This window comes from Crinia signifera, chromosome 1, assembly GCF_055691185.1.
Source record: "Crinia signifera chromosome 1, ASM5569118v1, whole genome shotgun sequence".
NCBI classification, from domain to species: domain Eukaryota; kingdom Metazoa; phylum Chordata; class Amphibia; order Anura; family Myobatrachidae; genus Crinia; species Crinia signifera.
In genome coordinates this window covers 17,991,335-18,135,513 of record NC_139217.1, presented here as the reverse complement: position 1 = coordinate 18,135,513, position 144,179 = coordinate 17,991,335, and the positions used below count along the sequence as shown (strand labels likewise).

Sequence of the window (144,179 nt, the reverse complement as noted above, 5' to 3'; positions counted from 1 at the left end):
GAGTGAAGTCTATGAGGGACCACCTGTTGAATTTCTCCTGTTGCTAATTGAGACTATACTTACTCTAAATTATTTTCTTTTTGAGGGGCGTTTCTATCTGCAATGCCAGGGCACCGCCATGGGGTCTAATATGGCGCCATCCTATGTCAGAATTATTGAGGACTTATTCTTCATTTGGAACGGAGGCGAGAAGAAGCTCCTGGAATTTATTACTTACTTGAACAGGATATCCCTGGTACCATTAGATTTACCTCTAACTTCAGTGAAGTTTGCATCAATTACCTTGATGTCACAGTCTTGCTCAATAATGGTCTACTGACAACCAAAATCTACTCTAAAGAGTCAGATCAGAATACTCTTCTGTTGGCATCAAGCTTCCACCCAGAGTCACTCAAAAGAGGACTCCCCTTCTCCCAACTCCTCAGAGTTGTACGCATCATCTCTGACCCTGACACCACCAGAGAAGCCCTGGAGACCATGAAGACAAAGTTTCTCAACAGAGGCTACAGCAGAGGAGAGGTGAATAAAGCAATGACCAAGATTTCTCAACTTAACAGAGAAGACCTACTGCGACCCAAAGAGACTGTTGGTGACACTAGCCCCTTCATGACAGAGCCAGTTTGTGCCTTCATGACAGAGCCCTTTTTTTCAAATCTGACATGTCTCACTTAAGTGGGGATAACTTTTTTTTGCTTTTACTTATCCCAGTGATTTTGAGATTGTTTTCTCGTGACACATTGTACTTCAAGTTAGTGGTAAATTTGGGTCGATACAGTCTGTGTTTTTTTGTGAAAAATACCAAAATATCGTGAAAAAATGGAAAATTTAGCAATATGCAAAATGTCACATTTTCTGCTTGTGAGACAAATAATCATACCACTCAAAATAGTTAATAACTAACAAAGACCATATGTCTACTTTATGTTGCAATTATTATTTCAACCTCCTTTTCATTTTTTTGGACACTAGGAGGCTTCAAATATGACTAGCAAATTCTCAAATTTTCAAGAAAATTTCAAACACTGATTTTTTTAGGGACCAGTTCAGTTCTGATGTGACTTTGAGGGACTTGTATGTGAGACACCCCCATAAATGATGCCATTTCAAAAACTGCACCCCTCACAGTATTCAAAACAGCATTTTGGAAGTTTGTTAACCCTTTAGGTGTTTCACAGGAATTAAAACAAAGTGTAGGTGAAATTTCAAAATTTCATTTTTTTTCGGATTTTCAATTTTAATACATCTTTCTAAGGAACACAGTAGATTTTACTAGAGAAATGTGACTAAAAATTGATTCCCCCAATTCTTTGGTTTTCAGAAATATCCTATATGTGGCCCTAGTGTGCACGGTGACCAAACCACAGGCTTCATAATAGAAGGAGCACCTACTTGATTTTGGAGACTCCTTTTTATGAGATTATTTTTTAGGCACCATGTAGGTTTCTAGGCACCATAAGATGCTAAAAGTTAGGAACCCCCCCACAAGTGACCCCATTTTGCAAACTACACCCCTCAGGGAATTCATCTAGGGGTATAGTGTACATTTCAAACCCCCAGGGGTTTCACCAATTGTGGTACAACTGGGCAGTGAAAATGAAAAAAAATAATTTTTCATTTTCACAGCTCAGTTGTATCAAAATTGGTGAAACCCCGGGGGGTTTGAAATGTACTCTATACCCCTAGATGAATTCCCTGAGGGGTGTAGTTTGCAAAATGGGGTCACTTGTGGGGGGGTTCCACTGTATGGGTGTTTCGGGGGTCATTCAACCAGAATCTGTGCTGCAAAATCCAAAAATCACTCCTTCCCTTCTGAGTCCTGCCATGCACCCAACTGGTATTTTTTGGTCACATGTGAGGCATTGCCATACCCGGGAGAAATTGGGGCACAGATTTTGGGGTGCTTTGTCTCCTTCATTCCTTGTGAAAATGAAAAATTTTGAGCCAGATCTGCATTTTTGTGTAAAAAAATTTAATTTTTTACACAAAAATGCAGTTCTGGCTCAAAATTTTTAATTTTCACAAGGAATGAAGGAGACAAAGCACCCCAAAATCTGTGCCCCAATTTCTCCCGGGTACGGCAATGCCTCACATGTGACCAAAAAATACCAGTTGGGTGCATGGCAGGACTCAGAAGGGAAGGAGTGATTTTTGGTGGTGGAATGAATGGCGGGTGCTATGTCGCATTAGCAAGACCCCCGAAGCACCAATACAGTGGAACCCCCCCACAAGTGACCCCATTTTGGTCACCAGCTTTGGGAGGGGGGCTGGCGCTGCGGCTGGCGGGGGGGTGGGAGGGGTGCTGGCGCTGCGGCAGCCGGGTGGGTGGGAGGGAGGGGGGCTGCCGGGTGGGAGGGGGGGGGGCTGGCGATCGTTGGTGATCGGTGCGGTATACGCACACACACACACACACACACACACACATATATATATATATATATATATATATATATATATATATGTGTGTATATATATATATATATATATATATATATACATATATATACATATATATACACACACATATATATATATATATATATATATATGTGTGTGTATATATATATATATATATATATATACACATTTGCACATTATTTTTTATTTTATTTTATTTTTAACTTTTCCAGCAGCAGCATGATGCTGCTGCTGCTGCTGCTGCTGCTGCGGGGGGGAGGGGGGAGGAGGGGAGCGCAGCGTGCGCTCCGGACGTAGCGGTGGAGCCGGGGTAACTGGTGCTGCTGCCGGGTGAGTGCCCGGCGGGTGGGAGGGGGGTGCTGCCGCTCGGTGGTGATCGGTGCTGCACCGATCACCACCGTTTTCTGTGTTACCGAGCGGCTTAGCCGCCGGTAACACAGGAAACGCTGTGATTGACTGTTCAGATTTGAACAGCCAATCACAGCGATCGCCGACCGGGGGGGGCACCCCTGCCCCCCCTGGGCGACGAGGGGGGATGTCTGCTGTCAGGGACAGCAGACATCTCCTAACTGTCACCGCGTCTATAGACGCAGTGACAGTTAGAAGCCATGACGTACATGTACGTCAAATGTCGGGAAGTACTTCCCGACCATGACGTACATGTACGTCAAATGTCGGGAAGGGGCTAGAGACAATAGATTCAATTTTGTATGCACTTACACAGTGGCTTCCAAACACATCCGTGATAAAGTGCTTGAACACTGGCACCTTATCTAAGTTGGCATGTTCAAATGTGGGGGATGTATCAATTGCCAATTACTGAATATTGGGCCCAGATTTACTAACCCTTTAAATGGAGACAAATTCAGTATTAAATTTTGGCTTGATTTCAACAGCAGGTTCATTATATATGCTCTTCAGTGTCCTTGCAATATGGTGTATGGTGCACTAACCCTAAAAATTTGCCTGTAGCGAGACATTTCCTCTCCAAATCACATTCAGTTAAAGACCTGAGATGACCTGAGATGCACAATCCTTGACCATATTCCTCCACCGAAATGAGGAGGGGACAGGGACAAGATGCTTCCCCAGAGGGAACTTTCCTGGATATTTAGACTTGATTGTCTGGCCCCTCATGGTCTGAATGAAGATTTTAAAATGTGATGTTTTCTTTGACTCTACTTTTGACTGAATTACACTTAACTCCTTGCACCTCCGTGTGCTAAGGGTCTGAAGATGCGCCGCCGTGCGCTATCTTCTTGATTGAGTATTGTCTGTGACGCCGCCGTGCGCCTCAGAGTGGATCTATGGCTTGTGCCGCCGTGCGCTTATCACAGTATGTTTTACAATATCCGAATATTTGACAGGTTGTTGTGGATATGACTAGCATGACTCTATGCATGGGTTTACATCTAATATACTGTATACTGCTCATTGTACCCGTTCCTATGCCTCTCCCCCCTATTTTTATGTGGACCCATATTATGCCTTAAAATGCAGTTGTGTGTGATTGGATTAACATACAATAACCCCTCTCAGTGTGCTGCTATGCATTATTTTAATTCCTCTTGTTGTTATGCTGCTGAGTCGACATAAGTGATGCTGACAGCAACATTGTTAATGACAACTGATTGGATCGCATTTGAATTATTGTGCGGTGTGTATAATGTGTCCAGTTCCATTCTTGCAGCGTGACTGACAGCAGGAGTGTGCTGCTATGCATTAATCTAATTCCTCTTGTTGTTACGCTGCTGAGTCGACTTACTGTAAGTGATGCCGACAGCAACATTGTCAATGACAACTGATTGGATCGCACTTGAATTATTGTATGGTGTGTATAGTTTGTCCAATTTCATTATTGCAGCCTGATTGACAGCGGGAGCCTTCACCACACTGAGCGACCATGCCGGCGACACGATCACAGAATTCTCTGCATGCCATCTAGCAGCAAGCATCCAGCCCCTTCACTCCCCCTCCAATGCTCACTACGGAACGCAATTGACACCGCATGCTCTGTGGCAGTTGCCATGCCTACCTAGGACTCCACAGACTCCCGGAGCCTGTCAAGCCCCCTGCTCTGACACACCCCGGGGAACCCACCCCCGACACCTGACCACGCCTCCCGCTGTCACTTATTTTGAAGACTGCTACCAAGGGTGACATTTAATGGAATGAGAGTTTTTCACACTTTTTAAAAGCGCACCATATCGCCGCAAATCACACTTTTTTTCCGCATTTTTCCTGTGTAAAACGCATATTTAATGGGATGCGAATAATCGGCTAAAAAGTGCGATATAGTGCGAATAGATGCAATGTGGTGCGAGATTATGACACATAAAAGTGTGATTTAATGCACCTTGATGTGCGAGTTTTGGACCAACCAGAATGCGATTTACAACACTGCCTCCACATGCCAAAGAACCCCCTAACCTATTGGCCCACCTAAGTCCCCTACAATATGCATCACACCCCTATATAAAGGGTCACTGGTGCCATTTTAATCTTTGATAGGGAGTAAGTAGAATGGAGAGGAGAGAAGTGTTAAAGGGGAGTTGGGATAGGCAGCAGGGGGGCCAGTCACACCCAGCACTATCTGATAAGCCAGGGGTAGAGGCAGCAGAGGTATGCTGAGAGGCAGCAGTGGCAGAGGGAGAGGCAGCAGTGTGGTAGGCAGCATGGCCACAGCAAGGCCAGCAAATGACATTAAGAGGCACCTGAAGGCCAAAATGGCCGCTGAGGTCAAAGAGGCTACCTGCACTGGGGAGGACCTGCAAAACCAGTCTCTTTTACCTCCTATGAGAAGAAACTGAAGAGGATCATACCGCCTGAGGTGCTTCCTAGCCTCCATGCGGCGGATACTGATAGGCCACCAACGCCACCCAGAGCTGGTAAGTTTAACAAATGTACAACTGACCCATACATTGCAATGTTTTTTTTACATCTAATGTTGTCTTCTATTGTTAGCAAAACAGTAGTGCTGGTGTGGAACTACATATCCCAGCAAGGTCATTATAGATACATGTAATGCTCATACATACAATCTGTTCATTATGCTGGGCCATGTAGTTCCACCTAGAAAGAAAGAATCCGAGGAATAGCTCCAAGGAAAAATACAGGCGCCTGACTAGAGTAGTCCCTCTAAATGTTAGCTGCTGCTCAAGAGGGGGGATAGTCAGTCCCCACCTAGAAGAAGAAAATCATTAACACCAATCACGCTCAAGGTGTGTGAGCAGCGCTAAGTAAAGGTTGGCACACAGTAATTTGTTGCAATAAAAAATAAAAAATAAGTTTACTAAATTAATGAATGGCTCAATACCGCTCATGGACAGGAGAGCCAGTGTTTGAGGCTCATTTAGAATTGTATCGGGTTAATTTAGGGAGGTTAGGTAAGAGAATAAGAGAATTTCTTACTTGTGGAACACCGAAAGTGAACGGCGGGAACTGAATAGATTAATACAGCATATATTGGGAGGCAGTTTTTTGGCGTACACTGCCTCTCAATACAAAGGTTCCGGATGTTGAGTGATTAAATCTGTGAGGGCACTGGACTGATTGGATGCCGGGATTGGTCACATGACACATCCCGTTTGTACCAGTGCCCGTAGATATAAACAGTAGTAGTTTTGAATTAATGAATGGCTCAATACCGCTCACGTGACCTGGCTAATACCCGTTCTCACAGATAAAAAGCAATTCTTTTCAAGTGACCATTGATATACAAGTATAAATGGTCAAGTATCACAGTTAAGGTGCCCATACACTAGTAAGATTTATCTTCAGATCTGGCTGGTTGGAACAAAAACATGGTAATGGATGAATGACAGTTTTTGGCAGTTTTCCAGCATTTCCAAGCAAATGGTCCACTGTCATTTGCTCTCATCCATAACCATGTTTTTGTTCCAACCAGCCAGATCTGAAGATAAATCTGCATGTGTATGGCCACATTTACTCTCTTTTGTCGATGAATATTGATAACTATAGGACATGCTTAGCCATTGTATTTTATTATAATAATCAATAATGTTTCAATATAAGAAAGAATTCTTAACATATTAGCCTGTAACTGCAAAGAGAAAGCACCTGCACTTTGGTTTCAGAGAAGAATCACATGTCAGCTATCTGCGCTCATCACAGAGTCAGACTAGACAGCCAGTGACCACAAAGATAGATGTGCTAGGAAACTGTAGCTCAACAGACGTGCAGATATGAAACCAAAGCTGTATGAAAATATAAGATTAGACAAGGGACGCTAGACATAGCATTTACTAGAAAATGACTTTTATGTTCTCATATGTACAAGGGGATTTTTTGTAGTCTGTTGGGCAGGATATGTGTGGGCGGCCAACTATGGCTGCATATAAATATGTAAGCTGTTCTCAATAAACTTTAGAATGCTTTGGAGACATAACTGTTTGGTGGTGTCTTTTCTCATTGTGTTCTCACCAATACATTGGTAAAAGGTATCTGAGAGGTGACCTGATTAATTTAAGGAATTTCTTAGTGATCCAAACAGCGGTATCAATATGGGGGCTCTTTGCCGGGATGACACGTCAAAGGATCGACATCTAATGGCACACTTCTGAACTGGATGGATCTCGGAGACTCTGACTGATACAACCCGGGTGAGTGAAGGATTGATTTCAGTCTATTTGCTCAAGTCAGACTCTTTGAGTTTCATCTAGTATTTTGTAGAAAACTATACATTTCCTGTCTTTCCTTGCTGTCATTATAGTAACCCAATTAACTGGTCACACACCCTAGGTTATTTTGAGTTGTATTGTAGTTGTATTGTTATTATTTCATTTTCAAGATATAATAGACTACATTGCTGCTATATATGTTTATATTTTTTATATGTGTATGAAAGTTTGGATAAAGTCAGAAAATAAAAGAGTAACATCAAAATAATTACCGAGAGTTATAAAAATGAATAAAGCCAAATGGCAAAGTAGTATTATTTGTTTATGAAATAAATTAAGATAAAACATTTGTCACATTTGTAGAGGTTACAAATCGATATTATTGATTTTATTCAGTTACAGAAAAGAAGGTTTATGTACGTATATGAAAGTGCTTATATGTTAGAGGTATGGCCTGAACTGTCTGAAATTGAGCAGTTTACTGCCAGAAAAATATTTTGCAAGAATTGGTATGTAGATATGGTTTATCAAGTGTCATAGAAAATGACCAAGGAACAAATACAGTATTATAGGGGAAGTTTTTCAAATAATGTGTGAAATGATGGGAATGGAATCAAAAATACATATGTCTTTATATCCAAGGGTGGTTAGGACGGTATCTTACAAGGGAGAAAGGAGTGGCATGACCAGAAGCACTGCACTAGTGCTTCATAGTATTTATACCACACCTGGGCCTCTGCTTAACCTCTCTCCTCATAAATTCAGATGGCAGACCAGATACGATATGGTACTGATCCAAAGACTGACTTTGAAATTGCATCATTTTATATGTGTATGAAAGTTTGGGCCAGCCTTTACGGGGTCTGTTCGTTAACTGGACACTGAGGTATTGGTCCGCCTGCCGCCTCAGTCGACAGTTTGTTGTCTCGTGTCTTTGTCAAGTAAACGTTGAAAAAAAAATTGTTTCAAAGTTTAAATCAAATGAGTGTAAAGTGTATAAGGGCTGTTAATTAGTCCATAGGTACTCAAAGACCACCCTTGGCACTTGCTACCATAGGCTTCAACTGTCTCTTGTCAACGGTGGCCCCTGGATGTTCCTAAGGGACCGTACCAGCTCAGCCTTTACAATTGATCGAATTATAGTCATGTCTGTATAAGTCAAACGTGTTTGAATGACTGATCCAAGTTCTTGCCTTTACCCTATAGGCACTTGTACCCATTGTACAACCAGCATTGTGTTGTGGTATAAACCAGTATACGGTTTCAGTTATTATGCAACTTTAACCAGTGTTTTACAAAATAGAACACCTTTTAAGATAACCATTTCAGAAAAGGAAAAGGTTTTACCAGAGTTTGTTATTATTGTGGGATGTCATTTAAATGCAGAATTATTGTCAGGATATATAATTCTATCATATCCTTCATGTTTAGACAAATGGCCCATTAATCATTGCAATATACCAACAATTTGTCCAAAAAGTTTTCAAGAATTAACAAAAATTAAGTACGGTGTTAAGATTTCAAATATCATAGATGTAGGATATCTTCCTAATGTTAAACCCAGACAAATTAAGTGGGTTAATTTTCAGAGTAAACAGAAGAGATTGGGAAAGTCAGTGTCTAAACAAAACCCAGCCAGTGATACACAGTTTACTTCCCGCACAACTACACATCCCGCTTCACCGAAATTGGATACGGCCAATACCCATAGAGCTTAATTACCTCTATCGGAGGGAACGGGAGTAAGATGCAGGAGCGCTCACCTATAGAAGTTGTTGCGGAACGGGAAGGTAGGAAAGCTATTAAAAACATTAATAGTATTTTTTAGAGGGCTAATTTTCCCAAGCAAGGGACATTAGATCCACAGCAGTCTTGGAAAAGATTCCAAGTCACAGACGGTCATTGGTTACAGAGGAAGAAGGGTTATTTAGATACTGTCAAAATATGGCAAACTGTTTCACAAGAAATTAATGTAGGAAAAAAGGTCTGAACAGGAAGATTATATGACTGATATAATACCACCACCGTATGTTCCAATAATACATAATACTGTTGACAATGTTGAAATTGTTGCGATGGGGTCATCACAATTAGTAATGCCCACAAATGTAGAACAAATGACACCTGAAAAACATTATTTAAAAACACTAAGGGTGGTATTCAATGAGAATACCTGCAAGGTGCAGCGAATCCTTTTTAGGATTCGCTGCACATTCGCCACGTTCCGGAGCCTCGCTGGCTCCAGTATTCAACGAGTCAGGGGCTCGCTGCCCCTGACCGGCGAATATGAGCTCCTGCGGCAAACGCCGCAGGAAGCCTGAGGACGGTGGCAGGCAGAGAGATGGAAGTCTCTCTGCCTGCCCCAGAACGTTTGTGGGGGGGAGGTGGGCTCCCCGGGAGCCAGGCAGCACAGGCTGCCCCCCCGGGGTGCCAGCAGGGGACCGCGTATATTCACTACACCCGATCGTAACGATCGGGTGCTGTGAATATATGAATATCTAATGAGCGGCTCGGCTCCGGCGCCCCCTGCTGGCTGCTGTGTAAAAAAAAAATATTTTTTTTTAAATTAAATATATATTCATGTGCTTACAGCACATGAATAAAAATAGCATGCCCCTCCTCAGAATAAAATTCCTGATTTTTTGACACCAAATGTAAAAAACAAAACACTTTATTTTAAAAATTCACATTCACATTGCCATAAAAACATGGCGAATCAGGCTCATTAATTACCGCCCTTTGTGTTTCAGAAAAACCAGAGGATACACTAAGCCTTAAAGATGTAATCCAAAAATGCCCTGTTTGTGGGGAATGTGTACCAGAGGGCAGTGAAAATGGTCTATTTTGTAATATTGACTTGGTGCAAAGGAGATTATGGGATTACAATACTAGTCCCAATAGAAGTGGTAGTCCAAAGTCAAGATTTAACATACCTGGTAATAAATACCAAATAATGCCTGTCAGAGTGAATAGACATCCTAACCCCAGACATTCAACTAATTTAGGACATAATGATGTTAACTATGTTGCAGAAAAGGTAGAACAGGAAAGGTACATACCATGGTTTCCCTCAGATATTATGCACATTGCAAATGATTTACCAGATATCAGAAAGAGTCCAGCAAAATTTGAAAAGAGAATCAAACAACTGTGTACTATTTACACACCATGTTGGGTTGAATTAGAACAGATTCTTAAAGCCTCTATAGGAATAGGTGAATTCAATACTGTTCAAACCATAGGTGCCCAACAAGCACAAGGTGATAGAGGGGCAATTGAGGCAGCCCCCACTCCTCCTAATCGCTACACTACAGCTTCAGGCAAACAGTTGTTATATAAAGTGCAATACAGATGTGATCAGATTAGAGACACTGCACCAGCCGAGCCTGATCTGGTGCAAAAGAACCTCACCATAAGACAATAGTATAACAGATTGTCAGTCAGACATGAAAATGAAGGATTTCCCCTTAACAGAGGCAATAATGTCAGACTGTTTCAACTTCTCTCCTTGTAAATGATGAATTTACACCTGTACCTAATGAATTTTTAACCTCACCTACATGTCCTGTGAATCTGCTTGGAGCTGATATCCTCAACATCATGCAAGTTACTTTCCAATATACCCCAAAAGGATTCAAGTATACCAGTAATATTCCAGCTGCCATGAAACCCAATATTGAAGCTGCAATCAAAGTTTACCTATTACAAGAAACTGCCATAGGGGTAAAATGCATTTAAGTAGAGTTTTATACAAGGTTCTAGCAGAAAACAACATTCAAGGTTACACCCATCTTGTTATGTTGTGTTTTAAGTAAAGGTAGATGTTTATTAAGAAACCATTATTTGGCCAGCTGCATTGTTTTCTTCTTCCCAAATGGGGGATGAATATATATATATAGAATGGGAAGAAGAGAGATCTATGAGTTAATTACACATGATGAGGTCATTAGCAACATTAATTAGAACATGTCTTATTTACAGAAATAAATTTGCTGGGTCAACATTAGTATTAGTACCAGAGTTTGGTGTTGATTGGAAGCATAGAGGTTATTGCATAGCTTCAGGTACACCTAATGCACATTCACAAACTGTAATGACATTGATGAAACATAGGAGGTTTGCAGTTATTAAATGAATAGATCATATTAGACAAATTAATCTTGTTACTAGCGGTAACAAATGATTGGTTGGTTGACATTGTTACTAGGGAGGTCCCTCCCATGTAATGACACATATAACAATAATTGTTGTTTGGTTTTGTTATTATATTAAGATTGATTTACTGAAAGAGTATCAAAAGAGTATCAAAAGGAGTAGTAACTCTTAAAAAAAAAAAAAACAACAACTGACATTTATTAGATGTTATAACAGTGTATTTGGATAAAGTCAGAAAATAAAAGAGTAACATCAAAATAATTACCGAGAGTTATAAAAATGAATAAAGCCAAATGGCAAAGTAGTATTATTTGTTTATGAAATAAATTAAGATAAAACATTTGTCACATTTGTAGAGGTTACAAATCGATATTATTGATTTTATTCAGTTACAGAAAAGAAGGTTTATGTACGTATATGAAAGTGTTTATATGTTAAAGGCATGGCCTGAACTGTCTGAAATTGAGCAGTTTACTGCCAGAAAAATATTTTGCAAGAATTGGTATGTAGATATGGTTTATCAAGTGTAATAGAAAATGACCAAGGAACAAATACAGTATTATAGGGGAAGTTTTTCAAATAATGTGTGAAATGATGGGAATGGAATAAAAAATACATATGTCTTTATATCCAAGGGTGGTTAGGACGGTATCTTACAAGGGAGAAAGGAGTGGCATGACCAGAAGCACTGCACTAGTGCTTCATAGTATTTATACCACACCTGGGCCTCTGCTTAACCTCTCTCCTCATAAATTCAGATGGCAGACCAGATACGATACGGTACTGATCCAAAGACTGACTTTGAAATTGCATCATCATTTGACTGTTCAATATGTTATCCACTTATTTAAGCAGTTACAAGACCTTCGTCGAGTTCAACAGGAGATCCAATGTCTTCTTCATTTGGTCCAGAGCACGATACACAGCCTGGAGACCATGTTATGGTGAGAACTTTCTTGCATTCAGGTTCCCTTGCAGATTGATGGGACAGTCCTTAGCAAGTATTACTGACAACAGATACAGCTATGAAAGATGCTGAGAAGGACATTTACCTGGATTCGCAGGTCGCATTGCAAAACGGTGAGATGTTCAAGTTTTAAAATCACCAAAGGCTAAGCTGTGTGCATACACAGAGACTTTAATAGAGTTCTTCAATCAAGATGGAAAGCATTGTTTATAACTGACTGTATACTTACGGGACAATGTTAAGGACAATATTCAAGTTGCATGAGTGGAGTAATCATGGACATTGCAGTATTTGAAAGCAACAAAGATGTGAGTGTCCCCTCCAATGGTGCCAAAGCAATAGATACAGGGAATATAAGGAAGTACACCCCTTATAGATGGGAAACGATCCTCTTCTCCCAATTTTTTGGTCAACTTTTAATGTGTAGTGCCAAAAATACCGTACGTCCCTCCTAGTGAGGTGGCGTCTCCTCTTCTCCAAAGTACAACCACAAGTTTTAATGCTCACAATTTCTGCCAAATGGTACCAATGGGGATTGCAGTATTTATAATTATCTACTTTGGAGAGGGGCCCAGTCGAGGTTCATGGTCTGAGTACCTGTCCAATAGTATGGACAGGGGTTATTTCACGAAGTCCAATTCCTTTGTCCCTTCTAAGCAGGTCAACAAGAACATTTAAGGATATTTATAAGGAACAGGGTACAACACCCTTTGAAAGATGAATTTGTGATTATTGTACTCCCACCAGAGGAGAAAGATATATTCTGATGTATGGATAACATGGTATATTATTCAAAAGAATATCTAAGTCGACGGTATCATTCACTGTATGGACAGGTAACAAATGCAACTGATTGTTGAGTATGCATTAGCACACCATTGATGAGTAATACCATGCCAATGTCACCATATGTTTCATATAAGGAAATAACTAAACAGTTACTTTTGGAAATTTGTGGAGAAAAAAAGGATTGTGATTTATATAAGATATCATTATTTTGTTTCAGCAAAATTATAAGTGAGATGAAACTAGATTTTAGGAAAACAGAGGAATGTACACACTTCCACTACCAGGAAATGCCATACAAGATAAAAGTTTATGTAGGATATTGCGACAAAATTGTTACAATGCATACGCCATACAGTATGTTCAGCTGAATCATGTGCAAATATTTTTAAAGGTTTTTGGTTTATCGTATGCACCTTAGATTGAAATGATAAAGTATTTGAGTTTACACTACATATGAATGTTCCAGAGTTCAAAGTTATCAGTTAGGAATAATGGTTTCCATCATAGTTCTAGAGTTTGATGTTCTTTTTCTTTATGCTAAAACCAAAATTTATAATATTGGTTGAAAATATGGTTTGACAAGATTACCAATAAAGTTTGAAGATTTTGCTATTTGGGAATAAAGGGAATATATACCAAAGTTTTATACAATAACCCATGATGAGTTGAATGGAGTCTTTTCACAGGTCAATCGACATCTAAAAAGAGACATTTATCCGGTTATTAGGAAATATATTCCATTTATCGATTTTCCAGTAAAAATCATATGGATACCACCTTGGAAAATATCTGTACATATATATGGAAATGGTGGTTATTTGGACAATCAACAAGAGATTATTGAGTTTGCACAAGTTATGGACAATGTTACTGAACTTTACAATGACATTTTTAAATATGATGGACATGATCTAAAAGCTAAAAAGCAATGAAATATTACAACAATTATTTTGGACTTCATCTCATTACTGAAAGTTAAGTTTGGATAGGAAAAATGTATAATGTTCTAAGCCCCGAGCCAGACAAAGTAATTTACTGATGTTTTCTTTTAAAAGCTGTTGGAATTGCAATCGTACTATATCTGTATGACAAGAAGAAAAAAGTCAATGGTAGTGTGCGCTTAGCAGCCTGTGGAGAGTTCAATCTACAAGTGTGGTGACCCAAACACCACAAGTATAATGGACAAAAACAAGGTGAAGACTGATTCCTCCACTGGCGCTCTGTATAGGATGGTACCTTCTTTAAAATGGAGGTACGATCCTCTTCTCCCAAATAATTACGATCACTGCAGTATAAGTATAAATACCATACATCCCATAGTAATAAACAGCGATCCTCTTCTCCGCCTCTGTATACTCAATTTCTGTGTTAGATAAAACTTCGTCCAACTCAAACCGAAGGATAGGCACAAGAATGTGTCGTGCTCCCCCCAAAAAGGAATTTGGAGAAATGGCACAAATAGTGTAACACCATTTAATACATATAACACATTTAAAATACAGAAGTGGGACAAAAACAATGTGGATGGTATACGGAAGATTGGCCTGTTACCCGTAAGTGTGGAGAACTTGGATGGCAATCCAGTCCTCAAAGTTGGCATAAGAGGATGACGGTGAGCCCGGGATTTCAACCGTCAAACGTCCACAGCAATAGGCACAGAGTCCAAATGGTCCATAAACGCTATCCCCATACAGAAAGGTAACACCAGCTCCAAGCGCTTTCGACCTCCACTGAGGTCTTTTTCAAGAAGAGTGAAAAAGACCTCAGTGGAGGTCGAAAGCGCTTGGAGCTGGTGTTACCTTTCTGTATGGGGATAGCGTATATGGACCATTTGGACTCTGTGCCTATTGCTGTGGACGTTTGACGGTTGAAATCCCGGGCTCACCGTCATCCTCTTATGCCAAATTTGAGGACTGGATTGCCATCCAAGTTCTCCACACTTACGGGTAACAGGCCAATCTTCCGTATACCATCCACATTGTTTTTGTCCCACTTCTGTATTTTAAATGTGTTATATGTATTAAATGGTGTTACACTATTTGTGCCATTTCTCCAAATTCCTTTTTGGGGGGAGCATGACACATTCTTGTGCCTATCCTTCGGTTTGAGTTGGACGAAGTTTTATCTAACACAGAAATTGAGTATACAGAGGCGGAGAAGAGGATCGCTGTTTATTACTATGGGATGTATGGTACTATATCTGTGTTTTAAGATACTGCTTTGCTGTTTTTCAGTTTGTCAAAAACGGATAAAGAAAGCTTGTGAATCCTCTAAATATAAATCATTGCAGAAGAGTCTGGTAAAAAAAAGTCCAACAGCAGTCTACCTTAATTGAGATGCGCCAACAGTCCGCCAACTGGAAACAGCCAAGGACCAACTCACTTGATAGGGTGTAGCATCCTACTTGTGGATACAAAGCCATGTTTTTTACGCCATTAGAGTAGACTGTTATTGCTTAGACTTGTTGGGCAGAGATATTGTAATACCACATAATTCTGTAGTGTTTGATTATTATAAAGACGTGGGAAATGATAACTATAGGACATGCTTAGCCATTGTATTTTATTATAATAATCAATAATGTTTCAATATAAGAAAGAATTCTTAACATATTAGCCTGTAACTGCAAAGAAAAAGCACCTGCACTTTGGTTTCAGAGAAGAATCACATGTCAGCTATCTGCGCTCATCACAGAGTCAGACTAGACAGCCAGTGACCACAAAGATAGATGTGCTAGGAAACTGTAGCTCAACAGACGTGCAGATATGAAACCAAAGCTGTATGAAACTATAAGATTAGATAAGGGACGCTAGACATAGTATTTACTAGAAAATGACTTTTATGTTATCATATGTACGAGGGGATTTGTTGTAGTCTGTACGCCCTGTGTTGGGCAGGATATGTGTGGGCGGCCAACTATGGCTGCATATAAATATGTAAGCTGTTCTCAATAAACTTTAGAATGCTTTGGAGACATAACTGTTTGGTGGTATCTTTTCTCATTGTGTTCTCACCAATGCATTGGTAAAAGGTATCTGAGAGGTGACCTGAATAATTGAAGGAATTTCTTAGTGATCCAAACAGCGGTATCAATATCGATGTACATAGTTTTTGTTATTATATGGAGAACGAATGCACTCGTATTCAGCATGTAATAAAATAGAATAGTTAGGAGGGGGGGAGACAGCGCTTACATTGATGACAAAATAAGGTAAATTATAAAAAGCAATTTAATAGTACGATACACATACAAATAGATAAAATATAGTAAAATATAAGGCACACATTGGTGGGGGAAGGGAAGGGGAAATTGAAAGCTGCAACCACTTGATGTATTCACCTTTTGAAAGTCCACAGTTCAATGTGTGACTAGGAGATGAAAAGGAGAGGAATGACCTCTATGCCTGGCCAAAGCGGTGTCTCGATAGTACTTCCTCCAATTTGGTGTTGGGGGTAACAGTCCTCCCGGTTGGAATATCAGAAGTAGAGATGGAGTATCCGCAGAGTGACCCCGGGTGGGTGTTTTAGATAGGCTGGCTTGCCTTCCAATAGATGTTAACCTCACTCCGGTCAATTGGCTGTGGGTGAAAGTAAACTGGGTCTCCTGTCAGCTTGGTCAGTGGTCGGTGATAGTGGCTGGATAGCAGCAGGGGTAGATGGGCAATCTGGGTGCCTGGGCCATCCTCTGCTCTACACACCGACAGAGTAACAGTGAAGTTATCAGCCAGCTGCCGCATCTGAGAAACGCTGTCCCCGGCTGCAGAGTACTAGCGTACACAGGAGGTAACTCACGCCGCAGCTCAGCTGAGCCTGCGAGCGTTGGACACTGCAGATTTAAATCGAGTTCATACAAACTGCAGTGTGACCCATTGTAGTTAGGAGCATTACTTTTCTCCCTAATGTGTACAGTCTATCTATGCGGATTAATAATGGTAATGTACTTATGCAGGCGCGTTATATGCTAATCACTGGATTCATTGTATGTACAAGTGTTTTTGCCGGCTATTAAGCCCAAATAGCCAGAACACCGGTAATGAGCCTGTATCTGCTAATGAGCAGAGCCTAACTAGTACAGCGAACACAGATTGCTCTATCATTTTTTATATAGACTGAATTCCAGCTAACTCATGCAGCTATTTTTTCACTTGCAGCTTCAAATTCATTGTCGGCAGCATATACTTCCCAGTTTATGTAATGTACATGGTTTATTCTTTTTGGTTTAGCTCTTAGCTGTGCCAATAATTCACAGCAGCTCCTTCATATATTTACTGAATAGCAGCTTATACCTGTTTTATGGTTAAATCAGTGTGGATACAGGGAATGTTTTGATGCCAGATGTATGCAGATATTATCTTCAGCTGATATGTTTTTTGTTGCACTCATTTCACTAAACGGTGCTGGATATGTGTATGTTTCACTTTCAGCTGATGCGTTATTGTGCACTTATCTGACCTCTTATTAAGTGGATAGTTTAAGATAACAATATATAGAGTGTCAGCAAGTGCATTTATGTTACATTACTCGGTGCAAATGTTACTTTTGTCTGAATACATGCATAAAATTTAGACTGTATCCATTTTAGATAATACAGTAGCGATCTAACATCTATAGGAACTGACTGTCTTATACATAAACTAGTGCACTTGTTAAAACACCCCCTCAGGTGGCAATTTATCCAATTAGGGCACTATCAATTAATTTATTGAGATTCGGTACACACTGTGACATCCAGAGTTGTGCTGTATGTCACCCACCCAGTGCACAATAGTATAGAACACCTGGAGGAGATCGCCATTGTCTAAATTTAATTCTTATAATAATAATTTTTCCCTCTTCTGCTATATTCCCACTTTTCCTTTATAAATCTTTTCTCCAATGCTGGTGAGGTATCCGTTCAATTGGGACTCTCTCATCGGTGATTCGATGCTTGCAGATCTCTGAAAGCAGAAGCCCAATTGATTGGTCAACTGGCAACTCATTACTGGGATTCACTCGTTTCATAAACACTCTCTCATCCATCCAGCCTGTAGTGTCTCCCTGCAATACTGAAAAGCACCAGGGTGACTCACAGAGCTGGATTGGAAAGCAGAAGTGCACTGTACCGTAACTCCCCTATAACAACCAACCTGCTACTCTTATTCAACACTCAGTCCAATAGGTTACCTGTGTACCCCCCCATAGGCCATAATTCAGTAATACCTGGATGGGGCCAGTTCATTAACCAGAGAGGAGACTCCTGGTGAACTGACTGGTTGGTAACTCAGACGGGTGAATGAACAGTAGACACTCAGGAGCCACCGGTTGTAGGAGTACTTTTCACGGGGGTATTCTCTTCCTTTTTTTCTCATATTTCCATTCATCTTTAGTGATTTCTCCCTCTTTCATCTGTTCTCAAGGTATAGCAAGTGACTTGATATTTCTATTCAAGAGCATGAGTGACGGTCCGAACTGAAGCGGCTGAGCTACAAATTGATGCTTTGCCAAGGCATTTAATATTTGTATTCTTTGATAATCCAACAGATAAATTGGTATTGTACCAAGTCAATTCAATATCTGATTGATATCATGATGCCTATTAAGACAGGCTACTAATATAATATGTCTCTTAAATGTTTGTCCGTCCATGTTTCAGTTTAATGTTATATGTGATTTTTTGAGTGACAGTCAATTGAATATATACTAAATGACTGATCAAAAATTGACGGATGCTCTCAATATTTTAGTGTAAGAAGCCTATTAAAAGTTATGTTTTAATGCAGTAATCATATCGAATCTATATAAAGAGTGCGCCAAAAAAGGCACATTTGTCTTTTTGTTTGCTTCTTGCAAACACTCCCCTTCACTAAGTCCCACCTGTGTCATCTTGTTTTTACTTCTGATGTTATTAAAACGTACTGCACCATATAATATTTTCTCTAATCCTTTCAAGTGCATATCTGCTTCTTTGGGTAAATGAGAGGAGGAGGATCCATTAGGAGAACCCAGATTCCCCTCAATCAAGCACGATTGTCTACAAACATAGTACACAAATATATTTGGTACGAGTTGACCTCCCTCATGTTCTATATGTGTCTTGTGCAGTGAAACAATATCACACTATTTGTTTCCCTTTTTCTTCTTTTTTGGGTAAACACACTTAAATTGAGAGGTGAGGAGATGGTAGAGGGGTAGCAGACAATCCACAGGAGGGCAGTGGGATGATGCGCTTCGTACAATGTAGCACTTTTTCAAGTAAAATCTTGCTGCTAGTTTCTCCTTTTTATGGCAGATTTTTTTTCTTTTTTTATAAAAAAACATTATTTGTTAAAAAACGGAAGTTGACACCAATTTTAGTTGGAACCACATGGAGTGGGTTCCAATAATTATAACAAAGGAAAAAATTGTATACATTACAAGGTGCTTGTAGAGATTTAGAAAGAAAGCATAAGACAAGAAAGAGAGAAAGAAAAATAATTAAACTGGAAAAAAATATATTTATGGAAATGCATTGAAATCGAATTTTATGTTCATTCCCTTGGGTTGTAATGTTTGCAGTTCAAAGATCCATTTGGATTCCATTTGTATTAACTGTTTAACAAAATCTCCGTCTCTCCAATGATGGCTAACTTTTTTGATGCCAGTGAATGCCAATCCTTTTGGGTTTCTTTCATGGACAAGAGCAAAGTGATTCGATAGGCTGTGGCTGGTCAGCCCCCTTTTAATAATAATAATAATAATAATAATAATTATATATATATATATATATATATATATATATATATATATATATATATATATATATATATATATATATATATATATATATATATATATATATATATATATATATATACCAATTCCTGTCTAAGATTTATTGCTCTTTTACAAATGATATGTGGTTTGTCTGTGAGTAATGAAAAAAGACAGGAATTGGTATCAAGCTTCACTAAGCAAAACCAGGATGATGTACGAAAAGGAAAAAAATGGCTTCCATTCTTGCCACAATTGCAGAGCATGCAAAAATGAAGGTAAAACTTTGGTTAAACCCATTACAACTTTTACTTCAAACATCACAAAAAAAGAGTATCAGATTAAAGAAATCATCTCATGTGAGACTGAAGTTGTTGTCTACCTACATGGATATAAACTAAGCCCCAACCCTGATATGTATACGAGGTGCCGGTTATCTATATGTCAGTTCCGTGATAGGAGCCATAATGAAGCAACTAGTTCCTAGCGGGGAACATAATCATGGCTAACCTGAAGTTATAGGGGGTATGCATGAAGACAGAGCGTGCGTTCCACCACGGCATATGAGGGATTTATTTCCCTAACTATCGGCGTAAGAAGTGCCCCCTGTTCTACTCGTTTTAGGACCCTAATAATTAAGGTATTTGAGCTAGAATCCATGTCTCCCATGTGGCTAAATACAATATTATAGCCAGTAATCACACTTATTGCTTAAACGGAAATGACCATCTGACATTCCCCTATATAAACCCAGCTGGGACTCAGACCATTCTGTCTCAGCCTGCTGGAGCTTTGGTATCGCTCATTGCCTTGTGGTAAGTGTCTGCCTGTAAGCCTGTAAGCAGGGCCGCCGAGAGGCAGGGGGGCGGGTACATTTTACCTGGGCCCGGGCCTGCCAGGGGGGCCCGGGTCCCGACACAAAAAAAAAAAAAAATTAGGCCACGCCCCCGAATTTGCCTAAGCCCGGTCAGCGATGGCTGTCCTGCTCCTGCTCCAAGTTCCTGTTCCAAAAGGTAATGCCGCCCGCAATGCATGGCTATGGACAGGGGGAACAGACAAAAAGCGTGTGTGTGTGTGTGTGTGTGTGTGTGTGTGTGTGTGTGTATGTATGTAACAGGCTGTGTATGTATTTATATATGTGTGTGTAACAGGCTCTGTGTGTGTGTGTAACAGGCTGTGTGTGTGTGTAACAGGCTTTGTATATATGTATATATATGTGTGTGTGTGTGTGTGTGTGTGTAACAGGCTGTGTATGTATATATGTGTGTGTGACAGGCTATGTGTGTGTAACAGGCTATGTATGTATGTCTATATGTGTGTGTGTGTGTGTGTGTGTGTAACAGGCTTTGTATGTATGTATATATATGTGTGTGTGTAAAAGGCTATGTGTGTGTGTGTGTGTGTGTGTGTGTGTGTGTGTAACAGGCTTTGTATGTATGTATATGTGTGTGTGTAACAGGCTGTGTATGTATATGTGTGTGTGTAACAGGCGTAGGGCGGGATGTACTAAATTTCGCAATTTATTATAATTTTTTCGCCTACCTAACGTTTGTTGTACGCTGCGTTATGTTTGCCTGGTGCATCTTCGTCCGCCTCATGCTCTAAACTTCAGACTTCCCTGCTGGAGTTGCGGACAGTGCGTCCGTCATGGTGTTTTTTTTTTTGTACTGCGCATGCGCAGGTTTATTTCCTTGCCGTCATGCGCAGTGCGCACTTGTTGATGGTCACGGTACCTTAAGGGATTTGCAAAATGTCAAAGGGTTCTGTATAACCCAATATGAAAGAATACTTAATTACATCCTTACATACTCCTATCCATCCACCAAGTACCAGTGCTGGCAATAATATATATATATATATATATATATATATATATATATATATATATATATATATATATACATATACATATACATATACATATATATATATATATATATATATATATATATATATATATATATATATATATATATATATATATATATATATATATATATATATATATATATATATTGACCCGCCCGGCGTTGCCCGGGAAACCCTTGGGGTTTCTTTATTTCCAAAACTGCTGAAAAATTTAATCTTACAATATGCTGTGCCGAAGACCTAAGATTGTAATTTGTTAAAGATTCCACCATAATATTAGAATGTGTTTGCATTGATACTCAATGACGGCAATGAAATCAGGTGTGGTGTTGTTGTTTGAAACACAACGCTCCTGAGTTGATAACTTGTATGTGTTGATGAATTCCACATCCACTCCTGAGATTTAGCACCTACTGTATGACATATCCTCCAACATCTGAGGGTCAGAAATCGGTACAAAATCAGAAAGGGATGTGGCCACACCTCCATTTCTATACTTTAAAATTGTACAGTTTCTAGGGTGTGTAATTACAGGCACTGAGTGCGAAGGGACCGGGGTGGGCATTACTTACCCCGCCATAGTTAATTAAAAATTCACTGCTCCCTGCCCTCACCGAACCTGCAGCAGTCTCTGAGGTCTGGGGATCTGTAAAGCACATGCACCGAGCATCTCTACCAAACAGTGGGGCAGCCCCTGAGTGTGGGAGCAGGTCCACGGGCCTGGCCACATGATGTCATGACGCGACGCACACTACCCGCACCACTGAAATGCCCCACTGGGAATGGGTGCAATGGGCCAAATTCTTCCCTACACCCGCCGAGCCAATCCACTGATCCAGCCATCACAATCATCAATGAGTGCATTGATAAGGTTTGAGTGTAAGAAGTTTTAGAATAAGACTGAGAAAAAGAATTGCCATGTTATAAAGTGTACAATTTACTCAATAAATCGTGAAAAAAATGTAAGTGTACATAGAAGTACAATCAAGAAATGAAAGTAGGATAAAAAATAAGTTCTGATTCAAACTGATAATTGTTTGGATGGGGTGGGTTGTGAAACAAATCTATAGGTGGGGGTATGGATATTGTGGGCATAATTTGTGTTTGTTACACCTACATGGGGCACTCAATTGATGGGATTTTCACTACAGTGTCACGGTCACATTGTCACCATAGGGGGATTCCCAATTGGGGTCCAGGTGGTCTTTTAGGGACCCTTTACAATCCTGTAGGTCTCTTCTCCTTGAGCTTACGGTCTCCCTTAATGATAGTCAATCACTGAGGGAGACCATAGGCTCCAGGAGAAGAGACCAATGGAATTGTAAAGGGGTCCCTAAAAGACCACCTGAACCCCAATTGGAAATCCCCCTACGGTGACACTGTAGTGAAAATTTCTCATCATCTGAGTACCCCCTGTAGGTGTACCAAACACAAATTATGCCCACAATATCCATACCCCCTCCACCTATAGATTTGTTTCGCAACCCACCGCCGTCCAAACAATTATCAGTTTGAATCATAATTTATTTTTTAATCCTACTTTCATTTCTTGATTGTACTTCTATGTACACATATTTTTTCACGATTTATTGAGTAAATTGTACACTATAACATGACAAATCTTCATCTCAGTCTTATTCTTCAACTTCTTACACTCATAACATTCAAACAAATGCATGCAGCGCTCATGCCCATCGACCAAACATTATCTATGAACCAAAAGAGTCTGGGAAACCCTTAAGGCAGAGCAGTGCCTGATATCCAACTGACTAACAGGGTGAGTGCAGTGTACCCACTTTGTATTGATCAATGGGTGCATTGGCCAGGACAAAGATTTCTCAGTGCAACCGGAGGACTGGAGAGACGGATATGGGGAACAAAGTAGAAATGGTACATTAGGTACAGTTTTTATTTGTCGCTACAGACTGTTAAATAAACGGCAAACTATTTTTTATGTGTTCTGTGTGTTTGTGTGTGTTGTACTGTTTTTATGTGTGTGTTGTTATGTATGTGGTTTTGTGTGTTATATTGTATGTATCTGTCCAATGCGTAAGTGTGTTAGGTGTGCTATGTATATACAGTATGTGTGTGTTGTGTCTTTGTGTATCTGTGCAAAGTTTAAATCTGTGTTTTGTGTGTGTTGTACTGTTTTTTTGGGTGTGTGTGGTGAATGTGGGTGTGTGTTGTGCTGTTTGAGGTATGTTATGTTCTGTGCAATGTTTAAGTGTGTGTTCTGTGTATTGTACTGTTTTTGGGTGTGTGTTGTAGTGAATGTTGGTGTGTGTTGTACTGAGTTGTGTGTTATGTGTGTGTGTTGTGTGTATATCTGCCGAATGTGTAAGTTTGTGAGGTGCGCTACGTATATATGTGTGTGTAGTGTGCTGTGCATATCCTGGCAATGTTTAAGTGTGTGTGTTCTCAGTGGCGTAGCTTGGTTTGGGGCGCGCCCCCCCCCCCGCCGTTAATGGGGGGCGCCCCCCCCCTCCCCGCCGGCCTCCCCACCCCCGCCATTAATGGGGGGCGCCTCTCCCCCTCCCCACCCCGGCCTCCGATGCCCCCCCCCCATTCGCCGCAGGCTTGCCTATCTGCGCGTCCCGGCTCCCCTCCTGGCTTCAATTAATAATTCTATGCAGACGGACCTCGATAAAATGGCCGCCCCCATACCGCAAACAGTTTCAGAGAACTGTCTGCTTTATGGGGCGGCCATTTTATCATGGTCCGTCTCCATAGAATTGATTGAAGCCAGGAGTTGTGTGTTTGTTGTACTGTTTTTGGGTGTGTGTTGTAGTGTGTATGGATTTGTATTGTACTGCATGCGGTGTGTTTCCAGCGATTTCAGCCCCTATCTCCCCGTGTGTACACAGCTTAAGTGTGTGAGGTGCTCTACGTATAAATGTGTGTGTTGTGTGCTATGTGTGCGTATGTGGTGTACTGTGTGTGTGTGTGTGTGTGCGCGTGTACAATGTGTACGTGTGTGTGTGTGTTATGTGTGGTCTATGTTTATCCTCAATTATTTTCTAATTGTTTAAAGCCTTCACCATAATGTTAGAATGTGTCTGTCATACTCAATGACAGCAATGAAATCAGGTGTGGAGTTGTTACTTCGACCACGGTTTCCCAGATCGTCGATCTTTTCCCCAGATCATCAATGAAGGAAAATTAAAACTTGGTATTTTTTTAAATTCTAAGTGAAATTTCCCCAAAACGGCTTCGAGGTGCACACCACCGGGTCCAGAGGTATCTTGTTGCCAAATTTGGTGTCTCTGAGTGCCACGGTGTGTCCGCAATGCGACGGACACGCACACACACACACACACGCACACAGACTCTTCAACTTATTATATATATATATATATATATATATATATATATATATATATAATATACAAATAAATATGCTGTAGACAAATAATACAAGAAAATAATGAGGAAATTCGCCAGCTTATTGTGGCATTAATGCCCACTGCTTTAATCGCTTTTAGCAAACAGTGCAGCTGTTAGTGCATGTGAGCCGTGACAATTCTACTCAGCCGTCTATGAGGAGGAAGTCTCGTCGCGGGTGTCCCGCGATACTCCCCGACGGGCTACTGAAGAGCAGAACAAAACCACCGCTACTTTAGTGCATTCGAGAACGCAGGAACGCGGAGATAAAAGACAACTTCCGCGGCGGCAAGCATTAGTACATCCCGCCCTATGTGTGTGTGTGTGTGTGTGTGTGTAACAGGCTATGTATGTATGTATGTCTATATGTGTGTGTGTGTAACAGGCTATGTGTGTGTGTGTGTAACAGGCTTTGTATATATATATATATATATATATATATATATATACTAGGTGATTCATCGCGCCCTACGGGCGCTCTTCACACCGTCGTAAGGGGCTGCGCCCCCTTAATTTGTGAACGTTTGTATATGAGAAATATGGTTAGAATTGTATGAAAGATGCCCTGTATTGCAACTTAGATGTCCGCGAATCGCGGCAGGGGGGGTCGCGGAGGGTGCCGCAAATTGCAGGAGGGGGGGTCGCGGGGGGTGCCGCGAATTGCAGGAGGGGGGGTTGTGGGGGGGTGGATGCTGCGAATCGCGGGAGGGGAGGGATTGCAGAGAATCGCGGGAGGGGGGTCGCGGGGTGGGTTGCCGCAAATCGCGGGAGGGGGGTTACGGGGGCGGGGGTTGCGGCGAATCATGGTAGGGGGGGTCGCGGGGGGTGTGCCGTGAATCACGGGAGGGAGGGTCACGGGGTGGGGTGCCGAGAATCGCGGGGGGGTGTGTGTGTGCCGTGAATCGCAGGAGTGGGGGTTGCGGGGGGTGGGGGGGTGTGACGCGAAGCGCCACAAGAAAAAATCAACACAGAAAGGTCAACACATGTAAATGTTGACATAAGTGTGGCACTTCATTGGTGTCCATGTCGACACATGAGAATGAATATGAAAACATTCAAAAAATGAAAAAAAAAACTTCAAAAACTCATGTCAACCTTTTTCATTGTCGACCATAGCCATGTCAGTGTTTTCCATGTGCAATTTAATTCTGGAGCTGCCGCGAATCGCGGGGGGTGCCACGAATTGCGGGAGGGGGGGTCGAGTGGGTGGGTGCCGCGAATCGCGGGAGGGGGGGTTACGGGGCGGGGGTTGCGGCGAATCATGGGAGGGGGGGTCGCGGGGGTGTGCCGTGAATCTCGGGAGGGGGGGTCACGGGGTGGGGTGCCGAGAACAGCGGAGAGGGTGTGTGTGTGCCGTGAATCGCGGGAGTGGGGGTTGTGGGGGGGGGGGGGTGGGGGGGGGGGTGACGCAAATCGCCACAAGAAAAAATCAACACAGAAAGGTCAACACATGTAAATGTTGACATAAGTGTGGCACTTCATTGGTGTCCATGTCGACACATGAGAATGAATATGAAAATATTAAAAAAATGTAAAAAAAACTTCAAAAACTCATGTCAACCTTTTTCATTGTCGACCATAGCCATGTCAGTGTTTTCCATGTGCAATTTAATTCTGGAGCTGCCGCGAATCACGGGGGGTGCCGTGAATTGCGGGAGGGGGGGGTCGCGGGGTTGGGTGCCGCGAATCGCGGGAGGGCGGGGTTCACAGGGGTTCCGGTGGGGGGTTGCCGCGAATTGCGGGAGGTGGGGGGTCACGGGGGGTGCCGCGAATCGCGGGAGGGGGGGGTTGGGTGTGACGCGAATCGCCACAAGAAAAAATCAACACAGAAAGGTCAACACATGTAAATGTTGACATAAGTGTGCCACTTCATTGGTGTCCATGTTGACACATGACAATGAATATGAAAACATTCAAAAAATGAAATAAATCTTCAAAAACTCATGTCAACCTTTTTCATTGTCGACCATAGCCGTGCCAGTGTTTTGCATGTGCCATTTAATCCTGGGGCTGCCGCGAATCGCGGGGGTGCCGCGATTTGCGGGAGGGGGTTGCGGGGGTGGGTGCCGCGAATCGCGGGAGAGCGGGGTTCATGGGGGTTCCGGTGGGGGGTTGCCGCGAATTGCGGGAGGGGGGGGGGGGTCGCGGGGGGGTGCCGGGGTGCCGCGAATCGCCGGAGGGGGGGTTGCGAGGGGTGTGACGCGAATCGCCACAAGAAAAAAATCAACACAGAAAGGTCAACACATGTAAATGTTGACATAAGTGTGGCACTTCATTGGTGTCCATTTCGACACATGAGAATGAATATGAAAATATTCAAAAAATGACAAAAAAACTTCAAAAACTCATGTCAACCTTTTTCATTGTCGACTATAGCCATGTCAGTGTTTTCCATGTGCAATTTAATTCTGGAGCTGCCGCGAATCACGGGGGGGTGCCGCAAATTGCGGGAGGGGGGGTCGCGGGGGTGGGTGCCGCGAATCGCGAGAGGGCGGGGTTCACAGGGGTTCTGGTGGGGGGTTGCCGCGAATTGCGGGAGGTGAGGGGTCACGGGGGGTGCCGCGAATCGCGGGGGGGGGGGGTTGCGGGGGGTGTGACGCAAATCGCCACAAGAAAAAATCAGCACAGAAATGTCAACACATGTAAATGTTGACATAAGTGTGCCACTTCATTGGTGTCCATGTCGACACATGACAATGAATATGAAAAAATTTAAAAAAATAAAAATAAATCTTCAAAAACTCATGTCAACCTTTTTCATTGTCGACCATAGCCATGTCAGTGTTTTGCATGTGCCATTTAATCCTGGGGCTTCTGCGAATTGCGGGGGGTGGGGGTGCCGCGAATCGCGGGAGGGGGGTCGCAGGGGGGGTGCCGCCAATCGTGCAAGGGGGGGTCGCGGGGGGGTCTTTTTGCCGCGAATCGCGGGAGGGAGGTCGCGGGGGGTGTTTTTTCCGCGAATCGGGGGGGGGGGTCACGGGGGAGGGTTTGCCGCGATTCGCGGGAGGGGGGGTCGCGGGGTGGTGGTTATGCCGCGAATTGCGGGAGGGGTCGTGGGGGGGTTCTTTTTGCAGCGAATCGCGGGAGGGGGGGTCGCGGGGGTGTTTTTGCTGCGAATCGCGGTAGGGGGGGTCGCGGGGGAGCGGGTGTTTTTGCTGCGAATCGCGGGAGGGGGGGGCGCGGGGGGGGAGTTTTTGCCGCAAATCGCGGGAGGGGGGCGCTCACCTGGTGGCTGTGGAGTAGCAGTGCTGGGCAACATGGGAAGGCAGTGGGTGTCTGGCACTGTCTGTGGGCTCACTGGGCTGGTTCTCTGTCACATACCTCCCAACATGACCCTCTCCAGGAGGGACACAATGCTCTGTTTCTAGACTTCCCCTTAATGTATGATTGTCATCACCTGTTTTAAACAGGTTAATTTCTCAGAAAGGTGTTCAGCACAGATGAAGGCAATCACACATTAAGAGGAAAGTCCAGGAACAGAGCGTTATAGACACAGACACCCACTTTGAGTGACAGATGTAGCCAAATATATAGGAGATATATATATATATATATATATATATATATATATATATATATATATATCTATATAGTGAAAATAGATGGAGTCACTCACCAGTCTTGCAATCAAACAGGGGTTTTTTAATCAGGCAGCATGGCAAACAGTGATGGGCATCGACGTTTCGGTCCGCCTCTGGGACCTTTTTCAAAAAAAGGTCCCAGAGGCGGACCGAAATGTCGATGCCCATCACTGTTTGCCATGCTGCCTGATTAAAAACCCCCTGTTTGATTGCAAGACTGGTGAGTGACTCCATCTATTTTCACTACATGCAGTAGCGACCTTCTAGCAAGTCTCACTACATTTGGAATGTCACCCCAGCAATTTATCATTTAAATGTGAGTGCCAGTAATATGGACTATATATATATATATATATATATATATATATATATATATATATATGTGTGTGTGTGTGTGTGTGTGTGTGTGTGTGTGTGTGTAACACAGGCTATGTTCTGTATGTGTGAAGGAACAGGCTGTGTATGTATATATGTGTGTGTGTGTGTGTGTGTAACAGGCTATGTGTGTGTGTGTGTGTAACAGGCTATGTATGTATATATGTGTGTGTGTGTGTGTGTGACAGGCTATGTACTGTATGTGTGAAGGAACAGGCTATGTGTGTGTGTAACAGGCTATGGCCCTCATTCAGGTTGGTTCGCTCCCCCGCACGTTCACACAGGGGAGCGATGTTGTGCATGTGCAGCCACTTTGTGTGAGTAAACTGATTATTTGCCGCCCCGATCCCATGCAGCAGTGTGGACGGAAGCGTGGGGTGGTAGATATGGGTTGCGCCCATGGGAACTCCCATGACGTGGGTGCCGGGGGAGGGCAGCTGATGTCACCGGATGTCAGCTGCCCGCCCTCTTCTCGTACAGGGGCGCCACAGATCTAAGACAGCAGAGACTGACTTAGATCTGCGAGCGCTTGAGAAATCATTTGATGGTCGGTGACCGCACTGCCCTGCACACAAGCTGCAAATCGATGATGATGTAAAACATCCGTTCGCATGCGTGAAATCTGAGGTATTTAGATGACCCGCAAAGCTGCAAATTTTGCAGCTTTGTGGTCAATCAGAATGACCTCCAATGTGTGTGAAGGGAACAGGCTACATGGGGCCCATTTATGACGGATCATATATGGAATGCGATCTGGGTGGGACCATGCTGCCCAGGATCACATGAGATTAAAGAGGTTTAATGGACACAATCCCCCCTCTCCCTCCAGGTGCACATACCGCTGGCCATCACAATGCAGCTGCTCTTGGCGCCGGATCTGTAGCTTTGGGGGACACAGCAGATACCGGCAGCTCAGCTCGGCGATACTGCAAGTAGTGGCATCTGCTGCTTCTTGCCAGAACTGTTGCCGCTTTCCCTGCTGCGTGTGTGAGCTTGGGATCCTTATACTCCAGAGGCGGCACTTCAAATGGGGATGATCGTGCCAGTCACAGATCTTGGGGAGAGGAGCCGTGGGCTGGCCACCCCTGCTGTATGGCATAGCGGTCTGGGCAGCGCAGGGGGGCAGAGGGTCCCTGTGACGTATGGGCAGACAGCAGTGGGGTCCTTGCGGAGGATGGGAGCTATTACCTAGTTCCCATCCTCCGTAGGGACCCTGCCGCTATCTGCCCATCCATGGCCACGCCTCCTTACTCCCATGGGCGCAACCCATATCCACCACCCCACGCTTTTATCCACACTGCTGCATACGAACGGGGCAGGAAGTAATCGATTTGAATTTTGTGTAGCATAATGTGTAAGGGGCAAGTATAAGGGGTCTACTATTGTGTTGCATAAAGGGTATATGGTGTGGTACACACCCCTATATCCTTTAATGGCCATACCTCTTTTCTGTTGCTCGCCACTCCAGGGTAGCCCCGTGACGCTGTTGTACCGGGGCCCAGGATTTCTCTTGGCAGCCCTGCCTGTAAGGTGTACATACTGTAATATCATTTGAATGTTATTATACCTATGATGGACCATTATCCGACCTTGTTGGATTAGACAGGTTGCATGAATGAATATCGCATATAGACCTGGATAAATTGAGTAATGCATTTGTCATAGAAACCTGTATATGAATTCTCTAGAGTGAACAATTGAGTATAACTTTTAACTATAACTGAAGGTTAACACCCCATCTATTCAGTCTATAAGATCAATGTAAGATATATAACCATCGCTTCATGCAGTTAAAGGACTACATGGTGAATACAGTAATACAAATGCTACGAAAGTAGAATTGAAATTGGAGACTACTACCACTCACTTTTTGAGTACATGCATCCACATTGGATGTTATTCATGAGAAATTGGTCTACCCATTTTTTGGGGGTCATATTAGAATGGTATTCATTTTACCACCTTTAAATCACTTTATGGATGAGTGACCACCTGAATTATCCTTGTCATAGGTGAACCATCCACTTTGTATTTGCCCCGTGACTATTTTAGGAGTGGGCAGTCCCTACGCCTAAGACCTCTATATGGCAGGTAAATATTATTATATAGTATAGTTAGGTGTGATGCACACATCCATATGAAAATTAAGTGAAACTATATCCTGATCCAGGTTAGCTGAGAACATCATCCACATAAAACCTGTGTCTAGATTAAGGACATCACTGGCATAGAACTTTGTCTTTTTAAAGACATATTCATTCTATTAACAAAAAAATTGGTAGGTGAAAACTTTGAAAACCTATCCAATGAATTTATTCTTACCACACTCATTATATCTCTTGTATATCCTCTGAACCATAAAAAATTTGGATATTTTTTAGATGTTTGTGTTAACTTTTTAAGTACCCTTGATGTACAGACCTTATCGTGAGGTCTAATATCGGTATGTATAGGACATATCTGTATTACATAAAACATCCTGTATGTGTACAATGTTGGTTTTAATACTCATAGTACATCCCTTCTTATTTTTTGTACCATTAATAGTCATACCCTCGTTGGGTTTTAAAGAAAGGAATTACATGTCTGAATAGAGTCTACGTCTCGTTTCAAATAAGGACAAGAGATTTTTTATACCTGATCAGATGATCATGATTTGTTGATTAATTGTGTATATATATATATATATATATATATATATATATATATATATATATATATATATATATATATATATATATATATATATCATGCGGTGCAAATGCAAGCAGCGGCACTCCCAGGACTTTTCAAAAAGACTTTAATGTGATCCCGACGTTTCGGGGAACTGGGTCCCCGTTTTCAAGGTGTAAAACAACAATAAACAGTGTACAAAGAGGTCCTACCTTAAATACAACTGGCAGGAGAGGTGCAGGTGCGTTCCGTCCGTAGTCCGCCGCCAGCTGGCTTCCGGGCAGTCTGAAGCCAGCTGAGGGAAAAATTTAAACGACCATGTGGTACACACAGACATTTCAAACTTTACAAACCAGGTGAAATCCAGCAGTTTTTTATCACGTAGTCCAGGCTGTTACAAATGTCTAAAATGTACAACCTGTAATCACATGATCACAGGTACCACATTCTCCAACACCTCGAGAAATAAGGAGTATAAAATCAGACATGTGCTCAACTGTCTATCTACCCACATAGTTTACATAATAACATGCCCGTGTAAACTGCTATATGTAGGGAAAACTATTTGTACAGTACGGTAAAGAATGACCCAACATAGGTCGGCAATAAAAGCAGCCAGCATAAAGAAACATTCGGACCAACCAGTAGCCCGCCATTTTTTGGAAAAGGGACATACAGTTGCAGACGTAAAACATATGATCATCGACCATATCCCCCGCACCATGAGAGGAGGGGACCGAGCAGGACTATTGCTCCAATGAGAAATGAAATGGATATTCCAGCTAGATACCTGCAGTCCCAAAGGACTCAATGAGAGACTGACATGGAACATCTTTATATAGTCCACAGTTTGTAGTCACGGAGATCATATAGTTAAAAAACACTTGAGGTCTTTATATCCATTGCACTTAATATCGCTTAGATTCCAGCCCAGGAGAGGTTCCCTCTTTGTTGATATTATAGACTAATAGTAATATACAGTTTATGAATGCATTAATAGCAGGATACAGACAGCAGCAATTTTTACATTTTTTCTTATATTTTTTCTATATATTTTCCAGCTTAATATTTCATTACCACTGTGCACTGTTTATTTTTAACATGTCCATCACAGATTGCTTATATCATATTTTTTCTATTTACAACCCCCTCCGTAGCCGCCACACAGCGGCAGATAAGGCAGCAGTAGAGACGGCTGAACGGGTACTACAACCGTTCAGCGGATCCTAGCAACACATATACACCACAGACGTCACAACCTGGACGTCACCGGAAATCAGACTGCCCGGAAGCCAGCTGGGGGCGGACTACGGACGGAGCGCACCTGCACCTCTCCTGCCAGTTGTATTTAAGGTAGGACCTCTTTGTACACTGTTTATTGTTGTTTTACACCTTGAAAACGGGGACCCAGTTCCCCGAAACGTCGGGATCACATTAAAGTCTTTTGAAAAGTCCTGGGAGTGCCGCTGCTTGCATTTGCACCGCATGATATACTGTTACTCCGGAGGGCACCCAGGCTGAAGTTTTCCCATTCCAATATACATTGATTGGCTAGGTGGTAATAAAATTGTAGTGCACTCCGATAACCCCCATCTCTCTGTTCTGTACATGTGGGCCCTCACTAACAGGAGAGCTCTATCGGAGGGGCAGCTGACCTTTAAGTTTAGCGCACAACAGAGTCTACCCCATTTGATATATATATGTATAATATATATTATATTGTTGCATTTAATGAATACATTAGTGGCAGTGGGCAGAATAATATAAACATTGGTGGCCAGCAGGGTGTTTGCAGGGAGCAGTACTGTCTGCTCCGTGTTTAGCAATGCTAGGGGCAGGGCAAGCTGGGTGTTTAGCCTGGCTGGGGAGCATGGCTCTGCAGCAGCAGCAGCCAGCCGGCCAGACAGAGCACAGGGTGAGTATGACAGGCAAGAGGGCGAGGGGGCAGTCCGCCGGGCTGAAAGTGGTTAATCTTTCAGCCCTGCAGGAGTACACACATGGCGATGATGGATGGAAAACCATCCATCATCGCCACATCTGCTTGTAAAACCAGCAGATGAACCACTTTCCTTGCGATGATGCGGGAGCGCGCATCATCTCTAGTCGGCAATCTACATACACACTGAATGATTATTGGCCGAAAATCGCTCATAACGGCTGTTTTGACCGATTTTCAGCTGAAAATCGTAAAGTGTGAATGGGCCTTAAGGAGCGTGCTGCAGCGTATCGCTCTCCAATCAAAACAGCTTTGGCCACAGGGCATAGTGACCAACCCGTGGCACGCCATTTTTTAGAAGTGAGACATACACTTACATCTTTAAGATACAAAATTATTGATCATATTCTGCCCATGAAACGAGGTGGAGATAGATCTCTTTGTCTATTAAAGACTGAAAGCCGTTACAAGGCCCCTTAAACAAAGGTTTTTAGAACACCGTAGAAATATCATTAATAGGTTGCAAACCCATAGTGTCTCCCAGCACTTCTCACTTTATCATGATGGTAACCCTAAAGAAATCAATATAACTGGTCTGGAACATATCCCATACACAAAAAGAAGGGGTGACAGATATCTTAAATTGTGTAAACAAGAGACCCTGTGGATGTTTAAAATGAACTCATTATATCCAGAGGGCCTCAACAAGGCAGTATAACTAAACAATATTGTGTAATTTTTGAATTTTTTATTTTTTGTAAATAGTTATCTGGTCATGAAATTGAGATCTTCCTCTTGTGAAATTGAGTCCCCATGTAGTAAAACTCTAGATTTCTTCTTATTTATTATGAATTGATAAACCACACGGATGAGTATATAAGAACCATTGTTAGAATACAAGAAACATTGTGTATGACATAAAAACTGCCTTATATGTTCCATCCAATCTATATATATTTTTGTATATAAAGTATAGTCACTCTCCTTGATATAAAAGATTTTGGAAAAAATCTAGGTACTTGTGTATTTTGGCGGCGCCCCCGATGTCCGTCGTATGACGAACAGATCGCATCGCATCACATGCCATGCACCCGATGGCATACGATGCGATGCGACGCGATTTTGACCCCCTATACGACCAAAAATCGTATAAGCACCCTAAAGGGTGCTTTTGAGCACCCAAATGGGTGCTTACAATGTTAAATGCACCCCCACGCCACCCCCCCACTATAAACGTGAACCCGAAGCGTGGCGAGCGCAGCGAGCCCGCGAGGGGCGGCGGTACGCGTCCTACGACCTTTTCATACCCCCACTATCCACGTCGGCGTGGAGTTGAGAATAGAATAGTGTGGCGAGCGCAGCGAGCCACCGCGCCCGAAGCGTGGCGAGCGCACGCGGATACCTTCACAGGTAAACGCGTCCCTTTGCGGGCTTCACAGGTAACCGCGTACCCTCGCTGCGCTCGCCACACTATTCTATTCTTAACTCCACACCGACGTGGATAGTGGGGGTATGAAAAGGTCGTAGGACGCGTATCGCCACCCCTCGCGGGCTCGCTGCGCTCGCCACGCTTCGGGTTCACGTTTATAGTGGGGGGGTGGCGTGGGGGCGCATTTAACATTGTAAGCACCCATTTGGGTGCTTAACATTGTATAGGCACCCATTGTAAATTTTGTATTACAGGTTAATATAAAGTTAATTTTTAGTGGTCTACCTGTATGGGGGTGGCAAAATGTTGTGCCACTTATCAAAAATTGACAAGTCACACAAGTGACTGGTGCCACTCGACAATGAAGGTTCTTTGTATGTTTTGACAAGTAAATTACGTAGATTTCTGCCTTCTTTAAAACTTGGCATAAGAGTGGTGTCATGTAATTTCAGATGCTTGTCTGATTGTACCATGTGCCAAAGGCACTTAGATCTCCATGTAATTTGTGCTCTACTAGTGTTATATCATTGAACAAACGGGATCATTGACCCTGATTTGGGGGGAAACTTGTTTGGGAGTCATTAGGGTTTCCCGAGGGATTTGCTCAATTTGTTCTTTAGTAAGTTTTTATTGTTCATAATTATATCCCTGTGCTACGAAATTGCTTATCATGGTATCCATCTGGGCATTAGCATTTATTGGATCTGAGTTAATCCTCTTGCACCGTAAAAACTGACAGTCGGGTAATCCATATATACTTGATCTGGGATGACAGATGGTGCAATAGGTTATTCCAATCACTCAGCTTTGTGAACAAGGTAGTAGAAATAGTACCCTCACTCAAATGAATGCAAACATCTAAGAAGTGAATTTCAGACATACTGGATTTGTATGTAAATTTGACAGTACTGGTTCCCTTATTATGTGTTTTAATCACATTAATAAGGTCTTGTGGGTCCCCCTTCCAAAACACTAGAAGGTCATGAATGTAGCGGGTGTAGAATTTAATATGCACTGCTACATTGGCATCACTGCAGAAAATATCATTCTCAACTGTAAACATAAACGTGTTGGCGTATGAGGGGGCTGCTGTTGCCCCCATAGCACAACTGATGTTCTGGAGGTAAAATTTATCTTGCAAAAAAGGACAATATTGATGGCGCTTGAGTCCATAATGTGAATAAGATGTCCGATCATGATCAATGTGTTTTTTTAAATAAAAAAATAAAAAATGTAAATTTCCACAATTTCTATAAGTGTAATGAAGATGAGGAGTGAAGAAGGAGGATGGGTATCGTATCAAACTCACATGGTAATAGATGAGATGACGTTTATAAAGGTTTCTTTATATAGGAACACATTCAGTGCTAATTTCAGAAGAGGGGGTTGCGTACCGTATTCATAATGAGATGGATATTTTGACTCCTATAAAGGTTTCTTTCTTATTATCCACCTGCTCCTGATGTTAAAATCAAGTGGCTGATTTGGGGGAGTAATGAAGAAAGGAAAAAACCTTTTAAGTGGCAATTCTTAATTTTAAAAATGTCACACAGATGTAGGGACCCAATATGGCATACCTGATACACAGGTAAACGTATATAACTGTGCCTATAAATATTTCTTTACAGGGTCACCAGAGGTGTGAGTGATGAATGGTTGAAAAGATGTGTACCGTGCTTAAAGTACAATATGTATGATGACTTCTATAATGGTTTCTTTAATGGACAATATTCTATATCTGCTCCAATGGACCCCCTCATATCAAGAGTAGTACATGAAGAAGGTGGAAACCGTCTCAGGACCATTTTTTTTTTAATAACAGTTAAAAAAATTAAAACAAAAAGATAAAAACAAAAACAAATACCTGGAGAGTGACCCTACATGACCAGATCACCAAAAGCACAAGGGGAATCAGCCACTCTGTCTGCCAATGCATTTCAACTGCTACTGCTTTCTTTTTCAATTCTACTGAGTGACTGACACTGTAGCTCGTTTTATACCCTGCTGGGTGATTGATTTCCGGTTTAGGTCCGGTTACTTCCTGTTTGAGTAACCGAAGTGAATATTTTAATAATCAAAATAGTTCCAGGGGGCCCTTTAGTAGGTATATGTATGTGGAAGGCTAAAGACCTTTTTACATTAAATGCGCTCTTATATTCATGCCTGTAAAGTATAAAACCGGAATTATCGGCATTGGTACAGGAAATTGTTTTGTCAAAAATAGCAGTATAAATCTATAATGAGCCCTACATCCGGACCGGAGTACTCTACACTCTCCTTTAAGAACTTATCCATGCACTATAAGCCAAGTTCTTGTGGGATCACGGTGTAAAGGCTCCCAACTTTGATAAAGAGCATCCAAATATCTGGATCAAATTTATGCAACTCTTTAATTTTCACTAACAGAGATGTGGTATCAAGCAAGTAATGTACATTAGCACTTAAGCATAGTTGTATCAAGCTATCAATGAAAATTGATGTTGGCTGAAATAAGGAACCCCTGGTTGACACAAATGGTCTGTCAGGGGCGTCCTCTATTGAATTATGCATCTTGGAGATACAATATAATATCGGAGCCACTGGGATTTCGGAATTAGCGCTTCCATCAATTTCTTTGATATTTCTTCATGTCCACCGCTTGTTGTAGAGTCTCCTATAACTCCTTTTTGTAGACTGAAGTGGGGTCATTGGACAGTGGGCTGTATGTGATTGAATCATCCAGGTGTTTCATAACTTGGATATGATACAGATGGAGCCCCTCTCTTCAATTGCCAGCTCTCCTTAGGAAGTCCCCGCTGGCGAGAGCCGGTGGAGAGGGACTCCATCAAACTGGAACACTTGTGCATCACACACACGTGCGGCCCAGTCTCTCAGCAGCTGGACAGTGGGACCTTGCACATCTCTACTTCAGGGAAACAGGCAGGATTAGTGGGGGGTCGGGTCAGTGATGGGGACCATCAAAGGGCACTGGGGCAGAGGGGAGCTCCGTTGGCACAGCAGTGTGATCTGGCAGATGGCGGGGCTGGCGATGGAAGCGCCAGCCCCTGCAAGAGCGAGAGCTGCTCCATCTGTATTTATAGCTGTCCTGGATGACCAGGCCACCCCCTTTATCTGCTGAGCAGAATACAAATACCTCATTCATAGCCAACTTATTGAGACACTCTCGCTCCGATTTAGAGAAATGTTGATGACCCACAGGACCAGAAGTGGAAATCATCTTCACGTCTTCATTTAATAAGCACATGTTTGATTGATGGTTTAAACCCTTGAGGGTCAAAATTCGATTTGTGAAGAATTTTACACAGTTGTGGGGGAAGTTATTCAACCTCTGTTTGAACCGAGGAGTTTTTTTTGCTAAATGTTCTTTAATTTTCAACTGACGATGTAGTCTGTGTTGTACTACAACTCAATTATTTTTATATTTATAATGTTTTTATTTTAAATGATGTTGCCTTGCCTAAAGTTGTGGGAGTTAAATGCACCGGCTGTACCACCTTCCGGTATACGTAAACAAGCAGCTACATCGATCATATACACTCTGGTCAGAAAATTTCCTTAAAACATATTCTTTCCTGCAGCAGCAAGTTTGCAATATATATGATCAGATGTCCATGCGGGTACACATATGTTGGTATGCCGCCCCCCCAAACGTGGTGATTACTGCCACAAAATGTTGATACAACTTGAGGCCAGATCTAAATATGGTGGCTCCCACTGGCCTCAATGAACAAATTTTCTATAGCTGTTTTTTGTAGATAGGTGTTGTTCATGAGTCTTGACATCCTATGAGCACTTTTCTTCTGCTTAAACGTGTCATGTTTTTCTGTAGTATACAGTATATTTCCATTAGTCTGCAGATTACCCTGTTCATAGATCTGTTACTGTATGTAGGCTAGATGATTTTAAAGATATATATATTTTTTTAAAATGTGTTTTTTATATATTCTTTCGATATATTTTTTTCTGATGTATGTTTACCCTCTGTTACCTACAAATGGGTGTGTGTGTTTGCTCTAAATCCAGGAGCAAGAGTATGTATTGGTGCAATAAGTTACTGCCACAGCAGCATGGATGGTGTAATGGTTAGCATTAATGCCTCACAGCACTGAGGTCATGGGTTCGATCCCCACCATGACTCTAACTGTGTGGAATTTGTATATTCTTCCCGTACTTGCATGGGTTTCCTCCGGGTACTTCGGTTTGCTCCCACATTCCAATTGGCTTCCAACAAAATTAACCTCATCCTCTCCCCCCTCTACCTGTCCCCTCTCCTCCCCGTCTCCTCAGTTCCCTCTCCCCCACTGGCTGCTCCCACCTTGCTCACCTCTTTAACCTATCTCTTTCTACTGGCATCTTTCTCTCACCCTTCAAACATGCTCTGGTCTCGCCTATTCTTAAAAAAAAAAAACCGGGACCCTTTATCTCCCACAAGCTACCGCCCCATCTCTCTTCTCCCATTTGCCTCTAAAATACTAGAATGGCTGGTTTACAGGCGTCTCACCAGCTACCTGTCTGACCACTCCATCCTTGATCCCTTCAATCTGGCTTTCGCCCACTTCATTCCACTGAGACTGCCCTAGTGAAAGTCACCAATGACCTGCTGTCAGCCAAATCCAAGGGTCACTTCTCCATGCTTATCCTTTTGGACCTATCTGCTGCCTTTGACACTGTGGATCACCCTCTCCTCCTCCACACACTCCAAAACATTGGTCTCTCTGGCACAGTCTTCAACTGGTTTTCCTCTTACCTCTTCAACCGTTCCTTCTCAGTCTCTGCCTCTGGCTCCACCTCACCACCTTCCATCCTTCCTGTAGGCGTCCCTCAGGGTTCTGTCCTTGGCCCCCTTCTGTTCTCTCTGTACACCTCCTCTCTGGGTGCACTCATTAACTCCTTTGGCTTCCAATATCACCTCTATGTGGATGACACCCAAATCTACCTCTCCTCTCCTGATCTGTCCCCCACTGTTTTCTCTCAAGTTTCCAACTGCCTCTCTGCCATCTCCACCTGGATGTCTGAGCGATTTCTGAAGCTGAATATGGACAAATCCAAACTTATTATGGTTCCCCCACCCAGAGCTTTGCCCCCTACTAATATCTCTATCACTGTTAACAACACCATCATCTCCCCCGTTCCCCAACTCCGCTGCCTGGGTGTCACTCTTGACTCCTCCCTCTCCTTTGCACCCCACATCCAAGCCCTGGCCCATTCTTGCCGGTTCCAGTTACGCAACATTGCTCGCATCAGGCCCTTTCTCTCACAGAGTGCAACTAAGCTGATCATCCACTCATTGGTCATCTCACGGTTTGACTACTGTAATGCTCTCCTCACCGGCCTCGCTCAATCCCAACTGGCTCCTCTCCAATCTGTCCTCAATGCTGCAGCCAGGCTTATCTTCCTCTCCGGCCGCTCTAATTCTGCCACTCCCCTTCAATAAAATCTGCACTGGCTTCCATTCCCCTACAAAATCCTCTTCAAACACCTCACACTCACATACAGGGCAATCTCTAATTCCATTGCTCCATATATCTCTAACCTCATCTACATTCATACACCCTACCGCCCTCTATGCTCGGCTGACGACTGTCGTCTCTTCTCCACCCTGATCACTGCTTCCCATGCTAGAGTACAGGACTTTGCCCGTGCTGCACCCCTTCAGTGGAACGCACTCCCTTGCTCCATTAGACTCTCCCTGACCTTGAAAAGCTTCAAACGGGCACTGAAAACTCACCTTTTCATCAAAGCGTACCCTTACACTGCATAAACCAGCTGGTTTTCCGACCCCTTGCCTGTTTACATCCTGCTATCTAACCACCACCCACTCTCTTGCACCTCTTGTAATCTGTCTGTCTCCCCTTCCTACTAGATTGTAAATTCCTCCGAGTAGGGCCCTCTTCCCTCCTGTTGTCAAAGCCCACTTCTCTTCACATTTCACTCACAGCTCTCCTATACTCCAACACTCAATGACCATCTTCGTCTGCATACTCATCTCCATCATTGGCCTCAAGCCTCTATTTGTATGTTGATTGAGTCCTCACTACTTACATTTAAGCTGTAATTTGTATTGATCTGTGGTGCTCTTTATTTGTACTGTATTTTTTGTTATTTATTCAATGTTATGCCAAGCTTTGTCTCCCTGTATTGTTACTTTGTACGGCGCTGCGAAACACTTGTGGCGCCTTATAAATAAAATAATAATAATAATAATAATAATAATAATAATAATAATAACCCTAGAATATATATGTGTGTGTGTGTGTGTGTATGTGTGTGGTAGGGAATACAGATTGTAAGCTCCACTGGGGCAGGGACTGATGTGAATGTTCAAATATTCTCTGTAAAGCGCTGCAGAATTTGTGTGTGTTATATAAGAAACTGTTAATAAATAAACAGTAAAAAGGATATAAGGTGCTTTTAAATGAGAGGTACAGTACAGTACTGTAAATTCACCTGCATCAATTTGAGTAAACAGTTCCACATTCCTCAATAGTTGTTTGCCTCTCTGGGGAAGAGATGAACTGCACAGTTTGCTGTCAGCAAGCTGATTTTAGATCTACTTCTCTTTGTGCCAATAGTAGAGTTGAGGTTGCTTCTGAATGGTCTCTCCACAGCAGTACCATCTTATTTTTACAGATGGGGTCTGTTTAAGTGGTCGGTAGCAGGTAGCAGGTAGCAGGTACAGTAGCAGGTGATATGATGCCTTTCCACTGATGCGTTTCACTGTAATGTTATCTGGTGCTGTGAGGACAGATATGTGATTCACTAAAGTGAATCACATATATATTCCTGCTCAAATTATTTCTACAGGCACAAAGAGAGACATTTACCATTTATAGAGAAAATTGTTGAACACTTGGTTAAAACGACAACGCTTAAATATAAAATACCACTTCTGCATGAAGCCTGCTGTGGGAAAAATAAAATACAGTATGAGGTTTAGCTACATTGCTCTATACTGGTGAATCACACATCTGTCCTCACCAGCCAACATTACAGTGAAACGCGTCAGTGCAAAGGCATTATATAATCTGCTACCTTCTACCCACCACTTAAAGGGACTCCATCTGTAAAAATACTGCTGTACCACTGTGGATAGACCATCCAGGAGTAACGTGAACTCTACTATTGGCACCAGGAGAAGGAAATCAGCTTGCGGACAGTATACAGTGCATCTCTTCCCCACAGAGTATTTTAAGTCACCCCAATGTTTGATACAATATTTACATGTTTTGCAACTGGTGAGATCATGAATTTCTTAAGGTCTAATATGAGGTTCCTTATACAACCAATGTGTTCCAACACTCTTTGAGTGAATACTCTTGATGTCAAGACTATGGATTTCATATAGGACCACATTTGCATTCCCAACTGTATGTGACTCAGTTGTTTAACAGTTTATTTAGTCTTTGAAAAATCCTCGGCTATATGTTTTTATATTTTCTATTTTGTATATACTGGCATCTTCCTTTTCCATCTTCCCTTATCTCATCTTGCTCAGATACTAATGTACATTCAATAATTGCCTTATTTTTTCTTATTTTTCTCTTTATTATTTACTTCACTATTATCTCCATCTGCCACATCATTTACAAGTCCTTATTTCAATGAGTCATATTTGACTTTCTTGTCCTTTGATCTGGGCATTCTCTTCCCCAGCTCTACATCAAATATTTTTTTCATCTTCTACTCCATGAGTATTCATAAGAGTTAACACAAACTTGGACAAAAAATCTTCCCTTAAATTTAATCTGTGATGGTACCCTTGTTTGTCTTTACATTTTTAGAAATTTTGGGCTTCACATTCTCTATCTGGTACTGCCTTTTCCCTATTTTTTTGCTTTTTTCACATTTTTATATCTATATAATAATTAATGGATGCTTGCATCTATGAAGAAAAAGGCCATAAGTGTGATTTTGGTCTCAGCAGTGCCTCCTTATGTAACCACCATCTGGTGATGCACCCTATCTACAATGCTGGCAGTGACTGATGGTTGTGATGCTGATCTACTGCTATGTACTATCTACAATGCTGGCAGTGACTTCTTGTTGTGAAACTAATCTAGTGCTGTACAGTATCCTATCTAAAATGCTGTCAGTGACTGATGGTTGTGATGCTAATCTGGTGCTGCACAATATATATAATGCTGGCAGTGACTGATGGTTGTGATGCTTATCTTGTGCTTTGTCCTATCTACAATGCTGGCAGTGACTGATGGGCGTGATGCTGATCTAGTGCTGCACCCTATCTACAATGATAGCAGTGACTGATGGTTGTGATGCTGATCTAGTGCTGCACCCTATATACAATGCTGGCATTGACTGATGGTTGTGATGATGATTTTATGCTGCAACCTATCTACAATGCTGGCAGTGACTGATGGGTGTGATGCTGATCTTGTGCTGCACCCTATCTACAATGCTGGCAGTGACTGATGGTTATGATACTGATCTGGTGCTGCGCTCAATCTACAATGCTGGCAGTGACTGATGGTTGTGATGCTGATCTGGTGCTGCACCCTATCTACAATGATAGCAGTGACTGATGGTTGTGATGCTGATCTAGTGCTGCACCCTATCTACAATGCTGGCAGTGACTGATGGTTGTGATGCTGATCTGGTGCTGCACCCTATCTACAATGCTGGCAGTGACTGATGGTTGTGATCCTGATATGGTGCTTTATCCCATATACAATGCTGGCAGCGAACATATTTTTCCTTCAGAAGTATCCTGTGGAATTAGCATATTTTAACACAGCAGTTATTTCCTAAAAGTGCGTACACACAGGGGGAGATATATTACACAGCAATATATTGCTAGCAATATGTTACTGAGCAACAGTGGCGTAACTAGATTCATGTGGGCCCATAGCAAAACTTTGTAAGGGCTCCTATTCATGACCTAATGCTAAAAAATGTATATAGCACATGATACTTTGACAGGCAAAGTTGGCCCCATTCAGCTCTGGGCCCCATAGCAGCTGCACCCCCTGCACCTACTGTAGATACGCCCTTGCTGAACAATATATTGCTCAGTGTCTCCTTTTCATCAGCGACCAGAGATGGTCGCTGATAAAAAAGGAACCTCTGCTGGGGGAGCCGCAGAGGTAATCAGATGGGGCAGGACCAGTGATTACAATGGGGCTGAAAATAGGACCGCGTACCCGGTGATTTATCTCCGGGGCACAGTCCGATCACTGGCAATATGTTTGCCAGCGACCATATTTTCAGTTATTGTAGCCCATATCTCTGCCGTGTGTACAAGGCTTAAGGTGCTGGTGCTGTGAGAGCTGCATCCCTATCTTAATCAGGACCATTATGTGTCTCAGTGTCAAATTTTACCTTTGAGCCCACAGAAAATGTCAAAATACCAACTTCTGATTAATTCTGCAAGACATGTACTGTACTGTACATCCTATTTACTCATTCATGTAACACATAATTTTATTTTAATAATATGGACATAAAAAAGCTATGTTAGAATATTTTTCACTTTATATAGTGTATAGAAACAGTTTTACATTTTCCATTCAAAGCTATATAGTAGTGGATACATTTAGGGGGTATTCAATCCCAGCCGCTATTTGTGACAGGAGAAATACAGTAGAGGGGACCTCCTATTCAATGCTGTCTTTCCCAACAGCATTGAATAGGCAGATTGACAGAATGGGCCTGACTTTAAAAGCAGTCGGATCCCTTTTGTAAATTTTGATTGTGATTTGTCGCGATTAAGGACGAATCTTGACAATCCATGGCAGTTTATGCAGACACGCCCCGTGTTTGCTGATCACCATGCAGGACATTGAATTGCGATTCTTGGCGATCTGCATTTGAGCAAAACAAATACGGGCCAGGGTCCCGGCTGTCAGGAAGGATCGACAGGTGTGACCCGGGTTTGAATTCACTGAAAAACATTGAAAACATTTATGAAAAACTTTTTTCTAACAGGCGCCTCCTATTGTTCTTTTCAGGTCTCAGAATAATATTGTAGCATTTAGGGAAAAATATACAGCTCAGTATTCCGACACCTGATGCCAATATAGCAAATATCTCTACAGTGACCATGTTTTTCCCCTTACTGCTCAGATAGGCCGGGATGGCACAGACCCACACACTGCAGAACATCAGCATGCTGAAGGTGATATATTTGGCCTCATTATAGATGTCCGGTAATGTCCTCACCATGAAAGCCAGAACAAAGCTCAGAGCTGCCAGAAGTCCCAAGTAACCCAACATGACATAAAAGGCCAGCTCAGAACCCTCATTACATTGAATAATCATTAGCCCAGGATACGTGTTCCTGTCATTCTCTTGAAAAGGAGGAGACACTGACAACCAAATAGCACTGGTGAGAACTTGTACAGAGGAGCAGATCAACACTACAGAATTCGGCAATTTGGCACCCAACCATTTATGCCAGTAGCTTCCAGGTTTGGTGGCTTTGAAAGCAATGCAAACCATGATAGTCTTGGCCAGGACAGAAGATACAGCCACAGTGAATAGTAGACCAAAGGATATTTGGCGTAGCATGCAGGTGATGTCCACTGGGCGACCGATGAACAGGTGCACACAGAGTAGGCTCAGCTTGAGGGAGATGAGAAGAATGAAGCTGAGGTTTCTGTTATTGGCTTTTACTATGGGAGAGTCCCGAAAGGAAACAAATATTCCAAATATAAACATAGTTATGATAAAACACAGGATAGACATTGAAGAAAAAACTACAGCTAATATGTCTGTCTTGTATGATAAATATACTAATACTCTGGGCACACACTGGTCTTTATACTCGTTAGGCCATTCATCGTCCGGACACGTCTGGCAGTTCTCACTGTCTACAAATGAACAAGAAATTAATGTTATAATAATTTATACAAACAGAGAATGGGAAAGCAGATAAGAACTATTTTGGCCGACGTAGTCTGTGCCTTTTTACCTTCAGGTAACTTAAACCTTATTTGATACTTGATAATTTGTAAGGCTATCCATATGCCTATCCTGAGGATTCTTAAATTCTTCTACAGTATTAGACTCTTCCACCTAAGATGGGAGGCTATTCCACGTATCCACTATCCTTTAAACCTATTTTAAATCAAATTACCCCTAAATTACTACCCTTCAGTCTCTGTGCATGTCCTCATGTTCTCATTATTCTCTGCTTTTGAAGAATGTCTTCCTTCAGTACTTTGGTATCAGTATTGGTATATGTGAAAGTGTATTTCATGTCTACCCCTATCCATTCTCTGCTCCAAACATAAGTATACATCTTGCAGTCTTTCCAGGTAGGTTCTATCATGTAGACCATGCAGAATTTTACTTTCTCTTTTTTGTATGCTCTCTGATATGTCTATATCCCTCTGTAGATATGGCCTCACTAAACACAGTTCATAGATGAGGCCGTACCAATGACCTATACAGAACTAGACACATTATTCTACATGAAGCCATACTAGTGACATATACATAAGCATTATTACTTCTTTCTTTCTGCTGCTGATTCCTCTCACTAAGCATCTGGCTTTCCCTTGTCTCTCTGCCTTTAAGTCATTTGAAATTGTGACAGTTACGGTAGATTCCTTTTCTCCTCTGTTGTTTATATTATAGTACCCTTGATATTAAATCTAGCATTAATCTTCCAAATTTTCATTCAATGTCAAACAAATAGTTAATTTTTATGAAATAAGATACTTCCTTATGGAAAACAGGTACAGTATACGTTTGGTAGGCTGACAATGTGAAGGTCAATATTCAATAGGTCAGAATGCATATGGTCAACATGGTCACAAAGGCCCTTATTCTAGTTGAATAGGATGGATGCGTATTTTTGGACAGGAACCGAGTGCTCTTTGCCCTACCTTCCATACGGATCACTCACACCGTCCGAATGCGGTAAGACACCGACCGAATGGACCGCAAGTGGATTTTTCATGTGAACACCTCCTCCATCTTTCGGAACCCCCCCATCATTCGATGGTTTCCGACCATCGAATGCTGGACTGAGTGGTCAGGCAGCACCGAGTGCTCCAGACCACTCTGACATTTTTCCGAATGAAAGCAGGGATATGGGCGGCCAGCTGACATCCGGCTATGTCGGCTGTCCGCCACTCACACGTGCGTCACGGCTGCATTACCATACGTACGCCCAGCGTTTTCATGGGAACACCCATGAAACACAGGATGTACGCATATGTTAATGAGTCTAAACAGCCCTTCACGCCCCTCTCCACCCCCTGATCAGATGGTTCCGTAGGATCATTTTCTGCAGGATCTCACGCCGTGTTTGGACGTGTGAGGCGTTCTCACATGCGCAGATACGACTCTGCACATGCACAAACACCAACCATCGGCCATCCATCCGCATTCGGAGCCATCCGACTCAATCGGAATAAGGGCCAAAGTCAGCACAAGTGAAAGGTGGAGGGACAGTGATCAACACATGAAGAGATCAACAGAATTTTTTGGAATTTTTTATTTTCTTTACTTTTTCATACTTCACCATCCACATGGACTCCAAATAAGAATGATAAAGTGTGCCATAGGCAGTAGTAGTGGAGCAAGGCACCTGGCCAAAACCATGGTATATGGGAAAAAAACAACCTTTTCATCTGTTGATTTTTTTATGTCAACTATTTGCTTTTATTCACCTTTTTTGTGTTGGCTTATTGATAGACTCATGAGCAGGATGTGTACAGATGGAGCCACACTTATTTTTGATGATAATGGGGCACACATGTGCCTCACACACATGCGGGTCCCATTCTTGGCAACCCGTTCTTTGTAATACAGTATGTAATGACAATAACTGTATCATGTACATGGCAGCCTGCCTTTGTTAATTGTGCAAAAGGCCAAAGAAATTTGCAAAGCACCAAATAACTTTATTGATTAAAAAAGAAAAAGTAGTATGTTAAATAAAAAAAATTGTACCCCAAACCAGTTATTGCGGCTAACAGTATAACTGTGTCTCTTACCACTAGTCCACAGAAACCTGTGATTTTAGTTGCTCTATTGGTGTACAATATACAGTCCAGTATGAGACATGCCTGTAGAGTGCGCTTTTTCCATGGCGCAGTACAGCATAATGATAGATATAGTATTTCCTTAAATAATGTACCATGTGACAGTTTCCAGCATTAGTAAAGGTTAGCATGTATACCATATTTATACAGTAGCAATCTGTACCAATGACATGCATAACCGAAAAGAGCTGCTTGCGAGAATTTAATCCAAGAACTCTGTACCTAAAGTACGTACTCTTTCCCTAAAGTAAGGACTTTTACCTGAAGTGGGAAATTTACTTGTGCGAAAAAAAAAAAAAAACTGTTCTTTGTAATACAGTATGTAATGACAATAACTGTATCATGTACATGGCAGCCTGTCATTGTTAATTTTTTTGTGCAAAAGGCAAAAGGAATTTGCAAAGCACCAAATAACTTTATTGATTAACAATAAATAAAAAGTGGTACGTTAAAAAAAAAAAAATTGTACCCCACTGTGGATCAAACCAGTATTGCTGCTAACAGTATAACTGTGTCTCTTACCACTAGGCCACAGAAACCTGTGATTTTAGTTGCTCTATTGGTGTACAATATGCAGTCCAGTATGAGACATAGTCCATAGAGTGCGCTTAAATAATGTACCATGTTACAGTTTCCAGCATTAGTAAAGGTTAGCATGTATACCATATTTATACAGTAGCAATCTGTACCCATGACATGTATCACCGAACAGAGCTGCTTGTGAGAATTTAATCCAAGAACTCTGTATTTAAAGTATGTACTCTTTCCCTAAAGAAAGGACAAAATCTGTAGTGGGAAATTGGACAACTATAGTGGAAAGACAGGTTTTTTTATCCCCTGTATTTATACCTTATAAACAGGCTTTACAGAGTACTGTACAGTATGTGTGAATTATTGTATACAGTATTTCAGAACACACCTATGACATGTACAGGCATGTGCTGTACTGTTTAGGAAAAGTGAAATCTGGTGGTCAATGAGTAGTACTGCAGGATACAATTACTACATTATGTTACATTTCTAACGTGATTTATAACGGGACTATAGCGGAAGGAGCAAGCGCAATTCAAATAGCGCACGTTATGCGGTACGCAGCCACGATGTATGAGGACACATACGTAGGAGATGATGATGTGGGCTGCAAGATGACACAGAAAGAAGATGATGGTGTGGGCTGAGAGACATCGCAGATAGGAGACGATAGTGTGGGCTGAGATAAGACGCAGATGGGAGATGATGATGTGGGCTAAGTGACATCACAATTAGGATATAGTAGTGTGAGTTGATAGACAACGCAGATAGGAGATGATGGTGTGGGATGAGGAACATCACAGATAGGAGATAATGGTGTTGGCTGATAGATGACGCAGATAGATGATGGTGTAGGTTGAGATTAGACGCAGATAGGAGATGATGATGATGTGGACTGAGAGATAACAAAGATGGGAGATGATTATGTGGGCTGAGAGACATCATAGATAGGAGATAATGGTGTGGGCTGAGAGATGATGCAGATAGGAGATGATGATTATGTGGACTGAGAGACATCGCAAATAGCAGATGATAGTGTTGGCTGATAGATGACGCAGATAAGAAATGATGGTGTGGACACAGACAGGAGTTGAAAGTGTGGGCTGAGATTCATTACAGATAAGAGATGATGAGCATGCTGCTCAGGGGATGTCTATTTCATAATAGTAGTCTGAGGTTTCATAATTCTCGGGTGTATCTAAGTTTGGCCAATGGTGTATGTAACCAAAGTTGTGATTTCAACCAAGCTTTATAGTTCGATTCATTGCAACCCTCCTGCTTTTGATTTCAGTAAATGAATGTGTTTGTACAAATGGAAAAACTCAGCCAAGATTGTAAACTTGGACAAACAGGATTTTTAGTAAATTTACCCCTTATGGCTGGGTCTGTGACTCTGAATCCAGGCACAAATGTTAATTGTACTGTCAAAAACTTTTTCTATTATATTTTTATCACAGTTTCAATGTATCAGATCTTATTGCAGTGTTTCCATAGTGTATGGCGATACATGATTAAGGACATTTATAGACAATATCTACTAACAATTCTTACAAATTAACTCTTTTAGGGGGATATTCAATCTCCGTCGAGCATCTCCCGTGGGGGAGATGCTCGACGGGCCCTATTCAATGCTGTCTTCCTCGACAGCATTGAACAGGGTTTCCTGGCAGAACGAGCCCGACATCTCTAGCTGTCGGGCTCGTTCTGCCGAGAACAGCCGGGAATTGACGAGCTGCCGGCTGCATCTCGTCACTTCCCGGCCGCAACTCGCGGACACGCCCCCTTTTCGCTCCCCGGCAGGCGGGACATTGAATCCCGCCTGCGTGTTCTCGGTCGAGCTGACCGAGAACGGGACTGGGTCACGACGGGCGAGCAAGCTCGCCTGCCGTGACCTGAAGATTGAATATCCCCCTTAGTCTACACAAATTTAGTAAATTTTCTAAATTTGAAGGTTGAACAACTGGAAATGACCAAATCAGTCAAATATATCCACTACATTTCCCTCTACACATGGGGGGTTATTCTAGTTCGCTCTTTCTGACAAAATCCTTCTTAGATGGACAAAACCATGTGCACTGCAGGGGGGCAGATGTAACATGTGCAGAGAGAGTTGGTTTTGGGTGAGTTATTTTGTTTCTGTGCAGGGTAAATACTGGCTGCTTTATTTGTACACTGCAATATAGATCTCTCTTTGAAGTAAAACCCCACCCCAATCTAATTCTCTCTGCACAAGTAACATCTGCCCCACCTGCAGTGCACATGGTTTTGTCCATCTAAGAAGGATTTTGTCAGAAAGAGTGAACTAGAATAAGGCCCATGGACACAAGGCTGCAGGAAGATAACACAATGCAATATAAGATGATTACCTGACACATTGGATATCTCCCCCTCTGGGCATGGGATACAGTCATAGCAGCAGGTGTGAGAGCCTTTCATCAGTACCCGTCTGGTTCCTGGAAGACAGACTCCAGTACACAAACCTCGGGGAACCTGGGAAATGAAAAAAAAAAAAATAACTGCTTCCAAAATATGTGGTAATTTAATTTGCATTTGTAAATGTTTGGACATTGTTATTCTATGGGCATGTCTGGTCTTTCCTAATAAATTGCTTTAGAAAACATAAACTTGAAGCAACAAATAAAAGGCATCGGGGGGAGGGGGGGGGGTGGGATTTACTATGATTACTGATTATGCACTTCTAATGGATATGATCTGGATTGGCCATAATAGTCTGAAAATGACCGGAGAATATGGCAAACTAACTAAACTGCTGTACTCTCTGGATTCGTATTTTCAGATGGTGATGTGAAATGTATTTGGCTGCTGTATTTACTGGCAACCAAATACAAACTATGGGGCAGCATCGCACGGATTAGTCAGATATGTCCGATTCCACCATGTGTAAAAAAAAAAGAGAAATAAATCAACATTAAAAAAAAAAAAAAAACGGCCTGTGGTACCCCCACCCGGCAATAACCAGCCCAGGGCTCTTTGAGGGGAAAAAACAGCTGAGGTCCCCCTGTATTTCATAAACCAGCAATGGGTTCTTGGCCCGGTCCTGGTTCCAAAAATACAGGGATAAAATGATTAGGGGTCCCCTGTATTTCCGCAACAAGCATCGGGCTTAAACCAGTGGTGTCATGCTACAGCCAGGGGAGACATTTTTCCCCTGGACAAAACATGATAGTGGTGTCTGGTCAGCCCAGGCCTGGTCACTGGGGTAGTGGGGACCCCCCAACAAGTCCAAGCAAGCCTCCCTGGCATGCAGGGACTTGGCAAACCACAAGTCCCAGCATGCAGGTCATTAATGGGACTGCTGGGTCTTGTAGTTTGACAACAATACCAATGTCCCAATAACACAGAAACACTGATTTAACTAAACATGTAATACACACAACAATCAGATATACTTATACCTATCTTGCCATGTAGGTTTGGGTCACTTCTCCAGTAGAATCCAGGGTGGTACCTGTCAAAGGAAATCATACTTACCTGCTCCTCCAGCGTTGATCGGTCAGTGTAGATCTTTTTTTTTTCTTTGTAACATCTGCCCCACCTGCATGGTTTTGACCATTTTGAGAACACATTTACCCTGTGAATAAATCTGAATCAGACCTAAAATCACTTTGGTGGCAGTCACACAGGACCGTTACCTTTCCGTGTTTCCATTCTATTGTCCATGGTAAGATAAGCAGCTGCTGATCCTCTGGGACATATGGATCATATCTGCCAACAGCCGTCCGATAGGGAATATTTGTACGGCCAATTTGTTTCCTTTTCCAATTCTCAATGTCCAGAACTTCAGGACATTCTCCCTTTTCATCAAAATATATTCTTTCATTATCTGGACCAAGGTAGTTAATTTTTTTTACAAAGTTTTTCAGCTTTGAAAAAAGAAAATGAAAAACACCAAGAAACAGAAAACTGTTAGAATTAGTAAAAAATATAAAATATATGAATTACGTCCTCAACAGCAAGAACATTATCTAATTGCTCTAGAACGATAGTAATACGGCACAATGCCAACAACAAGAACGTTATCTAATTGCTCTAGAACGATAGTAATACAGCACAATGCCAACAACAAGAACGTTATCTAATTGCTCTGGAGTAATAGTAATACGGCACAATGCCAACAACAAGAACGTTATCTAATTGCTCTGGAGTAATAGTAATACAGCACAATGCCAACAGCAAGAACGTTATCTAATTGCTCTGGAATGATAGTAATACGGCACAATGCCAACAACAAGAACGTTATCTAATTGCTCTGGAGTGATAGTAATACAGCACAATGCCAACAGAACCAGACTTACAGCCAGGGAGCAGTACAGGGTAAGAAGCTTGGCAGTTTTTGCTCTGCCTACATTTATTTCATGTGTCATTATTATAAGAGTAGATGTTTCTGCAAGAGCCAGGGTGAATTGTAATAGGGTCCGAATTTGTGACTTGCAAAAACCATCTGAAATCGCACATTTCCTGCAATTTGGACATTTTATATTGTGCGATTTGCTGTAAAAAAAATGCCACACATTCGCACATTTTCAGCCAATCATGGAGCTGTGCGTCTCCATGGAGATGCATAGCTCAGCCCTGGTTGGCTGATAGCATCTCCATGGAGACACATAGTCCCAACCACACTGTCACGGACCCACCGGACGCCTGTTCCGATAAGTCAATCTCAGCACCTCCGGCCTTGACTGGGGTTCACTTTGGACACTCGGGTCCCCTCTTTGAGGTACACTGCCACCAGCCAAAGCCTGATTTTAGCACTTTGGTTCTGTGCAAGGAGCATCTTGGCTTGCACCTGACCACACAATGCAATATAAAAATGGTAATGTTCTCTCCTTTGGCTTACAGGTCCGAAGAACACAAAATCAGAAACTGGGAATATGTATTATTTATTCCTGGAAATACTACAGAGCTTTAGTGATAAAAAATGATTACAAGATGTTACAATGATTATAAAAGTACACACAAGATACAACTAAAAATAAAATACGGTATCTTACACCCAAGGACAGGTCCTGTAGTGGGGCGGGGGGGGGGGGGGAGTCTCCACATGAAATCAAAACGGTTGCTTCCAGCTCGATGCTGTTCCCCCGAGAAGTACCCTGAGTATTGAAAGGGAAGGGGTTTTTATCTGCAGGCTCCCTCGTCCCTCCCACCCTTGGGATTTTTAACCATTCCCCTGCTGAGCCTAGGGAACGTCCATAGATATGGGATCTTTCACATGAAGAATTTGTCTGCTGTTCCAAAGGGATTGATAACTGGCAGGCTTCACTGATAAGAGGTCTAAACTGGGTGGGGAGACAAGCCCTGTCATCTCAATGGTTTATGAGGGGTCTCAGATCTTTATCTGACATCCTACCTTCAAAGGATTTCTACAGATGGTCAATCTGAGGGAATACAGAACTCAAACTCCCAGGGTCACCTACAGTTTACACAAATAATACAAGACATGCCCTGATTCCACACATAATAATTACAGGAGACATAACTTTACAACAATATCAGACATACATTGACATATTAACAGGAGGCATATTTTGTTTTGATCGATCACCTGATCTGAACATTACACCTCCCCCGTCAAAATGGTGCATAAGGACGTGACCCACGTCACCGTCTCATCAGTGCGCTATTCACTACCTCGCCGTGAGAGTCCATCCGCGTTACTGTGGTGGGCGTCCCGTTTTGTGCTGGATGGTAAATGTGTTCTGCTGCAGTATGAGACTCTATCTGAACAGTTTACCATTATCTCTGGCAACTCTATTCAGAAATATTAGTGGGTACAGTATCTGTAATTATTAAAAAGTCCCATCCGTACAGATATGGCTGGAGTGTTTGGAGAGCCCACACAATCTCCAAACACTCCTTCTCAACGGTGGCATAGGCCACTTCTCTGGGGAGCAATTTCTTACTTAAGAACAGGAGGATGCTCCTTTCTCATTGACCTGGCTGAGCACAGCACCTAGCCTATAATGGAAGCGTCAGTTTGCACCACAAACTTCGGTACTTGTGTATTTTGGCGGCGCCCATCGCATCGCATACCATAACGCATACGATGGTATGCGATGCGACGCGATGTCGTACGATAGTACACGATGGCATACAATTTTGAAATTGTATGCCATTGTACATGGCATACGATGCCATACGATGCGATGCGATTAAACATTGTATAAGCACCCTAATGGGTGCTTATACAATGTTAAGCACCCAAATGGATGCTTACAATGTTAAATGCTCCTCCACGCCACCCCCCCACTATAAACGTGAACCCGAAGCGTGGCGAGCGCAGCGATCCCGCGAGGGGCGGCGGTACGCGTCCTACGACCTTTTCATATTCCCACTATCCACGTCGGCGTGGAGTTGAGAATAGAACAGTGTGGCGAGCGCAGCGAGCCACCGAGCCCGAAGCGTGGCGAGCGCAGCGTGCCCCGCGAGGGGACGCGGATACCTGTGAAGCCCGCGAAGAGACGCGTTTACCTGTGAAGGTATCCGCGTCCGCTCGCCACGCTTCGGGCTCGGTGGCTCGCTGCGCTCTCCACACTGTTCTATTCTCAACTCCACGCCGACGTGGATAGTGGGGGTATGAAAAGGTCGTAGGACACGTACCGCCGCCCCTCGCTGGCTCGCTGCGCTCGCCACCCTTTGGGTTTACGTTTATAGTGGGGGGGGTGGCATTGGGGGTGCATTTAACATTGTAAGCACCCATTTGGGGGCTCAAAAGCACCCTTAAGGGTGCTTATACGATTTTTGATCGTATAGGGGGTCAAAATCGCATCGCATCGCATCGTATGTCATCGGGTGCATGGCATGCGATGCGATGCGATCTGTTCGTCGTGTGACGGACATCGGGGGCGCCGCCAAAATACACAAGTACCCGCATTTGAAATATGGAAAAAGCACTGGGTGCAGCGGGTTGGCCAGCTGATGGATGGAGGCAAAGTGCTCTCTTTCCCTGCTTTGCAATATAAATGAGAGCTGCCCTCATGCGAGATCTGGAGATACTTGCAATTAAAACATTATGCACAAGGGAGAGAAGTACACAAGGCAGCCAACAGACCTTTGACCCCTTTTGAGAGTATGTGCCTTACACCATCGCGCCTGGCGCATTTTCTCCTTACCTAAATATGCCTCTGACTGGGGAAATTACTATTCCATTTTTTTAGAAGACGAGACTTGGATAAAAAAATGTAAGACTTCATTTGCCAGTTCTTCCAGTTACTCTGTGATTGAGACTCAGTTCAAGGTACTTTCACGTTGGTACAGATGCCCACTTACCATAGCAAAGATGTTCCCTGGAGTACCCGAACCTGTTGGAGGTGTAATGAAGAGATAGGCTTCCCTTTACATAATTTGTGAGAATGCCGGCTATTACGCCCCTTTTGGGATCAAGTGAAGTCTATCACTAAGTCTTTGGTTGGTAACAGGGTTCCTACTACTCCCTCATTCTGGCTCCTTAATCTGTACCCTGGCCCAGTACAGGCCTATAAAAAATCTTTACTGAAATTCCTCAATGGTGCTGCTAAAGCGGTGATCCCAGTATGCTGGCGATCTACTTCCTCTCCCAAGATAAAAGACCAGTTTGCCAGAATTGATATGTATATGTCAATGGAGGATTTGAGAGTGGCTCCGGAGCGTATTCAGGAGTTTACAGCTACTTGGCATCCGTGGTTGGAATTTAAGTCTTCCCGATTGTTTTCAGACAACAATTAAACGACAGGTTTGCAAATTTGATGAGGTACCACCCGCACTCCCTCCCTATACTTCCTTCGCCCATTTTCCTCTCACTCCTTCCCTTCTTCTGTATGTTTTTTTATGTTTTTGTCAGTTTTAGCTAGTGGATTTTTGCCTGTTTTTATGTTCTTTTTCATTCTTCAAATGTATGATCTGTTTCTGACAGGTTTATATGGACTTTACTGATCTGTTACGTACAATGCTTCAAAAATCCGCTTCTACAACATCTGGTCCATATTTTCTGATTTACTGCCTACAATGCCAAATGTTGTACTTTATATATTTTCAAAACACAATAAAAAGATAAAAAAAAAAAAAAAATTAGTTACTGTAGGACATATAGAAACTTTGCAACTTTTCCTGACTGGATCACAAATCCATTGGTTTCCCGAGCTTCATGAGATCCGCAGTAATAAACCAATTAGTCCACATAACATTCACTCACCTTGTGTTCAAATATAAATGTTTTTAAACCATGCTTTTCTCTGTACATATTTAAGGCTGTATTCACATCATGTAATGCTTGTGCCATGGTGAGGACTGCAATATACACCTGGTAGGTGGACGGATCTCCAGAGAAATTATACAAGTAACTAAAACTCTCCTCCCCAGTGCAGTTCTCATATTTCCTTCCAAAATTCACTGAAAAGACCCTGTTCTTATAAGAATTTGCTGACAAGCAACCAAAGTAGTGAAGCCAAATATCTTCCAGTAATGGGTCGCTCGGATCCCTGGATGGGTGAGAAGTGGACATACGATCCTGTAATGTTGGGATATGATGTAATGGAGGGGAAAACACCAAACTGTTCTCAACTGCTTTATGTGTATCAATAGACAAAAGTTCTATAGCAATTGACCATGACGCTGGGAGGATAATTGTCTTGTTAATGATAATATCTATTATCTTAAGAAAAAAAACAACAGACATTGAATTACTTGTTCCGCACATAATAATAATCTCAGCAGATGATCTTTTGAATTTTTGAAGACTGACAGACATATATTTATATGTATTAACTTTAATTTTAAATTCAATGCACATTCCATAATTGTTCAGTTGCTGGCTGAGATATTCCAGGTCCCGTTCTCCCGTATCATCATCTGATGTGATGATTCCGACCCAGTTCCACCCAAAGCTTCTCAGCAACTTTGCGATGGCCACATGCTGCATCTGGTAGTTTTGTACTGTGCGAAACAAGTTTGGATACAGAGTCCGGTCACACAGCAGCGGGTCCCTTGCTCCATAGCTGATCTAGAAATGATAATAGTGCCAATTTTCAAAAAGAGCATAAAAAATTCCTTTAGTGGCTAACAAAGCCTCATAATTAATGGCATACGAAGAACAAAAGTACCAACAGTAATAACAAACACTCAGTTTTATGAGTGTTTTTTTTTCCCTTTGAGTCTATAATCAAGGGAGGACGGGCGCAGCAGCTCCACCCACCTGATTATTATTCTGGGCCTGGTGGTGACAACAAAAATGCCCTCTACACACAATACAGCCTCCAAATTATGGCCATTGATTAGAAAGTAGCAAATTTATTGGTTTCACCACTTTTTAAATTAATCATCTAATTACCAGAGATGAAAATGATCACCAAGACAATTATTAATGAGTGTACACATGGTACGATCCTACTATTTGATTTTGACTACATATTCAAAATTTCTTAGAAGGCTAGTAAAGATCACTGTCAAGGTTAGACAAATTACCCTATAATATTGTATAGTAAAAAAGAGTTGCCAGGCAACAATATTTTGACTAGATTGCTGGTTGTCTTTTCAAAATCGCTGGTATTCACTAAATCCCAACCCAGTATGTTCATTCTAGTAAGGTCAAAATTTCCCATAGACAACATCTTAGTCAAAATCGCTGTTGCATCTAGTTAAATCGATTAGTCAATATTGCTTAGTCAAAATCACTCACTACCAAAAACCACTCCCTGTCTACACCCTTTTAAGTGTGGGATTCAATTAGCCCTGATAATTGTTCTCCCCCAAAAAAAGGTCTTATAGCGCAATTTATGACAGACTGTCATTATTGAATTATAGACTTTTTTCCTTGGAAGAAAAATTCCCATTTTCGAGCAATGAGGCACAAACGAGGCAAACAAATGAGGCAAAATGTAATAAGGTGCAATTTTTAAGACAGCTAAAAAATCGCACCATATCGCACATGTCACAATTTTTTTAGACAAAGTCAGAATTTGCAGGCGAATATATGACAAGTGCGAATTTTCAGTAACAAAAATGTGATTTTTTTTTTTTTAGACAAGTGTGTTTTATTTAGTAATGGGAGTGTGCAGAATATATCCAGCTCCGGGCTCATAGAGCTGATCTTAGTTCTCCAAATACGGGGGAAAACATCATGGAGGTTATCCCGTATTTAAGAGAGCAGCACTGGTCCTGGTTCCAAAAAATACATGGGACCAAAACATATTTGAAACCGGCACCATGCTCCAACATCCAGAGATGTCATGCCACTTCAGGGGGGCCACTTTTATGTAAGGTTCTCCAGCTGTATTGAAGGGGTCGCCTCCATTGAAGGGGTCCACCACCCAAGGCTTCACCTTTTCTGGGCTGGTAAAACAAGTGGACGCCGGGCTGATAAAATGAGTGTATAAATTTGATTTAAATCATTGCTTCTACAGTAGAACTACAAGTCCCAGAAGGCCTCCTCCAAATGTTGGGACTTGGAAAACTACAAGTCCCCGCATGCGGGGCATTAATGGGCCCCCTTAGACTTTTAGTTCACCTGTTAAAAGATAGTTAAAATAAAGGCACACACACAGAACAGTAAACCTTTAAGAAAACCGGGGGCTGTTTAAGCAGGAGGTGACATAAACCACTGCAGGTACCTAAGTTGCTGGCACTTTAGGTAGCAAGTTGCTAGGATCTGACTTGGAACGGAGTAGCCAATCAGGGCTTAGGGTGGAGTTGTCTATGCTTAAGGAAGGAGGAAGTTAGGTTGTACTTCCTCTTTGATCCAGCTTTCCTGGGAGAAGGTAGTGCTGTATCATTGCTCGCTGTCCGTCCTCCATCTTGTTTTCTGTATTCACCCTCTTTTTCTATTTCACTTCTTTCTCTCCTGACTTTCTTACTTTCTCTCTATACAGTGCCCCATTTTGCTGGCAGGTAGTCCTGACCGCCCACGGTGCGGCTTAAGTCATGTCGCGCCCCAGCCGAGTTGCCCACCCCCCACCACGCTACCGTGATGCTGCGGAGGCCTCCCCTGCTGCTGCGCCGCCAACCCCTGGTCCTGCGACCTGCGGGCAGGGTGGTCGGCGGCGGGGGTACTCAGGCTGCACGTGCGATTGCGGTGGATGCTGATGACGCGCCGCAGCAGAGTACAGCGCGGCCTCCTCCGGCGGCTCGCGGGGGAGAGGGGGACTGGGGGGGGGGGAGAGGGGGGGGAGAGGGGGACTGGGGTCGGCAGGCGGGGTGTCCCGCAGGACTGTACAGGGGTGTGGGGGTCGGGGGGTGCCCTGATCTAGGCCCGGGGCCCGTCCTGGGGACTCGAGGCCAAACGTTAGCAGCACGGGGGCGGGGCGTACATCCGGGATACCAGTGCTTGCTAGGAGAGCACATCCAGGGAAATGGCCTGTAGCAGGGCCTTTGGGTCCTGTGGTGGATCAGCTGGTAGCCATCCCGGTGCTCTCTCCCCCGCTGCCTGCTCCTGCTGCGCTGGGCATGTCCCAGCTGCGCAGGGCAAGGATTCAGTGGCTGAGCAGAGCCAGGCGTCTGTCCCAGCGTGTGCGCAGGGTCTCTGGGTCTGCGGTTTCTCCCCTGGCGACGGTAGCCCCGGTGGTGTCTCCCCCTCCGGTGTCAGCAGACCAGGCAGGGTGTGCAGCGTTTGCTGTGCAGTGCTTCGTGTCCATGCTCAGTCCTTTAATAGGTCAGGCCTCCGGACAAGGGCCTGGAGCGAGCCCTGTGGCTACGTTTCCCGAGTCCTCAGCGCTGAGCCCGTCGGTGGTGTCAACTCACGTCATGGCAGCCTTAGGCCTCACACCTCAGGTTGACAGGCCTGCAGTGTCAGCTGGGCAACCCCCACAGTTGGCGGGGGCGTTGGCGGCTCCTCCTTCCCATCCCTGTCTCCATAGCTGCTGTTACCACAACCACACAGGAAGAAGTGCCTGGGCCCTCGGGTGTTGTCACAGTGCCGGCTGCAACAGCAGCTTCAGGTGAGTCTGCGGCTTTGCATAAAAGCGCAGGCGAAGGCGCGCAGGCTCATAAACCTCATATGATTCAGAGATACAGATGGGGCAGGACTCTTCCTTGCTGGCGAATCGTCAGCACGTCACTGCTGGCGATCCGCCAGCAGCCTGGCCAGCCATCTGACTCAGACGTGCGTGCGTCTCAAGCGCGTCTCAATCTCCATCGGCGGGGCGACGGGAACCCTGTCCGTCTCCGCCTCAGGGAGATGGACAGGGTTAGGGGGGGTGCGTGCAGGCGGTGGGGACCCTGGGTTACCGTCGACAAGCCGGCGGTGACCCGGTGGAGCGGCTGGAAGCGCCATCGGAAGGGGACGTGTGCGCCTCTCGTGCTCGCGCGTCCCCTTCTCACTATAGTCATGGCGCTGGCGTGGGATGGCGGATGGCGTCGCCATCGCCATCCCCTGCCAAGAAGAGACCTGCCGCATCTGTAGTCACGTCTGGGGAAGAAGGGGGGCACAGATCTAAACGTAGATGCAGATGCTCCAGACGGCACCGTCATCGGTCCCGGTCATCTATAGGGAGCTCGGGATCACCTTTGTATCCATAGGGCATTGTAGTCCACTGTGAGAATACAGCAGTTCTGAGGGGCCTTAGGCGCAGCTTGAGAGACAGAATAAATTAGAGTAAAAATTTGCGTTTTTTCACTGTGACGGCGCAGGCCGAAAAGGATTATCGGGACGCAAAGCATCGCGGTGGCATTGGGAAAGAGGCATTTTGCCCGTATCAGAGATGGCAGACAGGTTTATTTATGTTTGCAGCGTGCTATCTGGAGACCAGGCCCCAGGAGCACATGAACATGGTGCGCTACATACATATGATGCATGCCATGTTTATGACCGAAGGGGGTACCTCGTGGCGGACCTATGACGAGGAATTCCGACGGAAGCAGTCGGGTTCTGACATTCATGAAGTTCGGCTGTAAGGATGTAGAGATTTGGATGGGGTTGAAGCGTTCTTCTTCCCCAGTACCTCCCGCAGCTCCGGCGGTGCCTGCAGCTTCGTCCTTTCGAGGGGGTGCCGGGGGGGGCCTTGGCGGGGAGGTGTTTTGCCCTTAATGGGGCGGGATGCCCAGCAGGTAATCATTGCAGATTTAAACACCTATGCTCTAAATGCTGGGGTCCCCATGCAGTTATGGATTGCCCGAAGCCTAAATCAGGTGGACAGGCTCCCAAGCAGGCTCCCGGGGGCCCTCCTCAGTAGGGCTCTCTCGCCTGTGAGGGGTGAACGTATGGCTGGCTATGCAGATACCCCCTTAGAGACGCTGCAACATTTCTCTGCAGTGGCTTTGATACCGGCTTTCGCCTCCCCATAGTGGGGTATTTGAAGTCTGCCGTTGAAATGCCGCAAGTGGTGTTGGAAAAAGTGTCCAAAGAGGTGAATTTGGGTAGGATGGCGGGTCCCTTTCCTTCCCCTCCTATCCCGGGCTTGGTTCTCTCCCCGGTTGGTGTAGTCCCCAAGAAAGAGGCTGGAAAATTTCGCCTCATTCAACACCTGTCTCACCCCCCAGGTCAGTCCGTGAATGATGCAATTCCTGAGGGGTTGTGTCATGTACGGTACCAATCCTTCGAGGAGGCGCTGGCGATAGTGCAAGAGTTCGGCGCAGGGGCATTGTTAGCCAAAGTAGACATTGAGTCGGCCTTTCGTCTTTTCGCTTTATGGGGTTAAGGCTCCCCTTGGGTTCTATGGGGACAGATGTCTCCCCATGGGTTGTTCGGTGTCTTGTGCCTTTTTCGAATGCTTCAGCAGTTTCTTGCATTGGTGCGTCAAGCAGAGCTCAGGCGAATTGGGGTCACCCATTATTTAGACGACTTCTTGTGCGTGGGGCCTGCAGGGTCACTGAGATGCGGAGCTCTGCTTGACAAGATGCAACAGCTGTTTAACCATTTTGGGGTCCCGATAGCGGTGGACAAGACGGAGGGGCTGGTTTCGTGTCTATCCTTCTTGGGCATCGAGATTGACATGGTTGCTGGTTGCTGCCGCTTGCCCTCTGATAAGCTTGAAAGGCTACAGGGCGCAATCAACCAAGTACTGGCCTCCGGCAAGTTTCGCGTGCATCAGCTACAGTCCCTACTGGGTCTGTACCACTTTGCTTGCAGGGTCATCCCGATGGGGAGGGTATTCTGCCGAAAGCTGGAGCGCTCCTTAGCGGGTAATGTCCGGCCGCAGTTCTTTGGCCGTCTGAATGCAGAACTGAAGCGTGACCTGGGAGGTGTTTCTGCGGCAGTTTAATGGGTTCCTGATTTAGCCTTTGCCCCCTCGGAACAGCAAGGAGATACAGCTGTTTACTGACGCTGCGGGGGGGGGGGGGTTGGGGGGGTTTGGGGCCTATATTCATGGCTCCTGGTGCACCTCCACCTGGCCTGAAGATTGGGTAATGGAAGGCCTAACCAGGAACATGCTGCTGCTGGAGCTTTTCCCGATAGTAGTGGCCATGGAGCTCTTGGGCGATAGATTGCGGGATGCCTGCATCACCTTCTGGTTTGACAACCTGGGGGTGGTGCAGGCCATTAATAAGCAGAGCGCGTCCTCAATGCCGGTGGTGCGCTTGCTAGCTTGCTTAGTACTACACTGCCTACAAGTTAACGTGCATTTTGTAGCTAGGCATGTGCCGGGTGTCGACAACTCACTTGCAGATGCTTTGTCCAGAGGCGAATGGGCAAAGTTTTGATCCCTGGCTCTTGGTGCGGACCTGGTGGGTGAACCTTGTCCTACTTATGTTTGGCAGGTCATCAAGCCGGCATGGAGGAACAAGCCATGCGGGCTATTGCTCTTAGGACTTTAAGATGCTATCAGGCCGGCTGGCTTGAATGGGAGCAGTTCAGACTGTCCGCTCCTCAGGCAGGTAAGACTCCTCGTGAGGTCATGTTAGCCTTTGTGTGGAGTTTTTACTCTGGAGGCCACTCAGTGGCGACTGTCAGATGTTTGTTGGCTGGGGTGTCATTTTTCTCATCGCTGTATGGGGAAACGGACCCGGCTAGATCTTTTATTGTTTCTTGGGCCTCGAGGGGCTGGCGGCGTGCTGCACCTGTTGCTCCAGATAGTCGGCGGCCAATTGGTATCTCCCTTTTGCCTCCTTTCCTGGGGGCTCTTCGGGACATATGCCGCTCGGAATTTGAGGTCAAGCTTCTTCGCTTGGCTTATGGCATGGCTTTCCATGGAGCCTTCAGGGTCGGCGAGCTGGAGGCTCCCGCAAGGTCTCGACCTCCTCCGCTTCTGAGGAAGGATGTGGTGTTACAGGCTGATTTGATTTTGTGCCGCTTACGCCGCTCAAAGACTGACCAGGCTGGGAGAGGTCGCTGGCTGTCGTTGCGGCCATGCACGGTGGAAGGGATCTGCCTGGTGGAAATCGCGAATGCCTTTGCACTGGTGCAGCTCAACCTGCCTGGAGTGTGGCTGATGCACCTGGACGGTTCATCGCTGACCAAGTACCAGTTCTGCCATTTCTTGGGGCGGGCGTTGGGTTCTCTTGGCCTCGATCCAAAGGAGTTTGGTACGCACTCATTTCGGATCGGGGTGGCCACAACTGCTGCTGCGGAGGGCAATTCTGACACAGAGATTCAGTCTCTGGGTCGATGGCGCTCTGCATCATTCTGCAGATACATTCGGCCTGGTCTATCTGTCCTGCCTGACCATGGACCACTGGGCGCATAAGTACTCGTCTCATTCTAGCGGGAGTCTTGAGGTGGTCCACTTTCCCCCAGGGGCACAATTTGGTTCTATTTCAATTTGATGTGGTGTACTTGCTAGTTTACTCCGGGGGTTTTCTGTGCAGTTTGCCTCAAGGTCCGGTCAGCCATGGTCTCTCCTCTCTCTTTATCTTTATTCCTCTCTCCTTATTCCATCTCCTCCCCTGGTGTGCCTGTGGCGCATTGTGATTGCCTTTGTATTCTTGTTAACCTGTTTACTGACGGGAACTTCCGGTCACGCCTCCCATGTGAGGAGACGGAGGCAGCAGAGCTCCGTTACAGCCCCAGCTCTAATGGAGGTTTAAACAAGCCTAAAAAATGGGAAAAAAAACCCTCCCCATACTGAAGTGAATGAACGGAGATTTTGGATCCTCTACAGTAAAAATCCCTAAATCCCCAGGCGCCCTAATTCTCGGAGCCGGGAGCTGGCTACTGCGGCTTTGCGGTTTGAGGTGGGGGAAATAGTAATACCTGGGGACGAGGTACGAGAAATTGTCGGTGCAGGAGAAAGAAGGACGCGCTGCGGAGTTGGAGCCCGCCCAAGCTACAGACCTTCAGATGCCCTAAAACCTCGGAGCCGGGAGCTGCACTCTGCAGCTTTGCGGGTTGAGGTCGGGCGGCAAGGCTTGTACGGCGGTCATAGGAGAGAGGACGAGCTGCGGGGTCAGAGCGCAGGACATAGATCCCCAGGTGCCACAAACCTCAGAGCCGGAGGCTGCCTTCCGCAGCGTTGCAGGTTGAGGTCGGGTGACGGGGACCAGGCAGCTGCAGACACGGGAGGACGAGTGGCAGGGCTGGAGCCCGATCAAGACACAGACCCCCAGGTACCCTTAATCTCGGAGCCGGAGGCTGCCTCCTGCAGCCTTGCAGGTTGAGGAGGGTTAAACGGGGGAGTACAGATATCCGGCAGCGGGGCTCTGGTGGCTGGTGGCGGGAGAGAGGAGAACGGGAGCAAGACTGGAGTCGGTGTGCCCCGCACAAAGCTCTCCCCACAGGTGACTGCGGCAAATAGCCGACCGCTAATAGAGCTGAGGACTGAGTGGTGGCTCGGAGCCTAAGATACCTGCTGAAGCTAAAGGGATAGAGGTACTGTTTGAGAGGGTGCTGTCGCCTTCTGTGATGTCTGGGATGCCCTGGCTGCTGGTGATGGTGAATGACCACTGACATGAATGCTGCAGTTTGTGCAGAATAAGTGAAAGCTTGAACGATCACAGCAGGACCAGGAAGAGGGGGTGAGTGAGTGTGAGGAGAACCAAGAAGAAGCTGATGCAATTACAAACCGTCATTTGGAGGTTCACACACACTAAGTAAAGAGAGGTATAATAAGGAACCACTACCCAGCAGACCTGAATATTGGGAGACACAGAGGGCATGTTAAGATTGCGGACAGAAAAAAAAAAAAAAGGGGATGCTACCCTCACTGATAAGGGATTTCCATAAGGCTGTTTCCCAATGAGTGGGAATATATGTGAAGTTAAGAGAGAAATGTGTGGAGACATAAATAAATAAATAACAAATACTTCAACAAGTACTTATTGTAAGGAGCTGAACTGAGAGGTCATTATAGAACTGACAAGGTTATAACCAACACTATCATCAGGTGGAGATTCGAATACAGTCAAACTAGAGGAGGAAATAAAAAAAAAAAAAGAGCTGGCAGCACAGAAATCACATTATAAATAATTAGCTGTACTGTACGTGGAGATCTGTATATATTTAATCGAAAAATAACAAAAAAAAAATAATAAATTGAAAAAAAAAAAATATATATACATATAAAAAAAAAAAAAAAAAAAAAAAAACCCTGTAAAAAATACTAAAAAAGAAATAAAAAAAAAAAAAAAATCTCTTTTTTTTTTACAGCAGAAAAATTACAATAATATATGGACAGATATCTGTCGCCTCAGATGCCGAGAATCAATATAGAAAAAAAAGGTGGGGGGATTAAAATGGCAGCGGCAAGAGAGTCAATTGGCTCACAGCAACAAATACAATCCGTGCCCCCGGCACCAGATATACTTACATCAGAAGATCCTCCGGTAACGTACGGGGAAGTTGTAAAAGCCATCCAATTAACAATGGGGCCATTAATGGAGATGCAGGCTGCAAAATTCTCCACAGCTATACAATAATTAAAAGAAGAACTACAGCAAATAACAAAGGGACAGCGAGAGACTGATGGTAGAGTGGGAGAGCTATTCACAGATATGGTCAGTGTAAAGCAAACCACAGATACAATGCAAAGTACTATAAACCAGATGCAAACTAAAATAGACAGTTTGGAGAATAGAGCAAGGAGAAAAAATCTCCGAATAGTGGGTCTTGATGAAAACGTAAAAGGTCCTGATCTACTGCATTTTATTCAAAAAGATCTACCAGAAATATTAAAGATTTCGGAAGAATGTAAAGACATGATAATCGAGAGAGCCCACAGGTTAGGCCCCATACAGAAGCCTCCAAACGGAAGACCAAGAGTGGTTATATTTAAATGTTTAAACTATTTGCATAAAGAGGCCATATGGTCAGCCTCAAGGAGGATAAGAGATCTGACTTGGAATGGTATGAAATTTTTTTTATATCAGGACTTTTCGGTTGAAGTTACTAGGGCACGTAGGGAGTTTTCCCCTTTGTGCACTAGATTATATAAGGAGAATGTGAAATTTGCACTTATATATCCAGCAAGGCTAAGACTTTTTATTGGTGAAACCATTAAAGAATTCAGCAGTGTGAGAGAAGCAGAGAAATTCTTAAAGGATAATGCAGCCGTACTTGAGAAACAGAAATCAGGATCAGGAATGGAAGTCCCTTAAGAAGACCTATTATTATTGAGTAAAAGATTGGAAGAAAGGGGCAAGACCTTGGAAATATTTAATTTACATGTTTTGTTTCTCTGTGTTATCTCCTTATTTTCATTTTCTTTTTCAAATTAGTGGTAGAGAGAACCCTTTGTAAGGAAGAGGGATGATATACACAAATGTAAGGGACAGATAAATAAGTGGAAATTCCCTCAAAGAAGGGGAGGGTTAAATTGTAAAAAAAAAAAAAAAAAAAAAGAGGCTGAAATGAAGTTAGATTAATAAAGAGCTGGGGAGTGTTAGGGGCGAAACTGCCGTTTTTAGGTTAAAATTTTGGTGCTCAATTGTAAAATTGAGGTGGAAGTATAAGGAAGTTCAAGATTATTAAAAATGTCTCGATGGGGAAGGGTTGGGCCCATGGAGACTAAAGTCTTTTTTGTGTCCATATGTAAAAACTATGGATGGGTGTTTCATTGTCTTGTATGTAGTAGTTTTTATCCCTATTGTGTCTTGTCAGGTGTTGTATGTAAATTTCATTGCCAAACTAATAGATTAAAGTCAGAGATATGAATCGGTTCTCTAGTAATATATGTAGCAGTTATTATACCTCTTGGGATGTGTCGACAACTTTATATATATTATATTGTCAAGTTAACAGATTAACGATGGAGGAATGAATCCTAATTTAAAAATAGGAACTTTAAATGTGGGAGGGATTAATACTCCGGCCAAATGGAAAAAGATATTGATTTATTTAAATAAATTGCGTTTGGATGTGGTATTCCTACAAGAGACACACTTGCTACCACCAGAGATTCTTAAACTTAATATGATTAGATGGAAAGTTTTAGCATCAGCACACTATACATCTAAAGCCAGAGGTGTAGTGATATTGGTAAAACAATCATTAGGCCTCACAATTCATTCAACAACCTCAGATCCCCAAGGAAGATATGTAATCGTAGAGGTTACTGTGGGAGGTATGCGATATACCCTATGTAATATATACGCACCAAACTCAAAATCTAGAGAATTTTTTGTCCCCTTAATGAATATGTTGCATCCTTATCCTATGGATTCGCTAATAGTGGGAGGAGATTACAATCTAGTAGCCTCACCAATATTGGATAAAAATATAATAACAAAAACAAGGAATAAGGAGGGAGGAGGGATTATAGGAACGATAGCCCAGAAACTACAGGTGGTGGATGCATGGAGAGCATGCTATCCTACCGAACGAGAGTACACATGCCTCTCGGCAGCACACGGCACATTGTCCAGATTGGATTATATTTTAATCTCAAAACAGTTGTTCTCAAGAGTAATAGACTCGCATATAGAACCTATATCAGTATCGGACCATGCGGTGTGCTGGATCAGAATGGCACAAAGGATAGACAAAGGGCCGATACGTCAGTGGTTCTTCCCGGCATACCTTTCAAATTCACTTCAGTTTAAAAATAGACTGGAGGAGATTTGGAAGGAGTACACACAGAACAATGTAGATACAGCTGAGGAGGATCCGCTGACGTTTTGGCAAGCATCGAAGACAGTAATTAGGGGGCAAATTATGGCATATTGTAAAATGAGGGAAAGAACTATTGAAAGCACGTATCTAGAGGCCCAAGAGGCATTGACGGAGTCTTATCAGAATTATAAAAGGAGCCCATCTGGGAAGAATAGAACAACATATATAACAAAAAAATCTATATTTGATAATATATTAGGGTCCTTGGAAGCTAAATATTCCTTCCAAAGGGACAGTGCGATCTATAGATACGGGAATAAAACAAGTAGACTGTTGTCAAACTTACTAAAAGGAAGACATCCCAATACTATTATTACGTCAATCAGATCTACAGATAACACAAGGACCCATAATAACGTTAATATATCCCAGGTTTTCAAAGATTATTACACCCAACTATACTCAAAACCAGAAATAGATACTAAAACCAGAGAAGAGTTTTGGAAAAAACTATCAATACCCCAGATATCAGAGGCTCAGTCAGAATTTTTAATATTACCAATTAGGGAAGAGGAGGTACAGAAAGTTATAAGATCTTTAAAGGTAGGTAAGGCACCAGGGCCAGATGGCCTTTCAAATGATTATTATAGAACTATGGCTCCTAAAATTAGTAATCTGTTGACTAAAGTCTATAATTGCATATTGAGAGGTAAAGAACTCCCTTTGTATTTTAATGCAGCCACAATTAAAGTATTGCCAAAGCAGGGGAGAGATTTGGAACAGCCGAGTTCGTATAGACCTATATCCCTATTAAATACGGATTATAAGATTTTAACGAAAATACTGTCGGACAGATTAAAAAGAATATTACCAGGGATAATCCATCAAGATCAATCGGGTTTTATTTGGGGGCGGCAATCGGCAACAAATATAAGAAAATTGCTGACGGTAATGGAGTGGGTACAGTTACACCCTGATAAGGATACAAAGGTAGTGCTTTCTCTGGATGCAGAGAAAGCCTTTGATATGGTAACGTGGGAACATTTAGCAGATACACTCAGGAGATTTGGGATGCCAGAGGGATTCGTTGCTCTAATAACAAGAATATATACTACTCCGAGAACACAGGTTATGATAAATGGATATATGTCCCCGGCATTTAATATCGAAAGAGGTACGAGACAGGGGTGTCCCTTATCTCCCTTGCTATTCGCCTTGGCACTAGAGCCATTGGCGATTGCATTGAGGAATACAGAGGGATATGTGGGGGTGGGGGTGGGAGGGATGGAGGCGAAGGTGGCATTGTTTGCCGACGACATGCTGCTCTTCGCCTCCAGCCCCCCAGACTCGATCCCATGCATAATAAAGGTAATAGAGGACTTTGGTTCCTTTGCAGGATATAAAGTAAATTATAACAAGTCGGAGTTGATGGTATTATCCGGAGATGCCTCACTTCTAAAGCTCAATCCTTCTACGAATCAGTTTTCAATTGTAAATAAATCTTTTAAATACCTAGGTATCCATATACCTCTGAAGACGACGGACATATATTCCATAAATATTTTACCTGTGATAGCTAGGATAACAAAACTGTCAAAAAATTGGATGAATTTGCCCCTCTCATTGATGGGAAGAGCGGCAGTAGTTAAAACCATGGCCTTTCCGAAGATAACATATGTTCTGCAAATGTTACCAATAAGAATTACCAAAGGAGATACTAAAATAATAAACCGTTTGTTTTCTTCCTTTTTATGGGCTGGAGGTAAAAGTAGAGTGGCTTATAATAAGATGCAACTACCTAGGCGAGAAGGGGGGTTAAATATGCCAGACGTAGGAGAATTCAGTAAAGCAGTGTGCTTTAGGTATATAATAGATTGGTTTTGGAGGAGATCAATATATATTAATTTTGAATTAGAGACAGAGTTTTTCCACCCATACTCGCCGACAGCGTTAATCCATGCTCCAAAAAAAATTATACCAAATGATATGCTCCACTCAATATTATTTAAAGATACATACTATACCTGGGTTAGAACCAACAAACAAATAATAAGAAACTTCAAAATTTCAAATTTTAACACGATATGGGGCAATCCACAGTTCCTACCCGGGCTAGAGAATAGAAACTTCTTAAGATGGAGAGATAAAGGCATTGTCGCAATTAGAGATGTCTTCGATCCAGGCGGAGAATGATGTCATTTGAAGAGACAAAAGAGAAATATAACCTGGAACAGGCTGATTTCTATATGTATTTACAAGCTAGGCACTATATACAGACCCAAAAAGAGCCAATGGAAGATACAGAAGCCATAGACCCTATAAAGAAGGTGATGAGTATAACGGGATCTGGTAAATATCATCTATCCATATATTATAAAGAATTACAAATAACCAATGCAACTAAAAAATGGAAGAGGGCAATTGGTAAGTGGCAAAAAGATATACCAGAGATTAAGGAATGGGAATTAGTGATAAAAAACTGTATATATACCTATAAATACTTATATTCCGCAATATTACAAGAGGTATATTTCAAAATTTTAAATAGGGCATATATATCCCCAGATCAAAGAGCCCATATGATAGCAGGAGAAACAGACAGATGTATTAAGTGTAGTAAAGCATCTGCATCTTTTTTTCATAACTTTTGGAGCTGTGGAAGAATTGCAAAATTCTGGAATAAGGTGATAAATTTTATAAATAAAGTGTTCGGGATAAGAATTAGTAAATGCCCACAAGCATGTATTTTGTTTTGCTTTCAGGAATGGGACTTAGGCCCCAGAAAAAGGAAAATCTTACCGGCACTAACAGTAATAATAGGAGTAGCTAATAAACTAATACTATATCACTGGATAAAAAGATCTGCCCCATCAATAATGGAACTGGAAACTATGATTATGAATATTATATATATGGAAAGAAGAGCAACCCTCCCAGATATAGAAACAGGTATCATTAGGTTTTATAAAAAATGGGGACTATATATTGAATACCTCCCACAGGAATCCAGAGAAAACATAATGAAACTATATGAGAATAACAGGTAGAACCTCAAAGAGGTATCGAGATAAGCTTAATAAGCAATCTAAATAATAAACTCTGACTGAAGATTATAGATATCAGATAAGGCAATGGTACCCCAGTCTAATTTACCCTATCCTTATGTGTTATCCTATGTAATGTGGGCCATCACTTTTAAAATATGTTTAGGAGAAGCAAAATAGACAGATTAGCGGATTAAGAGACCCGAATGAGGTAAATTCGGAAACAAAAAGAAATTTAACAATAAGGAAAGAAAAGTAAAGGAGGAGAAGGAAAGGAGGAGACATACACACATTAACACAATTAAGTATACACAAAAGGAGGGAGGGGGAGGGGGGTATATGGGGGCTATATAATTATTATAATGGGTATATAGTCATGTATATCCATGCATATGCAAGTGCAAATATGTATATGTTTATATATATATATATATATATATATGTATGTACATGTATATGTTATTATTATTATGTTTTTTTTTTTCCTTTATTATTTGAGGCACAAACACTAAAAGAGGAAATAAGAGTTATAGGTGATATCTGCATACACGGCACAATACACACACTAGAACACAGGAAAAAAAAAATAAGGCACTAAGGCCTCGTAGGAGGCATCTATAGAAAAGGTTTATAGTAAAGAAACACATACACTATTAGGCACAAGTAATTTGGCACATCTCCTCCCCTTCTCCCCTATATGTTTAGGAATAGGATATTTAAAAATATTGAATTCATTTCGTATGGGTTAATTATAGGGAAACAATGACAAAAAGCAAAAACGATTTATCTCCTAAACAGTAGTTAAGGAAAGATGAATATGTATATACGAGGCACGAAAGGGGGTCAGAAAAGGATATGTGAATTTATTTATTTATTTTTTTTTTTTTTTGCTTTTTTTTTTTTTCTTTCTTTATCTATTTATTTATTTTTTAACGATCCTCTGTTAGATGGATGGTAGGGTGAGAAAGAAGGGAAGGAAAAGAAGGAAAAAGAAAAGGATGTGATATGACCCACAAACGGGGAATTTATGTATTGTATGTTTATGTGTGAAGAAATACCAATAAAGTTATGTTGAAAAAAAAAAACCTGTTTACTGACATATTGCAGGTTTACGAGATGCCAAGTCGATATGCGTGATGGGCCACTCATTCGTGCATTGGACTTCAAGGTCTCGGGGGCTCTTGGCTGAGTGTGTGTGTCTTCAGGCCCAGCGGGTCCGATGGATTGGTGTGAGAGGAATGCGTTGGAGTGATCTGCAGGGTCTGCTGTTGACATCGTTGCGGGACTTTGGAGTCCCTGAGGTGCTGGTACTGCAGCTGGGTTGCAACGACCTGGGCCATTGCATGGCCTTAGAGCTGAGGTCCGTGATCCTTAGAGACCTGCACATCATTGCACAGGTGCTGCCCAGTTGTCAGTTGGTCTGGTCCTCAATGATCCCCAGGAGGGTTTGGAGGAATGCCAGGTCTGGTCCCCGCTTGGATGGCGCCTGCAAGAAGATTAATGCTGCAGTCCTGCTTTATTTGTTAGCGAATGGCGGGGGCGTCATCCACCATGATGGCATAGCGTTCAAGCGGGACAGTCTGTATAGACAGGACGGGGTCCATTTGAGTCAGGAAGGAATGGCCATCTTCCTTGATGATTTGTTCAGTTGGCCTAGTTCTAGTGCTGTGCGTTTATAGTGGTGGCGGTGCTGCGGCTTGGGGCCTAGCTGTTGGCGGTAAAGAACGGTCTTGTATATTTGAAATAATGTGAGGATAGTGGGGTGCGTTCTCCCAGCATCGATATGTCATCAACACATGCCCCTGGACAGGGGATGGGCTGCACCATCTAGACGGGTTGGTGTGATGGGAGAGTTGAACACCAGTGATGTTTGAATGGTGTTTGTGACCTTTACCCCCTCCCTTCTATGACCCTTCTTTAGGGCCGCCTACCACTTAATAGTCAGATATATATAACTGTCAATTAATAAATTGGCAATTTATTTGAAATGCCAGCACTCGTGTCTGTCTCTTTATTTTAGTGATAAGTTTAGTTGTAAGTTAAATAAGTTTGGTTAAAGTGTGCAGCAAAAAGGTTGTCGATGGTGAGTTTATTACATACATTTTACACATTTCCATTCACACATACATACCTTCCTCACTCCCTCGAAGCTGGTCGCCCGGCGTAACTCTCCGCACTGACAGCAGAGTCAATGGTTCCCCAGCATGGAGGTCAGTGGGATTCTGTCATAGGCTATCAGCTCTCAGTGCCGGGGACCCAGCTCACTCTGCTTCTAGGGCCTTATTTTGATTCATTCGGTCCTCCGTGCGTTTGCACGGAGGACCGATGTTTAGTGTCTGCGCATGTGCAGGCACGTTTTTGTGCATGTGCAGACACAATGTGTGCACCCACACCGAACTTTCGGTTCACTAGGTTCACGCACTCTACACGCCGAGGGGGGGCGGAGAAGGGTGGGGGGCGGCAGGCAGCTCCAGTAGCATATGGGAACGCCCAGCATTCCATGGGCATTCCCAGGCTAATGAAGGACATACGGGGGGTGGGCAACTGACATCACCAGATGTCAGCTGGCCGTCCTGTCCTTGCACAGTGCGCCCAAAGTTTAGAGTGACTATACAGATCAGTCAGAGCTGTGTATGGATGATTATGTAAATCATCCATTAGCAGCTGAGGGAGGGGGGGTGTCACAGTGCCCATGTGTGAGGGGGGGTGGGACAGCACTACGGGCAGAGGGCGGCATCCGATGGACTTGCAAGGCCATGTGAGTCAATCAGAATAAGGCCCTTAGTGTGGGCTGAGCTGTGCCAGAGGACCAGATTGGTGGGAGCGAGGAGGGGTATGTATGCATATACTCTCTGCGCACTGACAGTGGAGTGACCTGGGTCCCCAGCATGGAGGTCAGTGGGGTTCCATCACAGGATATCAGCTCTGGACCCGGCTCACTCTGCTCTTAGTGTGGGCTGAGCTGTGCCAGAGGACCAGATTGGTCGGAGCCGGGGTCCCGAGAGGGGGGGGGGGGTGTGCAGGTACAGTTTACCAGGTCCCGAGCCTGTCAGGGGAGCCCTGGTCTGGACACATAACTAAAAAATAATTGTGGCAAGTACGCGGGTTCTGAGTGTGCCAGAGTCAGCAGCGACATTGGGAGTGCGGATGTGGGTGGAGGTGGGGGCAGCAGCATCACAGAGGTCCTTCTGAGCATTTATTTTGCTCTCCGACTCCAGGGCCTGCAACAAGACATGGGAGTTTACCGTGGCTCAGCAAAAGGAGAATACTTAGAGTAGGTAATCCCTGGGTGCTGGGAGGAACTGAGTCAGAGAGAGGCCACCTCCCATGGGAGTACCACCCACTCCGCAGAATCCAGCCCACTCTGCTCCCCACATTCCCATCCCAGCCGCCACCAGCAGCAGCAAGTGCCAGTGTATATATGTATAATGTATATATGTAATATGTATAAGATGGTATCATATATTGTTTTTTTCTTTTCTAGATGTATTGTTTATGTCTGTCATTCACGGGTTTCTATGGTGATGGTGTAGATGACGTAGTAGTGTCCTGACGGCGGCTGGCGATTCTGGACGTCAGTTGAGGGCGCGCTGTGATGACGCGGGTAACACAGGGTCCGGGACCGGACATGCCTTCAACTGGGCGGCAACACTTCTGGGTGATGGGATATAAGGTAAGCTTTTTGATATGTATATTGTTATTTCTCCTGACGAAAATCTTGATTGATTGAAACGTTGAGAACAAGCTGCTGTCTCTGTGTCGTTTCTTCTAAGAGCTGCGAGTGCCGCTTCATTTACTTCACTATATATATATATATATATATATATATATATATATATATATATATATATATATATATATATATATATATATAGATAGTTACATAGTTACATAGTAGGTAGGGCTGAAAAAAGACCTGCGTCCATCAAGCTCAACCTGGAGTAGGTTCTGATATTTTACAGACAGTTTATATTTCCTATTTGTAGCCTTGGATGTTTTTATCCAGTAAATGTTTGTCCAATTTTGCCTTGAACGCATTTAATGAGCCAGCCGTTACCACCTCTCTGGGAAGAGAGTTCCAGAGTTTGACTGTTCTGACCGTAAAGAAATTCTTTCTACTAGCTGAATGAAATCTTTTTTCTTCTAATCTATACTCATGCCCTCATGTTCTAGATTCCTTTCTAGTAGAAATGAAGGTGTGTGACAGTTCCTTATATTGGCCCTTGATATACTTGTACATGTTGAGCATGTCCCCCCTTAAACGTCTCTTTTCCAATGTAAATAGTCCCAATTTGCTTAATCTCTCCCTGTAGCTTAAATTCTTCATTCCCCTAATAAACTTTGTTGCTCGCCTTTGGATTTTTTCTAATTATATGATGTCCATTTTTTAGTGTGGGGCCCAGAACTGCACTCCGTACTCGAGGTGAGGTCTCACCAATGCTTTATACAGTGGCATAATTACCCTTGAGTCCCTAGTTTCCATTCCCCTCTTTATACATTTCAGAATTTTGTTGGCCTTTTTTGTAGCTACATTACAATAGGCACTACATCCTAGTTTGCTGTCTATTTGGACTCCTAGATCCTTTTCAAGTATGGAATTACCCAGTTCCTCTCCTCTAAGGTTGTAACTTGCACACTGGTTGTGTCTTCCAAGGTGCATAACCTTACATTTATCTACATTGAACCTCATCTTCCATTTTTTTGCCCACTCATCTAGAATTGCAAGATCATTTTGAAGCATGGTGACATCTTCTGATGATTTGATGACTTTGCTAAGTTTTGTGTCGTCCGCAAAGATGGATAAATTGCTGAGTAACCCTATCCCAATATCGTTAATAAAAATGTTAAACAGAATGGGCCCCAAAACCGAACCCTGGGGCACTCCACTTAGTACCGGTATCGTATCTGATACAGCACCATTCACAACCACTCTTTGTTCTCTATTACATAGTCAAATCCCTACCCATCTGCAGATATTTTTACCCAATCCTAGGTTCTCCATTTTATTAATCAATCTCTTATGTGGAAAAGTATCAAATGCTTTAGCGAAATCTAGGAAAATCACATCTACAGCATTTCCATTGTCGAGGTTTTTGCTAACCTCTTCATAGAACCCTAGTAGATTAGTTTGGCATGAACGATTTTTTTACAAACCCATGTTGGTTAGTACTGACTAGACGGTCATGGTCTAAATATTCCTGGATACCATCCCTTAAAAATCCTTCAAATAGTTTACCCACAATTGATGTTAAGCTAACGGGTCTGTAATTAGCGGGATCTTACTTTTTTTCCTTTTTTGAATATTGGCACTACCTCTGCTATTCTCCAATCTTTTGGTACTATACCTGACAATAGTAACTTGCCAAAGATGTTATGTAGGGGGGTGGCTAGTTCCTCCCTTAATTCCATTAATACCCTCGGATGAATCCCATCTGGCCCTGGTGATTTATTTGTTTTGAGTTTGCTTAGCCTCAGTACTATTTCCTTCGGCGCAAAATCAACCATGAGATCTGGCTTATTTGTCACGTTTGTGGTAAATGTTCGTTCCACAGTCTGCTCTCCCTTAGTAAATACTGATGAGAAGAACTCATTTAACAGTTTTGCTTTTCCCTTGTCCTCAGTAACACTTTTACCACTAATATCAGTTAGTGGGCCTATGTTTTCCTTAGTTAAACGTTTACTATTTATGTATTTAAAACATTTATTTGGGTTGGTTTTGCTTTCAGTGGCTATGCGCTCTTCATATAATCTTTTAGCTGCTTTGATTACCCCTTTACAAGTTTTGTTTAATTCTTTGTATTTTGCGAATGCCTCCTCATTCAAGTTCAAGTTATTCATTCAAGAAATGCTCTTGTTTTATTGTTGATAGCTGATCTTACTTTTTTGTCCAACCATGGTGGCTTTTTTATTGAATTTACCTTTATTTACTTTAGGAATGTATCCAATAGTTAGTTAGTGAATCAAGCACCTTTTTTAGAGTATCCCACATTTCCTCTGCATTTTTTCCCTCCATAACCGTTTCCCACCCAATTCCTGATAGGGCTTCCCTGAATAATTCAAAGTTCGCTTTTCTGAAGTTTAGTATTTTTGCAGATCCTTTTTGATGTAATTTACTGAAGTTGATTTCCAGTGAAACCATATTGTGATAACTATTCCCTAATTGTTCAATTACTTTTGTGTTTGAAACTAAGTCTGTGTTATTTGTTAATACTAAGTCCAAGAGTGCCTTATCACGAGTTGGAGTTTCTACCGTTTGTGTAATAAACTGGTCTTTAAGTAAGCTTAAGAACCCATTGCTTCTTGCTGATTTACCTGTTCGTTTTCCCAATCAATGTCGGGTAGATTAAAATCCCCCATAATTAATACCTGACCCTGATTTGATGATTGTTTGATTTGGTTTAAAAGAAGAGACTCTTCCCTTTTGTTTATATTTGGTGGTCTATAGCATACCCCTATTATAATTTTTTTTTTTTTTTTTTTATTATTGTCGGTTATCTCTGCCCACACTGTCTCCGAGTTGTCCTCTTCTAGGTCTGTGCTCATATTTTTCTCACATGATGTTAAGTTATTATTTACATATAGGCACACACCCCCGCCCCTTCTATTTTCCCTGTCTTTCCTCTAGAGTGTATATCCCTCCATGTTTAATGCCCAGTCATGCGACTCATTATACCATGTTTCTGTAATACCAATGATGTTGTAGTCGTACCTACTGATCACCGTTTGTAGCTCCATGATTTTACTCACTAAGCTTCTTGCATTAGCCAGTAAGCATTTTAATTTATGTTTATTTTTAGATATGGCTCTAACATTGGGATTAGTTTCACCCCAATACCCATTTGGATTCTTTCCTAGCTTCCTCTTTCCAATCTCCCCTTCAATAGACTCTCTACAGCCCTCCCCACCATGCACACTGCCTGCCCTATTTATAGTTCTGGGAATTCTTCCTCTGTCCTTCCCTCCTTCCTATATACTAAGATCATCTGTACCTAAGAACTGTAATGGGGTAACGTGACTGTTACAACATAACATTTTATGGTACTGCTTTCCTAGCACGGCGCCCATGATCTAGATTGTATGTGAGGGGCTGATATCTCAAGCATCTCATGCATCTTATGTGTGTGCGGCATAAGTTGCATGAGATGATGCAATTGACGCGATCGACGAGATTGACAAGATTTTTACATTGCAAGCATCTCATGCATCTTATGTGTTTGTGCGGCATAAGATGCATGAGATGATGCAATCGACGCGATTGACGAGATTTTTACATAGGAATCAATGTAAAAAGGCCCCCAAACCCCAATTTTAATTGCTAACCCCCCTCATGGGTGAAATGCCCCCCCCCCCCATTGTTAACACCAGCCCACTATTGATGCCAACCCGAAGTGTGGCGAGCGCAGCGAGCCCGAGAGGGGCGGCGGTACGGGTCCTTCGACCTTTTCATGGGGGTGGATAGTGGGGGTATAAAAAAAGGTCGGAGGATGCGTACCGCCGCCCCTCGCGGGCTCGCTCCGCTTGCCACTCTTAGGGTTGGAGTTGATAATGCTGGTGGCGTTAACAATGGTTATTGGGGGCTCACGATTTTTTATCTCATGGATCTCATGGATCTAATGCATCTTACCCCCCCGTCGCCTAGTTTAAAATCTCCTTAAAACCATCCTTCCCCTCAGCACCGCAGCCCCCTCCTCGTTCAGGTGCAATCCATCATGGCAAAAAAGATGGCACCTGACCAAGAAGTCCGCCCAGTGTTCCATGAACACGAATCCCTCTTTCATACACCAGTCCTTAAGCCACACATTTACCTCCCTAATCTCCCTCTGCCTCCCTGGGCTAGCGCGTGGCACTGGTAATAATTCTGAGAAAATTACCCTAGATGTCCTCGCCTTTAATTTCTTACCTAATTCCCTATACTCTTTCTTGAGGACATCCCACCTACCATTGACTTTGTCGTTGATGCCGATGTGCACCAAGACCGCCGGGTTGCTCCCAGCCCCTCCCAACAATCTGTCGACTCGGTCCGCGATGTGCTGTACCCGAGCACCCGGAAGGCAACAAACCGTGCGGCGATCGCGGTCCCGATAGCAGATTGCCCTATCTGTTCTCCTGATGATAGAATCCCCTACCACCACTATCTGCCTTGGTACCTCTCTATCTGTCATATATATATATATATATATATATATATATATATATATATATATATATATATATATATATATATAGATAGCATACAGACAGGCAGCACTCCCAGGATTTCTTGTGCAAACAACGTGTAACTTTATTTCAAACACAATCCAACATGTTTCGGGTCCAAGCCCGTCCTCAGGGATCAACGTTGCATATCAAGTGACAACTTTTTAAACGTTAAGGCAGAACCCACCCCAAACAAACACACCCCACATGGATTAAACTCACCGGCGGCATCCATTGCCAGACCCGGTTCCCGCTATCCACACACGCGTTTTTCCGCTGGTGACGTCATTCAGGGCACCCAGTGCAGTTACCTAGAATCCCCTGCCGCGTCATTAGCCGTCGCCTCGCTCAGTGAAACACAGCTCACAGCCAAGCCTCACTCTGGACGCCGCAGGAAGCGGTTTCCATGGTGATGACAATACATTTGAAAAACACATAAAAATATATAAAAACATTGATTAAGAGGCTTAATATAAGCCATATTAGGAGGCAGCAAGCTGCCATATCACTTGTGTGTAATAAAACAGTGTGAATAAACATATAAAATGCTGGATATACAGATCATGTCTAGGGTGCCTTCTTCAATAAAACCTTAATGTGTGTCTGCATGACATATTAATCTTTAATGATTTTCTTAAGGTACATTAACATTCATTTAAAGACACACTTGTTATCTGATACTGTGGGTCAATAGTCCCCCGACTATGATTCACCTGGCAGCATGTTGCAGAACCCTACATTTTTATAAGTTAAAAGTACTAACATGCTATATCAATAGCAAGCTAAATGCTAAATAAAGTTATGCAATCCATGCTGTTCATTCAATCCCCTCGGCGACAGGGTGTCCAATCAAATACCCATCTGGACTCCGCCTCTAACAACAATCTGCCTCTATTCCCTCCTTGGATTTTTTGAGGCACATGATCAATAATTTTTGATCTTATGCTTGCTATGCTATGTTTCAAAAGGGCGCAATGTCTTGCGACTGGCTGGTCACTGGTGCCTGTGCTGAGGGCATGCCGGATGGCCAACCGGTGATTTGCCATGCATTCTTTAGATTGGCATTCTGTCTTGCCCACATGGCAAGACAGAATGTACACAACAAATTTGGCTGAGCATGTCACTGAATGTTTAATGGGTATCTTATGACCCGTATGTGGATGACTTACCATGCTACCAACCAACATGGACCTGCAGGTCGTGCACCCAACACACCTATAAAATCCCTTTGGGCGGTTCAAAAAATGCCCCACCACTGGCTTCTTGGCTAATTCTGTCACATCCACCTTCACCAACATGTCAGCAAGATTTCTGCCCCTTTTATACGCTGGCATAATTTTTTTATTGTGCAAGCTCTTTAATTCTCTATCTGAGGAGACAATGGGCCAAAGTATTTTTACTTTTTTAGTGTGAACCTCACTATTGGTTGCGTGCTGTGTAACCCATTGAATTCTATCTTTCAACTGGTGCTCCTTCTCTTTCTTAAGGGCCCCTTACACTTGTGAGATTTTGTGAGATTTCATCCAATTTGAGTCAATTTATCTGACAAGATCTGATGTGCCGTCTGACAAAATCTTATGTGCCTGATGTGTAGGACACAATCCACAATCCTGTGCCATTGGGTATAACCAAGAGATTGGAAGAGATTGAACCTCCTGCACATAGGATAAATCTCGAGTCAATCAGGTTCAATTTGTTGAGACAATAAGTTGACAAGTGTAAGGGGGCCTTTAGATTCTTAGATGTTAAAGCTGTTTCCCTAGACATGCTAAGAACTCTCTGCTCTCAACAAATTTTTCCTGCATCAAGTCCTGTTGTGTTTGTTCTTCATCGCTTGTAATTCTTTTGACACATAACATCTGCGAATATGGGAAAATTTGTTGAGAGGGGGTATAAGAGAGAAGACCTGTTGGTGACCAAGCAGAGAGTTCTTAGCATGTCTAGGGAAACAGCTTTAACATCTAAGAAAGAGAAGGATAGGAAGGATGTATATTATATCCATGACAACAGGATTCCCTCTGGCGGTGTGATGCGGGATGCTCATCTGCGTGATGACGCGCCCATTAAGCGTAGTGACGCGCCCATTGTGTGCAACGATACGCTTGATGTGCGTCGCGGACGCCGATTCCCGGACTCTGCCAGATGGCACCAAGTATGCCTTGCAGTTATTGGTTTATGGCTCACTGGGGTATGTATAAATATGTGTATTGTATTGTTATGCATTCTGGATACTGATGAAGAACCGATAAGTAAAGGTTCGAAACGTTGGTAACTCCCTGCCTCTGTGTATTTCTTTTTGGTGAGTGCCGCCGTCTGGAAGCTTGTGTATTAACCCTCTGTGGTTATGGATGGCACCCCGCTGGTTAACTCTTGTTGAGGAAGTGCTGCTCACCTCTGGATCTGTTTCAACCCTGTATAGAAAAGCACCCCAGATTTCTCCTCGACACCACTACACTCCTTGTAAAATTAATGGAACTACCAACATTCCAAGACAAGTTTCTACTGTGTAGCATAGATGTACAAAGCCTGTACACTATAATACCCCACAGTGAAGGCCTGCAGGCAGTCTCTATGTTCCTCACAAATAACCCGGAATACACAGGTCGAGATGTCAACTTTTGCACAAGCCTGTTGAACCTGATTTTAACCAAGAATTTCTTCTTGCATAACAATCACTTCTACCTTTAAGGACGAGGATGTGCCATGGGGTCCTCTGTGGCCCCCTCATACTCGAATATATATATGTTTGGTGTCGAAACAAGAAATCTTTTTTGATGACCCTAAAATAGCAGGTCAAATTGCTTTTTATTGTCGGTACATCAACGACCTCCTGATTATCTGGAGCGGAGACAAGGATACACTAAGTGACATCATTGAAAATCACAACAAGAAAAACCATCCAGTTAAATTAACATACAGTATCAGTGAAACAGCTATCCAATATCTGGATGTACAGATCATATTAAACCAAGGGTCCATACAAACATCCCTCTACTCCAAACCCTCGGATAGGAACAACTTGCTGCAGTATCAAAGCTGCCACCCCATTCCATTGAAGAGGGGACTTCCATTCTCACAGTATATCCGAGTAAGAAGAATAACTTCTGATCCTGTTTTAGCCCAAAAACAAATGGAAGAAATGACCAACAAGTTTCTCCAAAGGGGCTATCCTTTAGAATTGCTGCAACAAGCTATGAGGAAGGCCAACAGCTGCAGCAGAATGGATCTCCTTAAAAAGAAAGAGGTACAAGCTGACAAAAGTATCTTACCCTGGGTCAACCGATTTAGTACATCCAGCAAAGGAATCAATGACATATCCAAACGCCAATGGCCTCTGGTACAATCAGACCCTGATCTGAAATTAAAGGTCACTAGATTGATGTCATGCTATCAAAGAGGACAAAACCTCCGGGACATACTTGTGAAGACCAATATTACTGACCTTGAACAGGGCCCCACAACTAGTGTCAACTACAGAGGCTGTATTAAATGTATTTGCACCACATGCCAATTTCTCCTTGCAGGCAACAGTTTCTCACACCCCCTGACTGGGAAAAAAAATCTTCATCCATCATACACTTACTTGCAACTCAAGATATGTGATTTACCAGCTTCTTTGTCCCTGTGGGAAATCGTACATTGGCAAGACTGATCGGATGTTGAAGGAGCGGATGTCAGCCCACCGATCCACCATAAGAGCCACCATCCATAAAGCCGATAGCGAACAACCAGTCGCCAGACATTTCTGCACCAATGGCCACAGCTTAAACTCTCTCCGTTATCGAATGGTGGATCATGTACCCCCTAATATAAGAGGTGGAGACAGATCGACAAAGCTAATGTAGTTAGAGGCCCGCTGGATCTTCAAGTTGGGCACCCTAACACCCAGAGGACTTAATGATCATATGAGTCTTAGCTTTTTCCTTTAGTACTGAGTTATGCTCTCCTAGAACCTAGTAGTGTTCTTTCTTCCCTATAACTCACGACTTCTATGACCCACTACATACTCTTTTACGGAGCACCTGAGTGCTATAAGTCTTTTGTTTCTGCTGCTTCACCCTGCCCTCATATATTCTTTTTGCCTTCTTACCCTTTTTTTCTCCACACTAGCACAGCATATGCCAGGCCCTACACACCGGTCACAGTGATTTTACAAACACATAGTACATACAGATGTAGTGGGATTCATCTTTGCAGGTGATGGCGATGGCGTCGCCATCGCCATCCCCTGCCCCGCCGCCATCTGTATGCCGGTGCGCGCGCGTCCCCTTCCGACGGTGCTGCCCTTGGTCGCCCGGTGCCCACACCGGGCGACCGCACCCCCCCGCAGTGCCTCGGGTCCCCCCAGCCCCCTCGAGCGGGAGGCGGACAGTATTGCGTCCGCCTCGCCGCCCCGCTGCCCGGATACTAAGACACGCATGCGTGGGACACACACGCGCATCTCAGTCAGGTAGAGGCGCCATGCTGCTGGCGAATCGCCAGCAAGGATAAGACCTGCTACATCTGTAGTGTGTTGTTTATGAATACATTTACATTGGCTCTTTTCTAACTATTCTTCTCTGCTAAAGTTTATTTCTTGTGGCATGAATTGTTTCTGCCTGTTCTTCTCTGCTAAATATTCTTATCTATCGTGTGATTGTGATCTGTATGAATAGTTTACCCACTTTATAACTTCTCTGCTAAATGTTTCCTCCCTTATTTAGCTATACATCTTACATGACCTTCTTTGCATACACATGGTCAATATAGCAGCACCATGGTGCTCGAGCCCTAGTACTTATACTCAGAGACCATGACTTACACCTTTTCTAACTTTGCTTCTCTGCTAAACATTCTTTAACTTTGATCTGTAGATGTATGTATGGTTTCTTACAATTCTTCTCTGCTATATACTCTGAACTTTTGAACGTATGAGATCTGGATGTATGTCATCTTCTAGTCTGTATCTTCTCTGCTAATTATATCCTACTTTATTAATAGACTTTATTCTATTATGACATGGTATATCATTGAAACCGATATGCATATGTATTTATAGGTAATTTACCATTAGACATATACGCTGGATCTGGTGTTTTATTGCCTGTGCTAATAACTCTTTGCTCACTCTTTCATCTTTACATGATGTTATAAATGGTCTCCTCCTGTTCTTCTCTGCTAAATACTCTGATCTTTATGAATAGCTGTGTTTTGTATGAGTGTAATTTCCCCCCCCCAACTAATATCTTCTCTGCTATATATATCTTACGTATTTCAATACTGTTACTTTGCTGATAACCATTATGTATACCAGTGCCTGTAACCATCATTGTAGTTGCATCGCTATGCATGTTAAAGACGGTAACTGAGGTTGTTCTTTTTGTTATGGCAGCGTACGGCACACTGCGCCCTTCTGTTGATAGGTTGTTATGGTGATGGGAGCACAGTTAGGACGTACACATCAGTGACGTCATCTCACAGCGCCGACCAGCCGGGCTTCCGGAGGACGCTGAACCACACTTGGGTGACATAAGGTAGGACATGTACTGTCACACCAGGGGTCTGAGTCACGGAGACTGAGACCTCTGGTGGGGACCTGGATCGATACCTGAACCGGGGAGGTTGCAGCGGACCCTTTCGCATGTGATGCGAGACAGTGCACCCAGAGCCAGTAATCAGACAGAGGTAAAAGTACAACCAGCATTAACGAGTGCAGCTGTAGTGAGCTGATGCATCAGGTCAGACTGCAGGCCTTTCTGCACAGCTGCAGCATTAGGGAGTTACTGAAGAGACTGTGGAGAGCCACTAGAAGGTAAAATAATGTCTGTTTTACCCAGATCGTGACAGTACCCCCTCCTTCAGGGGTGGCCCCAGGACACCACTTTGGCTTGCGTGGAACTTGGCATGAAAGCAATACGGAATAACACAAAACTTCATGGTAGGAGCTTCCTCTCCTAGAATTCTTCGTCGTCAGAAGCCAAACTTTGACCATCAGATTGAGTAGACCACTCTGCATCACTGTTACCCAGATTTTCCCCAGCGTAGGAAGCAGAACGGCAACTCTCACCTGAACTAACAGACTGGGATGGACAAACGGAGAAAACCGGATTGAGTCCAGATCCATAGACTGATGGGTGTTCAGATAATCCAACTGGAAGTTGGACTGTGCTAAATGCACTTGGAGTCGTTGAAAAGCAAGAGTTCATATCTTTGTTTGTGACACTGGATTTCCCATTTGGGAATTTTATCCCGGATACTCCATTTGAGGGGCACTTGCTAGAAGTCCTTTTAGGGGTTTGTGAGTCCCATACCCCTCTTGTAGGGCTATTGGCAAATATACCCTTAGAAGCTTGTAATTCCAGTAACCTATTTGAGGTTAACAAACCAGATGACTCTAAAGTCACTTCTCGCATCTGAACCTTAGAGCTCTTCTTTTCCCAAAGGCGAGACCTAGGAAACAAGGAATGTCTTTGCGGAATAGACCCTTTTCGGGGTCTGCGAATAGGGCAACCTTCAATAAGATTTTCTGGACTTCCGCAATAGAGACATAGATGATGCTTTCTGCGAAGCTCCCGTTCCTCTTTGGAGAGCCTGCAGCGCAACTTGGGTCGAAATCACTCATTCAAAACAGGCGGTAAGACATCTGCATACCCTTTACACTGAGGGAACAGAGAATCTACTGCTTCCATGGCAGTTGTATGAACTGGGAGTGTTTCCTTACGCTTAGGGCAGACAGATATCATGTGTGAAGGGACCCCGCAGTAAAAGCATAACTGTGCCTCGCGGCGAAGTCGACGCACTTCTGGAGTCAGGCGAAGGCGATTAACCTCCATGGGTTCTTCCTCTGTCTGGGGCATCGGAGAAGGAGGTATAAGGAATGTAGAAGATGGCGTCTTGACATGATAATTTTTACCTCGTTCAACTGCCCTCTCTCTGAAACGTAAGTCCACCTTGATACATAAAGAGATGAGGTCGTCAAACTTAGATGATAGATCACGGGTAGCAAGTTCATCTTTAATTCGGTCGGACAGACCGTGCCAGAAGGCTGCATACAGGGCCTCGTCACTCCAGGAAAGTTCAGAAGCTAATATCTGGAACTGAACTAGGTACTGTCCAACAGAACGGGACCCTTGCTGGAGGCAGAGAATCTCCATGGAAGCAGAGGTTACACGCCCAGGTTCATCGAAGATGCGCCGAAATGTATGGACAAAGTCTTTGTATGAAGACAGGATAGCATCAGACCTTTCCCATAGTGGTGATGCCCAATCTAGGGCGGAGTCAGACAGGAGAGAGATAATGTAAGCAACTTTGGTTCTCTCTGTGGGAAAGTTGTTGGGCTATAACTCGAATTGGATTTCGCACTGGTTCAGGAAACCTCTGCAAGCTTTTGGGTTCCCATCAAACTTGGTAGGAGTGGACAGGTGAAGATAAGGAGCAGCAGGGTTCACTGGAGGAGGAACTTCTACTTTGGGAACAGGGATAGTCTCTGGACCACTTAAAGTGGCCTGAATTTTATCCAGCCTGGCGGACAGACCTTGAAAATGCTGAATCACCTGACCTTGCGCGCTTCTTGCTGATCCAAGCGGGCACTGAGAGTGGTCTGATTTTTATCCAGCCTGGCGGACAGACCTTGAAAATGTTGAATCATCTGACCTTACGCCACTTCTTGCTGATCCAAGCGGGCACTGAGAGTCTCTGGGCCACTGATGGTGGTCTGTAATTTATCCAGCCGAGAGGACAGGTCTTGCAGGTAGTGGATCACCTGACCCTGGGCCGCTTCTTGCTGGTCCAAGCGAGCAGCCAGTTGCATCGCACTGGGTGGTGATGCTTGGCCTGAGGCTGGATCCATCTGGCTAGTGCTTACTGTCACACCAGGGGTCTGAGTCACGGAGACTGAGACCTCTGGTGGGGACCTGGATCGATACCTAAACTGGGGAGGTTGCAGAGGACCCTTTCGCATGTGATGTGAGACAGTGCACCCAGAGCCAGTAATCAGACAGAGGTAAAAGTACAACCAGATTTATTATGCAGAAGGTTGTAGCGGTACAGGCAGTAAAGTATGCAATGATGGAATATATACAGTCACTTTAGATAGCAATACTTTACAGCTGGATGGAATCGATGGTGGAACATCGGATCCGGAATATCGGATTGAAGATGGAACGGTGGGTCCGGAATGACGGACTGTAGCTGAGGCTGAGGGTCCGGAACAACGGACGGAAGCTGTAGACTGTGGGTCCGGAATATCGGACTTCAGGGCCGATGGTGAAACATCAAATAGGACCAGGGTCCTGGAGCTAGGCTTGGATTGAGGGGCAGCGGATACCGGATCACAGGAGATGGAACACCCGGACTTCACAGGAGATGGAATACCTGGAACACACTGCAGCAATGAAGAACATGCACCAGCAGGTAACACTTGCATACTTATACCCATGGCTTGGCCTGGATTGGCTGGGCAGGTATCCTGGGAGATCAACTCACTGCCGGATTGGATGAACCAGACATGTGACTGAGGAAACATGGCAGCCCCCATGTCAGGCTATGGCGGGAAAGAGTGTTTGTTCATGCCATGCTTGTGACCAGGAGCATTAACGAGTGCAGCTGTAGTGAGCTGATGCATCAGGTCAGACTGCAGGCCTTGCTGCACAGCTGCAGCATTAGGGAGTTACAGAAGAGACTGTAGAGAGGCACTAGAAGGTAAAATAATGTCTGTTTTACCCAGATTGTGACATGTACACTGTTTGTCTTGATGCCATGACCTGAAGAAATTGCTTATTAAAAAGCAATGAAACGTTGTCTTTATAGGATGGCCTGAGTGTGTTATTTTGCAAAGACGCCTGGAGTACTGCTTTTCCTCCCCTCTGCCTATATATATACACAATATTTGGCGGCACTCCCACAATAATGTAGTCACAGTCAGGTGTAAGGCAACATTTCGAGGTTTTTAATACCTCGTCATCAGGTCAAAGAATACATGTACAAAAAACCACTTAAATACATACATACCGATCAGTGTCCCTCCTCCCGGTGCGGGCGCCGTTGCTTCTCTTCTGCACACGTCATCAACGTGCGCTGTACCGCGTCACTACGCACGGACGTATGTGCGTCATTGCATTCCAGCGTCACCCGTTGCCAGGGAGACCAATACCTAGATACAAAACAAAACTTTATTGACACCACGAAATACGTGAAACATAAAATACCAACAAAAAAACCCAAGAAAAATGGAAGATATTAAAATAGATCATATATAGGTACAGTACTCTGCAGACACATATATATGTAAGGAGGTATCTGTTTTTAAATAAACACATTAATTATAACGAGAGTACAGCTAAAGAAAGGTGGAAGAACAATAGCACTATAGTACTGGCATGGACAGAAAAATTACAAGAGACATTTAACCCCTAGATATTCATTAAGGCCTTTAGGGGCCAGGGTTTGAAGGCGATAGATCCATGCTGTTTCACACTGTAGTAATTTTAGTGACCTGTCACCTCTCCTAATTGAGGGAGGAATATGATCAATCAAAATAAACCTTAAGGAATACTGTGGCCGGCAAGCAAATAATGACGGGCCACTGGTTGGTCACTCGTACCATTCTCCAGGGCCTTTTTGATTGAGGAACGATGGAGTGCCATACGCTCCTTGGCCATCCTGTCGGTTTTACCGACGTAGCTTTTGCCGCAAGGGCAAGTAAGCACTTATCCCCCACAACGTGAGGAATTGGAGCCGGCACTCCCCAGTGAATTGGGGAGTGCATTAAAAGTGGATTTTCCAGTAGTGCCTTTATTTTATGTACTACCAAAGGTGCATAAGGATAGCAAGCACCCCCCCAGGTCGCCCTATAATCTCGGCCCAGGGATCTTTATTCCATCCAATAGCCATTTATTTGGATAGCATCCTCAATCCACTGGTACAAAAAATGGACGGGTATCTGAAGGATACCACTTCATTGTTACAAGAATTTGAATTACTACAAACTAATACTGCTCTATCTGAATTGAATTGTGTCTGTACTGCTGGTGTGACTAGCCTCTACACCTGCATCCCACATGCGGCAGGTGTGGAGGCAGTACACCAATTTATTTTGTATAACGATGGGTACAATGGCCCACCGGTGGCATTGATCATGCAGCTGCTGGCTTTGATCCTGACTAGAAATTATTTCATTTTTTATAGCAAATTTTTTTTACAGGAGGCTGGCTGTGCAATGGGGTCCCCAGTGGCCCCAGCATATGCCAACATTTTCATGTACCATATCGAACAAAATTTATTTTTTATTGATAAAACTTTAAAACCCGAAGTTTTATTTTATCGTCGCTACATAGACGATTTATTGATTTTTTGGAGAGCAGAAGCCAGTCAGCTGCATGATTTATTGCAAGATCACAACAAGTCCAACAGTGTGGTCAAGTTTACATATAATCTTGATGTGTTTACTGTCCAATTTTTGGATGTAAAAATAGAGATTAGCCAACAAAAGATCAACACCTCTTTATATGTAAAGGAAACAGATCGGAGTACAGTCTTGAGGAACGAGAGTTTTCATCCTGTAGCCACCCGCAAAGGGCTTCCATATTCGCAAATGTTGCGAGTAAGGAGAATAACATCCGTAGAAGAACAGGTGGAACCGGCACTAACTGCCATGGTGACTAAATTTATTGAGAGAGGATACCCCCAGAGAGAACTGACCACTCTGAAAGAGAAGGTATTAAAAATTCCTCGGGCAAGTCTTTTGAGTAGTGAGAGAGTGATGGAGGACAAGACAAAGCGTAAAATCCCATGGGTCAACAGATTTAATATGTCCAGTAAACATAACATCACTAGAGCCAAACAATTTTGGCCAGCAGTGGCCACTGATAAAGATCTCCCCTTGTTACTTAACACTCAGTTGTTACCTAGTTATACAAGAGGGAAGTGCATAAAAGATCAGGTAGTGAAATATGACATTTCAGGATGGGATAAAAAGAAAACAACCACATCCTTCCTGGGGAGAAAAAATGGGTGTTACCGCTGCCTGGGGTGTACTACATGTCGCTCCATGGCAGTAGGTGCGTCATTTAACCACCCCCAATCCGGGAAGAAAATAACAATAAAATTCCCACTTTCCTGTCATTCTACCTATGTCATCTACACTTTGACCTGTCCCTGTGGACTGACCTCTGTGGGGAAGACCCAACGCTCCTTTAAGGAGCGGATGGCCCTACATAGGTCAGGGATCCATCAGGGTCTAACTAGTGGCCACAGTGAACAACCAGTCGCCCGACACTGTATCAAATTTGGGCATAGTGTGGCGAGTATGAGATCTATGATCATTGACCAAGTTACTCCATCCCTGAGAGGAGGTAATAGAAATAAAAAAATATTACAGAAGGAAAGTAGATGGATTTTCTTTCTACAAACCATCGCTCCTAAAGGCCTAAATGAAAATCTGGGCCTTCAGTGCTTTCTCTGATTCTATAACATCCTATATCTCTACACTCAATTACTTGCATAATAAACTTGTTTCCAAATAGGAATAATTAGACCGTTGGGTTAATAATGCAGGAATATTTGAATTATAGCATATAATAGAAGGGTCCGATGACCTGAAGCTGCGCATAATGTTATGATATCTGAATAGGCATAGATGTAAATCGACGCACTTACACGCCCATCTACACCACAATACAGGTTATAAAAAATGTTTTAACTTATGTTTACATTGTGCAATGGCTATTTTTCAGTGTAACAATTTTTAAATGTGACGTCTAATACTTGTTATTTATTTGTTTCGTTACAGTTATTCTTTTTTCTTTATCTGTATGGTGGTTGCTTAGCAACATAGTATAAGTCCCGGGACTTGGGTGAAGGCAGCCCATAGAACGGACAAACGGAGGCGTTTACTGTGAACACATGCTACTTCCGGGCGGCGAGGACCGTGAATAATGGTCTCAGTTGCCGGGGGGAAGGCAGTGGAAAGGAGCACACTTCCGTCTGCTGGACATGGCGCCTGCACACCGGAGGACCGGGTAAGTTCAGCTGTGAGCTGATTATTGTGGGGGCGGGTTCTGCAATGTGTATAAATGTTAATGTGGATCATTGTAACTTTGTATGTCCTTGAAAACGGGTCTCTACCCGAAACGCCGTCGGATAAATAAAGGCTTTTACTTGCATTAAACAAGTCTGACGAGTGCCGCCCTCACCACCACGCTATATATATATATATATATATATATATATATATATATATATATATATATATATATATATAGTCACGAGAAGAGCTATCGCTGATAACCTTTATGGTTGGCTGAAATTATTTCATTGTGACAAGTCCGGTGTGTGCAGCTCTTCTCGTGACTGCATACCTTTATACTGGAGTGGGCACCCCGGCGAATGAATGAGAAAGTGTGTGCACGCGTTTGCTCTCTCTCTCTCTCTATATATATATATATATATATATATATATATATATATATATATATATATATATATATATATATATATATATATATATATCTTATATATATATATCTTATATATTTGGCTACATGTGTCAATCATTCTGGGAGTGTGTCTGTAACACTGGGCGGGGTCACACATGAAACTCCACCTCCATACAGCTACAGTATATGCACACACTCCTAGCCAGAATCCACATTAGATAAAACTGACACTAAGGGGGAAATTTACTAATATGGATTCGTAAAAAATAGGTGTATTCGTAGGCAGAAATACACCTATTTTTTACACATTTGTATTTTCGGGATTTACTATCCCGAAAATACAACAATTTGTATTCCTAAAGATGGCACATTCGTATTTGTATTTACAAATACGAATGTCTACACCATCGAAAGAATACGACAGGAATCACTATTCAAAAGAACCGTCCCCTTCCGACGGTGCTGCCCTCGGTCGCCCGGTGCCCACACTGGGCGACCGCACCCCCCCACAGTGGCCAGAGGTCCCCCCCAGCCCTGTCGAGCGGGAGGCGGACAGTATTGCGTCCGCCTCGCCGCCCTGCCGCCCGGATACTGAGACGCGCGTGCGTGGGGGACGCACGCGCGTCTCAGTCCGATAGAGGCGCCGTGTTGCTGGCAATCCGCCAGCAGCATGCTGCTGGTGGATCGCCAGCAAGGATAAGGCCCGGTACATCTGTAATTGGTGTAAAACAGGCACGAAAATATGACAGGAAAATACACCTTGATTTCCCTGTCGTATTTGCTTTAAGCCTGCACGGATCAGTCAGATCCGTGCAGGCTTTAGTGTAAAAAAAAAAGGAGAATTAAATAAAAAAAAAAAAAAAAAAACACAGCCACAGCCATAACCAGCACCAGGCTGAAAGAGCTGGGCCGGTAATTAAAAATCAGGGAACCCGACAAATAGGGGTTCCCCGATTTTTAACAACCAGCCCCAGGCTCCAGGTCCGGGCTGGTTACCAAAATACGGGGGTCCCCCGTATTTTAAGAACCAGCCCCAGGCCAAACCAGCCAGCAGGGTAATGCCACAGCCAGGGGGAGACTTTTTATACAAGTCCCCCCGGCCAAAACATTCAGCCCTCTGACCAATCAGCCTGGCCAGGGGCCCTGGGGGAGTGTGGACCCCCCAATAAAGGGGTCCCTTCCCTCCAGGACATACCTGACCAGGCTGAAGCCTGGTGCTGTCCCCGGTGGCCCTGTGCGGTGGCCACCGGGCTGATCTTGTTGTACAAAAATAGAAGAATAAACTATTGTTTTAAACTGTGGAACTATGAGTCCCAGCAAGCCTGCCCCGCAAGCTGGGACTTGGAGAACCACAAGTCCCAGCCTGCGGGCATTAAAGGGCCCACTGGGTCTTGTAGGTCCACAGTAAAAAAAATAGTTAAATAAATACACACTGACACCTGAAAAATAAAAGTTTAATACATACATTACACACACACTGATACTTACCTATCTTGATCCCGTAGGTTGGTCTAAGACAGTGTTCCCTCTAAGCTGTGTGAGCTCACACACATTGACGAGTGTGCGCACAGACATTACAACTGAAGGCACAAAACAGCAGTGCTCCCTTTTTGCAGTTGTGGACTCAATTAATGTGTGTTTCACCCATTATCTACATTGTGTACTCTATTTTGAATGTTTAAACGTTTAATATCATTTTGAAGTAAAGTTAACACAAATGCTGAATGTCATTTTCCAGTTATATATAAGTGACGCACAATGATGTAAATTTCATTCCAAAGTTGCACAGCTAAAATCTTTAGCCGCACACAGCCTTCGTAAATTTAGAGGGAACATTGGTCCCAGAGTCTTGATCTGGTGCCTTGTCCTGGTTCCGGATCCATGTCGGCATTCTTGTGCATGTCGATATCCATGTCAGCGTCCGGTCGTCCGGGTCCGAAGAAATCCATGGTGGACCTGTGGAAGGAAATCCAACTCACCCAGGTCCACCATGGAAGTTCTTCTGGCTTGATCCGATGTAGTCCAGTGCTTCTTCCTTCTTCTTCCATCTTCTTGCTTCTTCTTCAAGCTGCCGGCGACTCCAGCAAGCTCCCCGACTGTCCGAGCCTCAGAGATCCTTCCTCCTCGGCGTTTGTACTCAGAATGAATTCTGGCCAATCAGGAGACAGAATTCATTCTGGCTCCTTCATTCATTCAACAACTAGGTTTATCATATTAGTAAATTTCCCCCTAAACTACAGCTTCCAGCAGCCCTTCCTATCAGGCTTACTTTCAGTTTCATCCAGCGTATTTTGCAGTAAGAGTGAGGCACAGGGGACAAGTTACCCCAGCCTCCCCCACTACCTATAATAAATAAATCATGGCAGCTGAACGGCAGAGGCAGCCAGAGGTCCGAAAAGAGGGAGGGGCTAAATGGCACTGTGCTATATACAGTGCTATATACAGGGCCATGACAGTAAGCAGCTTCACAGACAGCAGCACAGCCTAAAAGTGAGTGTGACACAGGGAAGGGGCTGTGTGTGTGTGTGTGTTTGTGTCTTTGTGTGTGTGTGTCACTGCTATATATGTGTGTATGAATCTGGGGGCCAGGATGGTGCGCTGCTGCAGCCACACCTTTGTATGAGGCGGTGAGGTGTCACCATTTCTACAGATGGTCAAATCCACTATGTTTCCACCCCCTCCACTGCTTTCAGAAAATGTTGCAAGCACAGTTCTGTAAGATGTACAAGGATCTCACTGTTACAGTTGCCGTTAGACCCGGAGTACAGGTAATGGGAAGCGGGGAATGGGAAGTCAGGTGTGAGCCCGTAACCGGGACCGCCGGTCAGGACGGCCACAGAGAACCCCGGGCAGATGACAAATCCCTGTGGGAAGTAGGCTTCACCTGTGGCTGCCACGTCCGAAGGAGCGAGTTAGGCCTGCTCCAACCCCGATGCAGCTAGGTCTATGTGTGGACAAGGGATAAGGGATCGCCAGGGGTAACTCAAAAGGATAAACTGGCTACAGGGCCTAATTGGAAACAAACCCCTGTCTGCCGGCACCTGGCCAAAGATGGGAGCGCGACCTAGTCACAAACACCTGGGATTTCTGACGGGGAATCACCATAAAACCAAGGAATACCAGGAAACGAATCCCCAAAGCACACACTGGGGAGAGCAATACGGAAACCCTGCCTAACGCAAAATGACAAAATGGAAGAGGGGACAAGAGAGAATCTGGGAAGCAGGGAAAAGATAATAAACATAAGCTGAGCCCACGGAGGGGCTAATCCACCATCCCCCAAGGGGAACTGAATAGGTGTAAAATGAGGCAGTAATGATACAGGAACTAGGCAGTTCCACAAGGGAAAACACCAGGCTCCACTGGAGCACTTACATGACCCTGTGAGGCTCACCAACCAGGCAGAATGGAGACCCTGGAGCAGACTGGAAAATGAGAGCCACTAGCAGGACAGGCCAGAGAAATGCCCAGGAACAGGACCAATGAGATGGGGCTGCTGAAGGGCCGGGAACACGCTGACCAAAATGCTATAACCGGCGTCTGTGCTCAGCAGATGCCGGCTTCTTATTCAAACTACATGCTGCCTGAGTGACGTCAAGCGCGCGAGAGAGTTGCGGCTGGGCGGAAGTTCGGGGAAGTTGCCTAGCAATGTCCAGACACCCTGCCTCAGAAGGAGGCTTGGAACGCGGCTGACCCGCATCAGCAGCACTGACACGGCGCTCCCCACTCGCCATCCGCCTGGGCACTGAGAGCACCGGACGGCGGCTTGCAACAGTACCACCCCCTTGAGGAAGGGTTAACAACCCTTTACCACCAGGTTTATCAGGAAATTCTCGAAAGAAAATCCTTTTGAGATTGGGCGCATGAAGATCTTTGTCAGGAACCCATGACCTCTCCTCTGGACCAAACCCTCTCCAGTGTACCAAAAACTGCAAAGAACCTCTCATGAACTTGGAGTCAAGAATATTCTCTACCGGGAACTCTCGTTGTCCCCGTACCATTACTGAGGAAGATCCCGCGTCACTCCTGCGAGGAAACTTTTGAGAAAAAAATACCGGTTTAAGCAGGGAGGCGTGAAAGGTATTGGCGATCCTGAGGGATTTGGGTAAGGACAAGCTAAAAGCAACTGGATTTATCTTATTGATGATCCGAAAAGGACCAATGAACCGAGGTCCCAACCTTGCTGAAGGTTGGTGAAGTTTGATGTTGCGGGTCGACAGCCAGACCCAATCCCCAACTTTGAAGAGACAGGGACGTCTGGCCTTGTCTGTAGACACCTTCTCCCTTAATGCAGCCTCCTTGAGAGCAACGTGAACACTCCTCCAAATGACTCTAAGTCGAGAGGCCGAAGGGGAGATGGAACTGGAAGCTTCGGGACCCAAGGAGTTTGCTCGGGGATGGAATCCGTATACAGCGAAGAACGGGGAGGTCCTGGAGGCTGAATGATGTGCATTATTATATGCGAATTCGGCAAGCGGTAGGAAACTTGCCCAATCATTCTGCCATTTGGACACGCAGAGTATTTCCTCAATACTGGCTATCCTCCAGTCAGGTCTAGAGAAGGGCTTGGCTAAGAGCTCGCTTAAGGTGCAGATTGCAGCACTGGGCGATATGATGGACATGGAGATAGCAAACAAATCTATATAATAAGTTGAAGAGTGTGTGTGTGCGTGTGTGCGTGTGTGCATGCGTGTGTGTGTGTCTGTTGCATTGTGGACAAACTGTGGCACTCAGAGCCACCAAGTTCAGCAGCAAGATACCACTGGACGCGGTGGTGTGCTCCTCAAAGTCGTTTTTGGGAAATTTCACTTAGAAATTTAAAAAACACCATTTTAATTTGCCTTCTTTGATGATTTGGGGGGAAAAAGATCGATGATCTGGGAAACTGTTGAAGAAGGAACATTTCATTGCTGTCATTGAGGGCCTTATTCTGTTTGGTGCGGTCCGTTCCGAATTCTTTCGGAGGGTCTTTTTTAGTCGTCTGCGCATGTGTACGCAATGCAATGCGCATGTGCCACGCATGGTCTACGTACTCGTTCTCACTAATACCGTACAGAAAAGTCCACCGAATTGACTCGGGAAATATGCCTACACAAGGGCGTGGTTGCAAAGTTGGAAAAACTGGGCGTAAATATGGGCGTACACGAGGGAGTGCACAAACTCTGGTAGGCGTGCATTCGGACAGCATACCGACTGCGAACGAAACAACACGCATGAAATATGCGGTAGGCAGTCAGTTCGCCCAATTACTACGCCCGCACCTAAATCACTCTCAGCTGAACACAAAACAATCCACTCCTCTACTCATTAGTGATTAATTACACTCTTTTCATAGCTTCAATTGGAAGCATTGCTGCCTAAATGGACCATTACTAAATACACAAATATATGCTGAAAGCACGATGCATTCTTGCTATTTTACACACATTTACACTGCAAGCAATGGGCAGAAATTGGTAGCACTAAAATAAATATACATGTCACTTTTACATTCAGCAATAACAGCACACATTTGGGGGTAAAAATAAGATTTATTATCTTTCAGGAAAACATAACAATTTCATAGCATGTTATTTTGCACATGCCAAAAAATAAAGGGCACATAATAATAATTTGAAATGAAAACAAAAAAGTGCAACATTTTTATCATTTCATACATATCCACAGCAGAATCATTAGGAACACATCAGGTGGCTTCACAAGAAAAGAATAGGACCAACACTTCAACAACAGCAGCCAGTAATGGTAGCAGAAAGAGGGCAACAGGGGAACCAAACAAAACATTCCAAATGAAGGCACCACAAATTTGGGTACCCTTTGCACGGGATTGGGTTGCACACATGAAGTTGACACACACACAGCAAAATGAAAGATTTGGGAAGACATAAGGGTGGAGATTAATGCGGAGGCCACTTCACTTGTGTGACCGTTTGGGCCTGGTAGGGGCCTTGCCACGTGCAGCAGCTCCTCGCCCACGGCCACAGCCATGTTGTGATGGTGGCTCAGGTGGATCAGCTGATGTGGAAGGGGGGGGATGGTGTTCCCCTTCCACCAGCAGGGAGTGCTGGTGTTGAAAATGCACCAGAAACGGCTGACAATAGGGCCCTATTGATGGTAATTAGCTCTGCCACAAGCTCATTATGGCGGAGGAGGAGGTCATTTTGCCGCACGGCTTGATCAGCCATCACCTGCAGGCTGCCAGCTATTTCCTGCTGGCTCCCAGCTATTGCCTGTTGGGTGCCGACAATAGCTTGCATGACCTCCTCGGTCCTAATCAGCCGTTCTGATGCTAACTCTCCCTGCTGGTGGTAAGCATCTGCAACCACCTGTCCGCTTCCTGTGTGGCCATTACCTGCTGCTGCTGCACATGGCTGCCACTGGTGGCAGGTGGCACTGTCTCCTCTGCCTCCTCCTCAAGAAGATCACTACCGCACGTTGGAGATGGTGCTGAAAGAGAAACGTACAATTACAACACATTCCTTAAAACTTAGTACAAAGTAGTTATGTCATGCAAACAAATTACCTGCAAGTTCAGCCGCAAAAACATCCACTGGGGACTCACTGTCCATGTTGCTCAACCCCCGGACCTCCTCTATTGCAATACAATCTGTAGCCAATTCCTCCAGGGGGGTGAGCTTCAGTCGGCCTGGCATGGGGTCAGCCCCAGTGGTGTGGCTGTGTTCCTAAAGTGCGGTCAGTTTCTTCTTGAGGTTGCATTTGAAGTCATACCACCTGCAACCAAAGTGTCAATATTATTACATGTCACACCTGATGGTTGATTTAGCATGCATTGTTATCTGCTACAGATTTTTAAGTCTGCTTCATTCAACCTAACTGACATTAGTTTAAAGTTTAAAATACTCACCTTGAACATACATTCACACTCACCGTGTGATATATATTGAATAATTGACATGGCAATCATGTCTGTTGCTCCTAGCAACGTGACCTGCCATTTACCAATTCCATCTACCTTCTAATAAACACATTACTGGTATTGGTCTAATGTTACACAATTGAACTTGCCTTTTCTTCACGTGCTCTGCCTCACGAACTTGTGGAGCAACCGCATTAATCTCCGCAGTTATGTCCTCCCAAATCTTCCATCTCATTGTGGGTGTCAACTTAAGGTGTGGCAACTCGATCAAATCCCGTGCACGGGGTACCAGAATTTGCAGTTCCTCCGCTTGGAATGCCTTGTTCTTGGTGGTAGTTTCCTCTGTTGGCCTCTTCCAGCCACGCCCATGTCCACGTCCACGGCTACCAGTTGCTGTACTTGAAGTGCTGGCCAGACTACTCTCTTGTGAAGCCACCTGCTGTGTTCCCAATGATTCTGCTGAGGCTGAAGATGGGTCTGCAGAAGATGGGCCTACCAGCGGGAAATATAGTGTACAAAACCAGGCGTACATTCCAAATCTGATGTTGTACTCAATGGCAGAATTTTTCACCAATGAACAGCTACAACTTTTGCCAGACATAAATGCTATATGTGAATGTTCATTAGTACTGTGCACTTGTCTTGTATTGTATGTACAACAAATGTAACTAACCCATTCCATATTTAAATCCAGTCCACAACTCATGCAATAGTAATCACTGATTGCATCCAAATCACATGTGATAGGCCTCTAAATACTGGCTTGATGCTAGGTACATTTGAATCCAGATCTCTAGTGTGGGCCGGTATAAGGTAAGTGTTTAAATGGCACCATGGCATTATAATGGGGAATGGTATTGCACTATTTTGTATGTTTGTGGTGTATTGGTGTCACACCAATAAGGCTGTCTAATTTAGTACCTTGTAGAGATATGTAAAACTGGATATTGTTGCACACTATTTCACCTGATGCTTTCAGCCATGTTTGGTGAGTATATTGGTTTCCCAACTTCTTTCACCCTGTCTGTTTTGTATGTGTTGGTGATGTGGTTATTTGTGGCAATATTAGTTGCATACTAGTTGCATATTAGTTGCATACAGTAAGTAATGCGAAGGGCAGCTCAGCGATGCCAAGCTATAGCAAGCGTTGTTTGGCGATGCAATGTTTTAACCGATTGTTGTTGCGCAGACACACTCTGCATGTAAAAAATGATCAATAGAGTTAATACCAAATAACAATCTTACCAACCAATTACAGTACATGATTGTTTGTGAAGCGCCATTGCTAAGATGGCGACCTATCAACGAGCAGCCCCCTTTTCCTCTGCTGAGCTCAGGGCCCTGGTCTCAGTCATGGAGAGCAGGCTGGGGGGTGCGGGGCCCTTTATAACTAATAGGGATAAGCGCCGGGCGTATCTTGCTGCCCGGCGCCGAATATTCATGCGGACCCAGGTGCGGAGGTCCGTTTCGCAGCTGGAGAGGCGCTGGTCGGATCTGCGGCGATGCCAGCCCGACCTTCTACAGCGTCTAAGGCGCCAGATTGCTAGATGTGAGTTTTTATGCAAACATTACATATTTAGCAGTGAATGATTTAAGTAACTTATTTAGGTAAATGTGGTTAAATGGCTGTTAATGAGTTCAAAATGGCATACACTATATGTGTGTGTTACTTCCTCTTTGACATGCAGTCATGTGGATATAATATGTAATTTTTTTTTTTTTTTTGTGATTCATACAATAATGACTCTTAATTGACACTCATCCGTCTAATTTTTTAAACAGCACGTGAACGAGCAAGGCAGGCCCGGGAGGAGGCGGAGGCGGAGCAGGCCCAGGAGGAGGAGGAGGCAGAGCAGGGCCTGGAGGAGGAGGATGCAGAACAGGGCCAGGAGGAGGCGGAGCAGGCCCGGGAGAAGGAGGAGGTGGAGCAGGGCCTGGAGGAGGAGGGGCCGGGCCTGGAGGAGGAGGGGAGCAGGGCCAGGAGGAGGAGGCGGAGCAGGGCCAGGAGGAGGAGGAGCAGGGCCTGGAGGAGGAGGAGGCCTGTGAGGTGGCGCAGGAGGAGGAGGCCTGAGAGGTTGTGATGGAGGAGTCCCCTCAGGAGGTGGAGGTGGCTGAAAGTGGTAGGTATACATAATGCATAATTATTGACTTTTTTGGCTACTGTTTATTATGTAGCAATGCTGAATTATTTGTGTTTTACTATTGTAAAAAGTATGAAAACTAAGTGGGTAACAACAGACACACTTAGGGGTTAGATAGGGTGAGCAAATCATCACTATCATCCAGAACACATCTTAATTACACAGGTTCTGGGGATGGCTTTCACCTCGATTTAAACTGCCACGGATCCTGTGTACTTAATCTGTATCCCGGATTAAAGGGATGACTTAGTCACCTTAGGGTTACATGTCCCTGCTGCAAGCGTACAATCTATAGCCTCATACAGGTGATTAGAGTTTATAGTTGATTTTTATTTCTAAACAAGAAGAAATATGGCATAAATGGAGTATGGACAGGCCTGGATTATAATGGAGTTACAAGTGGCCAGTACCCCTGGGCCCTCCTCTAGCTAGGGTCCCCCTGTGGTTGGCATGTATTTTTGGCCAAACAATTTTTTTTTTTTTTAATTTAAAAATGTTTTTGGCCATGGGAGTGGGTTAGTGCTGCAGCTTCACCTAACTGGCAATATGACAATGATTAATGGAGCAGAACATCGGCAGCAAAGCCATCCTTTAATGCACAAGTTTACTGTGCATTATTGAGAGTTGACTAAGTCCCATGCCACGTTGCAGCAGAGAACATAGGCTGAGAGGTTTTTGATGAGTTGAGATTGGTGGAGCTCATTACATGCTTCTCAGGTCCAAGGACAAAAGCTGCAGCAGCTTAGTCATGGGTGGGTTTGGATTCCAGAGGGAACGCTATGGCTGTGAGGTCTCCTACAGAGTAAGGGGTAGAAGCTTTAAAAACAGGCTTTTCATGTGGTATGTATGCATGTATGTATGTATGTATGTATGTGTGTATGTGTGTGTCATATATATCTATATATCTATATATATATCTATATCTATATCTATATATATAGATATCTCTCTCTCTCTCTCTCTCTCTCTCTCTCTATATATATATATATATATATATATATAGAGGCTTTGTGGTGCGGCACTCGTAGCTTAATGATTATAAATAAATACTCCGTACAACGGGATAAGTGATCACTTATCCCATTGTACGGAGTATTTATTTATAATCATTAAGCTACGAGTGCCGCACCACAAAGCCTCTATCTATCCCCTTGTGAGGGCACCGGCTGCAGCAACTTCAAAGTTATACAGGAGTGCCAGACCCAAAGAACCTCTATATATATATATATATATATATATATATATATATATATATATATATATATATATATATATATATATATATATATATATATATATGTAACCTTGAATTTATTGGATTTATGTATCACTATGTTAAATGTATTCATGATTAGCAATAGTAATTTTGTACCCCCTTTAACATGCCCACAGATTACCCTAGCCAAGTAGATGAGGGAGTCCGTGGGGCCCACTAACGAATGAGGGAGCACCTGTAGCTGTTGGCGGCCGACCTGCTCCTATATTTTTTTTTTTTTACATTTTCATATTATATTGTTGTTATAATAAATTGTTGCTGACAGTTAGAAGTTGTCTGTGTGTTTTTTTTTTTTTACATTTAACAGTATATGTGTAAATAGTTTAAAATATTTTTCACTTGCAAAAGGTAAATACTGTATATAGATGTATGTTATTGTAGTGTGCACATCCTTGCAAGACACAAATGTACTATAATTGTAGAGCAAATAACACATCCTAAAAACAAAATACACACACACACACACACACACACACACTGTGTTTATAACTGTTGGTAAGTTTGCTTTAGTATGTGTTACGAATAATTAGCACATTGAAGAATATTGCTTTGATGTGCAATTATGATATAATATGCATACATAAAACATAGGTAAAGGGGTAACAATGAATGAATAGCACTTCACATGATGTAAGGGTTAATGTAAAGTGGTAGTAATGTGTTTAAGTATCAATTAGGAATTAATTGATGACAATGACAAACTATCCATTTTTTATGAGGTTGGCTAATTGCATAAGTGTGTCATGTGGCAGATGTATGAGTTCAGATAACGGTCGTGAGTTTTGCGTAAATAACCCGCATTGGTGCGTACGAGCAGCTTCCCGTGTGTTCTGACGCTGTAAGACCGTGCAGAATCTTTGTGTTCCCACCACACACGCAGGGTTTGGATGTAGTCCGAAAACACACCCTCTTTGTAGAGAGTGAGTCCGTCCGAATGTGGATGACCTGTGGGCGTTTGTGCTTACAGTGTCCGCACAGCGTGGCGTTCGGTCAGCTTCGAAAGAATTCGGAACGGACCACACCAACCAGAATAAGGCCTTGAGTATGAATGACACATTCTAATATTATGGCGAAGGCTTTAAACAATTAGGAATAATTGAGGATATACATAGACCACACATAACACACACACGTACACATTGTACATGCACACACACACACACAGTACACCACATACGCACACAAAACACACATATATACGTAGCGCACCTCACAAACTTACACATTGGACAGATACACGCAACAAAACACACACATAACACACCACATGCAATACAACACAAATCTATATACACTACAACACACACCCAAAAACAGTACAACAAACACACAGAACACACACTTAAACATTGCCAGGATATGCACAGCACACTACACACACATATATACACACCTCACACATTGGACAGATACATACAATTGGACAGATACATACATACATACATACATCGCATTGGACAGATACATACAACACAACCACATACACTACAACACACACACACACACAAAAACAGTACAACACACACAAACAAAGAACACATAAAAAGGAATTTGCCATTTATTTAACAGTCTGTACCGGCAAAGAAAAACTATACCTAATGTAGTGTTTTTTCTTTTTCTCCATTATCCGTCTCTCCAGTCCTCCAGCCTGTCACTGCTCTCCACGGCTGGTTGCATTGATAAATGTTGTCCTGGCCAATGCACCCGTTGATCAATACAAAGTGGGTACACTGCACTCACCCTGTTAGACAGTTGCATATTAGGCACTTCTCTGCCTTCAGGGTTTCCCAGACCCTTTTGGTTCATAGATAATGTTTGGTCAATGTGCGCTGCATGTATTTGTTTGAATGTTGTGAGTATAAGAAGTTGAAGAATAAGACTGAGTTGAAGATTTGTCACGTTAAAGTTTACAATTTATTCAATAAATCGTGAAAAAAATATGTGTACATAGAAGTACAATCAAGAAATGAAAGTAGGATTAAAAAGTAAATTCTGATTCAAACTGATAATTGTTTGGATGAGGTGGGTTTGCGAAACAAATCTATAGGTGGAGGGGGGTATGGATATTGGTGGCATAACTGGTGTTTGGTACACCTACAGGGCTCCCCAGATGATGAGAAATGGGGTTCAGGTGGTCTTTTAGGGATCCCTTTACAATCCCGTTGGTCTTTTCTCCTGGAGCCTACGGTCTCCCTCAGTGATTGACTATCATTAAGGGAGAACATAGGCTCAAGGAGAAGAGACTTACGTGATTGTAAAGGGTCCCTAAAAGACTACCTGGACCCCAATTGGTAATCCCCCTATGGTGACACTGTAGTGAAAATCCCATCAATTGAGGACCCCCTGTAGGTGTACCAAACACCAATTATGCCCACAATATCCATACTCCCACCTATAGATTTGTTTTGTAACCCACCCCCATCCAAACAATTATTAGTTTTAATCAGAACTTATTTTTTAATCCTACTTTAATTTCTTGATTGTACTTCTATGTACACATATTTATTTTCACAATTTATTGAGTAAATTGTACACTTTAACATGGCAAATCTTTATCTCAGTCTTATTCTTCAACTTCTTACACTCCAAACCTTATCAATGCACCCATTGATGATTGCGATGGCTGGATCGGTGGATTGGCCCGGTGGGTGTAGGGAATAAATTGGCCTATTGCACCCATTCCCAGTGGTGCATTACAGTGGTGCGGATAGTGTGCGTCGCGTCATGACATCATGTGGCCAGGCCCGCGGACCTGCTCCCACACTCAGGGGCTGCCCCACTGTTTGGTAGAGACGCCCGTTGCATATGCTTTACAAATCTCCAGAACTCAGAGACTGCTGCAAGCAGGATCGGTGAGGGGAGCGGCAGTGGCAGGGAGCGGTGATTTTTTTATTAATTATGGCGCAGTAAGTAACGCCCACCCTGGTCTCCACGCACTCAGCGCCTGTAATTACACACCCTAGAAACTCTACCATTGAAAGTATAGAAATGGAGTTGTGGCCACGTCCCTTTCTGATTTTGTATCGATTTCTGACCCTCAGATGTTGGAGGGTATGTCATACAGTAGGTGCTAAATCTCAGGAGTGGATATGGAATTCATCAACACACACAAGCTATCGACTCAGGAGCATTGTGTTTCAAACAACAACACCACACCTGATTTAATTGCCATCATTGAGTATTAATGCAAACACATTCTAACATTATGGTGGAATCTTTAACAAATTACAATCTTAGTTCTTTGGCACAGAATACTGTAGGATGACATTTTTCACCAATTTTGGAAATAAAAAAAAAAAACAAGGTTTTCCCGGCAACGCCGGGCGGGTCAGCTAGTAGATGCATAAAGAGATTTGTTCAAGCAGTAGCCATGATAAGTCCTAAGTTTTGACACCCCCTTGCACCATGGGACCTCAACTTGGTGCTTGGTGCACTAACAGAACCCCCATTCTATCCTTTGCAGGACATTCCAGTTAAAATGCTTACGTGGAAAGTAGCATTTCTCGTGGCAATTACGTCGGCGAGGAAGGTGTCGGAGATACAGGCACTATGGGTTGAAGAGCCCTATATGAACTTCTTTGAGGACAAAGTGGTGCTACGCACCAATCCATCTTTCTTGACAAAAATGGTTTCAGACTTCCACATTAATCAGGAGATTGTGCTACCAACCCTATGTGCAAAACCAAGTAAACCAAAAGAGGAGAAGTTAAATAAACTGGACTTAGTGAGAGCACTAAAGATCGATGTGCAGAAGTCAAGAGACTTGCGTAAAACAAAGAGTTTGTTTGTGCTTGCTGAAGGAAGGAAAGCAGGACAAAATGCCTCCAAGGATACTATTGTGAGGTGGATTAAAAATTGTATTCAGAAAGCATATGAGCTGAAAGGGCAAGAACCCCCAAAGGGGCTAAAAGCTCACTCAACAAGAGCCATGGCAACATCGTGGGCAGAGAAGGGATCTGCCTCGATCAAAAAACTATGTAAAGCAGCGGGGTGGGCATCTTCACATATCTTCTCCAAGCATTACATGGTGGTTGTCTGGTCCTCTGCAGATGCGAAGTTTGGGAGAAAGGTGCTCAGTGCGGCAATCTGATGCTAAGCATTGGAGAATAATTTTTCTTTTTACTTTTTAACCCCTTCCCGCAGCAGCCTGTTTTTGCCTTCCTGACAGAGCCCTTTTTTTCAAATCTGACATGTATCACTTAAGTGGGGATAACTTTTTTTTGCTTTTACTTATCCCAGTGATTTTGAGATTGTTTTCTCGTGACACATTGTACTTCAAGTTATTGGTAAATTTGGGTCGATACAGTCTGTGTTTTTTTGTGAAAAATACCAAAATGTCGTAAAAAAATGGAAAATTTAGCAATTTTCAAAATGTTAAATTTTCTGCTTGTGAGATAAATAATCATACCACTCAAAATAGTTAATAACTAACATAGACCATATGTATACTTTATGTTTCCATCATTATTTTAACCTCCTTTTATTTTTTTTGGACACTAGGAGGCTTAAAATATGAATAGCAAATTCTCAAATTTTCAAGAAAATTTCAAACACTGATTTTTTTAGGGACCAGTTCAGTTCTGATGTGACTTTGAGGGACTTGTATGTGAGCCACCCCCATAAATTATGCCATTTCAAAAACTGCACCCCTCACAGTATTCAAAACAGCATTTTGGAAGTTTGTTAACCCTTTAGGTGTTTCACAGGAATTAAAACAAAGTGTAGGTGAAATTTCAAAATTTCATTTTTTTTGCAGATTTTCAATTTTAATACATTTTTCTAAGGAACACAGTAGATTTTACTAGAGAAATGTGACTAAAAATTGATTCCCCCAATTCTTTTGTTTTCATAAATATCCTATATGTGGCCCTAGTGTGCACGTTGACCAAACCACAGGCTTCATAATAGAAGGAGCACCTACTTGATTTTGGAGCCTCCTTTTTATGACATTATTTTTTAGGCACCATGTAGGTTTCTAGGCACCATAAGATGCTAAAAGTTAGGAACCCCCCCACAAGTGACCCCATTTTGAAAACTACACCCCTCAGGGAATTCATCTAGGGGTATAGTATACATTTCAAACCCCCAGGGGTTTCACCAATTGTGGTACAACTGGGTTGTGAAAATGAAAAATTACATTTTTTACACAAAAATGCAGTTCTGGCTCAAAATTTTTCATTTTCACAAGGAATGAAGGAGACAAAGCACCCCAAAATCTGTGCCCCAATTTCTCCCGAGTACGGCATTGCCTCACATGTGACCAAAAAATACCATTTGGGTGCATGGCAGGACTCAGAAGGGAAGGAGTGATATTTGGATTTTGCAGCACAGATTCTGGTGGAATGTTGGTGGGTGCTATGTCGCATTAGCAAGACCCCCGAAGCACCAATACAGTGGAACCCCCCCACAAGTGACCCCATTTTGCAAACTACACCCCTCAGGGAATTCCACTAGGGGTATAGTGTACATTTCAAACCCCCAGGGGTTTCACCAATTGTGGTACAACTGGGCAGTGAAAATGAAAAATTAATTTTTTTACACAAAAATGCAGTTCTGGCTCAAAATTTTTCATTTTCACAAGGAATGAAGGAGACAAAGCACCCCATAATCTATGCCCCAATTTCTCCCGAGTACGGCAATGCCTCAGATGTAACCAAAAAATACCATTTGGGTGCATGGCAGGACTCAGAAGGGAAGGAGTGATATTTGGATTTTGCAGCACAGATTCTGGTGGAATGTTGGTGGGTGCTATGTCGCATTAGCAAGACCCCCGAAGCACCAATACAGTGGAACCCCCCCACAAGTGACCCCATTTTGCAAACTACACCCCTCAGGGAATTCAACTAGGGGTATAGTGTACATTTCAAACCCCCAGGGGTTTCACCAATTGTGGTACAACTGGGCAGTGAAAATGAAAAATTAAATTTTTTACACAAAAATGCAGTTCTGGCTCAAAATTTTTCATTTTCACAAGGAATGAAGGAGACAAAGCACCCCAAAATCTGTGCCCCAATTTCTCCCGAGTACGGCAATGCCTCATGTGTGACCAAAAAATGGCAGGACTCAGAAGGGAAGGAGTGATATTTGGATTTTGCAGCACAGATTCTGGTGGAATGTTGGTGGGTGCTATGTCGCATTAGCAAGACCCCCGAAGCACCAATACAGTGGAACCCCCCCACAAGTGACCCCATTTTACAAACTACACCCCTCAGGGAATTCATCTAGGGGTATAGTGTACATTTCAAACCCCCAGGGGTTTCACCAATTTTGATACAACTGGGCTGTGCAAATGAAAAATTAATTTTTTTACACAAAAATGCAGTTCTGGCTCAAAATTTTTCATTTTCATAAGGTATGAAGGAGAAAAAGCACCCCAAAATCTGTGCCCCAATTTCTCCCGAGTATGGCAATGCCTCATATGTGACCAAAAAATACCAGTTGGGTGCATGGCAGGACTCAGAAGGGAAGGAGTGATTTTTGGATTTTGCAGCTCAGATTCTGGTGGAATGAATGGTGGGTGCTATGTGGCATTAGCAAGACCCCCGAAGCACGGTGAAATGATGAACCTAATAATCCATAGATGTGTGGTATATTTTAAAACACTCCTTTATACATAAGCCGGGTTTGTCGGGGCAAGTTTCACAGTGGAAAATAGTATCCTTTCTTATTCCCTTTTTATAGCAAACTTTGCACCTTTTTTGTGTCCTGCCCTTTTTTGCAGTGGAGGGGATTTCGTTAGGAAAATGCTGCCCTGGTACAATACGGGGGCCAGTACTAGACGTACTGGGGCCCTCTGCCTGCTGGTTCCCAAATATTAGGCCCTTTATGACTTCCTCTTGAAAGTGCATAAATGTCCCCCTCTGGGTGGTAGAACGGAATAGCACGTAAGCGTTATACAGTGCCATCTGGATGATATACACGGCCAGCTTCTTGTACCAGATTTTTGTTTTCCGCAGGGCACTGTACGGCTTCAGTACCTGATCTGAAAGATTCTCTCCGCCCATGTACTTATTGTAATCTAGGATACAATTAGGTTTTGAGGTGTGGGTACTGGTACCTCGTACAGGGACGGAGGTGGTACTGTCTCCATGAATTGTTGTCAGTATAACGACATCCCTCTTGTCCTTATATTTGACCAACAACATATTTTCGGTGGATTGTGCCCTGCTTTCACCCCTTCTCAGTACTTGGGCAATGTGCGTTTTTGGGAGGCCTCTTTGGTTCTTGCGCACAGTACCGCAAGCTGCTGTACCTCTTGAACCAAGGGCCTTAAACAGGGGGATGCTAGTGTAAAAGTTATCCACATAGAGGTGATAACCTTTATCCAGGAAGCGGTGCACTAAATCCCAGACAATATTTCCACTAACACCTACGTGGGAGGGGGGGCATTCTGGCGGTTCAATTCTTGAATCCTTCCCTTCATATACCCTAAACCTGTGGGTGTACCCTGAGGTGCTTTCACACAGTTTATACATTTTTATGCCATACCTTGCCCTCTTACTGGGAAGGTACTGGCGGAATTTAACCCTTCCTTTAAAATGTATAAGGGACTCGTCGATACAAATAAATTTTTCAGGGATGTACATCTCTGCAAATTTGGCACTGAAATGATCAATGACCGGCCTGACTGAATAGCCGGTCAAAGGTGGGATCATCTCTGGGTGGGCACTGTGCATTATCGTTGTAATGCAAAAATTTAAGGATTGTCTCAAAACGAGTCCGAGTCATGGCCATACGGTAAAGTGGGGTGCTGTACAGAACATCTGTTCTCCAATATTGCCTAATTTCTGGCTTTTTTACTATGCCCATATGTAACACCAGACCCCAAAACGTCATCATCTCTACTGCATCTACAGGGGTCCACCTAGCAAATGATGACGTGGGGTTTTGAGCAATAAACTGCTGGGCATATAAATTACTTTGGTCCACCATTAAATTTATAAAATCATCAGAGAAAAATAATTTGAAAAAGTCAATTTCTCTGAGACCTGTTGAATCAAATTGGATTCCTGGGATGGCCAAAAACTCAGGAACCTGGGGCTCAAAATTGTCTGGTGGTGGGGTCCATACGGGATCAATCATTTGGGGGGGGGTCTCAGCTGCTCTACGGGGGCGTCTTTGAGGGGGTCCCTCATCACTAGAGGAGGAAGATGAGGTTAAGACGAATCCTTCAAATTCCCCGCTTGCATCACTGGCTGTGTCAGAGTCAGAGGCAAGCATGGCATATGCCTCCCCTGCTGAATACATTCTTCTGGATGACTGGGATGACATTTGGGATGACATTTGGGATGCCATTTTTATTTTTGTGTTTCTGTAAGTGTAATGTTTCAACACGTGTATAGTGTAGGGGGGGTACAAACTTTATTTCAACAAGGGGGGTATGTAGTGTGTAGTGTGTATGTAGTGCAGAAAAAAAAATACTTTATACAGGAATTTGATCCCAATAAAAAAAAAAAAAAAAAAAAAAATTAGATCAACCCTGTGGCAAAAATGCTGATCTGTGATGTACGTCACTCAGCAACTTCAAGGCAGCTTTTGGTACACCCTTGAAGGGGTTAAAAAAAAAAAAAAAAAGGTCCTGCGCCAAAAATTGAGCACAGATGTTGGTCGGTAACGTTCGTCACTGAACAGCGCTCAAAGGCAACAGGAATTTGATCCAAAAAAAAATAGATCAACCCTGTGCCGAAAATGCTGATCAGTGATGTACGTCACTGATCAGCGCTCAGCGGCCACAGGACACCCACAAAAGCAACGTGGGTGTAAAAACAATTTAAAAAAAATAAACCACAGCACTCTCCAAAAAAAAAACAATTTAAAAAAACTGCAGAAAAAAAATTATATCAACCCTGTGCCAAAAATGCTGTTCAGTGATGTACGTCACTGATCAGCGCTCAGCGGCCACAGGACACCCACAAAAGCAACGTGGGTGTAAAAACAATTTAAAAAAAAATAAACCACAGCACTCTCCAAAAAAAAAAACAATTTAAAAAAAATGCAGAAAAAAAATTATATCAACCCTGTGCCAAAAATGCTGTTCAGTGATGTACGTCACTGATCAGCGCTCAGCGGCCACAGGACACCCACAAAAGCAACGTGGGTGTAAAAACAAAACCCCACTGCACTCTCCAAAAAAAAAAACCGGCAGATCAGTGATGCAGTGATGCAACACTGATTAGCAGTGAGGGGCAGCAGGCAGTGGCGGATTCAGGGGGGGGGCACCCGGGCACGTGCCCCCCTGTCATTTATTTTGTAGCTGAGGACCAGGGCTTTCCAACGAGCCCAGCCCCGTGTCTCTAGCCCCCCGGGAACCGGAGATATCGCCTGGCAAACCTGTAACGTTTTTTCCCCATAGGATAATATGGGACCCGTCAATTCCGACCCCCACCCGCTTCCGATGGCTTCCAGTTCCCACCCTGGCATCACAGAAGCTTGTGGTTGATTTCATTAAATTCCAAATCGCTGGGCCTTCAATATGATACCAGGCTGGTCCAAATCGGTTCCAGAGATATTGCATATAAACCAATTTTTTTATTTTTGAAATGTAATTTCATGGCTGTTCATGTTATTTGAGGGCAGATTACTCTGGAACCAAACGTTCCAGTTTCACTGGACCAAAATCATTCAAAGCCCACTCAAAAGTTCTTCAATATAATACTTGTCTCATGTAAATGAGACAGTTGGTTCCGAAGATATAGCCAGTTAAATGAGATAACTGGTTAAAGGGGGGAGGGGTGGTTTTCTCTCCCCCTCACACCAGAAAATGCAGGAACTAGGTTGGTGTAAAAGGGGCCAACCTGGGAATGCATTTTCTGGTGTGAAAGGGGTATTATTTCAAATAGCCCGGGACCTGCAGTGCTCTGAATACAGCCAGGCTCTGCCACTGTCAGTGGCTATCACTTCTGCTGTCCCCCATTTACCACAAGCATGAATTCCCCCTTGGCAATGAGCATGTAATCCCACATGGCAACAAGCATGGAACCTCTGGCAATGAGCATGGAACCCTTGGCAATGAGCATGTAGAGAAGCAGCACTTATGTAGCATAATTTTTAATAGGCATTATGGTGTTTGGCACAACACATAATGGACATAATGGCGTGTAATTTAACATGTAATGGACATTATGGTGTAAATGTTTAATGCGAGCCTTTGGTGGACAATGTCCCTGTTTATGAAGTGTATTGTGAATTTTGGCTTAATCTGTGTGGCATTATGTGAATTCTGGCTCAATCCATGTGCCATTATGTGAATTTTTCTCAATCCGTGTGGCATTATGTGAATTTTGGCTCAATCCATGTGGCATTATGGGAATTTTGGCTCAATCCGTGTGGCATTATGTGAATTTTTTCCCAATCCGTGTGGCATTATGTGAATTTTGGCTCAATCCGTGTGGCATTATGTGAATTTTGGCTCAATCCATGTGGCATTTTATGCATTTGGCTCAATCCGTGTGGCATTATGTGAATTTTGACACAATCCATTTGGCATTATGTGAATTTTGGCTCAATCCGTGTGTGTTATTATGTACATTTTGGCTCAATCCATGTGGTATTATGTGAATTTTGACACAATCCATGTGGCATTATTTGAATTTTGGCTCAATCCATGTGGCATTATGTCAATTTTGGCTCATTCCATTTGGCATCATGTGTAAGGGGCAAGTATAATGGGGTCTAGTATTTTGTTGCATAATGTGTAGAAGTTGTATATGGTGTTGACACGCCCCCTCTTGAGTGGCCACACACCCTTTTCCGGAGCGGGCGCACAACTACATCCTTCACTTTTGTCGCCATGGTGGGCCTGCATACTTTAAATGCCAGGGCCTATTTTTAATTCCATTCCCACACTCTCCTGCCGCTCTCTTAGCATGTACACGGGCACCACTAACACCTCCCCTTACCCACCCAAACCCTTTTTTATCATGGTGCCCCCCCTGTCATTTTATCCTGGATCCGCCCCTGGCAGCAGGCACACAACTGTGGGTGCAACCTGACAGGGTATATATAAAAAAAAAACCCTGCACCCCCAAAAAGTTGCTGATCAGTTAATTTATACTGATCAGCACAAAAGGGGGGGCAGCAGTCGGTTGCACAGACAGCACAACCTTTTGTGCAACTGACAGGTATATATATAAAAAAAAAACCCTGCACCCCCAAAAAGTTGCTGATCAGCACAGATATACTGATCAGCAATAAAGGGGGGGCAGCAGACACAAAATATAGCACTCTCTATCACTCTCTGTCACTATCTCTCACTATCTCTCACTATCTCTCACTATCTCTCACTATCTCTCACTCTATGACACTGCCGCAGCAGCACACAGGAAGTCACAAGATCCAGGAAGCATCCAGCTGCTGGCAGCACGCTACCAGCGGTGATCAGGTAAGTATCAGGCAAGGATCAGGTCAGTATATCACGACAGATTGGCACGGTGACCGCTCTGCACGCAATTCCAGACCGGAATGGCGTCTGCAGCGCAGTCACCGTTAGTTTAAATCACGCGCCATGGCTGTGATTGGTCTGTCGGTCCGACGGACCAATCACAGCCTTGGGGGCAGGTGGGGTGAGGTGTGGTCATCACCGGTGACCACCGGTGACCCCCTCACGCCCCCTCACACCCGGCGGTGATTGATCCCTGTGTTACCGAGCGTCTGATTCGCCGGTAACACAGGAAAACGCTGCGATTGGCTGTTCACATTGAACAGCCAATCGCAGCGATCGCCGACGGGAGGGAGGCATCGCCGCCCCCCCTGGGCATGCTGGGACATGTCTGCTGTCAGGGACAGCAGACATGTTTAAACTGTCACCACGTCTAAAGACGCGGTGACAGTTTAAAGTCATGACGTATATATACGTCATGTGTCGGGAAGTACATCCCGGCCATGACGTATATATACGTCAAATGTCGGGAAGGGGTTAAGGAAGGCTTAAGTGCCTTTTTTTAGTTGGGTTTGTATTCCCCTCCCTATGCAATGACACGTATATCTACTCGGCAGTCCCGACGATCCTCCTCGCTCAGCTCCTGAGTCCTGCTAGCATAAAAAAATATTTTTATACTAGCAGCACTCAGGAGCCAAGAGAGGAGGAGCGTCGGGACCGCAGAGTAGATATGCGTGTCATTGCATAGGGAGGGGAATATGAACCCATTTACAGTATTATAGCAGGACTCAGGAGCCCAGCGAGGAGGAGCACAAGGACCGCAGAGTAGATATGCGTGTCCCGGTTACAGAGGCAGCGTCGGCAAGTGGCAGTGCGAACATTTTCTTGAGGGGGGGGGCGACAATTTTCGTAGTTACGCCACTGTGCAGGGGTGCCAAGTTTCCAAAGACATGTACATATGCAGTAGACTGTAGCATCAAGTGCACTGAACCTGTCTTCTGTTTAACCACCCGTGCACATAAGCATAATACATATGTGCCATTTCTCTGCAGCCAACTCAGATAAAAACACTATGACATTCCTCAATGAAGCACTGAACTAAAGCTGCTTGTGTTACTTGGTTATTGTTGTCTAGTGTTTTATTGTTGTCTAGTATTAGGTTAGGTGTAAAAAGTAATAACACACGTTGTTAGGATAAAATAACAATGTATCTTCTATTTCATTAATGTTTAACAAAAATAGACAGTAAGTACAGTACCTGAGTATATCCATACAGATTCAGCAATTGTGCCATAGGAAGTGTGGTGAAAGAGTGGAGATCTCCAATAAAGCCGGCTACCTTACCATGTTCCCGACATGAATAATTTGGAGCTGTCAGCTTGGGCCCAGACAGTATCTTTAGAACATCCTTTAGAACCTTAATTATATTTCCACAAGAATCATACAAGTGATATCCCAGAGTAATATTGGGAAGAATGTCTGGGTCGCTGTTAATCTCATCAATGGCCAAAATAAAAGCTTTGACATGCTGATATTCTCTCAGGTGAACACTATGATAAATAAAAAAATCCCTTTTTATTATGACAATAAAACAATGCATAGTCTTATCATACATACGTTTATTACCAAGGTTGGATTTTCAACTAGGCAACCTGGGTGCCCCAAGAATTCCATCCCTGATCAGAGGTTCCTTGTAGATTATCTGCAGGAGAGAAAGAGGAAGGGTCCCTGGGTTGCTGGCTGCAGGGGAGAATTGTGGGATCCCTGGGCTGCTAGCCTTAGGGGAGGATCATGGGGTCAAGTGGCTCCCTAGACAAGAGGACAGCAGGGTTGGAGCTGGTGGTGGAAGAGCCTCCTGGGGATCACTGAGAGCTGAGCTGGGAGAATTGGTGAGCAATGACCCTCTCAGCTGCCATCTCCTCTCAGAATACGGTCATATTGTTGACCACAATTAGGTCGATAGTCATTAGGTCGACAGCCGTTGCGTCGACAGTCAACAAGGTGGACAGGGTTCTAGGTCAAAATAGATGAAGGTTGACAAAGGTCTAGGTTGACATGGAACTAGGTCGAAATGGTTCTAGGTCAACACATGCGTTAGGTCAACAGTCAAAAGGTTGACATGGTTTTTTTTACTGTTTTATAGCCAACATGTGCCGACAGGCAGTATTTCATGCCCTGCCATGAACTAGGGAGTGGTGGGAGAATAAAATAGTTTGCCGAGCTTAGCAAGGTACAGTGCCCGGAGCACTGCGAGCGCAGCGAGCGATGGGAGGGGATGCGGTGCACTAAAAACAGTAAAAAAAAGACATTCCCCCTCTCCTCACAATATGGATATACAGATGGAGCCACTCTCATGTGTACGGTACACAGTACGCATGTGCATGCCATTTGTGCGACGCGAGCTTGTGATGGCTAGGCATCGCAGGCTGCCTGCAGGGTTAGTGACACCCTGCGGGTGTTTGGGGGCAGTATTGTAGTGTTTTATGGGAGTGTCCTGGAAAATACAGGCATTCCCTGGCCATTGGGAGGGTGAGCTGGTGACATCATCAGCGCCCTCCTTCTTCCCACAGCCATCACAGTAGTCATGGGCAAGACGTTTCATTGGAATGAGTCGAGACACACAGCTCAGCTCAGTGAAGTGTGTTGAGACAGTGACTCGGCTCTCTAGTCACTATTCATATGGAATTACAGGCACAGGGAGACAGTGCAGGGCTCACAGCACACTGAGGGAGTTGCAGAGTCTCTGTCCCTCAGTGTGTGCTGTGTGTCGGCAGACAGGAAGTAAGTCAGTGGCTTGGCTCATGACTCGTGGTGTGGAATTGCAGGCACAGGAAGACAGTGCAGGGCTCCCAGCATAGACTTGACTTGGACTCAGCTGTTACTGCACTCTCCTTTCTCCTGCTGAGCCTGACGATTCAGAGAGGAGGGGCTGAGTCTGCTATGCTATAATGCTGCTGCTGCTGTCTCAGCTCTTGCCACAGTAATACTGCTTTCACATTGCAGAAATGGGTAATGACACGGTATTCTTAAATGGGTCTTTAAAACGGGTCTGAGCCTTGAGACCTTTCACATTGCAGGTGAAAACCGTTTTAAAAATCATTTAATATCATTCAAAATTCAACCCGTTTAACCCCCAAGGGACACGTTTCAAGCCATTGAAATAGAGCCATTCACACTGGCTAAAAAACGGCTTTAAAACGTGTAGGACTCTGCTTTTTAACCGTGTTGAAATACCGGTTATCTTTAACCGGTAAATCAACTTTGGCACTTTCACATTGCAGCCTTAAACGTTTTAAAATGGGAAAAAAACGGCAATATACCGTTTTAAAAGTGCAATGTGAAAGAGGTATAAGTGACTCAAATCATGTATACAGCTTAATGGTTCAAGTCACTGAGTCAAGGCAGCAATTCACTAGCCATCTCTACATCACAGCCCTGAGTAAGTCACGACTCAATCAGGACTGTGATAAGTGGGGAAACCATTGTATAGTGAGTGTTTCTGAATGGTTTTCCCCCATGTGCACAGCTGAGATCACATTCGCAGCCCTGCACATGGGAGGGGGGGTTGCGGAAGTGCGGCAGCGGTAAGGCAAGGTTTACCTGATCGCTGTTCTCCAAAATCTCGCAGCCCAAGGATCAGGACTGAATTAGGCCCATTGTACAGAAGATATAAGGAAAACAGCAATAGAAAAGTAACACAGATGTACAAAAACCCTTGGGCTGGTAAACTAACATACATGTGTGATACCTTTACATATGCCAGAAAGCAGCATGTGTACCATTATACCAGCAGCCTGGTTAAAGTTAGTAAGTAGCATTATACCCATCTGAGGACACTGGCACTGCCATGTATATACTGTACTCACTGCGGGCATAGAGAGCACAGACCTTCCTCTTCCTAAACAGATTTTTGAATAATAAAAGTTACATCATATAAACAGACTCTTACATATCACACATAAGACGGGAAGTCTTTTCAAATAGGGGTGTTATTGACCTAGAATGTACAGTGAATATTCCTCCTATAATAACATCTCCATCCTTGGAATATTCATATTCAAACAAATATTCATCCGTAATAAGATCACAGCCGGATTCTGGGGTGGGTGCCGCAGATGTGCAGGTGGGAACACACAGGACCAGTAACCAGAACAGTATAAATAAAGACATGCTTAGAACATTGCTGAATATCTGACACATGGCTGAGATTGTGTCCTCTCCCTGCAGGCTCAGCACAGACGGCAGCATGGAGCGTAGATGTGTAATCAGCCGTCTGGTGAGAGATGGAACCGGGAGAGGTTTTTATATGTTATGTAGTATATTCATTTACTTAGAGAAAAAGAAAGATTTTTACTTTACATGAAAAACAAGCAGCAAAATAGACCTAACACCAGGGAGATGTCACATTTACAATCACCTGGTATATTATTTTCTACATGACAAATATAACTGGGCCATTTGCATTCTGTATGTCATACTCTATATTAGAGATCTAGGTACAATTGTATATGTATTGCAGCAAAGAAATTATAAAGAAAATCTTGGGCCTGGTTCCGAATTATAGGTAATGCCAACCAAAGGGGCCGTAAGAGATGAGGGAACCCATGTGCTGACTCCGATTGGACCCCCTCCTATCCAGCAGTGCAACAGACTATTGAGTCTGCCACATATGCACAGATCTCTGTGAACATGGCGACCATGCTGCGTTCTCATGGACACCTCTATTACACATGTGCAAATCACCAGAAAATGGCAGTGGCCAATGTGCACGCCCATCTTAAATCCACTATAGATAAACCAGTGATGCCAATGCAGCTCTGAATGACAATTGTAAGTGGGTGCTAATGAATTGCAATCAACATGCTAATGAGACTATGCCTGTTCTATTTAGGGATCCTGCTACATGCCCATAACAAACTTTGACAAACCAACAAGATATCTCTTGCATTCGTTCGTATAATTGCCACCAAGTTACCACCCATAATCTCACACTGAGCAGAAGATGGGTATGCAGCCCACTATGCTTGTGCAGGGTGCAAATCTTTCACAAGGGGGAGCTCCTGTGCCCCAGTCTCACCATTTTTGTGGGATTCTAACCATCTGAACTTTGCCCAGAAATGCACTGTACTAGAGTAAAAATGGGTCTTAGTGATGGATCATGATGGCAGGCCTACTGTCTTTAGAGACTTGATAAGAATAGGAGACCATGGCGGATGGCCTCACCTTCTAGAGTGGGTTTCCAGCAGAAAAATCAATATTAGAACAGTCTTCACTAAAATATGTATTAAGTAAGATTTGCTTTTGTGGGGTATTAAGGCATTTAACATCCAGCTGGAGTAGTATGAGTCATAGGCAAACCCAGGGGGGTTTCTGGTTGCCTGACAACAGACCAGAGAGCAGCAGCCAGGAGGAAGAGACAGGAGCCTTACCATGAAGTGAGAGATTGTTAGCTTAGAAAGTGCAGTCCTGGTTCTATTCTATTTGTGTATTCATTATGATATGTTTAAACATTTCCTGACAATTCCGGCGTCGGAATTTCAAGTGCCGGGATTCCGACCACCGGGATTTTGACACCATCCAACCCATTGTATAAAAAGATCCATTTTCAGGGATGTTACCGCTCCCCAGACTCCCATACTTCAATGCTCTGCAGAGTGGGAAATTTTGGATTACATTTGAAAACCCCCCTCTAAAAATCCTGCGTTTGCTACTGCCAGTGGCATAATGCAGCCTGAAGCTTTTGTCCGGAGGATGCCTATAAGAGGGAGACCGGAGACAAGATCGCAGCTCTCAGAAATCTCTTGCTAGGGAGGCTCAGAGGGCAGTAGAGACAACTATAAATCTCCATACTTTGGGGGCATGGGAAGAACTGTAATTCCCTTCAGTAGGAAGATCTCTTCCAACAGCGAGAGTATAATACAAGGGGAAAGAGATATACCTGGTAAATTAGTCTAGATATGGAGAACCATGTCAGGGTCTGGAGGAGAAGGCCCCTGGTCACCTCTTGGGACCAGTCATCAACATCTATCACAAGTGGAACTGGAACACCCTATTGTATTTATAACCCAGTCTGAGAAGAGTGAGGGTAATCTCTAACTCTCTGTGCAGGTATGAGCCATAGGGTCGACAGTAATTAGGTCGACATTCAAGGAGATGATGAGAATGAGTGGATAAAACATCTATAATAGTTAGCAAATCCCAAAAATCTTTTTTGTGATCCATGCGAAAACCTTTTGAAGAAATAATGTATCTCAAAAAACACTTGAGACACTTTCTCAAGTGGTTTTTCAAATTTACATTTCTCGAGTTTGACAAAAAAATGATTTTCTCGCAATTTCTGCAATAACCGCCTCACTCGAGATCTGTGAGACTCCAGATCCTTGGAAAATATAAAAAAGTTATCCAAGTACACTGCAACAAATTTGCCAAAGAATTCCCACAGAACATCATTAATAAGATTCTGAGCTTTAGACCAAAGGGTATGAATAGGAATTCATAGTGCCCAGACTGGGTACTGAACAAAGTCTTCCACTCGTCTCCTGCCTTAATTCTAATCAGGTTATAAGCACCTCTGCGGTCAATCTTGGAAAAGATGGTAGCTGACTGCAACTGATAAAATAATACTGAAATAAGAGGGTTCTGGTACGTGTACTTAACTGTGATTTTATTAACGACTCTAAAATAAATACATGGGCAGAGAGAATCATCCTTCTTGGCCACAAATAAGAACCCAGCACTAAGTGGAGACTTTGAGGGCCAAATAAATCCTTTCTTTAAACTCTCCTGAATATAACCATCCATAGCTTTGGTCCTACCCTTAGGTAAATTAGCATCAGGAAAAAGTTTAATGGCACAATCGTAAGGGCAGTGTGGAGGAAGTTTATTGGCTTCCCCCTTCGGGAATACATCTAAGTAGTCAGTGTAACCGGGAGGAATCATGGACAGTGATAAAGAGGCCTGGTGTATAAATGTACTCAAACACTGTCCAGAATAGCTGGAACCCAGCGAACAGTTTCTCCTGCACTCCAATCAATTTTTGGGTTGTGCTGGACTAACCAAGGATGACCAAAGACCAAAGGAACCACAGGACAATTTACCAGAAAAAAAAGAAATGTCTTCTGAGTGAAGGATACCCACAGTTAACTGCAGCGAGTGGGTCTGAAAAAAAATAATACCATTAGGTAATAAACAACCATAGAGCCTTCGCATGGTTATACTGTACATCACTCCAATTTGAAACATCCAAGAAGTTACCGACTGCCCCACTATGAACAAATGCAGCACAAGGAAAACTAGTCCCCCCAAAAGAAATATTACTAGGAACTAAAAAATAATTTTGAGAGGAAAAAAGTTTAAGGCCTAAGTGAACCCTCTCCTCGTTCACTTGGCCTGAGCTTTTACTGGCTTAATGGGACAGTTACGGAGGACATCACCCTTACTCCCACAGTATACACAAAGACCAGAGCTGTGTCTGCAGGCTCTTTTTTATGAGGAAATTCTGGCTGAACTCAATTGCATGGGTTCATTACCTTCCTTGGAAGGGTCTAAAACAAAAGGAATGGGACAAGGATGAGAACCCCGTTCTGACATCCGAGTCGATGGTCAATCTTAATAACCAACTCCAATAACTTGTCCAAAGACCCGAATACTGGATACTGGATAAGACTATCCTTGATGGCATTGTATAGGCCCCATCTACCCTGGATCTTTACCCAGCTTTAGATATTGTAGATTGGTCTCTGCTGAGGCCTCCCTGTCGGGATCATCATATAGTAGACCGAGTGAGCTAACAGGACTGTCTGAGGGGAGCCGAAATGCCCAAGTCTGGGGATCCCCTTGTAATAATGAGATGACCAACCCTACCAGCTGATACTCAGACCCAGAAGACTTAGGCGAAAATAGAGTTTGCAACTTTCACAGAAGTTAAAGAAATCCTTCCGGTTCCCCGAAAACCGGTCTGGCAGATTTTTCTTCGGCTCAAGGGCTGCCGGTGCTGGAGACCGAGCCCCCTCTTCCAGGGAAGTAACCTGAAGAGACAAATCCCAAACCATTTGAGTTAAACGCTGAAGCTGGTCTGAAAAAGCTTGAGCTGCCAGATTCATGTTTAACACGGAACATACAACCAAAAACAACTATGATTATTATATAATGTAATGATAATGTAATGTTAACTGGTAAGGAGTTTGGTTTTGGGCGTGAACCAACAGCTGGGACCACTGCTTAGAATGTCCACAGTGCACCCTACACTAACTATTGACCCCCTCTGACTGATTACCAATACCTGCAGAAACTAAGCTTCACCTTTAGTCGCCATGTTTGGAGGGGCAAATTAGGTCTGCCCCAACACCAGTGCAACCAGGTCTTAAGTGGTGACAAGGTATCAGCGTTCCTCACAGGAAAGGGATCAAAAGGAGATCTAACTGTAGGGGCCTGCTTGGAAAAAACAACCTGCCTAATGGCACCAGGCCAATGATGGGGAATGCGACCTAGTCGCAGACACATTACACCAAAAAGAATCGGAGTACCTCCAGCAAACCCTATGCCAGAAATAAAACAACCAAAAACCGGTACCACAAAATGGACCCGGTGCCACCTGGAGGAAGTATCTGGGCCGCCCTGGTCCGGGCACCAGCACTTAGCCGCTAACAGCTGGTGCTTCAGTCTATTGTCAGCAGACAGTCCAGCAAACTACACATCTCTGATCCTGGACTTCTATTCATATTGGCTTCCTCGTCACATTACATATAGACATCAGCTGCACAGATAGATGGCTCCAGCATTTGTAGCAGGTACACATTTGGCTGACAACTACCTCTATCTACAAAGGAGAGTCTTACAAACATCACAGTGGTGAGATTACAATATACTCACATGGAGGTGACTATTGAATACTATTGAACACATTCCTAAAGTAACTAAAGGTAAATTCAACAAAAAAAAGCCACCATGGTTGGACAAAGAAGTAAGGTCAGCTATCAACAATAAAACCAGAGCCTTTAAATTCTATAAAAATAACTTGAATGAGGAGGCGTTCGCAAAATACAAAGAATCAAACAAAACTTGTAAAGGGGTAATCAAAGCAGCTAAAATATTATATGAAGAGTGCATAGCCACTGAAAGCAAAACCAACCCAAAGAAGTTTTTTAAATACATAAATAGTAAACGTTTAATTAAGGAAAACATAGGCCCACTAACTGATACTAGTGGAAAAAGTGTTACCGAGGACAAGCGAAAAGCAAAACTGTTAAATGAGTTCTTCTCATCAGTATTTACTAAGGGAGAGCAGACTGTGGAATGAACATTTACCATAAACGGGACAAATAAGCCAGATCTCATTGTGGATTTCACGCCGAAGGAAATAATACTGAGGCTAAGCAAACTCAAAACAAATAAGTCACCAGGGCCAGATGGGATTCATCCGAGGGTATTAATGGAATTAAGGGATGAACTAGCTAACCCCCTACATTATATCTTTAGCAAGTCACTATCGTCAGGTATAGTACCAAAAGATTGGAGAATAGCAGAGGTAGTGCCAATATTCAAAAAAGGAAAAAAGGAAGATCCAGCTAATTACAGACCCGTTAGTTTAACATCAATTGTGGGTAAACTATTTGAAGGATTTTAAAGGGATGGTATCCAGGAATATTTAGATCATCACCGTCTACTCAGTACTAACCAACATGGGTTCGTGAAAAATCGTTCATGCCAAACTAATCTACTAGGGTTCTATGAAGAGGTTAGCAAAAACCTCGATAATGGAAATGCTGTAGATGTGATTTTCCTAGATTTCGCTAAAGCATTTGATACTGTCCCACACAAGAGATTGATTAATAAAATGGAGAACCTAGGATTGGGTGAAAATATCTGCAGATGGGTAGGGAATTGGCTATGTAATAGAGAACAAAGAGTGGTTGTGAATGGTGCCGTATCAGATATGATACCGGTACTAAGTGGAGTGCCCCAGGGTTCGGTTTTGGGGCCCATTTTGTTTAACATTTTTATTAACGATATTGGGATAGGGTTACTCAGCAATGTATCCATCTTTGCGGACGATACAAAACTTAGCAAAGTCATAAAATCACCAGAAGATGTCACCATGCTTCAAAATGATCTTGCAATTCTAGATGAGTGGGCAAAAAAATGGAAGATGAGGTTCAATGTAGATAAATGTAAGGTTATGCACCTTGGGAGACACAACCAGTGTGCAAGTTACAACCTTAGCGGAGAGGAACTGGGTAATTCCATACTTGAAAAGGATCTAGGAGTCCAAATAGACAGCAATCTAGGATGTAGTGCCCATTGTAATGTAGCTACAAAAAAGGCCAACAAAATTCTGGCATGTATTAAGAGGGGAATGGAAACTAGGGACTCAAGGGTAATTATGCCACTATATAAAGCATTGGTGAGACCTCACCTAGAGTACGGAGTACAGTTCTGGGCCCCACACTATAAAAAGGACATCCTAGAATTAGAAAAAGTCCAAAGGCGAGCAACAAAGCTTATTAGGGGAATGGAGAATTTAAGCTACGGGGAGAGATTAAGCAATTTGGGACTATTTACATTAGAAAAGAGACGTTTAAGGGGGGACATGCTCAACATGTACAAGTATATCAAGGGCCAATATAAGGAACTGTCACACACCCTATTTTCTACTAGAAAGGAATCTAGGACGCAAGGGCATGAGTATAGATTAGAAGAAAAAAGATTTCATTCAGCAAGTAGAAAGAATTTCTTTACGGTCAGAACAGTCAAACTCTGGAACTCTCTTCCCAGAGAGGTGGTAACGGCTGGCTCATTAAATGCGTTCAAGGCAAAGTTGGACAAACATTTACTGGAGAAAAACATCCATGGGTACAATTAAGAAATATAATTTGTCTGTAAAATACCAGAACCTACCAAATCAGCAATGGATATCTATACCAGGTTGAACTAGATGGAAGCAAGTCTTTTTTCAGCCTTACCTACTATGAGGTGAAGCATACACCCTGGTGTCTTTACCCTTGGAACATAAATAATAATGCACTGACTTTAATTTGTTTTTATGTATTAGTTCTTGACACACATCATTTCAATATTGATGGTATTAACTGCTTTATTGTTGATACTAGGTGGCCCATGCAAGATTTTGCATTCAAATAAAATACAATTAATTATATAGTGAGGTTGGTGGTTTGTAGTAGGAGGAAAGAAGACCCTGTTCATTTGTAGCCATTTTGAGTAGCCGAGCAAAACTGATCATCTTAAGGGACCTACACACAGGACTATGGTGAAGCGTTCAGTGGAGAACTTAATCTTTAAAATGTACCTCATTTAAGGACTTTGGTTAAGGATGAAAGGAGAAAAAGGCATTGTCATGTTCGCATGGGCCTCCTAGTAGGTTTTATATCTTTTTCCTTAAATTTTAGACATACCTCAGGAGGAGCCCTTCCCCTCTTATGATAGAATAAGAGTCCGAGTCTCTGGCTGAGTGGGCTCTGTTTTAGGTGTCAGGTGGGGGCACATAGTGCACAGTGGTTTGGTAAGGGCATGGGTGGAATGTAACATATGAAATCTGCTATGTTTTTCATACATTGAGCGTATCTTGGGCAGTGGGAATATGGTGGGGTTGAGCTTACTGAAGTCAATATATTTCTTTGATTTTCACAAAATAATACAATGTGCAAACATACATTAACAATTTGTCAGAAGTGGAGAACTTGGTAAAATGGTACCTCATTTATGGATTTAAGGGTAAATGGAGAAAAGGGGATCATATTCTTCGCATGGCCCACCTAGTAGGTTTTATTTATTTTTCCTTTAATTGTAGACATACCTTAGGATGAGTCCTTACCCTCTTATTATAGAAAATGGGTCCGGGACTTTGGACAACCTGTCTGCAGACAGGGAAGGAAGTATAATGGCCTGTGTATAGAGGCCTTTGCTGTGATGCCTATTGCTGGCAGCACCTTAAGGTCCGGAAAGGTAAGCAGCTTTTCTTTTGTATGCCCCACCTCTTAGTTGCAAAAAGAAACAGTTAAAGATCCGCACAGACTCACAATCTGTGTAATTGTTTTTGAACCAACTTCATGAACTACAGGACTTGATGAATTCTGGTAGTTGACTGGTTGGCGGTGCGCCCAGCGTTAAAAATCAATGGTTATACACTGGGGTTTTTTTGTCAGAAAAAGAGACCGACAAAGAAAGAAAAAAACACTTTTTGGGCGCACTCCTTTGTTAATAATTTGGTTGAGTAATTTAATACATAACTTTTATTTCGACTTTTTTAAAATTAGGTGGCACAGAATTTTTTTTTATATTTTATATTAAAAATGTAGTGTGATCCTTGAACTGGTTTAGTTTAAGGAATATTCACACATTTAATTTGTCATTTGAGCACTGTTGTTATCAGAGGTACAATTACCAATGATCATAGGCAGTGAAATGATTCAATTCCCCTAGATGCGTGCAATATTATGCTTAGTGACATCAAGTAATACACCTAAATTGGTTGCATGGGGAAGAAAAAGTATCACAGCCTCTATAAATGTAAATATTATGCTTTAATAGACAATCACTCTGGCAGTCATTAATACAGGTATTGTTTGATACGGCGGCTCCTACCCCTTAATCTTATATTGCCACACCTGGGCTTCCCCAGGGGTCTCCCACCTGAGTACTGTCCTGGCCCCCCACTGCTTGGCTTCCAAGTTCGGAGAGGGTTTGGGCAGTCCAGTGGGGTATGGTGGCAATATAATAGGGTTTTGTATCTTAATCAAAATTAGCCTGTTAGGCTGCAAGAAGGGGTGGCTCAGTGGGCGCAGCGGGTGGGTCTCTCTGTTGCTGGGATGGAATGTTAGGGCTGCATTTGATGGAAGTGCTATGATTTAATGACCATTTTATTCGGGTGATGCTAATTGCACTTGTGGTTCCAATCAGAAAAAGGCAGAACAATTCAAACAATTAATTATTGGGCAATTTTTAGATTAGTACTGGATTGTTATTGAGTATCTCAACAACTACAGAAAAATATCAACATTATAATGAACAATGCTCAGGCTGTATTTTAGTGTTTCACTGGATACATTTAAGTTTACATTGGATACAATTTGCTAGTACCATGTATCATACTACTATGTATAACAGTTACACACTTGTTGGTTGCAGATTTAGAGATACACTTGCTAGTGGTATATGCACTGTTAGAGCAGTGTTTTCAAAATAATATATACGGAGCGTGCCACAGGAATAGAAGTATCAGGGTTTTTAGGGGGAATAGGCATAGAGATTGTGAAGCGCTTCCCAGCTGCTTGCAGCAGTGAGGGAGCGCTTGTCTACCTGCTGCCGCTGCCTAGATTAGCGGCTGACGGTGAAAGTTCAGTTGGTGACAGCGTTGGATGCTTGAACCGATGATGCAGAGAGGGAGGTACGGACCCGCCGGATGCCGTGTGTTGGAGTCAAATGCGGTAGCTGCGGGAAGCCAGGCCCGCTTGCTGACAGAGCCGGACCTCGCTGGTGAGCGTGTGGGTGGCGGCGTATGGGAGCCGTAGATTGCCACTGAAGTTGTGTTGACAGCCAGAGGAGTAAGAGGCTGGAGCTGGGACTGGAAACGTGTTTCGCCTATGAGGCTTCTTCCTACAGTGTCTTTTTCAAGGTGACCTTGAAAAAGACTGTCCCTAGGTCGAAACGCATTGGTGGGGAGCTACTATTGTCTGAAGATTTGTTTGTTTACCGAGCTGCCCTGTACGCCAGCAAACCAAAAAAAAACTTTTTTTCTGAATGAAATTGGACTGCGAGACATTTATATAAAGAAACCTTGATGCGAGTACCATCATTTTTTTTACACGTAAGGGCCAAGTAAGCATTACAGCAGGATTCCTTAAAAAGAAACCCTTATATATGGGGTATTTACCCTTCTCATGTAAGCAGAGTGTAAGCATTCTGAATACCCCGGATATGCGAATGGTTCCTACCTCACTTACACAATATTGTAATGAGGGGAAACTTATCTGGGTTTCTTTTATTTTCAATTTCAAGGAGAAGGCTGTACGTTGGCGTACCTTACTCACATGACAACATGCTGTAACAGTCTTATCAAGGTATCTTTTAGATGGCGTACCGGTACTCACAATTTTCACTGAAGGAAGACTCTCATCAAGGTTTCTTTTAGTTTCTGCATACACTTTTATTTGAACATATAGTGAAAAACTTTTACAGCTTAAAATGTATTAAAATATAGTTAAAAAACGCCTTTTTGCTGACGGAGGGTTGGTGCGCATCCCTCGGAGAATTTGGTCTGATCCAAGTATAATGATAACAGACCGGTTCTGCTGCCTATACTTCTGAAAAAACAAAGATCCTACCTTTCTCTCCGGGTGCGACCAAATACCAAGTTCCTTCAGCAAACTTAAAAGGGTTTTGGAATAGCAAGTCCTCCTGCCTACGCGTTTCGAGATTAGAATCTCTTTATCAAGGCATGGAGGAGAAGCTTGCTGACTTGCTATTTATGGAGTGATCAATTAAAATGGTGGCATATCCGTTTCCTGTTTGGGGGGAGACTATTCCTCTGATTCCTGTTTGAAATGACACTTATTTACTTTCTATAAATCCTGGAGTTCTGTGAATAATCCTCTAAATACACTATAAACATAGAAAAGTACAATTATTATGTTAAAAAGCCGTTTTCGTATATGTGGGAGTCTCAATATGGCGGAGTTCTATGTACTGAACCGTCTTCCGGGTGTTTCAAGATGGCCGCCGCTCTATGCTAATGTCCTTCATATATTAGACCTCCTTCCGGGTGTTGGAAGATGGCCGCTGCTTTCTGTGTGTTCATCTGATTAGTCTATTTCCGGGTGTTCCAAGATGGCCGCCGTTCTATATTCTCGCGTCCATAGAGGGAATGATTCTGGAGTCCCAATATGGCGCCCGATCACCAGCGTGTTCTAATTTGTATTATCCATATATAGGCGGCAGGTGTGGCATTCACAGCCCACCAGACATGGCGCTACGGGGCGTTTTTTAACGGATTTCACCGCTGTACAGTTCCTGTAGAAAAGGTGTACCAAGATGGCCGATGTTTCGATATGTTCTATGGTTTATATGCGGAGTAGCAAGATGGCTGAAGTTTCTTTAAAGGAAAAAATGAATAAAAATGAACATTGAGATAAACATTATAAACTGACAAAGGGGAAAACTTTGATTATGTGTAAAATGTGTGTTTGTGCATTGGAAATGTATGTATAACTATTTCTTTGAAAAAATATTATGTTAATGAGCAACGTATATATGTAAATATTGGGCTAAGGAATGAAATAAAATAACATAACAGGAAGGTGTGATCTTCTTTAAAGGAACCATTTCAGTTCAAAATCATGGTTTAACCCACTAGGGGTCAGAGTTTTCAATTCGAAGATCATCTTCATTTCTGCCTTCGCCAGGTTGGTCTCTATGTTTTTGTCCTTCCATGTGCTTTTTATTAATTTGAGTCCCATAAATTTTTTTACTTTTTGGATTGCACAATTATGTTTAGTTTTAAAGTGTTGGGATAGATGATGCGTCTCTACTCCCTTTCGAATGTTTCGAATGTGCTCCGATACTCTGGTTTTTAACGGACGGGTGGTTCTACCGATGTAAGATAACCCGCATTCACATTCTATCAGGTATATGATGTTTGAGGAATGACACGTTATGAAGTTGTTTATTTTGAATTTGATATTATTAACCATGATTTCTGTATATTTTGATGTTGTGTCTTGAATGGTTCGACAGGCAATGCATATTCCACATCGGTGGAATCCTTTGGTCCTAATTAGGTTTTTGGTGTTCGTTGATAGAGTACTTTTGACAAGCCTGTCTTTTAGATTTTTGGACTTTCGATAGATAAAATTTGGTTTTTCTGGAAATATGTCTTTGAGAACGGGATCTCTTTGGAGGAGATGCCAGTGTTTTCTCACTATTGTTTATATTTGTTTGTGTTGGGTGTCATAGCCGGTGATTAAAGACCATTTTTGTTTTTCGTTTGATATTGGTGTTTTTCTTTTTGGGGTTTTCTTTACCAATAATGTGGTTCTGTCCATCTCTACCGTTTGTTTCATGGTTTCATTAATTTCTTCCTCCTTGTATCCCTTTTCCACAAAGTTTTTCTTCATCTCTTCCATCTGTTTTTTGCAGACTTCTGGATCGCTGCAGTTTCGTTTCACCCTCTTTAGTTGACTCTTTGGGACTCCTCTCAGCCATAGGGCATGGTGTTGACTGTCTGTTGATATGTACGTGTTGGTATCTGTTGGTTTTTGATAGGTTTTTGTGTTTATTGCATCTTCTTTTATGTATATGGTTAAGTCCAGAAAGTTTATATTATTTTTTTTATGTATATGGTTAAGTCCAGAAACTTTATATTTTCTCTGCTGTGTGTTGTGGTGAATTTTAGATTGAAAAAGGTTTTTAAGTCTTCTTCTGTTCCTTCCCACAACAACAGAATGTCATCTATATATTGATGACATTTCTTTATCTTTCCGCCCCAAGTTACGTTACCATGGATATGTTCCTCTTCCCAGAAACCCATGAACAGATTTGCGTAACTTGGGGCGAATTTTGTGCCCATGGCCGTTCCTGTCTGTTGTAAATAGAACGTTCCGTCGAAGAAGAAGAAGTTGTTTTTTAGGATGAATTTAATTGCATCCACAATAAATTTCTTTCTTTCTTTCTTCAGTGTGATTGGTTTTTTCCAGGGCCCAAGAAATTGCTTCCAATCCTTTATCATGCTGTATGCATGCATAGAGGGATGTGACATCTATTGAAGATAGAGTGCTCTCTTCTGTCCATGTGAATGTTTGTAGTTTTTCTAGTGTATCACTAGTATCCTTTAAATAGGAAGGTATAGTGCAGACCATCGGTTGTAGCAAACTGTCTACCAGAGAGGATAAATTTGATGTCAAGCTGTTAATTCCCGCTATAATTGGTCTCCCTGGTGGATTAGTGGTACTTTTGTGTATCTTTGGGAGTATATAAATTGTTGGTGTTATGGGGTTCAATATATTTACATATTCATATTCATCTTTGGTTAATCCTCCCTTGGCTAGATGTTCATCTAGTCGTTTTTTCAGATTGGCTTCTATTGTTTGTGATGGATCTTTTTTTAATTTCATATATGTGGTGGTATCTGATAGTTGCCTTTGTATTTCTTTAATATAGTCATCCCGGTTTAATATTGCTAGCCCCCCCCCCTTGTCACATGGTTTGATTATGATGTTTTCATCTTTGCTTAGATCTTTTATGATTTTCATCTCTTTCCTGCTTAGATTTAATTTTACTTTTGGTTGTTTTAAAGAGCCTATTTCTTTGACTACTATCTTTGCAAATGTGTCTATAAAGTTTCCTTTTATATGTGTAGGATAAAATATGGATTTCTTTTTCTTCTTCTTTGATGGGATTTCTTCTGTATCTAGTTCTCTATCCGAACCGCTTTGTTCTTTTAATGCTGTTTTATTTTCTTTTATAGCAAAGAACTTCCTCAAAGTCACCTTTCTTATGAACTTTTGAATATCAATGTATTTATTGAAATGATCCATATGTGATGTTGGGGCAAATTTTAGGCCTTTTCTTAGTACTTTTTCTTCCTCTTGCGTTAACTGTCTCCTACTTAGATTGAAGATGTTTTGTGGTTTGTCCGATGTAATTTCATTTGTTCCGGTATGTTCTTGGACTATCTTCATTTTTCTTTTACTTTTTATTTTTATTTTTCCTCCTCTGCAGCCTCTTTTTATTTTTCCGTTTATTTTCTTCTTTTTTGTTTTGTCGTTACTTTTTGGCTCTTTTGATTTTTCTTTTTGCCTTTTATCTGCCTTTGTTATAGAAAAGGAGATTTTTCGGGTGTTTCTTCTTCCTTCTCTGTGGTGCTTCTCCTTTTACTTTCCTCACTTTTTGACTGTTTTCTTTTTTCATCTTGTTCTTCCACGGTGGGGAGTCTTAACGATGTTCTTTTTGGTGTTATTGGACTCCTTTGTCTCCTTCTTCCCTCCAGGATTAGGATTTCTTCCTGATGGAGATTTTGCGAGGTAGGATAACAATCTTTGATGTAATATGAGGTGGAAGGTTCTTGTGATGTGTGGTATCTCTTTCTTGTTGGTGGTGATCGTCTTTGATCTGGGGTTTTTTCTCGCCTTCTTTCTTCTTTTGATCTAATATTGTATCTATTCTCATACCTGTATATTGGTCTTTGACTTATGTTTCTCTCATGATATCTTTCCCTTGAGTAATATCTATCGTTATATCTGTCTGCTGTTTGATAGTTTCTATTCCTTTCTAGATATCTTTCTCTTGGATAATCGTTTCTCCTTCGTTGTTCATATGTGGTTCTTTGATGTTGATAATTGTCGTATCCGGTCCTTTGTATGTCTCTACTGTGATTTTCTCGTCTTTTGTATTGGTTATGCTCATCTCTTTCTCCATTTCTCCTAATTGCTTGATAGTGTCTTTCTCTGTTTGGGGAGCCTCTGTATGGTCTTCTCCTCGGTAAAAAAACCCCTCTTGTGTAATCTTCTTCTGTGTTGGGTCCTCTGCTAGTCGATCTGATTTTTCCTCTTGTGTTTTTATCAGTGATGTTTGTTCGTCTTCTTGTAGTTATTCCGAATTTATAGAAATCAAAATCTCTTTGTAGTTTTCCCTGTTTTTTTTCTTATAAGGAATTCTGTATTGCTCTCAATCTTCTCTATTATTTCTTTCTCCAAATTGTTGAAATTTGGTAGTTTTTTATATGGTTCCATTAGAGTTTGTAGGACCTCTATTCTTTTGTTGGTTCTCTTTTTGGTATCTTTTCTCTCTTTTAAAATTAAGTCTATTAGTGAGAATGAACATTTATCAAGGATCTCATTCCATTCTGTTATGAAATTCTCAGATGTTTCTTGAAAACTTGTTTTTTTGTTCATTTTTAGTCCCTTGGGGATTACCTGTTCAGCTCTATATTTCTCGAGTGTTGCCACTTCCCACCATAGTTTGTTTTCTTTCAGTAGCCATTCGCTTAGTCTGTCCATGGCCGTTTCCAGGTTTTCTTCTGTCATCTCTATGGTGTCTTCATTGAAATTAAACTTAACCCCTTCACGACATTTGACGTATATATACGTCATGGTCGGGAAGTACTTCCCGACACATGACGTATATATACGTCATGACTTCTAACTGTCACTGCGTCTAGAGACGCAGTGACAGTTAGGTGATGTCTGCTGTCCCTGACAGCAGACATCCCCCCTCGCCGCCCAGGGGGGGCAGGGGTGCCCCCCCCGGTCGGCGATCGCTGTGATTGGCTGTTCAAATCTGAACAGCCATTCACAGCGTTTCCTGTGTTACCGGCGGCTAAGCCGCTCGGTAACACAGGGATCGGTGGTGATCGGTGCTGTCAAGTACAGCACCGATCACCACCGATGTGCAGCCCCCCCCTCGCACCCGCCGGGCACTCACCCGGCAGCAGCAGCAGCTCCCCCGGCTCCCCCGGAGCGTCTGGAGCGCACGCAGCGCTGCCCTCCTCCCCCCTCCCCCCCGCAGCAGCAGCAGCAGCATCAAGCTGCAGAAAAAGTTAAAAAATATATGCACTGAAAAAAAAAAATATATATATATATATATATATATATATACACACACACATATATATATATATATATATATATATATATATATATATATATATATGTGTGTGTATATATATGTATATATATATATATATATATATATATATATATATATACACACATATATATATATATATATATATATATATATATATATGTATGTGTGTGTGTGTGTGTGTATATACCGCACCGATTAGCACCGATCGCCAGCCCCCCCCTCCCACCCGGCAGCCCCCCTCCCTCCCACCAACCCGGCTGCCGCAGCGCCAGCACCCCTCCCACCCCCCCGCCAGCCGCAGCGCCAGCCCCCCTCCCAAAGCTGGTGACTAAAATGGGGTCACTTGTGGGGGGGTTCCACTGTATTGGTGCTTCGGGGGTCTTGCTAATGCGACATAGCACCCACCATTCATTCCACCACCAAAAATCACTCCTTCCCTTCTGAGTCCTGCCATGCACCCAACTGGTATTTTTTGGTCACAGGTGAGGCATTGCCGTACTCGGGAGAAATTGGGGCACAGATTTTGGGGTGCTTTGTCTCCTTCATTCCTTGTGAAAATAAAAAATTTTGAGCCAGAACTGCATTTTTCTGTAAAAAATTACATTTTTTACACAAAAATGCAGATCTGGCTCAAAATTTTTCATTTTCACAAGGAATGAAGGAGACAAAGCACCCCAAAATCTGTGCCCCAATTTCTCCCGAGTACGGCAATGCCTCATGTGTGACCAAAAATACCAGTTGGGTGCATGGCAGGACTCAGAAGGGAAGGAGTGATTTTTGGATTTTGCAGCACAGATTCTGGTTGAATGACCCCCGAAACACCCATACAGTGGAACCCCCCCACAAGTGACCCCATTTTGCAAACTACACCCTTCAGGGAATTCATCAAGGGGTATAGTGTACATTTCAAACCCCCCGGGGTTTCACCAATTTTGATACAACTGAGCTGTGAAAATGAAAAATTATTTTTTTTTTCATTTTCACTGCCCAGTTGTACCACAATTGGTGAAACCCCTGGGGGTTTGAAATGTACACTATACCCCTAGATGAATTCCCTGAAGTGTGTAGTTTGCAAATTGGGGTCACTTGTGGGGGGGGTACCTAACTTTTAGCATCTTATGGTGCCTAGAAACCTACATTGTGCCTAAAAAATAATCTCATAAAAAGGAGGCTCCAAAATCAAGTAGGTGCTCCTTCTATTATGAAGCCTGTGGTTTGGTCACCGTGCACACTAGGGCCACATATAGGATATTTATGAAAACCAAAGAATTGGGGGAATCAATTTTTAGTCACATTTCTCTAGTAAAATCTACTGTGTTCCTTAGAAAAATGTATTAAAATTGCAAATCTGCAAAAAAAATGAAATTTTGAAATTTCACCTACACTTTGTTTTAATTCCTGTGAAACACCTAAAGGGTTAACAAACTTCCAAAATGCTGTTTTGAATACTGTGAGGGGTGCAGTTTTTGAAATGGCATCATTTATGGGGGTGTCTCACATACAAGTCACTCAAAGTCACATCATAACTGACCTGGTCCCTAAAAAAATCAGAGTTTGAAATTTTCTTGAAAATTTGAGAATTTGCTATTCATATTTGAAGCCTCCTAGTGTCCAAAAAAATGAAAAGGAGGTTGAAATAATGATGGCAACATAAAGTAGACATATGGTCTTTGTTAGTTATTAACTATTTTGAGTGGTATGTTTATTTGTCTCACAAGCAGAAAATGTGACATTTTGCAAATCGCAAAATTTTCCATTTTTTCACGACATTTTGGTATTTTTCACAAAAAAACACAGACTGTATCGACGAAAATTTACCACTAACTTGAAGTACAATGTGTCACGAGAAAACAATCTCAAAATCACTGGGATAAGTAAAAGCAAAAAAAAGTTATCCCCACTTAAGTGATACATGCCAGATTTGAAAAAAAAGGGCTCTGTCAGGAAGGCAAAAACTGGCTCTGTCATGAAGGGGTTAAAAGCTTCTCCAATTTTTTCTGATCTTCTTTCCCTATGCTTAAACATGCTGCTGCCTAGTACCTATGCCTTTAAGGAATAAATCTGGATTGTCGATATGTTTTTTTTTTTTGGGCTAGGTTCTTTGGCGCTGCTCCTGATGTTGTGCTGCCTCACTGTTACAAGAAGGGACTATACCTTAAAGTCCCAAAGCGTTACAAGTTTGAAAAAATAATTTTAGTAGCAGTGTTGGCGCTGCATCAGTTAAGTGTAGGGAAATAGGCGGTACTTATCTTCAATTCCTGATGTTGTGGCTTCTAGGTGTGTTCTTTCTTGCGTCAATGTATCATCCTCGGGTATATGAAAGAGAAGATTTTTCAAGGGAAGAAGTATTAGGATGAATTCTGTAATACACAAAAGGTTCTTTTGTGCCCGGATATGCGAATGGTTCCTACCTCACTTATACAATATTGTAATGAGGGGAAACTTATCTGGGTTTCTTTTATTTTCAATTTCAAGGAGAAGGCTGTACGTTGGCGTACCTTACTCACATGACAACATGCTGTAACAGTCTTATCAAGGTATATTTTAGATGGCGTACCGGTACTCACGATTTTCACTGAAGGAAGACTCTCATCAAGGTTTCTTTTAGTTTCTGCATACACTTTTATTTGAACATATAGTGAAAAACTTTTACAGCTTAAAATGTATTAAAATATCGTTAAAAAACGCCTTTTTGCTGACGGAGGGTTGGTGCGCATCCCTCAGAGAATTTGGTCTGATCCAAGTATAATGCTAACAGACCGGTTCTGCTGCCTATACTTCTGAAAAAACAAAGATCCTACCTTTCTCTCCGGGTGCGACCAAATACCAAGTTCCTTCAGCAAACTTAAAAGGGTTTTGGAATAGCAAGTCCTCCTGCCTACGCGTTTCGAGATTAGAATCTCTTTATCAAGGCATGGAGGAGATGCTTGCTGACTTGCTATTTATGGAGTGATCAATTAAAATGGTGGCATATCCGTTTCCTGTTTGGGGGGAGACTATTCCTCTGATTCCTGTTTGAAATGACACTTATTTACTTTCTATAAATCCTGGAGTTCTGTGAATAATCCTCTAAATATACTATAAGCATAGAAAAGTACAATTATTATGTTAAAAAGCTTTTTTCGTATATGTGGGAGTCTCAATATGTCGGAGTTCTATGTACTGAATCGTCTTCCGAGTGTTTCAAGATGGCCGCCGCTCTATGCTAATGTCCTTCATATATTAGACCTCCTTCCGGGTGTTGGAAGATGGCCGCTGCTTTCTGTGTGTTCATCTGTTTAGTCTATTTCCGGGTGTTCCAAGATGGCCGCCGTACTATATTCTCGCGTCCATAGAGGGAATGATTCTGGAGTCCCAATATGGCACCCGATCACTAGCGTGTTCTAATTTGTATTATCCATATATAGGCGGCAGGTGTGGCATTCACAGCCCACCAGACATGGCGCTACGAGGCTTTTTTTAACGGATTTCACCGCTGTACAGTTCCTGTAGAAAAGATGTACCAAGATGGCCGACGTTTCGATATGTTCTATGGTTTATATGCGGAGTAGCAAGATGGCTGAAGTTTCTTTAAAGGAAAAAATGAATAAAAATGAACATTGAGATAAACATTATAAACTGACAAAGGGGAACACTTTGATTATGTGTAAAATGTGTGTTTATGCATTGGAAATGTATGTATAACTATTTATTTGAAAAAAATATTATGTTAATGAGCAACGTATATAAGTAAATATTGTTCTATGGAATGAAATAAAATAACATAACAGGAAGGTGTGATCTTCTTTAAAGGAACCATTTCAGTTCAAAATCGTGGTTTAACCCACTAGGGGACAGAGTTTTCAATTTGAAGATCATCTTCATTTCTGCCTTCGCCACGTTGGTATCTATGTTTTTGTCCTTCCATGTGCTTTTTATTCATTTGAGTCCCATAATATGTTTAGTTTTAAAGTGTTGGGATAGATGATGCGTCTCTACTCCCTTTCGAATGTTTTGAATGTGCTCCGATACTCTGGTTTTTAACCCCTTCCTGACAGAGCCAGTTTTTGCGTTCCTGACAGAGCCCTTTTTTTCAAATCTGACATGTATCACTTAAGTGGGGATAACTTTTTTTTGCTTTTACTTATCCCAGTGATTTTGAGATTGTTTTTTCGTGACACATTGTACTTCAAATTAGTGGTAAATTTGGGTCGATACAGTCTGTGTTTTTTTGTGAAAAATACCAAAATTTCGTAAAAAAAATGGAAAATTTAGCAATTTGCAAAATGTTAAATTTTCTGCTTGTGAGACAAATAATCATACCACTCAAAACAGTTAATACCTAACATAGACCATATGTCTACTTTATGTTTCCATCATTATTTCAACTTCCTTTTAATTTTTTTGGACACTAGGAGGCTTACAATATGAATAGCAAATTCTCAAATTTTCAAGAAAATTTCAAACAATGATTTTTTTAGGGACCAGTTCAGTTCTGATGTGACTTTGAGGGACTTGTATGTGAGACACCCCCATAAATGATACCATTTCAAAAACTGCACCCCTCACAGTATTCAAAACAGCATTTTGGAAGTTTGTTAACCCTTTAGGTGTTTCACAGGAATTAAAACAAGTGTAGGTGAAATTTCTAAATTTCATTTTTTTTGCAGATTTGCAATTTTAATACATTTTTCTAAGGAACACAGTACATTTTACTAGAGAAATGTGACTAAAAATTGATTCCCCCAATTCTTTTGTTTTCATAAATATCCTATATGTGGCCCTAGTGTGCACGTTGACCTAACCACAGGCTTCATAATAGAAGGAGCACCTACTTGATTTTGGAGCCTCCTTTTTATGAGATTATTTTTTAGGCACCATGTAGGTTTCTAGGCACCATAAGATGCTAAAATTTAGGAACCCCCCCACAAGTGACCCCATTTTGCAAACTACACCCCTCAGGGAATTCATCTAGGGGTAATGTGTACATTTCAAACCCCCAGGGGTTTCACCAATTGTGGTACAACTGGGCAGTGAAAATGAAAAATTATTTTTTTTACACAAAAATGCAGTTCTGGCTCCAAATTTTTCATTTTCACAAGGAATGAAGGAGAAAAAGCACCCCAAAATCTGTGCCCCAATTTCTCCCGAGTACGGCAATGCCTCACATGTGACCAAAAAATACCATTTGGGTGCATGGCAGGACTCAGAAGGGAAGGAGTGATTTTTGGATTTTGCAGCTCAGATTCTGGTGGAATGTTGGTGGGTGCTATGTTGCATTAGCAAGACCCCCCAAGCACCAATACAGTGGAACCCCCCCACAAGTGACCCCATTTTGCAAACTACACCCCTCAGGGAATTCATCTAGGGGTATAGTGTACATTTCAAACCCCCAGGGGTTTAACCAATTTTGATACAACTGGGCAGTGAAAATGAAAAATTACATTTTTTTACACAAAAATGCAGTTCTGGCTCAAAATTTTTCATTTTCATAAGGTATGAAGGAGAAAAAGCACCCCAAAATATGTGCCCCAATTTCTCCCGAGTATGGCAATGCCTCATATGTGACCAAAAAATACCAGTTGGGTGCATGGCAGGACTCAGAAGGGAAGGAGTGATTTTTGGTGGTGGAATGTTGGTGGGTGCTATGTCGCATTAGCAAGACCCCCGAAGCACCAATACAGTGGAACCCCCCCACAAGTGACCCCATTTTGCAAACTACACCCCTCAGGGAATTCATCTAGGGGTATAGTGTACATTTCAAACCCCCAGGGGTTTCACCAATTTTGATACAACTGGGCAGTGAAAATGAAAAATTACATTTTTTTACACAAAAATGCAGTTCTGGCTCAAAATTTTTCATTTTCATAAGGTATGAAGGAGAAAAAGCACCCCAAAATCTGTGCCCCAATTTCTCCCGAGTATGGCAATGCCTCATATGTGACCAAAAAATACCAGTTGGGTGCATGGCAGGACTCAGAAGGGAAGGAGTGATTTTTGGTGGTGGAATGTTGGTGGGTGCTATGTCGCATTAGGAAGACCCCCGAAGCACCAATACAGTGGAACCCCCCCACAAGTGACCCCATTTTGCAAACTACACCCCTCAGGGAATTCATCTAGGGGTATAGTGTACATTTCAAACCCCCAGGGGTTTCACCAATTTTGATACAACTGGGCTGTGCAAATGAAAAATTACATTTTTTACACAAAAATGCAGTTCTGGCTCAAAATTTTTCATTTTCACAAGGAATGAAGGAGACAAAGCACCCCAAAATCTGTGCCCCAATTTCTCCCGAGTACGGCAATGCCTCACATGTGACCAAAAAATACCATTTGGGTGCATGGCAGGACTCAGAAAGGAAGGAGTGATTTTTGGATTTTGCAGCTCAGATTCTGGTGGAATGTTGGTGGGTGCTATGTTGCATTAGCAAGACCCCCCAAGCACCAATACAGTGGAACCCCCCCACAAGTGACCCCATTTTGCAAACTACACCCCATCAGGGAATTCATCTAGGGGTATAGTGTACATTTCAAACCCCCAGGGGTTTCACCAATTTTGATACAACTGGGCAGTGAAAATTAAAAATTACATTTTTTTACACAAAAATGCAGTTCTGGCTCAAAATTTTTAATTTTCATAAGGTATGAAGGAGAAAAAGCACCCCAAAATCTGTGCCCCAATTTCTCCCGAGTATGGCAATGCCTCATATGTGACCAAAAAATACCAGTTGGGTGCATGGCAGGACTCAGAAGGGAAGGAGTGATTTTTGGTGGTGGAATGTTGGTGGGTGCTATGTCGCATTAGCAAGACCCCCAAAGCACCAATACAGTGGAACCCCCCCACAAGTGACCCCATTTTGCAAACTACACCCCTCAGGGAATTCATCTAGGGGTATAGTGTACATTTCAAACCCCCAGGGGTTTCACCAATTTTGATACAACTGGGCAGTGAAAATGAAAAATTACATTTTTTTACACAAAAATGAAGTTCTGGCTCAAAATTTTTCATTTTCAGAAGGTATGAAGGAGAAAAAGCACCCCAAAATCTGTTCCCCAATTTCTCCCGAGTACGGCAATGCCTCATGTGTGACCAAAAAGTGGCAGGACTCAGAAGGGAAGGAGTGATATTTGGATTTTGCAGCACAAATTCTGGTGGAATGTTGGTGGGTGCTATGTCGCATTAGCAAGACCCCCAAAGCACCAATACAGTGGAACCACCCCACAAGTGAACCCATTTTGCAAACTACACCCCTCAGGGAATTCATCTAGGGGTATAGTGTACATTTCAAACCCCCAGGGGTTTCACCAATTTTGATACAACTGGGCAGTGAAAATGAAAAATTACATTTTTTTACACAAAAATGCAGTTCTGGCTCAAAATTTTTCATTTTCATAAGGTATGAAGGAGAAAAAGCACCCCAAAATCTGTGCCCCAATTTCTCCCGAGTATGGCAATGCCTCATATGTGACCAAAAAATACCAGTTGGGTGCATGGCAGGACTCAGAAGGGAAGGAGTGATTTTTGGTGGTGGAATGTTGGTGGGTGCTATGTCGCATTAGGAAGACCCCCGAAGCACCAATACAGTGGAACCCCCCCACAAGTGACCCCATTTTGCAAACTACACCCCTCAGGGAATTCATCTAGGGGTATAGTGTACATTTCAAACCCCCAGGGGTTTCACCAATTTTGATACAACTGGGCTGTGCAAATGAAAAATTACATTTTTTACACAAAAATGCAGTTCTGGCTCAAAATTTTTCATTTTCACAAGGAATGAAGGAGACAAAGCACCCCAAAATCTGTGCCCCAATTTCTCCCGAGTACGGCAATGCCTCACATGTGACCAAAAAATACCATTTGGGTGCATGGCAGGACTCAGAAAGGAAGGAGTGATTTTTGGATTTTGCAGCTCAGATTCTGGTGGAATGTTGGTGGGTGCTATGTTGCATTAGCAAGACCCCCCAAGCACCAATACAGTGGAACCCCCCCACAAGTGACCCCATTTTGCAAACTACACCCCTCAGGGAATTCATCTAGGGGTATAGTGTACATTTCAAACCCCCAGGGGTTTCACCAATTTTGATACAACTGGGCAGTGAAAATTAAAAATTACATTTTTTTACACAAAAATGCAGTTCTGGCTCAAAATTTTTAATTTTCATAAGGTATGAAGGAGAAAAAGCACCCCAAAATCTGTGCCCCAATTTCTCCCGAGTATGGCAATGCCTCATATGTGACCAAAAAATACCAGTTGGGTGCATGGCAGGACTCAGAAGGGAAGGAGTGATTTTTGGTGGTGGAATGTTGGTGGGTGCTATGTCGCATTAGCAAGACCCCCAAAGCACCAATACAGTGGAACCCCCCCACAAGTGACCCCATTTTGCAAACTACACCCCTCAGGGAATTCATCTAGGGGTATAGTGTACATTTCAAACCCCCAGGGGTTTCACCAATTTTGATACAACTGGGCAGTGAAAATGAAAAATTACATTTTTTTACACAAAAATGAAGTTCTGGCTCAAAATTTTTCATTTTCAGAAGGTATGAAGGAGAAAAAGCACCCCAAAATCTGTTCCCCAATTTCTCCCGAGTACGGCAATGCCTCATGTGTGACCAAAAAGTGGCAGGACTCAGAAGGGAAGGAGTGATATTTGGATTTTGCAGCACAAATTCTGGTGGAATGTTGGTGGGTGCTATGTCGCATTAGCAAGACCCCCAAAGCACCAATACAGTGGAACCACCCCACAAGTGAACCCATTTTGCAAACTACACCCCTCAGGGAATTCATCTAGGGGTATAGTGTACATTTCAAACCCCCAGGGGTTTTACCAATTTTGATACAACTGGGCAGTGAAAATGAAAAATTACTTTTTTTTTACACAAAAATGCAGTTCTGGCTCAAAATTTTTCATATTCATAAGGTATGAAGGAGAAAAAGCACCCCAAAATCTGTGCCCCAATTTCTCCCGAGTATGGCAATGCCTCATATGTGACCAAAAAATACCAGTTGGGTGCATGGCAGGACTCAGAAGGGAAGGAGTGATTTTTGGTGGTGGAATGTTGGTGGGTGCTATGTCGCATTAGCAAGACCCCCAAAGCACCAATACAGTGGAACCCCCCCACAAGTGACCCCATTTTGCAAACTACACCCCTCAGGGAATTCATCTAGGGGTATAGTGTACATTTCAAACCCCCAGGGGTTTCACCAATTTTGATACAACTGGGCAGTAAAAATGAAAAATTACATTTTTTTACACAAAAATGCAGGTCTGGCTCAAAATTTTTCATTTTCATAAGGTATGAAGGAGAAAAAGCACCCCAAAATCTGTGCCCCAATTTCTCCCGAGTATGGCAATGCCTCACATGTGACTAAAAAATACCAGTTGGGTGCATGGCAGGACTCAGAAGGGAAGGAGTGATTTTTGGATTTTGCAGCTCAGATTCTGGTGGAATGTTGGTGGGTGCTATGTTGCATTAGCAAGACCCCCCAAGCACCAATACAGTGGAACATCCCCACAAGTGACCCCATTTTGCAAACTACACCCCTCAGGGAATTCATCTAGGGGTATAGTGTACATTTCAAACCCCCAGGGGTTTCACCAATTTTGATACAACTGGGCAGTGAAAATGAAAAATTACATTTTTTTACACAAAAATGCAGTTCTGGCTCAAAATTTTTCATTTTCATAAGGTATGAAGGAGAAAAAGCACCCCAAAATCTGTGCCCCAATTTCTCCCGAGTATGGCAATGCCTCATATGTGACCAAAAAATACCAGTTGGGTGCATGGCAGGACTCAGAAGGGAAGGAGTGATTTTTGGTGGTGGAATGTTGGTGGGTGCTATGTCGCATTAGCAAGACCCCCAAAGCACCAATACAGTGGAACCCCCCCACAAGTGACCCCATTTTGCAAACTACACCCCTCAGGGAATTCATCTAGGGGTATAGTGTACATTTCAAACCCCCAGGGGTTTCACCAATTTTGATACAACTGGGCAGTGAAAATTAAAAATTAAATTTTTTTACACAAAAATGCAGTTCTGGCTCAAAATTTTTCATATTCATAAGGTATGAAGGAGAAAAAGCACCCCAAAATCTGTGCCCCAATTTCTCCCGAGTATGGCAATGCCTCATATGTGACCAAAAAATACCAGTTGGGTGCATGGCAGGACTCAGAAGGGAAGGAGTGATTTTTGGTGGTGGAATGTTGGTGGGTGCTATGTCGCATTAGCAAGACCCCCAAAGCACCAATACAGTGGAACCCCCCCACAAATGACCCCATTTTGCAAACTACACCCCTCAGGGAATTCATCTAGGGGTATAGTGTACATTTCAAACCCCCAGGGGTTTCACCAATTTTGATACAACTGGGCAATAAAAATGAAAAATTACATTTTTTTACACAAAAATGCAGTTCTGGCTCAAAATTTTTCATTTTCATAAGGTATGAAGGAGAAAAAGCACCCCAAAATCTGTGCCCCAATTTCTCCCGAGTATAGCAATGCCTCAGATGTGACTAAAAAATACCAGTTGGGTGCATGGCAGGACTCAGAAGGGAAGGAGTGATTTTTGGATTTTGCAGCTCAGATTCTGGTGGAATGTTGGTGGGTGCTATGTTGCATTAGCAAGACCCCCCAAGCACCAATACAGTGGAACCCCCCCACAAGTGACCCCATTTTGCAAACTACACCCCTCAGGGAATTCATCTAGGGGTATAGTGTACATTTCAAACCCCCAGGGGTTTCACCAATTTTGATACAACTGGGCAGTGAAAATGAAAAATTACATTTTTTTACACAAAAATGCAGTTCTGGCTCAAAATTTTTCATTTTCATAAGGTATGAAGGAGAAAAAGCACCCCAAAATCTGTGCCTCAATTTCTCCCGAGTAT

General features: G+C 43.0%; 1 protein-coding gene and 1 pseudogene across 1 annotated transcript; both read right to left on the bottom strand.

Moving 5' to 3' along the window:
• Positions 1 to 44,857: 44,857 nt before the first annotated feature.
• LOC146010048 (vomeronasal type-2 receptor 26-like) lies at positions 44,858 to 130,292 on the bottom strand. The gene is made up of 9 exons (XM_083151269.1): positions 130,223 to 130,292; positions 129,748 to 129,971; positions 121,577 to 121,740; positions 114,972 to 115,263; positions 57,245 to 57,478; positions 56,672 to 57,130; positions 52,134 to 52,364; positions 50,847 to 50,970; positions 44,858 to 45,765 (listed from the first exon to the last, which is right to left on the bottom strand). The coding sequence occupies exons 1-9, from the start codon at positions 130,290 to 130,292 to the stop codon at positions 44,858 to 44,860; spliced, it is 2,706 nt and encodes a 901-aa protein (XP_083007395.1).
• Positions 126,325 to 126,443, bottom strand: LOC146039258 (5S ribosomal RNA; annotated as a pseudogene).
• Positions 130,293 to 144,179: the final 13,887 nt, after the last annotated feature.

Excerpts from the sequence above, each read along its gene's own strand:
- LOC146010048 (XM_083151269.1), bottom strand. The coding sequence starts at position 130,292 with ATGGGCACAAAATTCGCCCCAAGTTACGCAAATCTGTTCATGGGTTTC. Across the intron at positions 129,972-130,222 it reads GGAAGAGGAACATATCCATG|ATACCAACACGTACATATCA; the intron begins GTAACGTAACTT and ends AAAAACCAACAG. Across the intron at positions 52,365-56,671 it reads CATTTATATTTGAACACAAG|CTGAAAAACTTTGTAAAAAA; the intron begins GTGAGTGAATGT and ends CTTTTTTCAAAG.